Source organism: Netta rufina (assembly GCF_964035555.1).
Source record: "Netta rufina genome assembly, chromosome: 6".
NCBI classification, from domain to species: Eukaryota; Metazoa; Chordata; class Aves; order Anseriformes; family Anatidae; genus Netta; species Netta rufina.
The window spans coordinates 31,873,856-32,008,838 of NC_140129.1; the positions used below are offsets into that span (position 1 = coordinate 31,873,856).

At 38.2% G+C, this 134,983-nt stretch overlaps 3 protein-coding genes across 3 annotated transcripts; 2 read left to right on the forward strand and 1 right to left on the reverse strand.

The window, feature by feature from the left end:
* Positions 1-49,943: 49,943 nt before the first annotated feature.
* DDX18 (DEAD-box helicase 18) lies at positions 49,944-60,803 on the forward strand. Its single transcript, XM_084289621.1, has 14 exons — positions 49,944-50,141; positions 50,241-50,429; positions 51,637-51,777; positions 52,286-52,421; positions 52,881-52,981; positions 53,090-53,289; positions 53,375-53,489; positions 54,394-54,533; positions 55,366-55,527; positions 55,850-56,002; positions 56,699-56,812; positions 57,651-57,707; positions 58,765-58,942; positions 59,514-60,803. The coding sequence occupies exons 1-14, from the start codon at positions 50,024-50,026 to the stop codon at positions 59,654-59,656; spliced, it is 1,947 nt and encodes a 648-aa protein (XP_084145747.1). The 5' UTR covers positions 49,944-50,023; the 3' UTR covers positions 59,657-60,803.
* An 8,140-nt stretch (positions 60,804-68,943) lies between these two features.
* Positions 68,944-77,267, forward strand: LOC311210637 (5-hydroxytryptamine receptor 5A-like; the record flags this gene model as incomplete). The annotated part of the gene is made up of 2 exons (XM_084288642.1): positions 68,944-69,726; positions 76,935-77,267. 2 exons carry the CDS (start codon positions 68,944-68,946, stop codon positions 77,265-77,267), a joined length of 1,116 nt encoding a protein of 371 aa, XP_084144768.1.
* A 3,186-nt stretch (positions 77,268-80,453) lies between these two features.
* Positions 80,454-120,170, reverse strand: CCDC93 (CCC complex scaffolding subunit CCDC93). Its single transcript, XM_084289663.1, has 23 exons — positions 120,078-120,170; positions 119,017-119,130; positions 117,187-117,281; positions 114,663-114,774; positions 110,897-110,995; positions 110,096-110,152; positions 107,675-107,775; positions 106,800-106,839; positions 105,520-105,612; positions 104,994-105,044; positions 104,636-104,722; positions 99,152-99,268; positions 96,218-96,280; positions 95,222-95,295; positions 94,586-94,667; positions 93,209-93,280; positions 92,035-92,106; positions 91,674-91,782; positions 89,206-89,288; positions 87,306-87,343; positions 85,776-85,860; positions 84,155-84,268; positions 80,454-82,198 (listed from the first exon to the last, which is right to left on the reverse strand). The coding sequence occupies exons 1-23, from the start codon at positions 120,117-120,119 to the stop codon at positions 82,145-82,147; spliced, it is 1,854 nt and encodes a 617-aa protein (XP_084145789.1). The 5' UTR covers positions 120,120-120,170; the 3' UTR covers positions 80,454-82,144.
* Between the last annotated feature and the right edge of the window lie 14,813 nt (positions 120,171-134,983).

Genomic DNA, 134,983 nt, shown 5'->3' on the forward strand with positions numbered 1-134,983 from the left:
AATGTCTGCAGGGAGAAAGCAAGTCTGAGGTCAAGCCGGAAAGCCAAGACAACGCTAAATGGTCTCCTCAGGCTGTGGATTCATATTCCACAAACTGCTCAACACTAAGCCACTTTAAAACATCTTATCCATTATCATTATCTTTATATTAGTTTATATTATGTTTATTATTTCAAAGTAGATTGAATTCTTAACTAAATAGCATTTTAATTAATTGAAAAGGAGAGTCAGCACATTCTTTGACAGCTCTGACTGTGGTTCTTGCATGCATTGGCATGAACCACACACTTGAATATTCATATCCATCACAGACATGCTGTGAAAAAGAGAAATCCCAGACTTCTTGAGAATGTTTGCCTATGCTGTAGGAAATCCAGGATGATTTTTCTCCTGTACCATTTTTCCATTTATCACAACTAAATGCCTTAGCTCAGAACATCATAACTGCTCCAGGAGGCAACCTTAGAAACCTTCTGACTTAAGAATGCTTTTTTAGGAATTTAGAGTAGGATTTTCTAGATTTTTTCCCTTTTAACATGTGAGACAAGTTTTGAGGGGAAGCTGGCTTTTCAAGAAATCTAATAACTGAAAAGAAAAAAATCTAAAGCAGCTCTAAATCCTATGCGATGTAATTCACAATCTAAATGGGTAATGCTGTAAAATAGTAGAAAGAAATAATTGTTCCTTGGCAGGTAGGAAACAGAGAGGTAAGGTGTCTTGCCCAGTATAAATCTTCTGAGTAACCATCTAGTACCATACTCAGAAGGCTATTCTAAGCTTTTTAAAATGTGTTCCTCTTACTTTCTGTCCAATATAATAAACAGTAGACAGCTGCTTGCATTCTCATAACTGTAAATCTTTAATTCTTCTTCTGTAATCAGTTTTAAACACTAGAGTATGATTTTGCTGTGATAAAGTTCTGGAAGCATAATATATAAATCTGTTTGTGATTTGTAAATGTCAGTACAAACGGTACTTGGGCATTTGATTACTGAATGCTTCAAGCATATAAACTAGTATATTAAAACCTTTGCATTCTTGTCAGAATTATCTATTCTTAGTGCTTCTAAAAAAACCCTCCTATGCAGGAGGAATTTATTTCAAGATTTTAAAAATATTCTTTCATTTAAGCTATTCTTTGTAAATGCCAGAATTTGTTTCAGCTGACAACAAACTCACACAGATCACACGCTCAAAGTAGTTCACCTCTTCAGTTTTCATGAAACAAGCAGAAGTCTGAAAGTCTTCCAGAAAACCCCAGTCATGGTCATAAACCAGCACTGAATGCAACTCCCACATCTGTGAATATAAATAGATAGCCAGGCTAAAGCTGTGGCTGTGAAATAAAAGTAAAACTCGCTCCTTCTCACCTAACAAAATTTCAAATATTCAAAAAAACACTGCAAACAAGTATCATCTAGTCTCTGCTGACAAAATATCCTGCTCTCTCCTTAAGTGATCCATTTCTTGCCCATCTTGTCTTTTGATGGAGCCCCCCTCATCCTTCTTATTTGGATTATTGTCAGTGGAATTCACCTTTGCCTCCTTGCTGCTATCACTGAGTGGCTTCCCTAGCAGATATCTTTTTGGTTCAGTACAGACAAAAAATGAACATCATCTTCAGCTCCACAAGTTTACAATTTAAGGTAACCTCCATGTAACTTTTTTTTTTTTTCTGTATATTCAAAAATTGGCACCTGCACAAGGAGATGCAGAGCAGTACAAGTTTCAGGCTCCATTTCATAGGAGTACAAACTGGAAGGAACAGGTCAAGCACCTTGCCACCCCTCTATGTGTTCCAATCTCTTCTCTCTTAACATAGCTTGCATTGAAAAATATAAAACAAAGTTATGTACTATAGTTTTAAGCAGAACGTTTGATTTCTCCTTTCTTGTATAAAGAGGACTACAAGATTAGAGTTTGTACTATTTTTCTCAAGGCTAATTCAGTAGTAGAAATAATATAGTAAAGTTGAAAGCAGATTATTTTCTTCACTGAATAATGTACTATCCCCAGTAAAGCAATCGCTCTTGGATGAATGCAAAAGAATTTTTCAACAATCTGTATCACAGAGATGAAAAGAAAAAAAAACAAATGCGTAATTCCCAGGAAGTAACTCATTTTTGTTTTGTGATTTGTTTCTCCTTTTTCTTTCCTTGTTCCTAAATTTTAAGTTTGAGTAATAGCAAGGCATCTCCTTTTCATCTAATTTGCAGCTGACAGCATGACACCTCTCTGGAGAAGGCTGGCTACTGAACAGCCTCTTTTATTTTATTTTAAGAATTTTTTGGTTTTGTTGGTGGTTTTTTGTTTGTTTGTTTTCCAAATGAAAACAAAGGATAAGCAAGCATCTTATGTAGCATTACCTGTAGTCTAAAGTTCTGCAATTTGTACAAGTCTCACTGGATCCCAGAAGGTGAATAGTAACAGTCCCTCATATTCATGTTCAATTAAATGAAAAAGCCATATGAATCTTACAATTCTTCCATGGGATAGTGGAAGGCTTCCATTGTCAGTGCAGGATATAACTAGTGAAAAACATTACTTTGGAATACATTGTCAGCACCCAGTAGGGCGAATTACATGTTCACAGAAATTAAGTATACTTAATTTCTCACATGCAGCATGGAAAGTTTACTCCACTGCAGCTTGAGATCGAACAACGAACAAGAGTGAATCTACACGTGTGTATTTTGTTCTGTTTCTCTGAGGAAATTTGAACTAGGAGTTACAGTGCAATTCAGTATTAAAGGACACACCCATGTATACATTCAATTAGCTTACAGAACACAGTATTTTTTTTTTTTTTGAGGAAAAATAAAAATAGATTTTCCACAAGAATCAAAAATCTGTTGCAGATGTGTTTAATTCATGTTATTTTGTATGCCTCAGTTCTGCTTCAAGAAAATGGATATAACATGGCCTCCTTGGTCTTCAGGACTTGCTGAGCATTGCACTGCCTCAATGCTGCAATGGTCTCTTCCTTGGTAAACAGAGAGAAAATGTTTTATACCTAAAGAAGAGCTCTCAAATTGCTGAGGCCTCTCCACACTTCCACATGAAATTCTTGTAATATCTCCTACCTTGGCTGTCAAAGCAAAGAGCACAAATACAGTTTGGACAAATTGGGCATAAGTAGAAGGAGGAGGTGGGACACTGTGGTGTGAATCGGTGGTGGTCATTCTGAAAGTTAATATGGACACACTGTAAAGTCAGCTAGTAAAAAAAATGTTATGTTTCACTACTGTTTCATGGATGAATCAGTGCATGACAAGTCCAAGCCTTGCTTACCCCCTCCAAAACAGGAACTGTTGCACATGTCAACAAGGTTTATTGATTCTACAAAGGTTTCAGAATTGAAGAAAACTACCTCCAACACCCTGCTTGCACTCCCAGGGAACGCAGCACAGAGAACCATACTTTGTGTAGCTGACTGCGCTAACTCTCCCATACAGAAACGCCATAACTAGCACTTCTGAAGGAAGTGCAGGAAGGACAAGCACTAAACACCCACAGAGACTTGGATTTGGTCTTAATCGATGGTCAGAATTTTTGTACCTAAAAAGAACACTGAATCTTCATATAGGAAAGAAATAGGTGCAAATTTCTATAACATAGATGCATTTGGTAATACAAAAGTGGCTGACTGGGTTCAGCAGACAGTCTTGCTCCATTTGTAGGGAAGTGTTGGGTTTTTTGTTTCCTTTTTTTTTTCTCTCTGCAGATAGGACAACTACAAGAAAGACCCATGTTGGGATGAAATAACCACAGAAACTTTTTTCCTCCTAAATTCAGAAAGATGATTAAAAAAAAAAAAAAAGTTCTCAAACATTTTGCATTTTTGAAAAGTAAATACATATGATTGAAAGCAAAAAGAAAAAAAAAAAAAACACATACTTTTGCACTTAATTACTATTTGTACAATACTCAATTGTGATACACTTGTCATTACAAAATTAAATAAATTTTTCAGCCTCACTAGTGAAATTCTACACTTGTGCATCCCGTGATTATAGCAATTTCAGATTAATGGCATACAGATTCCTGGTTATTAACAATTTAACAGCTATGTGATTAGCATTTTCAATTAAGGAATACAATTCGTGAAGCTGATTAAGACAGCAGCACTCTCCATTGTGCACATGCTGTATCTACAAGCTGTATAATCACCTGCGACACTGATGGAGGAGTTACTGGTTAAGGAATTGGCCTCTACCCCCTTGCCTCCTGCTGGTGATTGAAACCATGTACTAGACTTCTTAATGAGGACTTTTTAAAATTGCTGCAGACATAAAATAAATTGATTCCTAGTTATTACAGGTTGTTGTACATGAAGCACACAAAAACCCCTACAAACACTGCCTGCAATTAAAAGAAAATGCGCATACATTGAGTATCTCTGCTTGGCCACAATTTTAAATCCCAAATCCAAACAGCCTCAGGGGGCTGGATCTCATCTGTCTGTTGTGTTACAGAAAGCCCACGGTATCATCTGTTTCTTGTTATGTATTCTTTGTTAGTTTGTTAAGGGATAACATACACTGTGCCTCCAATAATAAACCTGCGGATTTAATCCTTACTTCCTACAAGCCTGAATGACGGCAACTTCGCTTCAAACATCACAGACAGTCAAACTCCCAGGAGTGAATCTCTTGTTTCAATACTGAGGGCTCAATTTCTTGGACTTCACAAATCCACAATCCCTAATGTATGCACCATCAATTTATATAAGTTTCTTACTGCTCTCATACTGTATCAAAGTAGTCTTTTTGGTGACATGTATGTCATCAACTTCTTCTGGGCTATGGAAAGGCAATTTGATGATGTCAGGCAGCCATATTTATGGCCAGCCAAAACCAGGCAAAGATGTACTAACTGTCTGCTACACTAGACAGAGACTGATGACTACAGCAGATGCTGCGCTGAAAAAATCTGGAGGATTTTCAGAGAGGTTCTCCAGTCAAAAGAAGCTCACAGATATTTATTTTAGCCTTCATTAGTGATCTTTCTGTGTTTCCATCAGAATTTACTTACCCATTATTTGTATGAGTAGAGACAGTACAAGTGAGGTCTATTCACATGAAATGAGCGTTTCAATATAAATACCAGAAATTTTCACAGAGATATTGATCTTTGATTTAGCCCTGCCCCCATGTGGTCTCTTACAAAGTTTGCTTTTAATAAAAGTAACTGCCTCACTCACCTTCTATTCCTATTTTCAGTTTTCCCCAACCCCTTTTTCTATCGGTTCAACTTGGTCTACCTACCACCTCCCCTGCTTCCCATTTTTCATTCTGTTTCATCCTGGCAATTTCTAGTTAGAAGTGTGCAAATATTCCTGTCTTTTGTCTATGAGGTATGACTGAGTTGCTGCATTTTGGTAATCAGGTTTGGATTGGCAGTGAAATGTTAGATAGCACTACAATTCAGCAGAAATGCATCACTGTTTTAGCACTACATTGGCACTAGAAATGGGACAAATTCCAGGTCTGTTTCTGTAGTTGAGCTCAGCTCTCAGCATTCTCTCTCTTCTTCCATGTGTAAAAAAAAAAAAAAAATAATAAAAAAATAAAGTAGAAGCTACAGTAACCCAAGCTTGGAAAATTGTGATTAATAGCTGCCCTGATCTGCAGATTTTCACCAAATGGTGTCTGAAGTCATAGCATGAAACAGACGGGCACATTCTTTGCACCAAGGCACTCTCTCTCCTTTCACTCAAAGAGTGTGCCAGATGCATATTCCCCAGTTTCTTGCTTTTCTATTAAGACTCCATGGAGAAATGAAGAGAGGAAGGCTTAAAGTCTGTCTATACCAGCACTGAACAGGGAGTTACACATGTCCAAGGGATCACAATAGAGGAGAGTAAGGAAGTTACACATAGTTCAGAAATAGTGCAAGTTAAACTCCATTTGCCTGTCTTACATTCCAGAATACACACATGTCTGCCAATGAAAATCACCTTATTTTATAGTGAAATGGAGCAGTTACTGAAATGTATGAGATATGTATATATTTATATTGGAAACTGAAATTTCAGGTCAGACTATGCAGTGGTTGTTTTTGCAGTAGACCCTGACTTAGAACTTTAAAGTTACAGGTGGACACCTCCAGAAGACATGAAAGGCAAGTGGTACAAGACAGCACTCCCTGTATATGTCTGGAGAGATTGTATGTCATGAAAGCTGAAAGTTAATCTACACTTTATTAGATTAACCCTCTGTACAATAGAATACTGCACTTAAAAATAAATAAATAAATAAATAAATAATTTCATGGTATTTCTGCATTCAGAAATAACTATGTGAGAGGAACCTCAAAACTGCAGATGCAACTCTTTGAAGGCTGGGGACTGCCAGGACTGAAGCTGCATGAGCTTCTTAAAATTGTGCCCTGGGTGGGTACGAACAGGAAGAAACTTCAGATCAAATGGTTCAAGCTTGGCAGAATTAAGAGAATCTGAGAATACGGTTTTGTGTCTAGAAACAGAAGGCAATGTGCTTAAAAAAATGTATTAATACAACATGCTTTTTTGTGTGTTCATTAAATGGCAGGAAACTAGAAAACAAACTACATTTTGACAGTCTAAATTTTCTTTTTCACCACATTTGTCAGCTAGAAATCTGGTGGCTCTAAGATTTAAGATGTAGGAAGCATTACTCATAGTTTACAATGTCTTATGTTGCCCCCAGAATTCCTACTTTTCAGCAGCAAGTGAATTGAACCTGTGAAATTCTTTTTTTTTCAGATTTTTTTTTTTTGTATTATCAAGAAAAAAAAAAAAAGACAATGAGTTAGAGACTGAAATTTAACAAAGGTGGCTTCTGATGATATACCCTGCTCATGTTCTTTTCTTAACAGGCTCATCTGGCAAAATATTGTATGATCCTCCTTACTGAATTACAGTTCACTGCAGCTCCTGAGGTACAGAACAGTTTCCCTACACTCAGAGAGACTGAATTCAGGCTTCTCTAACCTATTTTAAAGGTTTCTGATGCCCCACATCATCGCTGGAGACACCATATACCCTAGTCAAATAACAAGTGTACTTCTAAATAATACCAAAATATTTTTTAAAAGCACAAAAATGTGTTTCTCAAAAATAATTTATTCTCAGAAAATGCAGTAGCTTTTTGCAGACACTTATCTGCCAACCACATTCCTGCCTTCTGTTCTGTCCTTTTGACACCAGCTCTACACCTAAAAACCTAGAGATAAATGCTGCCTGTGAAGTTGCCTGATCTCCTACTGTGATCAACAAACAGAGGTCACTCTTTCCTTTTTGCTAGCAACACACTACTTTTTTCCTGATACCTTTGTAGTCCCAGGTCCATGGACCTCTTTGCTGGAGGGATTCCACCTTTACTGATTCCACTTTGTATCTTTGCAGAAAGATTTTGCTCTCCATCCTCCTCTCCAGCTACATCACACTGATACATCCCAGAGAGACTCCTACAGCTAAGAATTCATGGATATGCTTCTCTTCGGTGTCCGTTTCTTCATTTCAGGAACAGAAAAACTGCATGATGTCTTGAAACAAGCAAAGCAGAAAAATCTCCTATGTAAAATAGAGTATATTCCTTTTCCCTTCAAGAAGTTGACGATGTTATGCCCCAACATAACCTTAATACCAGTCAGAAATAGTTATAAATAAGTACTTATGACTACAGATGCTGACTTCTGATGATAAACTACTTAATCATTAGCTAATGGCTCTCTTACAGTCAGCTATACCAGTGCCAGAGTTTGCTGGATCAAGCTGCCCTATATGCCCTTGTGTTAATTACTTTGACTAACTACAGGAGAGACTTATTAAATTTACTGATTGCAGTGTCCATAAACCAATATTTTCTAATTCTTCTACATCAATAAGCAGAGTCCTGCTCTCTTTAGCACTGACTATTTTTATTGGCTTATACAGTCTTTGTGCAAACTCAGTGAAATTACCCTTTGTTTACAGGGCCAACACAGGGCACGACAAGATCCAGTTATGCGTACTTTTTATGGCCCTCTCAAGGGGGCAATTTTTCTTCCAACTTCAAGGTTTTAGCACTTGGCAATCACTAAAAAAGGCAAATATCAGATACCTTTGATATCTTAATATATAGAGCCACTAAAATATCTACCTCATTCCAGCTACATATTCTTCCAATTCCACTGAAGCATTCTTACAATTTACAGAGATGCTGTAACAGTTCAGACATCATTAACAGTGCCATTCTCAATTTCTTTCAAGAACAAGACAATGTTATATCATCAATGGGTATGAGTATAGCCCTTGATCTGTCAACTATGAAAAGAAAAACATTAGTGAAGTAAGACACATCTTCAGTATTACTAATTTTAATGCCAGTAGATTTCTTAGTGTGAATGTGTATATCAGGAAATAAATTCTTTCAATCTGCTTCTATAGTATATCTTCCATCCTCTCCCATTGCTGACTAATTTCTAAAATTCCTGTCTTTTCATTTAACTACAAGTTATTGCATTTTGGTCTTCCAAGACTGCAACTTTAAATGTTATCTTTGTTTAGCATATCTTGAAGCGTACTCCAAATGTCACCCTTCTGCCAGGTGCATTAAACTTTGGTCTCTGAGGTCCAGAGTTGACGACTGCCTTTCTCCACTTTTAATTAGTATAATTACTTATCTCTGTGCTTCACCAGTTGCTGTTGGTAGAATGTGAGGAAGGGAGATTTATAATATTGCTTCCATTACCACAAGGTAACAAACCCAAGGTTTCACATTTATTTGAAAGACAATCTGAAATGGAACAACTCTAATTTCTGGTGTCTCTATCACATTATCTTCCCTTTCTGTAATTCCCTTTAGCTCTTGTGATAGTTATCTTGAGTAAGAGTCTGTGTGGCAGCACAGCCCAGACTGCTCAGTACAGGAGGATTAAGGGGTCATTAAACACCTTGATACTCGGTTCTGGAGGGAACACAGCATAATTAGGATAAGGACCCAAGGCTTTCTGAGGTACAGTTATTTCCCCTTCCTGCTTTGCTTTATAGCATTGCCTAGAATTTCAGAAGAGCTCCAGCCCTCTCTAATAACCATTTGCAGTTCAGCTGCTGCTGCACAGTGTGCCACTTTGCCAAGGAGCTTTCAGAAGGCAACACCTGATTGTACCTGAGATGAAAGAACTTTTCCACTGCTAAATGAGAGGATGCTAGAGACATTTACCTTTATTTGGAGTAAGGAATGTTAGATCACAATACATTTTTAAAAGTTATTTATACTGAAAATTATTTCTAATGTATTCCAAACATGAACAAAAGACCAAATTACTACCCTACAGTTTTGTCACCGATCTGGTATTTCAGCAGGCACAGGAATGTGATAGGTACCTTGTATCATCATGCAGCAGAGTTTCATGAGTCCATGGTGATCTGGAAGTAAGTCAGGAAATAAAATAATGAGGGGTTTGGACATGAGACAGAAATAAATTATCCTGAATATTAAAGAAGAAGAAAGAAATACAGTTGACCAAAAAAGAAAGAAACATGAAAGAAATTGACCATGCTAGAATAAAAATCATGGTGTTTTAGAAATTACTGTTCATTTTTCTAATACTGCAGCTAGAAAGATATTGAAGAACCTAAAACCAAATGGCCTCATTTTCACTGATTTGGGGCATTCATTCATGCAGCTAGAGTGGTTTCTGCTCAGTTTATCTGCTATTTCTTTCCTTGTACAAGAAATAATTTCCCACACTACTGTCTGTCACCTCTCACAGTGTTATGACTACAAGCCATCAAAACCTTATAATGAAGCAGATTTCTGTTAGAAAATGATGATTAGTTAAAAAAAAAAAAAATACATGTTTTATGGTGAAGGCACAGTTTTTGTAAATTTCTTAGTTTTTCTTCTCAGAACCTGGGTCAAGCTTTTCAACTTTGGAATATACCCAACTTGCAATCATTTATAATGGTTCACCCAAGGAACCAGAAGACTCAAGAATGCCATTACGTATTAAAGATTTTAGGGTCAAAGCAATACTTGGGATCTAATATATCTAGGTCCTCTGTCACAAAACCGTGATCTTGAAAACTACAAGCTTTCTACTTCAAGATAACGATATTAAAATAAATAAATAAATAAAAATATCAGGTCTACCAACTCATATCTACAATTGTCTAGTCACAAGACTAGAGTTCTCAGTTGCACTAATGATCTGGGGAGAATTTACATCCAGAATTTTAATGGGGTTAACTCTAAACTGAGGTAATCATAAAATGAGGAAATGAGGAAAAAAAAAGAGGAAATCATAAAATGTGTTTTAGCCAAACCTTTGAATCCTGAGCAGGAACTTCTATGTCCATAGGACAACTACCTCCATCCCAATCTACTTTGCCTAAAAGAATGAAAGGCCCATATCCTAACTTCCCCTCCAAATGTTTTCCAAAGCTCACTCTGCTTTACTTCTGCCAACACTTCCTCAACTACCTGATCAAAACTATTTGCTCCAAAGATTCAAAAGTTATTGACTTCTAAAACCTTCCTTCTACAAATGGATCAACAAAACCTCTAATGAAAAAAAAAAAAAAAAAAAAAAAAACATAGCTCATCACTCATTTACATCCACTGAGAGTGATCAGAAAAACAGAGACACTGTCAATCTCGTAAGGTTCCCAAGACACATGCTAGATGGAATAGCATGTGTATGGATGGATACCTGTACATCAGAGATCTCCAAAAGCGTGACATAAAAAAAAATCAGCTAACACATAGCCACAGTAGGAGAGTGCTTTTTACATAAATTTAAGACCTTGGGATACATTTCTAAAAGTGGTTTAAAATGTTAACTGTGGTTTTCTTTTTTCCCACTTCTTAATACTCAGTATTGATTGGCCAGGCTTAATGTAGCACTGTGCATGCAAACTAGGTACAAAATTGTTGTTAGCACTAGAAAATCACCTGCCGTTAAGCTGCATACTGCAGATGCAAATTTAGCATGCTCATAAATGGAAAGCTTGAGAGGAGTACAGAATGTCCCTAGAACTACAGCTCAGAATATTAATCAGCTTGAAATATATTTAGACTGAATGAGATGGGATTAATAATGTCTCAGAGATAATAGATCTTTTTTCTTTAGATAGTCTATCCAGGTTTTACCTTATTACTATTTTATAGCTGTTTGGTGGGCCATTTGAAACAAATGGGAGGTTGCAAAGTTTCCTAGTGAGCAGCTTTGCCCACATTTCAAGACCTCTCATCTCAAACAGCATTTGTGGTCCCAGCTGAGCACTGAAAGGCTGAGTGAGCAAAAGCAGTTCAGGGTGAGATTTCCAAAGGCCGGCTCATGGCATTGGCTTAGACTCAGAAAGCCCTTTGCTTCTCCCCACCCACATTAAGGCTGGAAGGCTCTTAATGACTTACCCAGGATGATTTTTCCTTGCCACACCAGCACTGCCAAATTCTCCACTGCACACTGACATGGCTTCAGTAGGAGAGGCTAAGAGGAAGGGTACCTCCAGTGGTTATAGTGCTCTCCTGGAAAACAGAGATACAGACTTAAAACTTTTCTTTGTGTGCAAAGGGCAATTTGCTAAGCCAGCTTCCTGATGTATGGAACCTCTGCATGAGGTCAGAGGACTCATACCCTCTCCTCTTCTTCCTGGAAAGTGAGGTAATGTACTAAGAGAAGGCCTAAGGCAGTGGGGTTGTTAAACACAGTGCAGTGCTACAGCTGGGCTAGCTGTTGTGAATCAACCTGAACTAAGGCTTCTTGCCTCAAATGGCTGAAATCCAGCCTCATCTTCTCCCATATTTTGGCTACATGCTTCACATGCTCTGGCTCTAACACTTGACTTATCCCTCAGAAAGTCAGTGCATCTGACTGACCATGAATGTTATGCAGTGGGAGAGAAAATTGTCTATTTTTTTTTCTGAATTGGATTTCTGTGGGCTTAGTAAGCAAAATGTTCTCACTAATGGGACCAAAAGATCAGCACAAATGGCAGAAGGGAATCAGGGGAGGATACATTTTGGACTAAGTAACGAGTGGAACATCTCTGGACACCTTAGCAGTCTCCTTAGCACCTTAGCTTAGCAGCCTCATGAAACCTTCCCCCAGATACTTTTTTAAGTCTGAGTCCAAGTTGAGACACCCCACTTGTCAGTGTCAATCTAGAGTTAAGAAGCTCTCTGAACAGCACGATTATTCTTTATACTTCCCCCTTCACATGCTTAACTCAGCATTCTCGCATCTCCTGCAGGCACCAGGTTACACGTTTTAAAAACAGCTTTACCTGAGACTCAGATCTCTAAGGGCATTTAAGTGGATGCCTCCCACTGTTTTCAATTAAGAAGTCAAGAGCTTAAATGCCTCTGAAAATTTCATCCTGTAAGTCCTCTTTCTGTAGCTCAGCCCTCAAGGTTTTAGTTCCTAGGCCAGGGACTATCGTTTTTAGTTACAAAAGGCTTACATTCAGACTTTACTGATGGCATAAATGAAAGATTTCAATTTCTAAGAAGTGATTTTGAAATATGAGATAAATATGCCACGGTTCCTATGCAGCATGGTTTCCAACTTCTTTTACTGCTGACTATCATCCTAAAATGAGATTTTATACTACCCAACCTAAAAATGGAATTTTAGAATAGAACTGCTGATAGACGCTTTGTAATATGTTATATGCTAATATTTTTAAAAGTCCTTGCTTGCAATCTAATTAAAACACACACACAGAGGAGAATGAAACAGGGCCACTAAGACAGTCTTTTCACTGTGAAAAGATCATAGGGTATTTCCACTTAAATGCATTACCTGAGGGTAATTCCCTTTTCAGTTGCCAGCAAAAAATAATAATAAAAAAAAAAAATGTGTTATCTTGATAAAATAAAATTGCCTCAAGGAACTTGACAAAAGTTGAACTCTTCTATTAATGAGATTTTAATGAGCTACCCAGTGAAGATGAGAGAATTACAGTAGGATTATTACTTTTCTCTTTTACACCTACTGGTGTATCATGATGGACCAAATATATCTCTACGAATGTATCTAGTTTTCTTCATGGTCTTACTGTAGAGCTTAATTAGACTTTGTGCTCTTTGTTGAAATTCTAAATAGTAATTACAAAAACATCTTTGTTCTTTCTTCACAAGAGCAATACCTTTTACTCTGAACACTAAGTCAACCAAGCGGATGCATTTTCCAGCTTTAATATTTAGCTAGTAGTGAGCTACCTCATTTCAGTTTGTTTTTCATCATGAAAAATTTCAACACAAAGCAACAATTTCATCTTAACTATGCATTAATTACAATACTTCAGCCTTTCTTCCCAGAAATCAAAAGAGATCGGCTTCTTCCTGCCTCTCACCTTCCTATCCCAAATTCTCAGCTCATTTTGTCAGTTTGCTCTCCTCTGAGGGTGAACTTGGGCAGATTCAGCATGCAAGGAACAGAGAGGGCATGAAGAACTCTCATTCTTCCATGGGTTGGCCAACATGTCTTGTTATCAGGATTATGATCATACAAATTTGGGTGCAGAAAGGAATTTTCCTTAACATGGACTGACAAGGGTCTCACGATTATGAGGGGAGAAACAAGAAAAACAGAAAGAAAATTCTCTCCTGTGGTGATTTTACTCGGGTGGAGAGCCGAGCTCCACCACAACTGCTCTCTCACTCCCCCTCCTCAAAGGGGAAGGGGGATTAAAATACAATACAAAGGGCTCAAGGGTTGAGATAAGGACAGGGAGATCACACAGTAATTATCATGATGGGCAAAACAGACTCAGCATAGGGAGATAGTAAGATTTATTGCTGATTTATAGTAAGATTTATTACAAGCTAGAGAAGTGAGAAACAAAGGAAAGAAACCAAAAAAGCCTTCCCCCCCATCCACTCTCTTCCACCTCCTACCCCCCAGGCGTCTCTCTGAAGGCATCTGGCAAATGCAGAAATAACAGGAGTAAGACAGGAAATATATTCTACAAAAATACCATTCGGGGAAAAAGCGAAACAAAACAGAACAAAAAAAGTTTCAACATATCTCCTTCCCTCTACTATTAGCCCAGCTGTTCCACATGGAGCTTATCTTGACCTAGCACTATTTCTCATTCAAGTTTGTCCTGTAGTGACAATACCTAAAAAAAAAGTCACTCTACCTGCAAAGAATGTGATTGGAAGCTAAGCAGGCCTTCATGTGCCACTGATATTGATATCTGTAGGAGATGAAAAACTCAGCTTTCTAAAACTTCTCAGAAAAGTACATCAGGCTTCACTTCCAGGAAATGTTTAAAATGTATTAATGTTAGTGAGATTTAAACATGTGCTTGAACTTTGCTGAATAGAGATGAGGAACACAAGGTCTAGGAGTAGAGGAAGGGCCACCCATATGAAATGAATAGCTTAAGCCAATTTAATGGTAATTTACCAGTTCCTGCTGCCCCCCAGCAAGCTTATAGTGAAGCAAAACATAGGAAATATGTCAACACAGTCAATGTGTTATATCGTCTCAAAATAGATAGATATGCATCTCAAAAATAGATAGATAGATAGATAGATAGATAGATAGATAGATAGATCATCAACCAATGCCACTTGTCACCCTCCATGCTACTTCCTATCTCTATAGTTCAAAACAGATTCTAAGGCCTGAGGGTACTCTGATCTCAGAAATACCCATTAGATCTAGATTTTCTGATGTTGACTTCAACTTGTTATCAATATGTCACCTATTTACTCATGTACAAACCTCTTTGGATACTTTATTCAGGGATTTATTCTGTACCATGCAGGTCTCCTTACCATGTCACCCACAGACTTTCCCACAGAATGCCAGTTGCTGTTACTGGAACTCCTGAATGCTGTTACTAGAAGACTCCAGTTCCTTCTCTCCACACCCTCTCCCAGAAAAGACTCAGAAAGACAGCTGGTGCACAGGGGAATGGACTGCTACGGGAGTAACTCTGCTAACTGTAGGAGACACAATAAGAAGTGATTCTTATTTGGTACCTGAAAAATTATGCTTAAAATCAATGAGAATCTCAACACTCACCTCAGTGGCAATAAGAAGAAGCAATCTTCTTTTATACTTAAAAATCAGGGGAGAAGAAGAAAGCAATTCTTCTTTAATCAAAGCTATTTTTAGACATCTACAGCTTCTACATACTTTTAGTTCAAGATCCTCTTGTCTCCTGCCCTAGCAATTTTTAATAATAAATAAATAATGTTACCGCAAAAGTAAAATAAATAAATAAGTAGAATAAAATAAAAACTATGACATACTAATTACACACATAATTTGGGAGGAAATTGAATTGCTATGATCACTGACAGGGAAAAACAATATGACACGGTATTTGTTCAGAACAAATATAAAAGTAAAAGCCAAGAACAAACAAGATTAACATTTATCTTTGAGCTCATAGGCTGCTGGTTTTAATTAGAAACAAATAGGCAAACAGACTCAGCAGAAGCTGACTACCTCAAATGGTTCAGAAAAATTTTCTTCAGGTCTCTTCAGAGAGTATCTACATTTGCAAATCAAATCAAAGAAAAAAAAAAAAAAAAAAAAAAAAGAGTAGCAGTAGCCTCCTCCAGTCAGAATAAAACCCAGTTGTATTGGCAGTATTGAAGCTATTTTAGGTATTTTGAATTAGTAAGTCCTCTTACACCAAAATCAACAAAAAAGATGGTTAACTATTAATTTTTACTAGGTGTGTCTTAATATGTAATTTTCAAAGAATTTTAGAAATAAGCTAAGTGTTATTTGCTTCCTCTTACGGAAGGCTACAGCACAGAGATGCAATGTTACCCAAGGTCAGGAAGGTTGGCAGCAGAGCTGGAATAATGCCCAGTGAAGTGTAATATTCTATGGTTCCCTAATCTAGAAGGCAATCAGGAGACACCACTGCCCCTTGAGAACCGGTTTGCCCTGAGGAGCTATTCATACCAACTGAAAACACCCTTAATCAGCTAATCTGGATGCTGTGCAGCAAGGAATCCAAAACAGGATATTTTAAATTCTTATCCCAAGCACCTAAGTAAACAATAAACATGTTCCATTGCCTGTTCATTCTCCCTCTGTATTCATCTACAGATGCACCATCTTTACCATTCTCCACCTTACTCAGTGCACCTGCATTATTAAAAAAAAAAAAAAAAAAAGTGTGGAAATAATTTTTCATAAGCTACCCATAATCAGCCCTTCTTTAAGATGATACTGTTTCCAGTGTTTGGCTTCTCCACTCCCCCATGCATTACAGATACCCTAAAATGGCAGAGGGACTCTGTTGGATATGATTTATTGCCTTGATTTATTGAACTGAGCAATGACAGAGCTCCCGCTTGACAAGTTTTCGTTTCTTCATGGCAAGTAATTAGCCTTCATATTGCCAAAGGGCTCTTCAGCTGCCCTGTCAATGCTGTTCCAACCTAATGAAAATACAGCATCTTATCATAGTAAGACATTTACATTATTCACATACTGCTTTCCAGTGGCCTCTCATTAGCTCCAGCCTGCTTAACTTTGCTGGTTTATTTGCTGCAAAAAGAACAGAAAAATACTCAGGAAGGAAAGATATCATTCAGCTGCAACCTTGCCTTGCTGCTGGGCTAAATCAAAGTCTTCTGACACCCCTATGCCAATGATTTTAAAGAGACTGTGTGAGGATACATAATCTAACACACAATTTCAGCAATACATTTACTCATTTGCCTTCATGCAGCTGCATCTTGTTATTTCGCACAACCCCAAATAAGAGGGAGTGTTATAATCCACACCTCATCAGGGTCATAATCCTTCTCTACTTTGTCCTCCTGATAGGCAGTTTACAGCTATCTGATCCTGATGCTGAATTCCTCTCCTGCCAAGCTGCCAGCTCTCTAGCCAGCAAATAAAATCTATAACCACATCCCTGCCTGTTCCCTAACTACCTGGGGACGTGATAACTGACAGTAGTTTAACAACCTTGCTAACTCTTTCAGGCTGGGACCAAGCCCTGCAGGCAGACAATCCAGGTGGGAGGGAAGAGGAGCTGTGATGGCATGGTATGCAAGCCACAGTGCTGCTAGCTTTATACAGAGGGAGATGGTCTGTTAATCCCATCAAATCCCACAAACAGTGCTTTGTCCAGACTGGTATTAACATCCCACTGGGTATTTGTAAAATATAAAGTGCCTCAACACCTTAGAACATGTCACGCACAGACGTATCCAAACTAATAGCCAGTGCAGGTGCCAAGAGCAATTTTGTCTAGCAGCAAGATCTTCAGCAAGGCCGTACAAGACCACCTAGTTAGTAATCACTAATTAGGAAGGTGGTCAGATCTGTGTGCAAGAAAAATCGTATGTTGAGAGTAAATAGACAACCTAACAAAAAATATGAATTCAACTGGTCTCTTACAAATTTTCAAGAACTTTTCAATCCTTTCAGAACTTTATTTATCTTCTTTATCTGTCCAATTCACAGATTAGGATTATTTTAGAGCACAACAAATTGTTTCATGCTTTGTCTTGGCTTTCTCCTGTTCCATTTCCCCCACCTGGCAATAAATTTTGTTCTTGTTTCTCAGAGAACCCATTCACACAAGACCATTGGTCTTTCCATTGACTCTGAGTCTGGACTGCTGGAGAGAGCAAGGAGGAAGCAAAGCATCATTAAGAAACTACCTAGGGAAAAATAAATAAATAAATAAATAAATAGATTTCCTGGAAAGGATGAAAGGATGCTGGAGAAATATGAATATCACCTGTGAACTTCAAAGCTCTCAATGAATTGTTCAATACCTAGCCAACAATTTCAGTTTACCACAAACAAGTAGAAAAAAGAGGGATGTATCCTCCTATGAAACCAGCATAAGGCAAAGATACTGTTTAAAAAAGCTATTTTCTTTGCAAAAGCTATCTTTCTTGCTTACTAGCCAATGGGTTATTCAGTGTGTTTAAATTCAAGAAGCTAACTTGCATCTGGTCTGCTAAAGTCATCTTCGGTTTATGGCAGATAATGATCTAATCCTAGGTGGACACAAAATTGTAAAATGGAGGATAAGGCCCCCACAACCATGTTACGCTGTGGCCTTAATCAGATCCTGCCTTCCCAGGAGACATGAGGAGGCAAAAGCAAGTCCCACTGCCTTCTGCTTAATCCTAACAGAGGAGAGGGTGAGAGAAGGTGAAATGCATTTTCAATCTCTGCAATCCAGCTGGATCGCACAAGTGAGAAATAGAGATGGTAATATTCATGAACTGGGCATGTGACTCCCAGCACATTCCCCACCACTAAATGAGAGATAATAGAAAATAAAATTGTCCCTTAAATCCCACATTCTTCCTCACAGATCTTTTGGGGATGCTAAAGGCACGTGCAACTCCTAATTCTTGTCCATGAAAAGGTTTTCTGCTTCTGCCTTTCACCACTCATGGTATGAATAGCCTGCCTGTTACTTCTTTGTCCAATTTTATCTTGCAGGATAAAAACTTCCTGAGGTAAAACTCCTGTCCAGAAGATCAAAGCCTAAAATGGATACGGCGTTCTGTCTGCCCAGGTTTATTTTTACTGGTATTGCCCTTGATACTAACACTGCATCTTCCTTTCAAACTGAAAAGTACCTAGAACATTTTCTACTGCACATTAAAAAAAAAAAAAAAAAAAAAAAAGAAATATCATAAAACATTGCTTAGGAAGCAGTGAGCAACAAAAACAGAGCTGTCCTACAGACATGTATTCTGCCAAAAAAAAAGTGTTGATTAAATTCCTACTATACACTTTAAGTGTTGTTATTCCAACTGTGAGCAACTGGATAGTTCACCTTGAGCTTGCTTTTCAAGGCACTACTAATGCCTTAGGAGGGTCTTTAGTCATAGCTCCTTGCTTATTTCAGAAATTTCCCCATGCTGTGCTATTGTGTATAAAGGAAATTTGGAAACTGTCAGAAAGCAGATATTGGGCTTCTAACGCTTGGGCCAAAGCCTGCAGATAAGTAAGGTTGCGGTGACCAAAGTAAATGTGCTATATTTCTTCTAATTGCTTTTTTTTCATTTTCAATCTGAATATTCAGTGATAAAAAACAATTGAAATGTCAGGGTAGGGGAAGGAAGAAGAGTGAGAATAGAAAAGTAATTACTTTCTGTGGGCCTTTTCCAAGTTTGCTTAAGTAGTAAAGGAGGTTCAGTGGCAAAGTCTTGGAAAGGAGTGAAAGTCCTGCTTTTTCATCTGAAAGAGTCACCAGGAAAAGATAAATATACTAAGCTTGCCAAATACTTAAATCCCTAATATAAATAGGTGCAAAAATAAAATAAAATAAAATAAAATAAAATAAAATAAAATAAAATAAAATAAAATAAAATAAAATAAAATAAAATAAAATAAAATAAATAAAAAGGCTAAGGCTGAAAGTTATGGGAAAATAAAGTACATCTGTAAGGATTTTGATGACTAAAGAATAATCTGCTAAGCTCCTTCTGTTCTTCCCTTCTGACCACTTTATTATCAATTTCATTCTTACCATGGGTCATCAAACTTCTATGCCACTCCTGTAAGCACTGAGGATCTTTCTTGCAAGCAGAGAACTTTATGGAAGATAAAAGATGGTTCCCCAGGATGTGGGTGTTTTGCAATCTCATTGATGCCTTTTTGTCATTATGATGCTTTCTTATGTTTCTGCCTTCTCTGACAGCCTCATCCCTGAAACTATTTTTTTTTTTTCGGAGAGTTTCTCTCTCTCTTCCTGCACCTTATACTTCATTACTTCTTCCTTTGGCCGCATCAAAGGACATCTTTCTCAATTCCCTGTGATGAGGGGTTGCCATTCATTGTTGCATTTATCCCATCCCCAGTCAATGTTGTAATTTTTCTTCTCAAGTTCATTCTACCATTCAGCTTAAACCCAGAGTTGTTTGCAACAGTCCTCAATCTGGTTTCCTAGTGTACTTTCAAGTACAGCTTAACTGTGAAGAGGTGTCCTCAGAGATGACAATTCATGTGTAGACAACCGCTCTCTGAAAAGCTGTTTGTACTCAGTCTGGCCCAAGAACCTGTGAAAAAGCTATTCATCAGTGAATTCTTTCAGTTCTGAATATTGTCAAAGATCTTGGAGACTAATGGTCCAATTTGCTAAAGGTGGGGTTCAACCAAGACCTAGATGTGCAGATACAGATGCCAGCTTAAAGGCAATGGCAGTGCAGAAGGTGAGCACTACCTATTATTGGATTTTGACAGGCCAGCACTGGCACTGAGTCCTACAAGCTGCTGAGTTAGTAATGAGTACAGGATGGGAACTAAGACATCCCTCAGGATAAAACTGATGCCCTTCTGAACCAGAGATATGAAGAACCTATTCTCAGAGAGGCTGAGTCAAGAGGAACTGCAAGTAATCAGCATCACTTAACAGCTTTTCCTTCCTAAACCACCCACAAATGTGAATCCCTTTGGATTGTTTAGCTTCTGTGAATTACCAGCTGTGTTCATCAGAAATCTTTAAAAGTACACTTTTCTCAAGCATACTCTGGCAAATATATTTATATATTCTTATACTGAGTTCTCAACTACAACGTTATTTTCAACCCACTGATGTCTTACAGCTCACCGTGCAATACAAAAGTCTAATACAAAGATTCTGCTTGCTTGTGGAACAACAACTACAAAAAACTTAATACTTTAATCTCTTCAGTTTAAATAATATTTGTCAGCATTTTCCCTCTTCTGTTGAAAACTCTTCTAAAAGCATTACTTGACACAAAGAGGAAAACAAAACAGAGTTACAAGCATGAGCCAGTTTTTATTTTCACAACTAATGCCTCAGATATCTTTGACAAGCCCACTCCTCTAACCCATGCAGTCCAGTGAAAGATTCTGCCAAAATGAGATAGGAAGGAGTTTTGCCTTATTAAATGTCTTGGACTCCTGCAATCTCGCACATAGCCACATAGCTCATGAAGTAAGCTCTGAAAGTCAGAACAAAAATGGAATGGGATGTCATAACTGCTGCAAGATGGTGTTTGGATTCATTTCTAATAAACAGACTTTTCTCATCACTTTATCACATCTAGATTAGATGTCCAGCCTCTAAGAGGTTTCAGCTGCTATTTACAATAAACACTTTCCATCACATGAAAAGAGATGGGACTCAAACTGTAAATGATCATACATCCTGAACACCGACCAGAAGAGCTAATGGAAAACTCACTTCTAAGGGAAGAATTCCCTTATCCTTTCTATGGGTCTGTCACAGAAAGCAGATCAGAGGAGTAAATATGGTACCAGACAGATGGTACTTACTCATGCTGGATGACATTACTTGTAGCACTAGCATGATTATGAGATTAAGATGGTGTGGGGATAATATCTCTTCTTTTTCTCACAGTGTGTTTGTTTAATCTCAGAAAATGCATCAGAAAAAAATAAAATAAAAATAAAAATAAAAACAAGTGTGGTCCTCAGTAGTATTTGAGTCACAAAGTAAGGAAACAGTAAGATGAAATGCTTTTAAAGTAATTTGAGATATTAGAGTTTCTGTCACAGAAACTATATAAAGTGCAAAAAAATTAGTGCAGCTAATTCATGTATCTAATCTTTTTGGACAATGTCCATTTTATGTACGTGCCAGTTGTCTCTACTCAAAATGGCTGATGTGAAATCCTTGGAGAAGGAGCTAAAACAAAGATTTCTATGCCTAGCTCTCCAAGTATTTTCTACCAGAGTGAAAGTTAATCACAGAGGGTTAAAACAAACATGTTGAAGTGGAATTTATTGTCCTGTATCTTTACCTGCAATGACAGAAAAGGAATGTAAGTACTTATCTGAATATTTAAAATTTCTGCTACTAAAAATAAAAGAGATATTCTGCTATTTGAAATAACAAAATTAGAGAAAATAGATAACAATCCAGGGGAAATAGAGAAAATTAGAGAAAACAATAACAAAAGGGAAAATTAATAACAAAAGACTGGGTAAGAGTATTTTAAACATTTTAAACATTTTTATATAACTTCAAAAAGATCAGTTGATTTCTTTTGTGTCTTCTGATAAGGGCCTATTTAAAGCAAATCAACCTATAAGAGATATTCATTATAATAAATTATATAATAAATGTATTATAATTAGTATGTTATCACCTGTTGATTTTCTTTATCTGCTACAATGAGATTAAAAAAATTTTAAAGGTCATTTTCATTAGATGTTTCTTCATTATAATATTGCAATAAGTACTCAATTCTTAACAAAGGCTAGACAACCACGTAGCTTTATGAAGTAGGCCTAGGAAATAATTACATCCTTTAACAAAAAAAGAAAATCAGCTTACCCTTTGCTTGTCACTGGAAGGTGACAAGCACACAAAAATGCACATAGGTCCAGCTGTTCCTGTGTAACTCCATAGCCTCCTGCTTTTTGCAGGTCATCTTAACAATGCATTTATGTGTCAAATCTAAAATGTCACTACTTTGAAGTGCCAACAGGAAAGAGAAATTAAATGGAGGTTAATATAAGGATCAGTAACGCTGGAACTAAAAAAAATAAAACAAACAGGGCCTATATGGACATGTCAAATTATAATTTATGAAGCCAGTTTGGGGTTTTCTTCTCTGATAGGTACTTCACCTGGGATCTTTGGCAAGTAATTTTAAAACATATCTGAAGAAAGACTTTGATTCCAAAGTTCTGCCTAATTTCCATTTGAGCAATGTAAATCCAAATTACAGTCCTCAGAATTACCAGTCACTACCAGTTCACAGACTCCTAAACTTTTTATATAGGAACAACCACTAGAGTCTAGCTTCCTATCTTTCTTCAAAAGCACCAACACTGATGCTGAGTGATCAGCATCACTTTTTCTTTCTGGTTCTCTGAATCTTTAATTTTGCCACTCAGTGTAAACTTACATCTGCTGCTGATGGTGATTTCCTTTTCCAATCCCAACTCTGCCAGTATTTTACAGGCTCGGAGACCGTGCCTTTTCAGAGAGTTGAGGTGTCACTAAAAGTATTCTTAGAAGTGTTTTGATTACCTTGACAATTCATGTGACAATTAGATTATAGAGCCCAGCTATTGCACACATGAAAATATCTGAAGGAATAGTAGTAAAGAAAATGGCTTCAGTCTTAACAAGTTTAAGAATGAAAACATGAGCACATGCAGGGAGAAAATAAGCGGTCAGCAATGGTATTATTTCACTATATTGGTGCCTATAATATGTATGAGGTGCTGAATGGGTGAAGGAAGCAACAGTTGTTGCTTTATTACCCCACTTCATGCAGACATTCTTGCAAAGATAGCCACAGCTTTGTTGTTTTCAGTAGCTACAACATAGTTTGAGAAGGTGGGGAAAACAGCGCTAGAAAGTCAGAAGCAAATGTTTCAGAGAGAAAAAGGATTGAACTATGATCCCGAGCTTTTGCTCAGCTTCAGCTGTTCTCTCTTTTAGCTGGATGATAACATGTATATAAAGTATTGATATACAGTAGGAGAAGAATGTGTGTATAGGCAGCTAATAAGGAAGACCTTAACCTATGAGACTGTGTTCACAGTCTAATCTTTAAAGAACAAAATAAGAAGATTCCCACTCACATAGAAATAGTAGTAATTAAGAACACAAAAATCTGAAATAATGTAGGGAGAGGAGGAAGAAAGAATGCAGGCATGTGAATTCATGAAGAAACCCCATCTGACAAGTTTAACTCCAGCAAAAGAAAAGGAAAAAAAAATCTTTAAGTAAAAGTTTAGAAGAGGGAAATGAAAAAGAAATGACAATTTCACCTTCAGATAAAAGCTACTAAAGGAAAAAGAGAGTATGGGATGTAAAAGAATATTTTCTTTAAAAAAATACTTTACATGTTTCAATTCTTGTATTTCCCTTGGGGTTTGTATATTTCGGTCACATAGTTATCCAATTAAAATGAAAACTCTGTATTATCCTTTAGGCGAGGACAGCTGCCAGCTGCTAAGTTTTATAAAGTCTTTAATCTTGTCCATAAATATTTAACAAGAATTGGTTGGTACACAAGCCAAAGTAAAGAAATCAAAGGCATGAGCTCTGCAGTAACCTCTGTATTGTCTGAATGGAGATGAAATGCTAGAACAAAATTATGAATTTTTCTTTTTTTATGTTAAAGTTATTACTAAAACATATGCAGGCGACTTTTCTGATCATTTTCCCATTTCCTTCTCCTCGTGTAATGTATAGAAGAAGCAAAGAACTAAAGAGATTTCAAAACTGAGATTAGTGTCTTTTTTCCAAACTGAGTTTACAGCAAAGAAAAGAAACAATCTTTGCCACCATATTCTATATGCTTTCCATGTTAATTAGCTGCTGTTTGAGCACAGCCTTCAATAAAGCGTAACATCTTTTCATGATACATTGGATATATAGAGATTGTGTGTTCAATATCTGTAGGCATAAATATACCAAAACATATCATGAGACCACAAGCATAGTCCACAAAATGAGGTCTTCACAACTTCAGCCTCAGCACATCTTTACAGGTGTTATGCCATCTAGATACACATTGCCTTCTCATTTAGACTGACATAAGTTTGACAACAGAGCTGGCAGCCTAAGTCACACTCATGAACAAGGAGGAGTCCCATGATCTGCTCTATTTCTGCAGGCTACATGCACAGGAGGCCTCCTGGGACGAGGCAGCCTTCAGAGGCACATATCTGAGGAAATCTCTGGTGCAACAGCCCAACACCAAGCCAAGGAAAACTGGCAACCTGTGGCCAAGGCAGAGAATGACAGCTGGTGGTTCACAATTTCAGATCTCTTTTTTCAAGATTTTTGCAAACAGAACAATACGATTTGGTGCCTATGGGCACCAAAGCCCGCTTTTACCTTTACTTCAAGGAATTATCTTAGTTCAATTTTTGCTTGGATTAAATACATATTGTTAAGTATAACCAATCTGAGGCAAAGTCATTTAGCACAGCCTTACAAAAATAGTTGTCATGAACAAAACCAATGCCTTGCCCATTTAATTACCAGGCCTGTAGAAACTCAGGCTTGAAATACAACACAGCAGTCTCAGTCTAATAAACAAACACACAATGGCAGGCACTGCTTTTAATCCTTTCAGCTTGACAGCATCTCTTTAAACATCACACTGTTTCAATGGACGGAACATCAAATAATGGAAGCAGAAGGTCTCTAAGCACAAAGAGTGCCCAAGAGGGTCAGCCAGATGACCTGTTGTCTCTTTTCTACCTCTGTGGCAAAAGGAGGCATCTTTGTCAGCTGAACCCAACCTAGTTAAGCCAGAGAGATGCTTTTGAATTGATTGTTTTTTACTAATTCAGACTCAACAGAAACAAATAAACAAACAAAACTTTTAATTCCCAGAAAGATCACATCACTTATAACAATCTAAAATAACTACCTGCCTCAGGATGTCAACCTTGATGTAAACAGACAGGTAGATATTGGAACTGTTCTCAGTAAGCTGAAGCTGCACATGCTATAAATTGGTTATAAGGCTCTCCCTGGCACAATGGAGCAAAGCACATGCTAGAGCTTAATCCTTGCTTTTTCAGAATCAATAGAAAAATTCTTCTCAGTTTAACAGGATGGGATGAAAACACTAGAATCAGATTCACAGAAGTGGTGGAGTGAATTGTGATGGATGTTAGAGATGAAATCAGATTAAAGGAGTTATTGCCAGGACCTTTGTGAGTGGCAAGTGCTTTTCAGAACTTTGCATTTCAGCTTTAATCTGAAACCTGGAAATAAAGGAACCTGGCTTTTCAAATGAAGATCTTTGGCAATGTTTTTAAAGCAAGGGGTGTAGAGGAAAGGGAGTCAAAGAAAATGGTTCTTATGAGTTTTCTAGCAATTAAAACCTTGATGTATTCAAAATCACTAGGCATTAATGAAAACTAGGACTCATTCTCCCAGCTCTGTCACGGGTGAGTCAAGTAAGTTGAACAAATTGTGGTTTGAAGTCCAGGTGATTGCCAAGTCTCTCTAAAGCTAAAAAAAGCTGCAGAGACTGAGAACACTGTAAAAAGTCAAGTCATTAATATCCCTGCACCAAAGTTTCATATATTTAAATGTAATTCTGAGACAGTATTGAGTCTTCTTTTTCTTCTTCAAGTAAACAAAATAAGGTCTCCAAGTCTATCTATAAAAAAATAAATAAATAAAATCTTCAAATTACTCTGAACAGAGACTCCAAATACAAAGTTACTGGCATATTCCACCCAGTTTGTGATTAAGGTGCTATTTGAAATTTGGATCCCAACTTAAGAGGTATTAGTCCTGAGTTCTGTTAGCCCAGAGAGATCAGAGCACAGTCCTTTGCAGGACTGTGAATTATTAACAAAGGAACTCACTGCTATGGTGAAGGTGAGCAGAACTTGATAAATATTTTTATGGAAGAACTCAACCTCATACAAAAATTTTATAGCACAGATTCATCTCTGAAATGTATTCATTATAGATGAGGGAGCTCAATGCAAAGATAAGCTACTCAAGATAGGTCCTGTGAAAGCCTCACAAAATTTGCACTTAGCCTGGCAAGCAAACCCACTTTTGTCAAAGTAGAGCTCGCATGCCCCTAGGGCAGAGCTAATTAAAGTTCAGAAGGAGCAGGAAGAAGTGATGAGCATGACAATTCCTCTGATGGAGGAAATAATCTAGGGGAAACTGGTGGGAGACTGAGCATAACTACCCTGAGGTGAGATGGGTCAAATCTAGGGAAGGCCATGTGAAAACTAGTGATATATGGGTGAGAAGAGCTGGGGTAAGCAGGAAACATTCCCATATTTTGCAGGGAGGAATCCATTACACAAGACTGTTTTTGTGCTTGATACAAACTTAACTTTTCTTCAACAAAAACACAGTTTGTGTGCCAAAAGGCATGGTGCCTAATTGAGATCAAGCTCTGGACTAAACCACTATGCCCAAATGTTTAGTGCTTGGGCAAGAATTAGCTCTACATAGTGATATAATTCTACCTGGATATAATTCTACCTGGATAAAGCCATGGCTACTGGCAGAAATGCTGTGAGCAGGTAAGAACACGTAATTCAGCTGTAAAGACTACCAGGAACTCACACTTCCTTTGAGCTGAAATATAGCCCATAACTGCTATGGGACAAGGAGGAAAGGGGGAGCACCTTACCTCACATCATGTTCAAAGGAGTAAGTTGTTCAGCGGGGCAAAATAAGATGGGCAGAAGAGATAGCATTATCTCACTTGTATGCATCCAGACAGCACCGCACCATTAAGAAGCTTTGGTGAGAGGCAGACAAACACCATCACTCTCCCATTTTGGATCTCAGCTGTGGACAGGGCATAGAAGATATAGCAAAAGACATAGAAACAACTTCAAGAGCAGTACGTATTGCAGATCTACTTTCACCTGATGCTTCATCAGAAGAGATTGCTGTTACACTAGTAGAAACTCCTAAAACAACACCAACTGCCTTTAACTGATACTATTACTTTAAGTGATTCCTTCAGCAAAGAGCCAGCAATAGCCTTTATTTCCTAGGCTACTTCCCCACAACAGTAATCGAATTCTTGTTAACAATTTTCAGTTGTGGAGGAAATCTGAGCAAACTAATCTCTGATAAAGCACCTCTGTTCACAGCTGTGTAATCTGAAGTATTTCTGAAGGAGAGACATATTAAGCCTTGAAATTCTTCCATTTATTATCCTCATGCCAATGAGAAAATGGGACATTTTAATTGAGTTTTGAAAGACTGTTCACAAACTGCTGACCTAGAAAGAAAGCCCTGCAAATCATTTGCCATAGATTTCTTACAGGACTAGTCAGAAACCTGATGTGAAGCAAAACAGCCGTCTGTCACAGAACTGGTGAGTGAGTAGAGCATACAGATCAAGTTAAAGCCTGTTTTTCACAAGCCTCAGCCAGAGCTATATGCAGCTTTGATTCAGGAGCAACAGAAGCATTTTGCTCCACAGTATCATACATACCATTTCAGGTTTTAAAAGTATTTTAAATATCCTTTTAAAAGTAAAGAAAAAGGAATATATAAAAACAGAAAAATAAGAACATAGATACAGATCATCTGGTTGATAATGTTTGCCTCCCAGCAGAGCACACAGGTAGAAAATTTGCTTAAATTTTGCACATTCACCTAATCTGGGGGAGCTTTACAGAAGTTATCATAAAACTTAGTGCTTATGTTCATCTTATTCTGATAAGATGTGATTCAACAAAATTCTTGTCACTAGAATGTACACAGTACACCACCACAAGGCAGTATGTGTATATCTTCTTTAACGCTAACTATCCATGATAAATTATTTGGTTTTGATTCTAAGACTGAATTTCTGATAATGAAATGTGCTACTTAACTCAGAATTGCTTACAACTGCAGAGGAACTCACTACAATTACTAGGAAGAAAAAATATGGAGTACTACAACACGCATTCTTGCACTTCCAGAACAGGAGATTACATTTTGGATTATCTTGACAGGCTGGATTGCAATACTTGAGATTTTGGACAGAGTATACTTGTGTCAAATAATTGTTGTATCAAAAACTGAAAGACATTTATCAGTGAGAGACAGGTGTGAAAGCAGAGATTAAACACTCAGAAGCATCTCTGTGCAGTCTCCCATAGTGGTGCTGTGATGACTTCTCATGTTAAAATATTTTTGCATTACAAGTTTGACCTTGTAATGCAAAAACATGTCCCTTGTAACAAAGGACATGGAAATGGCTGAGGTACTCAATGACTTCTCCACCTTGATCTTCATCGGCAGTCCCATACCCTTGAGATCATTGGGAAAGCCTGGAGGAACAACGGGCACAAACTGAAAAACAGCAAATTCCATGTAAACATAAGAAAAAGATTTTTCACTGAGAAGGGCGTCATACTCTGGAACAAGGTTCACAGAGAGGTTGTAGAATCTCCACTTTTGGAGCTATTCAGAAGCAGACTGGACAGATTCCTGAGCATCCTCCTCTAGATGACCCTGCCTTCAGAAGAAAGGGTGAAAGAGGTAATTTCTAGAAGTGCCTTCCAACCTCAACTATTCAGGGATTCTGTGAATTTAGCATTTTAGTTAATTGTCTAAAATATGTCAGTGCATCAATTCAGCAAAATTGTGAGATGTCTATTATGTCATCTAAAATAATGTATGTATACTACTAGGCAGGACATATCTGATGCTGTTTGGCAGCTGCAGTGAGGGAAACAGTTTTAAAGTACACTTTATATTGCAGTGCATTACTGTGGCTGCTCCTGCTGTCAAGGTGCCATTATTAGATGGAAGTAACTGGAAAAATGGTTGTCATTGCTATTTCCAAAGTAATGTATTTACGAAAGAGCCCAGCTTCTTTAGTAATGCACAAAGAAATTGTAATTCATATTTTATATATTTTAAACCTTTCATAATTCAAAGATATCAGTACTTGGACATTATTGATTATAGTCACAACTTGTAAGTCCAAAGACTTGTTTCTCAGAGACAAGGATCACCTCTTTTCCCCTCTACTACTTCTATATTTTTTACTGAAGAAGAGATGTTTCACCCACAGGCACTTGCTTATAGCCTGTCAATTGCTGCTTCATAGCAATGACTGACCCTCTGTTATTTACCCTTAGCTTTAGTATGGATCTCAGTAGTAATTCTGTAATGAATAATCTTACCAAAGTCTAGAGTATGTTAATTCAAATAGCATGAACACTGAATTTCAAAACACTACTTCCCATTGTGGTACTTCACTGCCTTTATTTCCCTTCTGAATCTTGTTTTCTCAGCTATATACTTCTTTGGAGTAAGGAGCATTTCATCTGAGGCTCACAGACACTGCTGTAACAGAAACATTAGGAAATAGGAACAATAAATCTCTCTCCCTACATACTGAATAAAGGTCTTGGCTTCTCTGTGTATGTTCACCTTAAGAAAACAGATTGAGATTATTAAGCACAGAAAGACTGCTTTTGTGAGAGGAACGTGGTGAAGAGTGAAATCAAGTCAGACTTGAATAAACACTTTAAAAAACAAAACTATATTCTCCCTTGAGAATTCAATATCATGACCAGCCTTCTCCACAGACTTTCTCCCAGTCAGAAGTGTTAAATGCTGCTATGGTGTCAACTTAATTGGCCAGTAATGAGTGTCTGCAATTAGACTTTATTTGGTCTCATCAGTGTTCACTAGCACTACATCACACCGCAGCAGGGAGGAGACAGAATTGGGGGAGGGAGATAGGATAAAAAGAAATAAGAATTAAGATAAATATTATTTCTTAAATTATGCAGTAGATTTCAATGCTAATGGATGCCCTCTGCCAGACTTCATGTGAAGAAATTGGCGTAGTATATAGCAAAGACACTAGTATGATTATTTTTATTTTTGGTGGTTTTATTTTGGCAGGCATTTTGGCAGCCTTATTCCAGACAGACAAGTAGACAAATCATTCACTCTGTAAACGGGCCTCCGTTACAGCCAGGACAACATCTTCTATTATTCTCTTCTTCTTTCTCTATGTTCCTGAGACAATACCAATTTTACCCAAATAAAAAATTAATAGAGTATCTGAGGTCTTAACAGCACTTCAGGCTCAGATTTTTTTGGGTGTTAATTACCATGGGGAACATCGGACTAACTCCAGCACATATCAGCTGACATTCTTCATCTGCAAAGATCCACCAAAGATCCACCCAGAGTTTGTGGCAGACACTTGCAGCTCACACTGAAGCCTGTGCTGCCACAACACTGCTGCTATCGGTATTCATTCCCGCTACAGCAAACAGACTTGATTTCACATGCTGCAATCACACCTTCCAACAATGGTGTACACAACACATTTAAAAAAAAAAAAAAAAAAAAAAAAAAACTAAAAAGTGTTTGATATAAACACTATATGCTTGTTATTAAAATTGTTTTGAATTCCACAAATCTATAGTTATGCATGGCAATAAAGCCATGTTTGTTAGAGGACTGTGGTTTTTTCACCCTAAAATCACTACTTTTGCTATTTCAACTTGGGCCAAACAAATTCTTAGTCAGGCCTTTAATGTTAGCACCTTGCTAAGCATAGGGCTTGGACTGTCTCCATGCATGGTCCCCAGGAGGGACAATCAGCCCATCTTCCCATTCCCTTCTGCAATTCCCATCACCTAGAGTTTCACACTGACTACCTACATTGGCTCCTGGGGAAAAATGTGTTCACAATTCTGTTTTCACCTCCACAGACTCACACAATAATTGTGCAAGGTAGGGGGAAGTAACAAAACAATTTCTTCATTAGGATTTATGGTAAGTGCATGCAATGAAGTAGGAAGTGGAACTGAGGAAACTGTAATGAATTTACAGGTTAAGATACAGGTTTAGATAAAGTTTCACTCACAGTTTCACATAGTGTTACCATGAAAAGTTCCTTCCGCTTAAAACTCCTCTCTCGTAACATTGCTGGATGTATCAACAGACTTCACTTTCAAACCTCATCACTTAACAATACATAGACAGATCTACAGCTGTCTCCAAATGACTGTTTCTTTTTTTTTTTTTTCTTTTTTTTTTTCTCCCAGACACCAAGTCTGAAATTTTAAAGATGTCATAAAATAGAATCCCAGCAGTTTGCAGGAGATCTATTGAAAGTGATCATAAATTTCTGATTCCCATTTGTACTGGAAATTAAAAATAAAAAATAGGCATAAGACAAGAGAAAGAGATTTGTTATTAAAATTGAAGGTCAGGAGCCCATATATCTAGGTTATATCTCTGCCTTGAACCAACGATGCCTATGGATCTGCAAAAATCATATCATATTTGTGTATGTCTCTGTAAAATGAAGTATTTAATTTCCTGAAGGCTTGCAAATGTAAGGTCCCATTTATAAAGGACCTGAAATCTGCAGGTGGAAGGGCAGACTGTTATCACTGGATTGATGTTAAGTATCCATTATATGCAATAGAAACTAAGATAAATGGAAGCTATTAGGAACAAAGGCAAGCATGCAGCAATTAGTCAAAGCCAGATCAGTTGCCATGATTCCCTTCCCTTTGTAAGTCCCTTCTGTGCACTGAGTAAGGCAAGAACCCTGTTGAGAACTAATGTAGGATATTATATTTAAGACACTGGGCATGTAGTTAACACTGTATGGCCAACCACAAATCTGGCATATTTCAGCCAAAAAATATCTAATTTAGCAATCTCACTAATTTCTTAATGAACTGCATTGCTCTGAATAAGATTGTTAATCTAGACAAGCATTACTTTGAAGTGGGAAGAAATATAAGTGACAGCTTTATGTAAGATTTACCTGGTACTACAGTTTACATTTCCAGGGTTAATTTTTCAGTTGTTCTGCAAACACACGTGCTAATCATACAGCCTCTTTCCATGCAGGTCTGGCTGCATTTGCCCTAAGCCACTTCTGGATTAGGAAGGTACTGAGCCCTGAAGGACTCTCAGCCCCTTGGTCAAACAAGCATCTACCAAGAAGGTATGTTGTCCATGCTGTCCCTGTCCACCCCCTCTTCTTTCTCTCACCCCAAAACCCACATATGATGTCTTTCCATCATCACTAGCATTGTGTCTTGCCTGAAAGGCTCCCTGGAACACCTGCCTATCCTGGCTTCTACAACCTACAGCACACCACAGCCATTAGCAACTGAAAAATTTCCGGGCACTTCATTTAATTCGTATTTGAACTAAACCATTTATTTCTGTGAAAGAATATTATTTCTATCTAGAAAGACAGTGAGATCTAAGCCTTACACTGGTTCTTTATTTCCTGTTCAATATTATCATCAAGGGGGAAGGCTGTGTAGGTCAGAAGAGGTGCCCAGTTTCACCCATGTAACACCTTCACTGTCAGTGTATTTGCACAGCTGTGACTTAGCAAATGGGTCTAATGCTGAAGAGAGAAGAGGAAAGAAGTGTTTTTCTTTGTGGTGCTGGCTGAGCAAACTTCACAGGCACTCTGCTAATACAGTAAAAAAAAAATAATTCAAAGCTGTCTCTTGTCACACCAGTCAGTGAGTATTATTTTCTGAGAGCAGCCTTGTTGAGAAGGAAGAGACTACTCTTACAGCGATACCTTTTGATCTACAAATGCAATTTAAGGTAGAGGTACATATTTTTAAGGAAGAACACAGGGACCAGTAGGAGAAGAAAGAAAATACAGCATGTACTAGAATGAAACTAGCAATGGCAAGAAAGACAGGACTATGATGAAATACTTACTTTTACAGCATGGATACCCAGCTTCAGCATGCCCTTTGTATAGCCTTGAGGGCTGACCCAGACCCTACTGAAATGAACAGCAGCCTTCCACCCAGAGTATTTATAGTCATTCCCTGACTTCACTGCAAATACTAATACATTTCTTGCAAAAGACACAGTATTTGTACCTACTGATAATCAGCCACCAGCATTACCCTGTCTGTGGGCGACTGACTGCTTTTCCATTATGGATGTTAAACACATAGACCTAACTAAGCTGCAATGTGGCTGCTTTCACGTACTTGTTTGTCCTTGTGGCAGTGCTGTACAACTGACATCAGAAAAAAGACAAGGTAGGATCCTTCACAAGAGTGCTTTTGCTCTTGTATCTCTGTTACAGTGGTGCAGCTGGACTCCTGTGGGTCACAAGAAAACACCAATAGGAATATCCCTGCTGGTCTCTAGAATGCATTGACCCAGTCTTGTCTTTTAGTTTCCTTTTCACAGATAGTAAAATAAACATTTTGGCTTCTTATTCTAGAGAGTCGCAGCAACTAGATAGACATCACTGCAGAGCAGTGGTAGAAAAACAATCCAGACCAGTCTTATCTTGCTAGAAGAATCACCAGTGTCAAGGATAAAAAGGTCAATGTAGTTCCAATCTGCAATGTGCAATTTTATATTGCACCAAAAGCGGATATATTAATGGCACATTTGTGATGTGCAAAAGCACCGCTAGCTGTTATTCCAGTTCACAGAAATATGACTAGTTAGCATACAGCTTCCTCTCCTAAAACTAGCATTTTTTAAAGTTGCCTCTAGAAATAAAGTTATAGCAGGATCATGCTGAGATTCAACAGTAAAATGAACAGAAATACATTTTCTGTGATTTTGAACTTGATATTTGCTAAAATATACCAGTATACTATCTTTTCCAAACCAGTCAGTTGATATGTGGCAAAATTTCTGTACTGATAGCAATAGCACGTGCCTTAATCTTGGAGTGTTCATCCTGTAGCACTTTAATAAAACTTACTTCTTTTCTAGGCAAATGGTGCTGTCAGATGGACATTTATCAATCAAAGCACCAAAGCTTTGGAAAGCATGAGTCATGGGTGGGTTTTTTATTGGTCAGATCTGAGCTACAGGAAAATATCTGTATCAGTTTCTTCCCTCTAGACCTGATACGGAGGGTGACAGAACAGCAAGGGAAGAGGTGAGCATCTCCTGGCTCCACCATGCCTAGAGGCATGTTCTATCCAACACACTCCGTGTTGAGGTAAAAGTCTATGGCTGCCTATGCAGTCTCTTTAGGTTCTGCACATTTTATAATTCTTAGTCAAAATTACTTCCTAAACTTGTTCACGAAAATACAGCCAAATCCAAAATAGGATCAACAAACTACCTGTTTGAGAAACTAAGCATCATTTTTCATATTTAAAAAGACAGCAGAAAATCTTTTTTTTTTTGTTTTCCATACACACAACATAGAGGAACTGTTCAACTATTGAATTTAGGGAGATTCACTTAGCTTAATAAAAATATTTTTTCTTCTTTTATAATATGCCAAAAGTGATAAAAGATCAGCTACTTATATCACATCCCACTTTAAACATTTCTTTCAATGGATCTGCAACTGTTTTCTTATTGTTCTGTGTTTTAAGAGGCATTTAGAGATACAACAAGGGCATTTGATTATACAGCACCAGCTGAGATGGGAAAATCACATTGATTAATGACATTAAACTGAGGAGAGTCACAAAATTAGTAATAACTTCACATCAGACCTTTACAGGAAGGTAGCTCTAGGTTCATAAGAATGACATTATGTTTCAGATAAACAGCTATATAGCAGATGACGATCTCTCCTATTAAAAGTATATGCATTTACATTTTTCTATTTTTATATCTGATAGCAGAAGCTAGAATCACTGACTCATGGTACAGACATGGAAAATTCTGTTCTAAGGCATTTGAGCTAGGTAAAAGCCTAGATAAAAAAAGAAAATTTATATTAGTTTACCACCTGAAAGTCATACATGAAGCAGTCAACCTCAAAGACTCGAAGACTGTGGTCTCTTTAGGTTGCCTATGAAAGACCAATATACTTTCAAATGGTACAATATGTAGATCTGTGTTAAAAAAAAAAGAAAAAAAAAAAAAAAAAGCACACAACCTGGCATTAAACAGTGGTGAGCAACTACAAATACAGATTTAGGAATATCAGCTCTGGATTGTTTAAACTGTTAGGCACCTGCAGACTGATCTTATTCCCACTGACGTCAACAAACATGCTTCTTTTCACATCCATTGTAGAGATTAGACACTTTGCCTAGTTCCCCTGTTGCCTATCCTTGTCTTTTAGGATAAAACATGACAATTTGCATTGCTTACCAGCACCAGAGGTATGTATATATAATCTACATTTGATCACACTTTTGCTCAGTCCAAGCTACAACTGTGTCCACACTATTTGGATACATTTGGGCTTAGGACTGCATAAACCCTTTATGTATACTAAGACAAGACAATCTTGTGAGACAAGAATCTTATTGAGACAAGAAAGGCTGGATCCCCCGCATTCTTCAAATACATCCAAACACACAGTGTCAATAAACTGATGTCAATAAGTCATAGCATCTACTAGGTCTTTCCTAGGATCCTTTTGCTTGCACATAGGAAAATATTGAAAGAACTCCAAGCAAATGTGTGCTGTGGGTAACATTTACATACAATGCGTATACACAGCTCTAATTTTATCTTCTTCTTGGGTGTTTGCATGGCTGACTCTCTTAAATCCACAAGAGAAACAACTTTGACTTACTGAAATTTATCTGTGTAGATCCACTTCACTCTTTGTAGGACATCTTTCATTTTCTCTGCAGAACCAGGCTACCTTCTGCAACATAGCAAGTAAACTAAAGCTTTATAATTTCCGTGGTATTTTCAGGGTGATTTAGTCATGGAAGAATGTTAGCATTAGCATGGTCTCAAGTGAAATAACATTGGTTGATGGAATTTACATTCTGTATTCATAATTATTTGCAAACCTGACCTTCTAACCTTAAGTTCTGGTGTCACAAATATTTACACAAACAAGCAGTTTCTGGGATAATCCATTTTTGCTTGAAGTACAATATCCCATATATAATACCCAGTTCAACTACTAACATACCTAAATATTTGTGGGTACTAAATATAAATCTTTATAAAAGCTATTTAAATTGTGGCACTCTCCACACCACTGTACTTCACATATTACATCACTTTTTATTCAAGAGTGCCATAGTCTTGAAAAGTGCTCCATGTTTATTTTAAGAACCCAGCACTGCAGGATTGGGTTTTAGTCTGGATCACTACACCTTTCACTGACCTGTATTAGGTCTGGATTGAGCTTGATAGATACACCTAGCACTGAGAAATTCTAGTGGAAAGACAGTTTTGCTTTATTTTCCAGTGAACACTTTCAGTTCTGTAACTGCTTCAGTGGAAGATTCCTCAGGTACAGAGAAGAGTGACAGCTCACTCCCACTGACTGCAGTATGAATTATACTTCATTCCTTCACAAGTTTCTCTCTTCTGTCTTTCAAATGGAAACTGCCTAATTTCTACTGGAGGGAGGAGAAAAAAAAAATGCATAAAAAAGGCAACGAAGTATTAGTGATTGCCTTTTTCCCTGTCTAGCGAACACTATCCCAAAGAAGTTCTCCTCAAGTCAGATGAAACTGAATAATATATTTTAATATCACTGCAGGCTAAGTTTGACCTTTAAATATTAACATTTAAATATTAATGAAATAGCAGGTGGAAGTCAGACTGACAGGTGTAATACAAGTCAGACTAAATAGCACAGTAAAATTATATGCTGCTTTGAAATTCTCATTAGTGATAATGAGATACGCACATATAATCCATGAGCTGAAAATGTACTCCAGAAAATCCAGGTAGCATAAATGATCAGAAAATTTTGCTAGGAGTAATAATTCTTATTTTATAACTTTGGGGGCAAATCTTTGAGAGGAAAAGTCAGATATCTGCACTTACGCATGTAATTGGACTTTTTTTTTTTTTTTTAAATTGTACCATTACTGGATTTGTATCCTGAAGTATTTTACTGAGAAGTCTATTTCCACTCAACCAGTATAAGAAAATCTTAATCTTTCCACAGTTCATCGCAGCTCACTAGACTGTTCTTTATTAATAACAGTGTTTCTCTCAAACATACTGCTTATACCACTAAAGCTGTCTGAGAATAGTAGCAAATTATATGCTGCAATTATAAACATTTTCCCATGAAGAGCAGTATAACAGGATAGAGATATTTTTTTTTTAAGTAGGATCAGGTCTTCCTTCAGAACCATCACTGCAATACAAAAAGGCAAAATCACAGAAGTCAGGTAGGGACACTGTGAGCTTTCAAATCATCCGCACTTAAAATCATGTGTACAAAATGGCTTTGAAAACGTAAGAATCAAATAATCTGTCTTGAAACCAATGCAAACAAGAAATTAATACTGAAAGAGAGCTTAACAAATCCACAGATGCTGCATCACAGGTCTGTGTCTCTGTTAATGCTGCTCTGTTTAATGGAAAGATAACATGATGTTAGAAACTGTAATTCCAAATATATCATTAAATGTAATTAAAATATTTTTAATTAATTTCTTTATCCTTCTGGAAGGTATTCAACTACCTAGAAGTTATAAAGGTGTGAAAAATATAAATGTGTAGAAATGCATGGTTGAGCTGAGGTTTAGCTTTCCTAGAGGAAGTAACTATTCTACACTAATATCAGGCTGGCTGGGGAATTTGATTTTTTATATCTCTCATTGTCTCCCAGCATCACCCATAGGGACAGACTTATTCAGTGCTTTATCTTCTTCTGTCAGAAAAAAAAAAAAAAAAAAAAAAAAAAAAAACAAAAAAACTAACACTAATTCTATGGCACAGAATTTACTTTTGCTTATTCAGAGCACTCATACTCCAGAGAAAGTCTCACAGCAACCAAAGCTCTACAACTTCAGCCACTGTGAGAGTATGACTAGATCACCAGTGCAGAATACAACTAAAAACGTTACTTTCACTGGGCATATGTATCCTGAGGAGGCCAAAATCTGCATGTCCTAAATCTGAGCTGCCAGCATAGCAAGTTTTAGTTTAAATAAGTGGACTGAGAGACATATTCAGCTGCAAAATATTGAGTTTTCCTCCTTAAAGAGGAACAGCTGTGATTGGGTCTTTTTTCTAGGAAACTCAGTGGCAGGTAAGGAAAAATCCATCCTTAAAATAGCGGGAGAAGAAAATATATTAACAGTTAAGAGAGCTCAGAGAACCTACTGAAATGTATATGTCTTGTATGTGATCTTCAAAAATCAGGTTAAATTTAGTTTCCATATTTATTTACATGTTGCTAAAAGCCTTTTTAAAGAGACACATTTTCTTTCCAGTTGTTTCCTTGTGTTCCTAAGAACATAATTACAGAGGAAACATATAAATATTCAGGAAGAGATTTCCAGATTTAGTAAACTGCTGTAGCTCAGCTGAAAAAGAAATATAAAAATATGAATCTCAGGGTGAAACTCATCCATAAAAAATGATTTTCTGTGTCAAGCACTGTTTAAGACTCCATAATCAAGAATTCAGAGACAATGCCCATGCTAGTCTGAGAGGACCTACCCTATAGTCATTCTGGTGTGGGTTTGCCCAGCCCCACTGCCCCAGCTCTGGACAGCCCTGGCCATGCAGTGTGCTTTGCTCGATGGCCAGACACCCAGCTCCACCTAAAGCATCCTTACTGGGCTTCTGAAATATCCCTTCCAGTACTTACAGACTCATCACCTCACCTGAACTAGGCACAACCCCATGGCTCAACACAAAGTCCAACAAAGCAGTCTGCCAGATGATTTGTCCTGACTTTATTGTGCCAGAATCCTGTAACACGCCCATGAAATTCATTGAGAAGGACTGAGGGAACTGGCATCCAGCTTATCTCAGAGACTACATTGCCCAAACCCATGTGAGATATGGGCTTGGACGAGGCAGCCTCAATGCACAAGGAATACGGTTGGCTTTATGCCATATATGTCTCCACTGTCTTTTTTGTTTGTTTGTTTGTTTGCTTGTTTGTTTTTTACTTTTCTTGAATCCCAGCTCAAGATTATTTTCCTTTTCCTTTCTTTTCTTTTCCTTTTTTTTTTTGGCACTTTGCCACCTCAATCAGCTAGGTCTCTCTTATTTTTCTTGCTTTCTTGTGTGAAATTACATAATTACACATTAATGTTTTATGTTTCCTGTCATTCAGGAAAGAAGTACTTCAGGCTTCATTTAAAGCCTTAAATTGCCCTTTTAAACACTATAGAGTGAGTACATTTGCTCTCTGCTTGGAGCTTTCCTGTACAGATCTGCTGCCTCCTTTTTTCCTCCTTTGCTAATATTCATTCATGATGGACATGGATGGGAAAGAGTGAAACACACCATTAATCCAAAGGATGAGGATCACATAGAATCAATGTCATTCTGAAAATAAAACAAAATAAAAAGCCTTTCAATTTCACCCAATCTTACCTTAAAAACTTTTTTTTCCTCCACTCTGTATCCCCTAGGAAACAAATGAAGACACATACCCCCAAAATGCCGCAAAGCAAGATGAATACCAGGATTCCTTCCTGGTGTCTGTAGAGAGGGATGAGGTAGAACAGGCTCTTTGAGAGAGCTGGGGCAAAGATTGGTTTTTACTACAGATAAGCATGCATAAATTCTACATGTATTTTCTGAGTTCCAGTCCCATAACTGAACCTCTGCAAAAATGTTCATTATATTATTAATATTCTTACTTTATACCTGCCAATTTACCCAAGAAACTGTCAGAGTATGGGGGAACGTAGAAACTTGACTGTTGGCCACGGCTGAGCACTGTTTCAATCACCATGTGCTTGCTTCCCTTACTAAGACATATCTTCTAATAAAGCCCTGTTAATTCCCTTCTACATAATTCCAGTATCTGATGTATCTGACTTAGTAAATGACCTGTACCATTAATAAGTAAAGATAGAGCACCTCTCTTTGCACGACTCCATGACTAATAATTATTAATTATTATGCCTTAGACATTATGCCTTTGAACATTTCTGGCAGAGTAACATGCATCAAACTGAACATGGTGAGCTGCAGTAAAAAAGGTTGAAGACCTCTGCACACAAGCATGAAAATGAGGTCTGTTACCACTAAATCATAAATAAGTAAGAATACTGACAAATGTGAAGAGTAAGAATATGGTTGGACATTTGGTGCAATATATCCTTTTCCTCCTCTGCTTGGACGTGTGATAAACTCAGATAGCAACTGGATTACTTAAAAACATTGTCTTCGACATCTCTGTATTTTATCCAGCATTGCGTAAAAGTTTTTATTCTTGTTATTATTGCTATTAATCGGTGAGTGGTGAAGACAGTTTGAAATGGTTGTAAGGTACAAAGCAAGAATTTGCTCCAAGAGAACAGCCAATATCAGTCCAAACAATTTTTAAGCCTGATATTGTCATGAAAAATGTGCTCTTTCTCTCCATACATTCGTCATTTCCATGCACCTTACTGCAATTTAAGGGAAAAAGTGACAACAGTGAGAGGCAGCTCTCAGAGCTGAATAACAATGATGACTACAGAGATATAAAGTTAATAGTTTGCTAGAATTAAATTCAGGACTGCTGCTTTGATCTAGTAAATACCAGAAGGCAGATGACGTTTTCTTAAGCTTTGTTTGAGAAGGACTGAGACACGTTTAGATGTAGAGCTTAGGGAAATGGTTTAGTGGGGACTGTTAGCGTTAGGTCAGAGGTTGGACTCGATGACCTTGAGGTCTCTTCCAACCTAGAAAATTCTGTGATTCTGTGTAATGAAGTGTTGATTTATGCCACTGTTGTGCCACCCTGCCATAGAGTCCCTGGTGCTTACTCTACAGAAAAACATATAGAACGGTAAGAAGTACTGGTTTATATTTGCTGGCAGCAGCTCAAAAGAATCTGATTACTCCTCTAATAAGACTATATAATCATCTACCTTCGTATGTTGACATCCCCCTGTGTAGGATGTCCCAGCTGATGTGGTGCTGGTTCTTGTCAGGTTACATGCACAAAGTCTAAAAGCACTGAACCCAGTTAAAACTATTTTGATCCTCTGACTGCACTAAGGCCAGTCTGAAGACTGGAAAGACCATAAATGTGCCCAGATATATTTGATTGTTGAAAACCTGACACCTGAAAAGAAAGGCTCTGGAAGATACCAGAGGGGTCAATGACTTGCTGTGCTGGAAAGGCAAGAAGTGTGGCTCTTCATTTCAATTCACATTTTTGCTTACTCTGGGACACAAGGACAGAAATTGTAATCACCAGTATCATTTCACTCTGATCCGTTAAGAAAGACTGCCATCTCCTGGTTTCTTCCACAACTGTCTTCTCCAGAAAAATGAATTGGTTTAGTTAAAGCTTATAGCTGATCATAAAGTCACACTTGCTCTGAACCTTCAAGGGAAAATGTCACAGGTAATAAAGAGCAGGTAAGAGAAAGCTGGAAAGGCTAATGCATTATGACTACACTACATAGGTTAAGCCAACGTGTGCAATAATTATAACTATCACAGCTTGACACAGTTTATAAAGGCTTGAACCATAAAAGCTCTGAGTCCCATAACAAGCATTCTCTTATGGAGTGCTGGCTGTTCTAGCTACCATTGAGGTTCAATCCAAAAGTGCAATACTACATAATAGACTATTAATTAACTATTCTCATTCTCAGGAACATTAAAACTCCTTTAAATAGCTTTCTGAAAGGGTCTTATAAGTAAAAGTAACTAACATTGGTTTTAAAGACATGCCATTGCATCCTTCTATAAGCTCTTAGACTTCTAGGTAGGTGTATGAGCATGAATCTGTCTAAAGATATCTCAGAGAAATATTGCACTCTGTTCTCCGTTATCTTTTTCACTAACAGGTACCACAAACACAAGACTACTATTCAATGAAGCCATTTCTGTCTTCAAAATTCTAGAACCTACTTTAAGACAACAATTTTAAAAAATCCTAAGTAGCATAATAGCATTGAATTAGAAATATTCAGCAATCTGTAGAATTGTTTTCTTTTTTGTTTTGAAACAGTGCTTTGTATTAGTTGAATGATTTTACCAACTTACTACCTCTTTTAAATGAAGAAACACAATGGTCAACTTGTAAAATAATAATAATAATAAATAATAACTTCACTGCTTCATTCCCTTTCCTCTTCAGCTAATGTCATTTTTGTGTTGGAGCTATCTCACAGCTAGGGTGACATCTTGTGTTCATTGCATCCACAAAATGCCACAGACCTCTCTCCATTCAGCTGCCGTGCACCCAGAATGTTCAACGCTCCATCCCTCTCATTGAAATTTTATCTTCAAAGTAGCTGCTAAAAATCTTAGCTGACCATAAGTATCTCACTTATTTTCTCACATCTCTTATTCTTTCTGAATTTAATTGTGAGTTAGTATTATTTGAATAGAATTATTTTAAATGAAGACTTGTAAATGAAATGGCAATATAAAAGGCACAATCCTTCTAAAAAGGAGACAGTAACATTTTTGCTAGGATTCTTTACATTAATAAGGACAATGTAAAAGGGAAGTGTTTTATACCTGAGAAAATAATCATTTTAAAGATTATGAACCTGTCGTACTGTAAGTTATAAGCTAGCTGCTACAACTGGAGTTTGATTAATTTGTTAATAAATCACTTGACCTTGCTTCTAGCCTTTGGAGTATTTTGAAAATCCTTCAATTAGTTTTTTCTACAACAGAAAATATTAAAAAATGGATCTTCACACATAAGAAGTATCAAGAATCTAAATGCTGCCTCAATAAAAGTGGTTACCAACAAAAATGAAAAGATTATTTTGCACTGTCATGTACAATACAGGCTACTTATCAACACTTAACATAGATGGAAGAATGGTTGAAACAGATATCTATAGACTTGCCCAGCTTATAGAGTCCTAAATCACAGCACCCACACACTTCTGAGCAACAGGCTGGAAGACTGCACCTACCCAAGCAGTGAGGAATGCCTCCCAATCCTCCAAAAATGTTCTGTCAAAAAAGATTAGACAGTTCAAGTCCCAAATTAAGTGCCTCTGTATAAATGCACACAGCATGGGTAACAAACAGGAACAGCTTGTAGCTACTGCCCAGCTCAAAAACTTTAATTTGATTGCCATCACAGAAACGTGGTGGGATGGAGACCCCACTTGGAGTACTGTGTTCAGCTCTGGGGCCCCCAGCATAGGAATGACATGAACTTGTTGGAGTGGATCCAGAAGAGGGTCACAAGGATGATCAAAGGGCTGCAGCACCTCTCCTGTGTAAAAAAGGCTGAGAAAGTTGGGGTTACTTAGCCTAGAGAAGAGAAGGCTCCAGAAAGTCCTTAGAGCAGCCTTCCAGTATGTAAAGGGGGCTTTAAATGGGACTAAAAGGGGTCCATGGCAGGTGAGTGGAACTGGATGAAATGTAAGGTCCCTTCCAACCCAAACTATTCTATGATTCTATTATGATTATTTCATCAATTACCTCCAATACCTGCAAAACCATCCATACCTGCAAAAAAGCAGTTATGTTCTGAGTACTCCAAATACACTGCGTAATTTTGGATTATAAATGTCAGAAACACCTTGTTGTACATTGATAGAATAAAATAGAATCTAAAACTATTCACCTGCACACCACACATGCTTTTACACTGCAGTTATCCTCATGGTACCCTCCTGGCTGTCATTAGCATAGCACAAATTGTGCACTGCACTTGCATTATTATGTATTATTTGCTCTCTCTTTGCCTTTGTGAGAGTAAAAATGTGTTTATCACCTTGTTTGCAGAGAGTGTTGTGCTTTGGTTTGGGTTTTTGGTTCACAGTGTGTAGGTGTTAAATATAAAATGACTATATATTTATCTTGGAAATGGCAAAATTTTCTCAGGAAAAGTGAATTATTCAGTTATAACAGAAAGTCCCACTGTGACAACTGTGACAATAAAAAGGCAGGTGATCTTTCCCTCCACTCAGCACTGGTGAGTTACATATGAAGCATGCATAGATTGGTGCTTCCCAGTACAAGTTCAACAAAGAGCCACAAAGAGCATTAAGAGATTTGGGCATCTGGCATACATGGAGAATCTGAGAAAGTAAGAAAGCTGGGGCTGTTCAGTCTGGAAAAGGAAATGTTCAGAGTGTGTAAATACCTGATGGGAGGGAGTAAAGATGATGAAGTCATATTCTTCTCAGTGGTACCCAGTGACAGAACAAGAGACAGAGGGCGCAAATTGAAAAACAGCAAGTTCCATGTAAACAAAGAAGAAAAGCTTCTTCACCGAGAGAAGTGGTCAAGCCGTGGTACAGGTTGTCCAGACAGGTTGTAGAGTCTCCATCTTTGAAGATACTAGAAATCTGAGGAGGTACCAGAAACCTGAGTGGAGGTACAAGAAACCTTGATGGAGTCTGAAGCAATCTGCTCTAGCTGACCCTGCTTGGTCGGGTGAATTGGAATAGGCAATTAGCAGAGGTGCCTTCCAATATTCTGCCATTCTGGAATTCTATGATTCCAACTGTTTTCTTCATTTTGGAGAGATGTAAGCAATATTTTAGAGAATTTGGGCCCTAGTGATGATGTATTTCAGAGATGAGGTCCAAATGCTGACATTAGCTTAAATTTCTGTGAGAAGCCAACGTATAATCCCTGTTAGTGCAAGGAAGAATTACATTTAATGCATGGTAGCATTTGCTAAACACTGAAAATTTGTTACCCAGAAACACCATATAGTCTAGCTCACTTCAGTTTAATTAAGGTGATCTCACACAATTAGCTAATCACCTTGATAGCAGCAAAGTCAACGATGTAGTTGTAGATGGGAACAAACAGACACAGCTGACTTTTGAAGTTCCTTCAAAATATTCCTAGTGTTATGTGTTAAATCACACTGCCTTAATCCTGAACTTTTTCAGCCACTGTTATTGACTAGAAATTCTTTTTAACCATAAATAGTCAAACCAAAGATCTGGGACAGATCTGGGACAGATGTGGGACAGAGGACTACCCAATGGAAGTTGGAGCAGCAAGTTTCTCAGAGAATCCCTTTTTTCTGATTGTTTTTCTTTGCAACTCACAATCAGTTTTGTGGGTTTCCAGCACTGAAGGGTCAAGTGGGTGGATGTGAAGCTGTTCATTGCTATCTGTTGAGTGCATCGCTTCAGGAAGAGCCCAGACAAGTTCAGTAACCTGGCCTCCTGCTATTGAGATCATGTGAGACAGCAGGATTTCATGGCCAGCCATGCTGAAGTCTGCAAGGGTGAGATTACACATTGGTCCTCTGTGTGAATAAAAGAAGGGGTCATTCATTAGAACAATTAAAATGATTTCAGTTCCTTATCCTTGCATGATCCATGTTACTCCAACTCTATAATATTGTCTTCCTTTTAATGAACTAATAACAGCAATCGTGATGGCCTAACACTTTGAAGTATTAAATTGCTTCTCAGAAACACTTGAGCAGTTTTATGTTCCAGAAAATCCACAGGAACTATGCAAAATGTACAAGGTGTTCTATAAAATACAGTTCAGCCCCTCTCCACTTTTCATTCTGGCTGCAGATCTGCACTGGTTTTGATTTGAAATGCATTCAGAGATGTGTCAGTCTGCATTACAACTGGCACACAGAATAGCTCAAGTTGTAAAATACGGGGAAAATGAGAAATTTCCTGAAAAATTCACAGATATGGTTTGAATCTAGCTGCTTTCTATATGCTGGACAAAGTGTGATGATGATAGTTAAAACTGAAACAATACCTCCATATGACCCACGGGGGAGACATTATTTGGAAGCAGTATTAAACTAAAAACATTAGAGAAAAAAATGGTGATTACAATAGCCCAGTCTGCATTTTACAAACACATAGTCTAATTTTCTATCTTAAACTCAAAGGCGCACTTTAAATTCCCTCACAGATTCAATGCTACTCAACGATACCCTATGGAAATATGGTGTGCACCAGAAATTTCTAACCAGCAATTTTCAAGTTGACATCAATGTTCTGTAAACTAAGCCATCTATTCTCTATGTGATATGTCTTTATATATCTATGTCCTTATATATCTATATCCACACCACTTACATCAGTTCAGGTAGGTAATCCTTCTCTTCCAAAGTCCAGGTTTTAGAATTATATGTCTCAAGTAAGTGGAAAATTTGATTATTTCTGGAAACACACTTGCATACATGTACAGATCTTTTTTGCATAACTTAGACACACTTGCTTAAAAAAATAAAAAGAGCCATCTGTCTATACGATACTTGATTTTCAACCCAGTGCCTGTCCAGAATGTATTAGACATGACAAATAAATTTAATCTAACAGGGAAAACTGTAATCTGTAAAAATGAAAATATGCTTCTGAAAGGTGTGTGGCTGCAAGCAATAAAAATACTAGTTTTTTAGTTCAACATTTATAACTCAATGGTGCAGATGTTCACCAGTGACATTGTTGATGGTTTGTTTGTTGTTTTTTTTTTTTCCATAGCCAACCTAAGACACACAAAAAAATATTTTTTCATCAATTCTACATTTTGAAAATCAAGCCCGTCAGCCTTAACTCAGCAATGTATCACAACTTGAAGTATCCAAAAATGACTATGCACTTTTGTTTCATTGTCTTTTCTGCATGAGATTTTGATAAATTAGCACTGTGTATCTGAATTTATGCAACTGAAATCAATGATCATTTTCATGTTGCATTGTTAATCAAAATAAATAAGTTAATGGTAAGTGGGACAAAAGATTTCAAATTTGGCTTTCATGATGAATTTACTCTGGGAGATAAAATAGTGCCATCGACAGCACATGAAGGTATTAAAACATTTATCTTCAGAGAAAAATCCAGAGGTTCTAATATGAACTTCTTAAGCTCCATAAAGCTTAGCTAACCCAAACGTGATTCCCTACAAATCTGCCTGCAAGATCACGTGTAGAAAATTTGAGATATTTTGACAGCAACTCAATAATGACTTGAGAAAATCCTATTGTTGGTAACGATTGCCCAACAAGTCAAGCAACTACAAATGAACCTATTGGACAGAAATGAGACTTATGTGCCACTGGGAATTCATATAAAATCTAAGAAATGCCAAACTTCAGAGAAAAAATATTGAGATGAGTTAGTGGTTTAAAATATTGTCTGGACCTGTCATGAATAAATTATCATTATTGCCTTCTGACTCTCTTTTTTGTGACTTTCTGCAGTTCCTGCCTGAAGAAAAAGAACAAAAACAAAAAGAAGGAGCTCATAAAATATGTTTTGAAATCTCCAGCTAAGTACACTTTGCAAACTCTAAGCAACAACTTTTACAAGATGCTGAGACAAAGCTATGTTGGAGCACATGATAGTTAGCAACCTAAAGGGACCTAATTTCCAAATTTCCATACATAATGCACTGACATCTGTTTACACAGATGAAAGATCATCGTTTCTCTTCAAATGCATTGAAGTTTTCCTTGTGCTCCATGCTTTTATTGAAAAGCAGTAAAATCGTGTTATCACATGACTGGTGCAAAGCCAATATATCCTGCTCGGCAGGCTCTAACATACCTTCTCAGGAGCAGTTTTGGGCCTCGTGCCACACTAATGCAATTTCACAAAGACTTGCCAAGCCAGCTGGGACCCAAAGTGGAGACTCACTAAGGAGAGTTCTTTATGCAGGGTTTTACTATACCAGGGTTTTCAGGTCCCAATTCTTGGCAGATCTGGAGGTGTGATGGTGCAGGTGAAAGCTAAACGGTGGTGATCCTGGCAGTACTGGTTGATATATGAACATGTGGACCATGCAATGCCTGAAGGACATCGTGTTCTCTGCCCTCAGTGTAAATATTAGTGTCAGCTCTCTCCTGCCCAGATTTTTAATTCACTCTATCTGCACAACAAGCATATTCCAGCAATGAACACTGCCTGGGTTAAAAGTGCATCCAAATAGTAAATCTAACCACAAAACTATAAATCAGTACAGGCTAGGAAGAACAAGCCTGTAGTTAATTAACAATGTATTTTGTAGATACAATATAAGGTAGACAGGGAGAAAAGAAGGAAATATATATCCAGAACTTAAATTACATGACTTTCAGCAAGAAAATTTTACTTGCTTAAAATTCAGCCTTGAACTGACTTCCCCTGGAGTTTTAAACCAAAAGCCTTTCTTGCTGAGGATGGTTCCACTATTTCCAAAACACAACTGAGGGAGATGAGTTATTCTGTCAGTTTAATAAACCAGCAGCCAGACGCTTTATCCAGTCTGTCAAAGTTTGGACATGGTCACCTTTCCTGCTTCAGAGTTTCAGTGACACAACTTTAAGTACAGCATCTCAAAAACTAAGCTACAGACCATACTTTTCAAACTGTCCGGAATGTCCCAACAGTGAACACCTGTGAACTTTTCTGCAACTGAGGTGCAATGCCCCACAACCATGGCAACTACTTGCAGTTATGAAATATTAACAATTCAGAATGAAAGGAAGCGAGATATGGATTAAAACAGTAAAAATGTTTTAACATGGGGTATACTGAAGTCCGGTTTACTCTTCAGTTCCTCTTGTTGAAGCTGTTCATCTTTGTACCTGGGAAGGAAAGTGACCTAGTGAAAGAATTAGCCAAGCAGACATATTGCTTTCAGTTTCTGCTCAAAATAAATAAATAAATAAATAAATAAATAAATAAATAAATAAATAAAATAATAAAAACATGGTTTTGTTATTTTGTTTTTATTCACCTGCAAGGTTCCTGTTTCACGTATAAAATGTAAAAGTGTTACAATTTTAATTTGGCTTGGTCTTCATTCAGTGTTGCTAGACATCACATAGAATCAGGGACATCTTTTCTTGCTCCAGCAATGCCTGCTTAGAACAATTTTTCTTCTCTGGTCATACTTCCTCCTCCTTTCACAAGCTTTTCATAAACAATATTTTTTTAGAATTGCAAATGCCTTATAATTTCTCTGTCTTTCTCATGCCTTTATAACACCTTCCTTTCTAAAATTTCGCAGATAATGACTCATATTGTCATTGCAAGGCATTCATACTGAAGAAAAGTAGCCATCTGTCATGTTTCTCTTGTGAAAGCCTAGTAACTATTAGTAATTTGAATGTAGGTATATTGTTAATAAATAAAATAATTTTAAAATGTTATGTATCGTCTGGTGAAGTTCTGACACAATAATGATAATAGTCATCCTGGTGACCCATATGAACACATCAAGATAATGATTACAGGTGATGAAGAGCGAGTTTTGTTTCATCTCTGACAGCAGTAACTTTAAGATAAGATGTTATATGCAATAAACACTTCGAAATTAGTAGAGTAATAATTCTGCAGCTCAAATCTGCTTTACAGCGAGTTATTGCAGGCTGAGCATTACACAGCTTGCAGCCGTTCAAATTTCTAAGACCATAGCAGTCATTGGCTTGAGAAACCACAGCAACCCGCTGTAAATTCCTGTGCTATTTGTGCCATCTGCTGGTCACGAAAGATGTGAAGGGCGTTGCCAACAGCACAGATGGCAGGGGCTCATCCCCTTTGGGAGAGGATGGGGAGGCAGGAGGAGGAGAACGCTACAAGGGATGAAGGCCGAAGTGCCCAGCACTAGGACTGGAGGGGCTGGCAGGGAGGTGTGGAGCCTCTCAGGCGTAACGGCCGGCGAGGAAGAGGAGGAGGAAGAGGAGGAGGAAGAGGAGGGCCTAGGGAGCGCGGCGCTGCCTCCGCCGAGGCGCTGGGTGCCGCTGCGGGCCGCCCGTCAGGCGGTGCGGGGCCGGGCCGGGTTAGGTGAGGCCGGGTCGTGCCGTGCCGTGCCGGGCTAACGTCCCCACGTGTGGCCGCCATGTCGGTGTCGGTGGCCGCGGGCAACCTGCCCATGCGGCTGCTCCGCAAGAAGATCCACAAGCGCAACCTCAAGCTACGGCAGCGCAACCTCAAGCTGCGGGAGGCCGAGCGGGCAGGTACGGCCGGGACCGGGATGGGAATGGGGACGGGACCGCGGAGCCTCTCCCCGGCCGCCTTGCTCCGCCGCTCACAGCTTGTTTCCTTTGCCCTCGCAGCGCCTCCGGCGGCCTCGCTGAGCCCCCCGGAGGAGGAACAGGAGGAGGAGGAGGCAGCGGAGGAAGCCCCCGAGGCGGTGACCCCCGAGGCAGAAGCCCCCGAGGCGGCGGCGCCGTGCCCGGAGGTTGCCGGGGCGAAGAGGAAGAAGAAGAAGAAGAAGAGGAAGGCGGCGGCTGCTCTCGAGAACGGTGCGTTGTCTTCCTCGGTATGCCGGGATTCATTTGCCCAGCCTAAGTACCGCTGAGACATTCCCCAACAACAAAAAAAGCCCTCTTTCGGCTTTGTGCCCCTTCAGAGAGGGTGTGTTGGCTGTGAGAAGTGACCTGGTTGGGCTGATGCACGGTTTAGAGGCCTGGAGATCTTCCGTGGTGTATTTTTTTCAAGTAGAAGAAAGTAGCTGAAGATCTGAGGGGTGTCTGCTTATACCTGGGAGCTGTTACTGTCTGTGCCCAGCTGCTGCAGCTCTGGGCCCTGCCCTGGTCGCTGCCAGCATAGGAGAGCACATGCTGCTGGGTCGGCTGTTTCTGGTGGCGATTTCCCTTATGCACAAACCTAAAAGCACTGCCTTTTTGTGTCGTGTTTCTCTAGATTACACTGGTGAAATAGGTGATTATTACTCAATGTTTCTAGTGATTTCTGGAAAACAGATTTGCATTATTACGATATTTTAGGGATACAAGTACACTAATGAGTAGAAGGACCGCTCCTTATATGCTTTGCAAGAAATGATCGTAAAGAAATTGGATGGATAACTGGAAAACGCATCTTAGGGTTTTAACAACCTATCTGAAATTTATCTCTTCCTTCCCAATTTTTATTCTGTAAACATCAAGCAAAAGAGTGCAATAGCTGGTACCTTGCAATTTTTCTTTTTGCAAAGACAGAATTCTGAATGTGCATCAAAATACTTCTAATGGAAAGCTAGCTGTTACACAATAAGTAGAGAATAGGTCCTTATTACATTTTGCCTATATACTGCATTTATATATAAATACACTTTTGAAGCTTACATTCTCTAATCATTTATTCTAACTATAGTATTTGAACTCTAATATATACTAAATCAGTAGCAACCAACTTATTTTTTCCATAGGATCATGCTTTTGTCATTTCCCCAGGAAAAAAAAAAAAAAAAACATGGTATACTCTAAGTTGCTTTGGTTTACAATGCAAAGTGGATTGTGTGCAAGGAACTTGAATGAATGCCTTGCTATCTGCATCAGAAGGCTTCATGGAAACCTTGCCACCCCTTCTCATGACCCCTCTTACCTCATGACATTCATAGCAGTGATTTTCGGTCTAAAGAAAATAAATCTGGCTCAGCTTTTAATGATGAACATGTTTTTCATATTCCTTACTGCGATTAACAAGTTTTCTGTAAAAATAACACCCTAGGTACAGAAACTAAAAAAGCAAAAACTGAGGAGGACAAGTCTGTGGAGGCAGAAGATGAAGATGGGAAGGGTTCTGGAGAGAAAGAAGTGGAAGAAGAGGAGGAAGAGGATGAAGTACCTAGTTTACCGCTAGGTTTAACAGGTATCTTGTGTCCTCATTTTTCATAGATGTACAAAAATCCCAAGTTCTTAAGCTTTCTTCTAGAGCAAGTTGCAGTTTTCAGATATTTAATAAAAGTTACATGTTTGAATACAGGTAGCATGATGCTGACCGCGGTAGATCTATTTTTCAGTTACTGTTCTTTGAAATTTGCATTATATCTACGCTTCTGTTGGTCTTAAAATTATTAGTGAAAATCAGTTTTATAACATACACACACACACACATTTCATTATGGAAGAAAATGTCAGTGAAATGGAGGTGTATGGCTAATAAATCAGAATGAGAGGCAGTGCACTCATATACACTGTTAACAGCTGTCTGCAGTATTCCTAGGGACCCATTAATACAGAGTATTTTGTCAACATCTAAGGATTTTGTGGTAGGAAGGAATGAGAAAAAATCCTTTTAACATCAGTTCTAACTGGGTCGTCTTGGGATAGATAGAGTTGAAGAAATAAGTTTGAAATTTGTTTTCCCTTCTCTTCAGGTGGTTTTGAAGACAATTCTTTTACATCCCTTGATGGTCTTGTCAGTGAGAATACATTGAAAGGCATAAATGACATGGGCTTTACGCACATGACAGAAATTCAGCATAAAAGTATTAAACCTCTTCTGGAAGGCAGGTAAAAAATGTGTTTTTAATAACTATATTGACAACAAATGTGGAAATTTTGCTAGCAAGATAAATACATGAGATGTGACTTTTTACAGCTTTTTTTTTTTTTACATAATTCTCATATTTTTAAAAATATTTTGTTTGTAAACGTTAATACAAGTTAAGAAATTGTATCTGTTACCTGTGAACAGATACTGAGGTAAGTTCATGGAACTTGCTTTGCATTTGGCTTTGAAAGCAGGGAAGTCTGTTTTCATTGGCCTCTTGGAACAGTGTGTTGCACAGTCCATTGAGGCAGAGACCAATTGTTGTGGACCAGATCTGCCACAGATTTCTTAGTATTAGCTATACTGGCTTCCTTTAAGCTTTGTTACATTTTTACATTGTCAACATCATCCAGAATGGGATTGCTGTTTTCGCTGTAGGTTTAACTAAACGCTTCTTTTTGTAACTTTGTTTTATGTAGGGATATTTTAGCAGCCGCAAAAACAGGCAGCGGCAAAACACTTGCATTTCTCATTCCTGCAGTAGAGCTCATCTACAAGTTAAAATTCATGCCTAGAAATGGTAAGCTTTTTCTTCTTTTCATGGTTGAATCCCATTTGTCGATTTGACTGTAAAGGGGATTGGGTGAGTTTCTGTAACTTAATCTTGTTTGGTTGATGTCTGCTTTAGGAACAGGTGTTATTATTCTTTCACCTACTCGAGAGCTTGCAATGCAAACCTATGGAGTTCTTAAAGAACTTATGAATCATCACGTGCACACCTATGGTCTGATAATGGGGGGCAGTAACAGATCAGCAGAAGCACAGAAACTTGGGAATGGAATCAACATCATTGTAGCAACACCAGGAAGACTTCTGGATCATATGCAGGTAGGTAAAATACTGATGCCTAATACTTAATAAAACATAATAAAATACTTGTCCCTGTCTGACTCTCAATTTGTTAATCTTCTAGAACACTCCAGGTTTCATGTACAAGAATTTGCAGTGTTTGGTAATTGATGAGGCGGATCGTATCTTAGAGGTTGGATTTGAAGAAGAAATGAAACAGATCATAAAACTTCTACCAAGTAAGAAAAAAGTCTTTCTTGGAAATTACTTGGCTAACATTTTGTCTTCTTTATGACTCAATTATTGTAAAAGACGTCATTAATTTTTATAGTTCTGTAGGTGTACCTCAGAGTTATTGTCTTACTCTGTCTTTTTTCCTGATAGCTAGTATGCATTATTTTATTTAGCATCATTCATCTAAAAGACAGAGTTTTCTTAACGTACTTTAGGAATATAATTCTGTTCATATAAGATCCTTTTAGTTCAACACCTACAGGATCTCATTCATCTTTCTATACCTGTTTTATTACCTACAATTTATTATTTCCTTATAAAACTTAAATATAAGGAAAAAGGTTTTCTGGCTTGCAGTTGGATCTTTTATTCGTGTTTCCAAGAACAGTAGAAGCTTATTTCAGTGTTTACCTTAAAATTTGCTTTATCTTACTTTGATTTAGGTATTTCTTGCAATTGATATATAAAACACGATCTCAGAGTCACCAAGGCTCTTCCTTTAATTATCAAAATTCAGTAAAAAGCATGGAAGTAGTAAATAAAAAGTATGCAGCATGTTTTGGAAAACAAAAGTATTTTAATACCCATGAAAATGAAATCAATCTATAGTTAGAATTACAGGGTAAGTCTGTACCTAAACTGTTGTCTCTAAATTGAAGAGCAAATGCTAATTAATATTTCTCCCAGAGAAAGAATATCTTCTTTTTGCAGATAAAGATTTTGCAGATGGTAACACACTAAGTAAATAAAATATACAATGCATAAAGCAACAAAACCTGCTTTAGAAGATAAGCGAGGGAAAAAAAAAAAGAGAAGACTTGCTCAGGGAAGTTTGTAGCTAATGACGTTAAGGCCTTGATATTTGTGTTCTCCTTTTAAAAATAAGGCTTTCTTTTAAAATACTTTCAGAGCGCAGACAGACAATGCTTTTTTCCGCTACACAAACCAGAAAGGTTGAAGATCTGGCAAAGATCTCTCTGAAGAAAGAGCCACTGTATGTTGGGGTTGATGATAACAAGGAGACAGCAACAGTTGATGGTCTTGAACAGGTAAAACACACCTTACAAAAAAGGGTATCATCTGTGAACTTACACTGCCCTATATGTTTTTAAATAGGTTGTATAAATACTATCTTAGTGTTTAACATCCTACTGGGCAAAAGCTATCAGTTGCCTAAAGGGCTTTATTCACTCTACTAGCTGTAAGTTTTGTGCATCTAGTCAATGTTTGCAGGAAAGATGATAAAAAAAGTTCATTGGATAATAATAGTTAGTTACACTTTGCCATTCCTATTTATGTTATCTACTTAAGCTCCAGTTCTCTTTGTAATTCTGTTACCATGTTGCAGACTAGAAAATGCTATAGATTTCACTGTTGCTACTTCAAATGCCAGCTATATACAGTTGTACAGTATTTTTTGAGTGGTGTTTTAAAATGACTGGTAGTTACAAATTATATTTAAAGAGTAAACTTGTAGCAAAAACTGGATAAAATTCCTGAAATTGTAAAGAATTTTAAGAAGCCTATACAGTAATTTTCATACTTAATATCAGAATTCAGAAGTTCTTGAAATGGATTTTTATTGTATAAACCATTCTTCATTGAAATACTATTTTTTGAGAACTAGTGAAAAAATACTTTTCCATTGGAGAATTACTTCAAATCAGCAGAGTAAATTTTTGGCTGTAACTCTACTTCAGGAGTTTCATATAACATGGTGAGGAACAGGAAATATATCAAACGGTTTCTAACTGTATAGCTGGAAAATTAACTATTTGGCACATCTGTTTTGTAAGATAACAGCTCCCTGATTTAATTGTATTGGTAAAGCTAAAATGTGTTCCATACAACTTTGTTTGACACCATTTAAATAATTTCCAGGGTTATGTGGTATGTCCATCTGAAAAAAGATTCCTTTTGCTCTTCACATTCCTTAAGAAGAACCGGAAGAAGAAACTAATGGTATTTTTTTCTTCGTGTATGTCAGTGAAGTACCACTATGAATTACTCAACTACATTGATCTGCCTGTTATGGCCATTCATGTAAGTATTTTATACATAGATTTCATTTTTAATTAATCTGATAACACCTGTAAGTTGTTATGGATCTTTCATTTACCTTATTTATTTCATTTCAGTTTATAATAAACAGATACTCTGCTAACAAGATGTGCTGGTCTCAATTAGTTTGCAGAGGAATGAAATAAAGTAAAAACAATGTAGTAAGAGCACTGCAATGCTGTTAATCTTACTGTTTTCTAAATGAGGTTTGAATACTGATATTAATTTATCCTCTTGTGTGTAGCCCGTTTTTCTGTTTCTCTCCAAGAGGCTGCCTTTATTATATTTGGTTGTTGTTTTTTAGGGCAAGCAGAAACAAACAAAACGTACCACGACATTTTTCCAGTTCTGTAATGCAGAATCTGGAATCCTGCTGTGCACTGATGTAGCTGCCAGAGGACTGGATATTCCTGAAGTGGACTGGATTGTCCAGTATGACCCTCCAGATGACCCAAAAGTAAGTTAAGGAAATAAAAAACTTTCAATTCCTAGCTACATATGTAGTAAAGAAACCTGAATCTTCTGCTCAACAGAGGTCAGGATTCAGCCAAGTTAGCATCTGGAAGCTGATTTCTTCCACTTACTCTAGCAGGATATGCTGCACCTAGCTAAGACCTCTGTTACATTTTTAAGAGTAGTTTTGTAAAACATTACTCTTTATGGTACTCAAGTAACCTAAAATCTAATCAGCTAAAAAACAAAACATCTATTAGAAGGAACATGAGGTTTATATATACGTCCTTAAGTCTCCTGACAGCTTTTTCAATGGAAAATTGATTTTTATTTAAAAATTAGAATTCTCATTAGAATAAATGCCCAGTGCAAACAAGAACAACTCAGATCTGGAAAATCTTGACAAATATGTAGAGTAAATATATCAAAAGCAAAGTAAAATTTTCTGCTACAGGGCACTACAATTCTTTTTCCCTCAATAAAAGGTAAGATACTTATAGTCAGGAGTTTCTGTTTCAACCTAATTGTGCTTTGCATTGTCCACACTTAGTTTGCCTTATCCATGTGTCAGTGTATGTTCTTAGAACATAATTGATGATGCATTACAGTATATTAATGTTAAATGTTCTTCTGTGAATCTGTGTTATTAAATGCTTGAAAGACTGATTGAACTTACTGTTTCTTCTTCTCTGCAAAAAAGGAGTATATTCATCGTGTTGGTAGAACGGCCAGAGGTATAAATGGTAGAGGACATGCTCTGCTCATTTTACGACCGGAAGAACTGGGCTTTCTTCGTTACCTGAAACAAGCCAGGGTAAATTTCTGTAGACTTTTTTTTTTTTTTTTTTATGATTTCATAGTGCAACCAAGATTTCAAAGGCAAAAACTGTAATGATTAATGAAACACTTTAACTTTTAAACAAGAACTATTCTGTTGCTTAGAAAATATTTAACTGAACATCTGACTTTGTGCTGCTGACCTTAGACTCGAAAGTAACTATTGAGTATATTTATAGTTGCTTTACAACTGTGTAGCTTGTGTTATTAAGAAATAAATTTCCTATGACCCATCATGGAAAGATACTGTGAGCTTGGCCAGTGCAGTTGTTATTTTTCTTTAGAAAGAAAATTGATAAATTTCAAAATAAAGGTAGCCTTCTTTCAAGTGTAGCCCTTTTAATATGGTAGAACTGCTCCTAGTTAGTCTCTTTCTATAGAGGGTTGTGTACAGTCCAGAATTTTGCCACTTGTAATTAATGTGATGTCGCTTCTAAAGGAAAAGCTAAAATGGTAAAAGTGTCATAATGCGGGTCTTCATGCTAGTTGAAAGGATGTGATAATACTGATATATTGGTGCAAAGGCACTTTATGAATGTATCTATGATAACGGGTAGTAATAGTGTGATTATTGCTTTGAAAAAAATGTCAAAAACCGAAAATAATTGTAGGTAATCTAATGATTTTCATTTACTCATGAAAATGTCCTTGAACTTCACAGTTATAATTATCTATTAAGAGATATAGCTAAAATATTAAAAAGTAAGTGTTCTGTTATCTGACAGGTCTTATCCTATTTGTTTTAGGTCTTAAACACATTAACTGTTTGTACAGTAATACATACATAATGTAGATATTTTCCTTGTTTGTTAAAGGTACCACTCAGTGAATTCGAATTTTCTTGGTCAAAGATTTCAGATATCCAGTCTCAGGTATGAAATGGCTTACTAAAGGTGCTCTGAACATTCGTATAACAATAATTTATGCAGATGATATAGTCTATTGCAACTAAAATTTAAAAATACATGTGCATGTTCAGAAAAGTTCCTGTAGGTGAGTATTCTGTAGTAAATCCTCCTGTCATATTGTCCCTATATGATATTACAGACAGAAAATGTTGTGAAACCAAATATGGATTTTAATATCCAGTACTAAATTGTCATCATTACATCATCTGAATTTGCTTGTAAGGATTGTTTTTTCATGTTATATTGCAAAATCATAATGATGTAAATATGCCTTCAGCTCTTGAATAGAATGTTCTTGTCCAGCGTACTAAACATGATGTTCCAGTAGCTTTCATTGAATGGTTGTGCATGTTCAGACTAATTCTGAATATCTTTGTCTTCTAAGATGATTTGCTCAGCCTTCAACATGTAAGAAATCCAGTACTAACACCTAGAAATGCTAGTGTATATATTCCAAATATATTTTTAACCTCCTTGATGGTAATAAAGCCCAGCATCAGCCAAATCTATTTTGTACTGCAGTGCTACAAAAATAGCAATGGAACACAAAGTTAAAGAGAATAACATAGATAGTTTTGTAGATAAGAATTTTTATTGTTGTTTAGTTCTGTGAGTCATTCTTTTCATGAGAACTCTGTAAAATTTCTTTGTAATAAATTAAACTTGAAATAGCAATACAAGAAGTATTGAAGACAGGCTTTACAGAAAGAGAATTGTTGTTAAGAACAATTAGGAAATAATGACACCCAATGTGAGTTAATATTAGTGTGCCAAATTAGTGTATGCTACAAGTCAAATGAGACAGGCATCATCGTATAATTCCACTTCAGGCTCTTTCGTTTTTCTGTTTATAAAAGCACTGTAACAGCAGAGTGCACGCATACATATCACAGTGCAGTCTTACTGAAGTGAGTAGTGAATGTCGCTGCAGCTTGCACAGTAAATAATTTGCTTGCACATAATTTATACAGTTGTTACAGCCATAATTTCATGCCTTCTGTTTTTCTTTCCTCCTCACCAGCTGGAGAAACTGATTGAGAAGAACTACTTTCTTCACAAGTCAGCCCAGGAAGCATACAAAGCCTACATTAGAGCTTATGACTCCCATTCTCTGAAGCAGATATATAATGTCAATAACCTGGATCTTAACAAAGTCAGCCTTTCATTTGGTTTTAAAGTCCCTCCATTTGTTGACCTCAGTATCCTTTACTGCAGTGTTTCAAAGCTGAATTCCTGCTATGCTATAGTACCTATGCTACTTCAAATTCTGGTTTTTGTTTTGGCTTTGCTGTTAATCACATGCATGCATCATGCTCAAAAATGGTTTATAAAAGAAAATCCTAAATGGCAGTTTTTCCAGTTCTAGTGTTTACAAACATCTGTTTCAGTGCATGAACGTGCTTCAGTTGCTGCAGGTTAGCAGGTGCTGAAATGTTGCGTACATCTACCAGGGTGCTGTTCTTCACGCACCATAATTTTCATTGAAAGGTGTGTAATTAAGTTTAATCATGGAATACTGAAATAGAGGGGCAAGGGTCCCTCTTGTCAAAGCTGCCAGTGGGTAGAAGTTGAAGTAGTGATACTCTGGTTAAATTTGTACTCCTACAGCTGGAGGAATAGAAGTGTTCATTAGAATGACAGACACAGCTTCAATTTGATCTGTAGTTCTGCAACTGAACTTTTTATATTAATGCTGTTACTTTTTTTTTCTCCCTAGTAAGTAACATTTCAAATTAGTTTTTTTAAGTTCTTTAACCCACAAAATTCCAGATGTGAACAGCAGCCAAGGCAGAAGGCTACAGAAAAGAGGCGGAGGTGGAGGATTTGGTTACCAGAAATCGAAGAACGTCCACAAAGCTAAAATCTTCAAGCATATTAACAAGAAATCAGACAATCGGCAGTTTTCTCGTTAATCCTGCATTCATTAAAATGGCTTGTTCTGTTGGAATAGACTGCCTTCACCAAAACTCTCTGAAGTAAAAAATTACTTCAATTTTAAACTGCTTTGTTGGCATTTTTAGGGAAATTTGTTTTTGTTTATAAGAACATCTTTCATTGCAGGAGGACTCTTTGGAAAGGAAAATAAAGACAGGTGGCCTGATAATTTTGCCATGCTTGTAATTATTTCAAGTTAATACTACAGATTTATTAAAGAAAACATGTTTTCAGCTTTTTATAGAAAAAAATGCTTATATTTACCCTTTTTACATGCACACCTGGAAATTGTTGGAGTAGATAGAATGCAGGACAGATTGCAGCGTGAGATGACTTGTGTTACAAGAGACTTCAGTATGCTGAGAAATGCAGAAGAGTTAATAGGTCTCTGGATAAAACTTTTACAATGTAAAAAAAAAAAAATTAAAGGATTTTTGTTCACAAGAATTACTGCAGTTTTAGTGGTACAGAACTCTTTGTCCATCAACTATCCTGGAGACTATAAGAACATTCCTTCAGAACAGAACATGTCCTTTGAATCAAATTAAGACTGAGCTTGTAACTGTTTTAAGTCATGGTACCCATATAACATATGGGATGTCCAGGATTTAAAAAAAGAAAAAAATATATACATCAGAGACATGCTTAGAACTGTTTCTCTTAATGTTATAATTAAATGGTAACATTCTAGTGAAACGTTTGGTTTTCCTTCATGGTCTGTTGAAATCTGAATTCACCTGTCTGGTAATGTCTAGTGTATTCTCTTAAGAATGGGCAAAGAAAAATAAGAAGCAGGTTGCTAGATTGGAAGGACAGCCCAGATAAAGGTGTGGGAATTTCATTCTTTTTTTTTTTTTTTTTAATGCTCCATAAAGTTGATGCAATGAAGCAAAGATACTTCCACAGGATTTAGGTGGTGAGCAGTAAAATTGCTTGTGCACAAGTAAAAAATTGAAGGGGTGTATAAATATCCTAAAAGGATGTTTTGAGGGAGAAATGGAAGAGGACCAAATGCATGTTGCAAACAGAACAAGCATGGACAGTAAGTGAAAAGAAAGCACAAAGTGCAGGAAAGTAGAGTAATTATATTACATATATTATTTTCAGGTCTCTACCACTGTAGAAGTAGATAATTAAGGGCGGGGGGGGGGGGGGAGGATAATATTTCAGGAATGTACATCCATTAATGCAAGAAAGGAATAAAGCGTCATAGAATCCAGAAATCGGGGCCCCGTGTGATTTATTTTATTTATTCTGTTTTTATTTTCTTTATTTTGTATCATCCATAATGTAAACCATGACTACTTAAGAATATAAAAGCAACTGTAGTTATTCCAATGTAAACTGAACTGTTACCCTTAGGTCTTTTGAAGTAGTATGTCAGATTTGAAGTAAGATGCTGCGTGCATTGAAGTATTGCGGAAAAACTGGTGGTCTGTCTTTTTACCCATAGAGAAAACCGATAATTTGGGGGAGAAAAACAGTGTGACCCTTCTACTGTGGGTGCTTACAGCATCCAGAACGTAGTGTTGCCTTTCTTCCTCTTTTTTATGAAACAGCTACTTTTAGCACTAATGGACAGCTTTTCAAGACTCTTAATTAATATTGGTTGGATACTAAGGACTTCGAATGTGTCAAAATATTGAAGTAGATTCCTGTTACCACAGTTTGAGTGTCTTGTGCTTCCAGGGTTATAATGAAAAAACAGAATCTGCTGTGTAGGATAAGCGATACTAATTGGTTGTGTGATGCCTGACTCATTGAGATCTAATCATTGATTCTGGGTTTGCTTATACAGTTATAACTAATAGATGTCAAAATAGCTCTCATGTCTATTTCTTAATGGCACATTTAAAAAATTATCTGAGGTGTACAGCATCATACAGTTAAAGGGTTCTGTCTGCACCTGCAGTCTGTGCAGCTGCAAGTATGGGAATTAACTTGCATTACAATGAAATAACTCATTAGATGAACTGCCACATTAATTACTTGGGAAGAGTTGTAAGGAAAGCTGCACTAAACCACGGTAAAGATAAGTGCACAAGCACTCAATGTTAACGAAGAAGTATGGAGTATAAGTTTGGAACAGAAAAAAGCTGGGATAATGGGCACAGCAAGTTGGGTGTCAGAGCATTGACTGCCTGAGTGCTTGCACAGAGGGCTGACTGGGCTTAAAGCACGTCAGCATTCCTGCCGCTTCTCGATGTACGCAAAAATCTGCTTTGCAGAGAACTGCTTTTTTCTGACATTCCTACTCGTTCCGGGAGCAGAAGGCTGTCTGCTTTGCAGGCAGCTAGACAACTTCTAGCTCCACCTACCTTTTTCTTTGGAAGAGTTGAGGTACTGTCAGTTTCTGAAGTCTGACATTAAAAGTAGAGGTTTTACACAACATTGTCCAACTCCTCCCAGGTATTTTTGCTTTGTAGGAATCTTCGAAATAACCTCAACTGGGAGATGAAAATACTAAATGGTATTGCTCTAGCTTACCCTAAAGAAACAACATTAATTTTCTTTATTTATGCATTTCGAATGTGTAATAGCTGCACAGACTGAAGCAACTACGTAGTCCGCTGTTGCACACAGTTATTTCCCAATTAAGCAGGTGAAAAATTCCTCAGCTGAGACCTAGTTAGTATTGAAAGAGAAGAGCTTCAGCTTCCTGGCTTGTGCAAATGCGCAGTTGCCTTTCACTTTGTTTAAGGAATCATAAATGAAAAAGAGTTTCTGATGAAATATCTGTGTATCAGGCAACATCTGTTCTGCTATGGTATTGCAAGAAGTTTAAAAGATTGTCAAACTGATTGGAAATCTACCGTTTCCTTTGCAACTTAGCCTGTTATCAATCTTGTGAGCAGTTAATAGACCTTAGCCATCAGACTCTCAAGGCTTGTCTCATAACAATGACTGATAGGTTGGGGACTAATATTGTATGCCTTGAGAAATTGCCTTCTTTCTCTGAGAACCTTGACAAAGAAATTGGACTCTTTAAACCACTTAAAGGGGTGATCAAAACTGTCCTGCTTGAAGTGGAAGATTTTTTTTGACAGTTCCCAGAACAAGCCCATAAAGGAGAATTCCATTGCCAAGCTACTGCTCATAATCATGAAAAATCTTGTCACAATACAAGTTTTCTATGCCGTAATGCTGCCAAGCTACAGACAAGCACAAAACCAGACTGAAAATGTTGCCATCAAATTTTTCAGGGTGAATGTTGTATGCAGAGGGCATGTTTATTGATAGCATAGAGCAAGAATACATGAACTGGGTACCTACTTGCTGTAAATAAGAAATGTGTTTACATCTTGGCAGTAATTGGCCTTACTGTTTCAAGTGTAAGTACATGGTTTAGATATCCTAATGATTGGCTTTCAAGCAAGTAATGTAAGGCTAATGTTAAGCAAGCTCTCATGAGACAGATAAAAAGTTAAGACCATACCTGTTTCAAAAATAACATTTTTGAATGTTATAAATGGCATATTATTAGTTCTTGAAAATTTTTTTGTTTGCCTTTTTTTTTTTTTTTCCCCAAAACTAAAATAACAATGCTGAAAGAAGCCTAGAATCAGCTGGCTAGGTATGCGGAATAAAATTTGTCTCTACTCTTGACTTCTCTCTACTAGCTTGCTTCTCCAGTATTTTAGGTTCTTAGCTTGACAGGAGAATTCATGCAACTGTTCCCAATGCTTTTGTTTGCTCTAGATTTATAGAAAATGTTGAGCTGTGACAATAGCAATCCAACCTCTTGAACTGAAATGCTCTTTGCTTCTAAAAAATTTGCTGGCTTGCATCAAAGTCATAAATACTATAATGTTGCTTGTGTCATATCTCTTTATTGCACAGCCACGTGGAGAAGAGATTACTTTTTTTTCTCTTAGCCACCATAATAAACTTTTGATATGGAGTTGTGAGAAGAGTTAGAGGATGGATGCCATTAAAAGAAGGGAAGACAAATGGAAATTCAGGGTGCTGTCTAGACACGCACCCACTTTGTTATATCAGTGTCATCCAGCTTAAGAACTGCATTCACCCTTCAAAAAATATCTGAGCCTGCTCTACGATAGCAGTTTATCTTCCCAAACACTTTTGTAAGCTACAACACTGAAAAATGTAATTGTCTGCTATTTTTCCCCCTTGGTCAGAATTAAAAAAGAAGAAAATTGTAGCCCCTGCACAATCGTGTATAACTTTTTTGGAACAGCTCTTTATTTTTGCTGTCATCTGAAGAAGTTTAGCTGTGCAGCACTTTCTGGGCTCTTTTGAGAGTGGTTGCTATTGCCGTTGAATGTTGAGTCACAGGAATATATTAAATACGTTACTCTGCACAACTAAAACTATATGTTCACTCATAGGGGTTAACAGACCATCTGCATTTGTAGGAGCTAGTGAGTCTTCCTTATTGATAAGTGTTCTTGATACATTGTCATTTCTAATTAATAAAAGCCTTTCTGTATGGGAAAACAGGCTGACTAGCTTAACTGGTCCCTGCTGGCAAATGTCTGCCTGCTCTGCATCCCCACCACCGGTGACGGCTGCTCCTTCTGCTCTCAGTGCACTCAGAAGCTGAAGAGGAGGGAGCCCAGGACTTCTTACATCACCATTCGGAGGCCCTTTTGTTTTGCTATGAGGGATAATTAAAAACTTAAGGCAAATATGGAAAGATTTTCAACACAGGTTTGGAGTTTGTCAGAATAAGAATCAAAAAGGCATTAGGGCACCTTGACTTTCTCAGACACCAATTAAAATAGAAATCAATGGATGGGTCTGAAATAACTTTAAACCTGACACTTAAAAACATCCACAAATGGAAAGTCCATGTCTTCTACTTGACCAAAATAATAGCAAAATATTCTTGCTGGAGCCAACAGTCAAGGGCAAGCAAATTAGATTTAATCATAGATCATTAGTTGAGAGGTTTTGTTGGCTTGGTGGGGTGGGGTGTTTTGTTTGTTTGTTTTTAGTGTGGTTGTTATAACAGGTGGAAAGCGTAATGTCAGCTAATCTGCTACTATATAATCTCCTTCACATTCACGTGTTGGCTTTATCTGTGATAGGATTCATGGTCTGTCACAAGAATATACATGCACACTCCCCTGTGGCAAACTTACTTCATGCAGGTATACAGATTTCTGCAGAATAATCTTCATGTTTAAAAACCTCGTACTTAGTGGCTTGCATCCTTTTAGGTTTCATAAAAGTGGTATTTAAATGGAAATTATTCTAAGATTTAGACATTATTACTGAGAAAATCAATACTATCTAGCATTTATGTGACATTTGGATTCCCTTTATCATGTTTTCTATCATACAAATTTGGAACCGGCTATCAAAGGACTATTAGGGAGTTGTTTTTCCAATTTTTTTGATCTTTATCAAATTATTGTAGGATTTTTATAGTTGAGTTTTCTGAAGAGTGCTTTATGAAGGAGGCTGGTTTTCTATTAAAGAACCAAGAGAAAACGCAGGCCAGAATAAAACTGCATCTGCTAGAAGCTCTTACAGGACCGTTGTATCTAAATAAGAAAATGAGTCAAAACAGTAAAGTTCAGTGTAATCCCTTTAAAACAGTCTAAAAATAATCTGCTTCTATTTCTAACAGATAAAAGCAAACTTCTGAAAAAATGTAAACTATATTTAGATCTTATATATTTGCTACAAAAATACAGCAAACAGGAATACGAAAACTGGCTCATCAGCTCATATAAATTGAAATTCTGTTATCTGGATGAATCATCCTCCAAATCTGTTCTTAAGCAGTACAGTGTCCTTAAAAGTGCTAGAAAACAGAGAATTTTCTATAATGAAGTCAGTTTTCTTTAGTACAACTGTACCAAAGGGATCTTAGACAGGAATTATGAGGGTGCAGAGAGGATTAAGCTATGTGAAGAACACTCAAACTGACAGAAAAAAAATAATTATGAAAAAAATTTATCAGACAAGATTCATTTCAATATCAGCAATCATAAGTGTCAATTTTGCAGATGGTATTTGGTAAAGTGATAAGGACTGGGAAAAATTTTGTAACTTGTTATTTTGCTCACCTCAGCCACAAGTCCTTTCCTCTCTAAGTGATTCTCAGGACACCAGGGAAAGATGAGAAAAGTTGCAAAGGAAGACGTAAAGTATTTCTACTATAAACAGATCACTATTTTCCACCTTTTTGTATTTTGTATCCCTTAAACTTCTCAGCCCACAAAGCTCCAAACATTCAGATGGAAAGATATTTTGTATTTACTCTTAGCTTCATTATCTAGCTCCAACTCTTTAGCTGCATATTTATTCGCTTATTTAAGAACAATGAAACAGTTGGTAATATAAGATATCTTCTGAGCCTACACACTACCACTCTTGGCTGAGAGAAAAAACTATGAAAGCGCAGGCTGTGGCTTCTGAAAAGTACCAGTCGCTGAAAAGTTTCAGTGAATGAAACAAAGAATATTCATTGTTTTCATTGCACATTGCACTTTGACATGATAGCAACTCGTAATGCTGCAACTGTACAGAAAACTAAAGTAGATGGTCCTATACTTTCAGTAGAAGGCTATCAGTTTTAGAGCTTGATTTTTTTCCTTCTTGGTGGTTTTTTTTTTTTTTTTTTTTATTCTTCCTCTTTTATATAACATTTACTTTCTTTTCTGTTATTTACAATACCTGAATACCTGTAGCCTCTTCATTTTTTAAAATTCCCCCTTCTCTTTCTCAAAGTATACCCTGTTCCTGAGACACTGCAATGTGTTGCCATAGCAATCTTTGAGGAATGCTAAGCCTTTGCATTCACAGGACAAGACAGCAGTGGGGTAATTATCAAGAAAAAATAAATCCTTTTGAGACTTTCTTCAAGCCTCCATATTATAGGACTAGATTATTTCAGCCAAGTTGAAAGAAAAAGTGGGAAATTTCAATGCATTTGATGTGTGGACTGGAAAGTGACTATTCATTTGTGGCAGATGACCTACACGTATAATAGGAGTAGAGGAGGGTGAGAAATGGCTTCTACAAAAGATTTTGAAATCACCTGGTCTGCTTTAATGGTGGCCACAGACCACACATTAAGTAACATAAGAAAAAGACAACTTCATTTCCTGCAGGCACAGGAACTGACATAAAATCATATCTTTGTCTATTTGGGCCCCCAAACATTAAACTTACTGCAGCTAGCCTGGGTTTGCTTGTTTTCACTCTTTCTTTAATAGCTGAGTCATTCAAGCTGTGATAAGATTCATAAATTCCTTTATTAAGTTCATAGAGTTGGTCTGGCAATTGTTGAAAAATTCAGAATTTAAAAGACCTTTTTATCTGCTTGTTTACCTTATTGCTTTTAGGTCTGAGTGTCTTTTAAAAAGGAATAACATGTTGTCTGATAATTATTCAGCTGGCATTTTAAAAGCAGCATTAATTAACAAAAAGAGACACAAATTACAAAGGAACAATATAAAGACAAAGCATGGGAAGGTAGCTGTGAAGCTGTCTGCCAACCCTGACAAATTTTCACCAGTATTTAATTGTTCCAGGTGCTGCTCTAGGCTTTACTTGCAGCAGTAGTGTAAACAGCTTTCTTTGAGAAGCTCTGTCAGATTCTGCTTATTGGATAGAGGGGCAAATTCAGGTAGCAAAATTAGATATTTAGCACACAGAAGTCCTTTTCTCCTAATTATAAAAGCTGTTAAATAATGCAGATAGTTTTCTCTTTGCTGCTGGCTTACATTAGAACATTTGCTAGAATTACTAAAGGAAAGACCAACTAAATCCATGTCTACGTGAAGAACCTGGGAAAGAATTTGCTTGCTTTTTTGTTGTTCATCTGGCAAAATGAAATGCACCCAGAAATTAACAAAACAAAACAGCCTGTTTTTTCTGATTACAGTCATTGTCTTTCATTTCTGTAATTTTTCATTGTTGCACCAACTTTCAAGGCTGGGCATCCTGAGCAAGCCAAGCTAGACCCTGCTTGCTGTGGATAACTGTGGTGCTGGGAGAGGTTTCTCTTCTGTCAGATAGTCTTGTTTTGTCAGTGAGAGTGACTGCAAGGGGAGAACACTGATTTCAGCAGCGTTCATTTAGACAGGGCTATTCATAGCGCTGACCCAGAAAATATTCCTTCTCTACCCCAGATAGGAGCTAACAACTCTCCCAGTCCCAGCGTCCTGCTGCAGCCCATGATTATAGTGTCTGTGTCTCCTATGTGCAAGGAAACAAACTTCACTGACCTTCTCTCATCCTGTTTGCTTGTTTCGGCTGGGAAAAACTTCAGATACCTTTGGAGAGCTCTTGACAGCACCGAGTAACTTGGTGACTGGAAAAGAGGCTGTGTTTCACCCAGTAACTTCCACTGAAATCATCCTGGCCACAGACTATGTGGATACAGGGTGGCAAGGCCAGTTATGGGTTGTAAAGGACCCTAAGAGAGAAAGCAAGCTGGAATATAGCATCCCTCACAAAAACCTTAAATACAATGCCTCAATCACAGCGTTAAATGTAATATACCCAAGTTGGCACGTGATCCTGTCACACCAGTTGTCACTATTTTTCACTCGGGAAGTAGCGAAGCTCATTGCCATCATTCCTTGGTGCATATCACCCTCTTAACGTCCATTACAGACTTTAAAAGATGCTGCAGAACAGGCTTAAAGTTATTCTTGAAACACAGCAATTTTGAGGGTAGTTCCTCAAAACTGCCGGGAGAAGGGCACGCTTTTGGAGGCTGGGTGCGCGCCCTTCGTGAAGAAATCGTGCCCTGGACTTGCTGCGAGGCAGGAAAACGGGAGATGTTCCCAGTCCCTTTGAAAAAAAAATCTTGTTTAGGTGCCGCAGCCTAGAAATAACTCGGGTTCAGCACCGAAACCGGCACCAGCCTGCCCGGCGGGGGCGCCGAAGAGAACATGGCGGGCGGGGCTGTGGAGAGACCCCGACCGCCTGAGGGGGCTGCGGGGAGAAGCGGGCGGGCGGCTCCGCTTAAAAACCGGCGAAGGCGGTGCCTCCGGGCCCCGGGGCGGCCTCTGGGGCGGGACGGGAGCTGCGGTGCCGCCTCCCCGTGCCTGCCCCTCGCCGCGGCCCCGCTGAGCCCCGCCGGCCGTAGCGGAGCTGCCCGCTATGGGAGCGGGGAGCCGAGGGAGCGGGCGGCGGCGGGTGCCCGGTGCTGCCGTCGGCGGCGGGTTGCGGGGGGCGACAGCACCCGGAGGGGGACCGCTGAGGGGAGAGCCGGCGCTGGGAAGGGGGAGAGAGGTGCTGGGAGGGAAGAGGAGGGCAGGGAAGGGCTGAAAGCCCGGGTATGGCGGAGTCCCTGAGTCCCTGTGCCCCCCGGGGCCAGTGTCAAGCTAACATGGGCGCCAACGCCTCGTCGTCCAACATGGACGCTAACGCCTCCTCAGCTGCCTCCGCGCTGGTGGGTGGCAGCTCGTGGAGGGGCCGGGAGCCCTTCTCCGTCTTCACCGTCCTCATCCTGACCTTGCTGGTGCTCCTGACCATCGCCACGTTCCTCTGGAACCTGCTGGTGCTGGCGACCATCCTGCGGGTGAAGGCTTTCCACCGGGTGCCCCACAACCTCGTGGCCTCCACGGCGGTGTCGGACGTGCTGGTGGCGGCCCTGGTGATGCCACTAAGCTTGGTGAAGGAGCTGTCGGCCGGGCGGCGGTGGCGGCTGGGCCGGGAGCTGTGCCTCGTGTGGGTCTGCTTCGACGTGCTGTGCTGCACGGCCAGCATCTGGAACGTGACTGCCATCGCCCTGGACCGCTACTGGTCCATCACCCGCCACCTGGAGTACACGCTGCTCACTCGCCGCCGCATCTCCAACGTCATGATCGTGCTCACCTGGGCGCTCTCAGCTGCCATCTCCCTCGCCCCCCTCTTTGGCTGGGGGGAGAGCTACAGCCCTGAGCAGGAGCGCTGCCAGGTCAGCCAGGAGCCCTCCTACACCATCGTCTCCACCGGCGGGGCTTTCTACCTGCCCCTCTGTGTGGTCCTCTTCGTCTACTGGAAGATCTACAAGGCGGCCAAGTTCCGCATCGGGGGCCGCAAGAGGAACGCCGTGGTGCCCCTCCCTGAGGCTGCCCAGGTAAGGGTGAGGGATGGGGAGGAGACCCTGCACTGCCTCCCCCTGCTGCCTGTGCCCCTGCTTCACCTCTGCACCCATCCGTGGTTTCAGCACAGCGAGAGGACTGAGATGTCCCCCGGGGCTGTCATGAATTTAGCTCAGTTATGGTCTGGACCTGAGCTGTAATTAGCCAGTCAAAAAGTGCTACTCTGCTCCAAGAGTTTTATTCTTGTTTTTTAATTACATGTGTTGTGAGAATATGTGACAGGTGCATTCACTGCAAGTCTTGAGACCCGTTTAAAAATTGTCCCTTTAGTATGAATTTTCCATTCCTTATTGTTTTGTTTTTCTCTTTATCTCTTTACAGTGTAGTCAGGGTAAACAAAGACATAAACAAATCCTTAGGTCACATACAGAATAAATGCATGCACATTTTTCTGCCAGTACAGACTTTATGTAGGATCTCTGCAGGATCTGTCAGTATCTGAAGGGATTTTAGTAAGCAGATTATATTCAACACTTTATTTATGTACTTGGGTTATTTTACCTTGTATAGTGGGAACGTAGTGCTTTCTGCATAGTACCGGAGCAGGGTGTTCCTGGTAATCCTGCAAAGCCCTAGACCTGTGGGAGGTCTCGTTTGTTTCAGGGATATGACTAACTGAAGGGAAAGCTGCATCCCTGAGGAAGGATGGAGGAAGGCCCCTTGTGTCCCATTAAGTCAGGGTCTTTGCGTGGTGATGTTGTCACCCATGCCAAGTGTGCTCAGCAATGCTCACTGTGAGCTCTTCGCTTTGTCACATACCCATACTCTCGTTCTGAACTGTGGAACTGATTTGTTGTGGTATGTTTTTGTATTTGCATGTTGTACTTACAAAGTCCAGTCCTCTCCCAATAACAAAAGATGAGTATGTGGCTGTTAGATCTATATAATGAGACATGGAGCATTTTCTATTCAGCTGGGGCCAATCCTCACTCACCCACTAAATCCCTCTAAATTTGATTTTGAGTCATGGTAGGCAACATGTTATTATGGTCATAAATAAAAGTCTGGGGTTTCTAGCAAGAGATGACAGCCCTGGCAGTTATATGTGGTCATACTTGTATATTTGTGTCCTGATGTCTTGAAGATGTTTATGGTATGAATTGATTTTTGAAGCTATCTTCTATACAAACAGAAAAAATGTTAGAAAAGATGGTACATCTCTTCTAGTGGCGTCCTTTCTTTTCCTACAGCCTTCATCCTCTTGTTTGCACCACATTTCTTTCCAAGTTGTTCTAGGTGTGATGAATGTATTGCTTGGAGTTAATCTACAATCTTTCCAAACACAAAAGCTAACTAAGTATTTGTAGGAAACTAAGTATTTTACATGCTCTGTTTTACACACACACATGCTCATACGGGACTAATGGTAATCTAAAAGTACGGAAAGTTAATTGGGCTGAGGCATTATTGCTCAAGTTTTAGTCTCTATGTAGGCACTTTGTTGGCAAGGCAGTTTTACCACGGAAAAGTCTGGCTCCTAATTGTCACAGCTCTGTCAGCAAAGGCCTGTGCATGGCCCAGCTCAGCTGGCAGGTAAGTGCTGTTTGCTGAGGCAGTGTCTGAGAGCTGGTTGAAGCTGTACTGACAAAAGCGCTCCTGTCAGTGGGAGCTGAATACCCATTTTTGAGGCGTTTGCCAGTATAGCTATTATTACAATCTCAGCAAGTGCTCAAGCCAGCAATTCTTCATCTTATATTTGCAGTGATTGACATTTAGTTCTTTTCTAAGAGTGCTTCTTGAATGTGCAGTTGGTGTATACTGCCGACCTTCCCCATCGTCCCATCAGCTTCGTTTGCTGACTTAAATAAAGACTTGTGATGCACATGCAAACCTTTACTCTGACACCCTGCTGCACACGTTCATTAAATTAACCTCGGATTGAGGGAGCTGGCATTTAGGATGCATTTCTTCTCGGTTTCCTTTCTAAGGTAAGAGGCTGAGACTTACTGATTTTTATCCCAATCCCATTTAAGCACATAGGAGCAGGGTCTGTCATGCCCACTGAACAATAGTAGTTCCCCAGGGAATTCTGGAAAAGAATCTTAAGATACTTCACTACTGTTCCTTTGAAAAATAAAAATAAAATAAAATATGTATATTTTTTAATGTGGTAAAAAAGATAACACTTCCAGGGGAAGTGCAAACCTAGTGAGGGGATCTGGCTTTGCCTCTCCATATCTGGGAGTGATTTGGCTGTCAGCATCAGCCCTTGCCCTCTCTCCGATGGGACTAATTCTGTTCCACTTCCCCTGTATTGCCCAACAGCTTACTTTATTTTTCCATTTATTTCTCCCCTAATGTCTCTACGCTCTCTCTTGTCTGTCACCATTCTTTTTCTGAATAAAATATTACGATAATATGAGGACGTTTTTAGACACTGCTTTTCTGCCAACAGAGCCAGGTGCTGAAGTGGTTTGTACATGGATATAAGCACGCAGAGAGGGGACGATCCTCTCCGAGCTGAGGGGGGCATACCAAGGGTATGTTTCTGTGCTCTTACAAAATAGCTATTTTGAGTCATTTTGTGGTTAAAATTTTACCTGAGTTTTCAAAAAAACACTTTAGAAAGTATTTGGAAAAAAATGAGGGAGATGGACATGAGGCAGCTGAGGTGCTTCTAGTTTTAATACAATATAGTATAGTGCTGTGCTCTTCCCCCTTTGAAAACGAGAACTTTTTTCTTAATTTTTCTTGAAACAATCAAATTGGGAGCTAAAGTGGGCTAGTGCTTTCATAACTATTTGTTTACTTATGAAATTCCTTAAAATGAATTAAAGTGAATTCTGCAGTCAATACTGATATGAATGAACCTTGTGTGAAAAAAGCAGTGACACGCTGTCACTGACAGCTACGCTCTGTCCTACCTGGTTGACAGTTGGTAATAATTCTCCCTGTAAACAGTCCAATTGAAATAAATGAGACAACTTGAAAAACAGCAGAAGCTGCTGGATAATGCCCTTTCAAATCAATTGAGTCACCTGTAGCATCAGTTTTGCAAAAAAAAAAAAAGGACAGCAGAATCTGCAAGTCAGGCAGCATTGCTTAAATGTAAAAATTACAGGGTCAGGATTAAATTTCAGTGTAAGGAGTTAGAAATTAAGTTCTGGCAATGTGTTGTTGTTGTTGTCTTCCCAAAGCTTATCAATTTTGCAGGAGTCATTCCCACTGCTTTGATGGGATGTGAGTGAGGTCCTGGTGCTCGAGGAGCTGCAGCATTGTTCTGCACCCTGGCCAGTCCAGCCACTGCAGCCCACGGAGACGGTCAGGACAATGCAGGAGTGAGAGAAGGTGATGTCCTGAGGGTGTCACAGGACATCAGTTTCTTATTTCTGCCTCTGTCTGTACAAGCAGGAGAGAGGGGACAGAAAACAAGAGGAGCTTTGCAGAAGAGGTGTGGCAGATGTCTGGTAGGAAAAAGATGAGGCAGGAAGCAAAGTGGAGTAGGTGGGATTTTCCTGGGAGACACACAGCTATTCCTGCCTGATGGCAGAAAAAAAATCCCATGAGAGAAACCAGGCATTCTTCTCCCTATCAAATGTGCTATTTATAATATTGGTGGAGCATCCAAAAAAGTGTACACATTCTTGTGTTTTGATCTTTTGTTGTGCATTGTAGTTTCTCGTGCTCTTGTTCAAAGAGCAAGAAGTACACCGAAGCTGCACTGAGGCAGTAATATCTGAACCACCCCGAAACAGGCAAAACTCTGAATTTGTGGTAATAAACTAGACTTAATTGGTGTATATCGGGACCATCATGGTGGTTCTGAAGTTCCAAAAGGTTTCTTTACTGTTGTTTAAATCAGAGGTTCTTGCAGATCCTCAAAGTGCCGTACAAACACACATGGTACCTGCCACGAAGGACCAGTAATAACAGTCATTAAAGCTATAAGGAACATCTTAAATCGAGATTTCCCCAGAAGCTCCTTGGTGGCATGTTCTTTACAACACTGCTGGGAACACAGGAACTGACTGTGTGTTTTCGCAGAGAGCTGCGTGTGCCTATTGAGCTGCAGTGAAGGACAAACATCAGCAGTGGCACCGAGCTGGAGCTGCTGATGAATGTGCAGAATGAATTCTGAAACCCAAACCAACATCCTTTTGGCCATGATTCCTTTGTGTCTTTAGTGTAGAAGGAGAATGCGTACTCAAGAGCTCATTTCCTTCCTTGAAATCTCTTTATGGCACTCACTGGAAAGTGGCCCTCTCTTCGCTTCTTAGAGCCTGTTGTCCTGGAAATAGCTGATTTCACAAACTCAGAAGCTAATTCTGGCCTCAGAGCAGCAGTGCTTTCATGCCAGCTATTTTTCCTGACTCGCAGCTGTGGGAGCGGAGTCTGGGTGGAGGGGAGGCAGCCTGTGCCCAAGGCATAGCAGGCTGCCAGCTGCTGAGTGAGAGGGGTGCTCAGCACCCTGCAGAGGTGCTCACATCTGAGCGACATCCTTGCTATGAACTAAGATGTACTCTGTGGCAATCTGTTCCCCTGCCACAGCACGTTAGCTACTGATCATCAATAGGCCCAAAATGGGGTGAAAGGTTTTATATTGGGCTTTACCTCTGTTCCATATGGCACAGAGATAATGGTCAAGTACTGCGACTTACAATTGGAGGAATTGGAGTCATGCAAAGCCTCCAGGATTGGCACTGGAAACCGCAGATTTGCTGTAGTCAGAGCTGTGTTTTGTTCAGGAAACAACTGGCAAGGCTGAAAAGGCTCTGTAGCCTGTGCCCTTGTTCAGGCAATGCCAAATCGCAATGGATTATCCTATGCCTGCATGAGGGGGATCCTTTAGTGTGGTTCCCCTGCCAGCTCTGTGTACCGCAACAGCGTTTGCCTACAGCAGACTGCTTTACCTTCCACGTACTCTGCGTGGGTTGGCTTATAGCAAACAGCCTAGACAACACGCTCCTGGGGACTGGGACTTGCAGCGAGGAGAAGCTTGCACCAACTGGGACAGGAAGATGAGTCAGGTCTGCAGCACATCAGACAGAGAGCAATAAAAATCAAAAGACTTGAAATGATTGTGAAAGGATGGGATTTCCCCACTTTGCAATACGCTGGGCACCGACAGGCACACAGAGGTGAGCTTTCTGCAACCTCCAGGATTCAAACATGTAATTCCTGTTGCAGGCACTGGTTGAAGGGCCTCACTGAGCAGGGATGCTCGTTACATTTTCAGTAACATTTTGTGTTATTAAATCCTTTCAAAAGATTTCTTACGGAAGATTGAGGCAATATATCTCCAGCCTGCCAGGGATATTTACCCAATTTACTTATTTAACAGAAGGCTCTATGAGAGAGCCCATTCTTTTTCCTAAGGCAACAGACTGCTCGATTGCAACATTATTCCAAAGTCCCAAGCAGAACTAGTTAAAAAATAAATAAATAAAAACTGAAAATGTACCTATGAAAACAGAAAAAGTTGAAATTATGTAAATATAAGGAAACTGCTGTCCTGTAATTTACAAAAAATACCATGATCTGTTTTCACTTGCTGTTTAGTATCCAGATATCTGGTCTAACAAGCAGAGGAGCTTGCAGAAATTCCTCTGTTTCAGTAGGAGCTGGATCAGAGTATAATAAAATAAGTTAAATCAAATTTCTCCCAAATTAAATTAAGGGATAGACAAACCTCTGCTAGTAAACTCCGCAGTTCAGCCACAAACCTTCTAAAATCTGAAGTACCAAGAAGAAAAGGCTTTGGTTTGATGATGAGATGCTGTGAACTCTGTCTTCTGAGTAAGGGTTGAAGGTTAAATATGGTACCAAACCATGCCCTGTGCTAGCAACATGGTCCTTTGTGTGGCTCTCCCCAAGCAGCGTAGCTCTGCAGCTGTTTCTCAGGGCTAAGAGGTGATCCTTTCAGGGCTGCTTGTCACAAATCTGCCCTGCTGTCATCCATCCATCCCTTTTTACAGAGCGTGATTAAAGATGTGCGGAGCAAGTCCTTCTGCAGACAAACGATGTGATCGTTGCTACGTGAGGGGTGTCCCATTTTAATTGTCAGGACAGATGTGATTTTCATTTCCTTCCATTATTTGCCTGCGCCCATAATCTGCTGCTCTTGCATTCTGTAGCCACGTCTCGTGTCGGAGGGCGACAACAGGGATATCCATCTTGAAGAGTGATTGCCCAGCCCTCGCCAGCGCTTCCCCCTCCGAGTCACTCTGCGCATGCTAATAGCAGCCCTCCAGCCCTTACGAAGCTTGCACAGAGGCAGCCTGTGCTGATTGAACACGGGGCCACCTTTGGAGCCGGGTGAAGTTCTTGCCATTCCCATGAGTTATAGGCATGTAGGCAACTTCTGGGGCCTCACGTTGCATCCTTGAACTGTTCGTGGTATTGCTCTGTCCTTATAACTGTAGTGCCCAGAAGAGCTTTGAGCTCACAGGCGCACAGATGGTCTGTGTACCGTCAGTTCCATTTTCTGGGCAGGCTCCTGCATGCTGGTCACCTGTGCTCAGAAGCTGGTGGCCAGTCGCACCACCCCTTGGAGTTCTGTGCCGGGCTCACTGCACAGACGGTGTCTGGACCTTAATGAGAGAGGAGGAGGCAGGAGGCAGCCGGCAGAGCTGACGTTTCCCCTCTCTTCTGTACTTCAGGGGGCGCTGGAGCACGGACAGATTTTTTTTGGGTGTGCTCTGTTCCTTCTGAAGAACAAGTGGTGTTGCCATGCTCCAGCACCCCCTAGGGATGGGGTTTTGAGCTCTGCCTCCAGGCAGTTAGTTTGAAGAAAATGAGTTTATCTTGTAGTTGATACAAGCCATGGAATGAAATTCATTTACAGTTCAGGCCTGAGAAACCCTAAAGATCACGTAACACCACAGGACAGCCTGGTTTAGGGCTCTGCAGAAAGTACTTCCCTTTGTTAGGCGACCTTAACAACTTGATTTCCCAGTAGGTATCGAGGCATCCAGTAAGATAAACTGCAAAATAACGTCTGCAACACACGCAGCATCGGTGACTCCTTGCTGACCTTGGTTTGTCAGTCACTCTCAGCAGCTTTTCCAACATAATGAGAAATCTGGTACTTTTGGCACTCGGGGATATTTTCTTTCTTTTAACGTGGAAGGAATGAGTTGCGGCCTTTTGTGGTAGGTGCACAGATGTCGTACTGTCATTTAAAAATAATACTTCGCTCAAACAAATCGTCTTGGTAAGAATCCGTGTTTGCTTTTGTTTTGAGGTGAAGGAAGCTTCGCAAGAACCACAGATGGTGTTTACAGCTCGTCATGCAGCTATCACTTTCCAGACAGATGGAGAAACATGGAGGGAACAGAAAGAGAAAAAGGCAGCTTTGATGGTTGGCATCTTAATTGGAGTTTTTGTGCTGTGCTGGATCCCTTTCTTCACCACAGAATTAATAAGTCCCCTCTGTTCCTGCAACATCCCACCCGTCTGGAAAAGCATCTTTCTTTGGCTTGGCTACTCCAATTCTTTCTTTAATCCTCTCATTTATACAGCATTTAACAAAAATTACAACAATGCCTTCAAGAACCTTTTTGTAAAGCAGAGATAAAAGGGGACACGGAGGAGAAAATGATTCCTTTATTGCATAATGCAGAGATTTCTCGAAGGAGATGTGCCTGTGATAGATGCAGTTTTCAAGCACAAGAGCTACTTAAGGGGATTTAGCAACAGTGAAGAAGTTGGAAGATTGTTGGATAGAAACCTACCGACAGTTTGCAGTTCCCGTTTGGAAATACATATATGCTGCCCCAGGGCTTGGCAAAGAAAGAAGCAGTGAACATCTCCCTTCTTTTCTTTGAAGCAATGTGGGCTCAAGTCTGCAAGCAGAGCGCTGGTTGTGTCTAATACCGTGACTGCCAAAGCCAACCAGAGTGATCCCAGCCAGGCAAACACAGGAGCCGTCCTGCAGCCTGCTCATCTTAGCAAAGGCACTGAGGGGACTGTGAAGGGAGCAACACTGAAATGTTGGAGATGCGGGGAGGATGCTGGCTTCGTTCTTGAGATTTGTTTGGAAAGGAGGGAATACATATGCTGCGTTCAACCCAAAGCTTAGTCTATATGAAATTAAGAGGGGTGACTAAGCAGCCCCAAACCACACCCTAGTATAACTGAAGGGCTGTGTTCTCTTGCAAGCAGCAGCTCTCAGCTGGAAGTCCTGATGAAGTAAAGGTCAGTTATGTCCCCTGGGGTTACATGAAGGTTTAGGGCCAAGTGTAATGCTGTTCAGGGGTAGGTGACAAACTAGAAATGTCTGCACTGCCCTGTCTGGAGTCCTTGCACTGTAAGTGTTGTACTCATCACCCTAACCACGTCAATTCCCCTATTTGTCATTTTTTAATCAACTTTCTCCTCCTGTGAGATAGGTATTGATGCCATCAGATCCAAGTGACTCCAAAAAAAAAATCCTAACTGACTTAGAATCAAGCCTTAAGTTGTTTGCCCAACATTTAATTTCCCCATCCCAACAATAACAAAAGGATGAGAAACAGATACCCATGCATACTGCTCAATCTGTCTCTCCATAGTTGTCGTTCTAATGGGTTTTACTTCCTCCCCTTTCCTGAGGGAGGATGCCGACAGTGTTTCTGAATATTTCTAGCATGGCAGCTCTACACTGCAAGAGTCCCAGCAGCAAGTTAGATAGCTGCTCAGCTTCATAACTGCCAACTTAAATAAGCCTTTCCCTTGTGAATCTCATTTTGCCTGCAAAAGGAATAGCTGGTGTTCAAACTAAGGTTTGGAGGCTTTACCATGGCTTGACATCTGGAACTTGAGACAGCACTATGAGGCCAGAAGATTACTGTGCAATTCTTGACTGCTCGCACCGATGCTGTTGCAAAGGCTGGTGATGCAGCAGGGCTGTCTCAGCTAGCTTGAGAACTGATAGTAGCAGGGCTACTGATGGAGCATGCACTGGAACTCCCCACCTTGTCAAAAATTCATTTAGCTTCCTTAAGAGGTGAATTTTAGGCTTTATAGTTTCACTGTGAGTTCTCAGGATAGCTAGTTTTGTGCTCTGCCCACCCAAGCATCTGTGACAGCAGTGACTTGCTACACAGTGACGTGCTGCCACTGAGAGCAACCTGGCTCCATATCCAGAGACAAGAAACATTTCACTACAGTGCACTTTTAGAAAGCTCTTAAAATCAGCTTCCCACACTGGCTCTGTACACATCTATATTTAGAAGAGAAGCAACACATATTCAGGATGTGAAATCCTGGATTTCAATCACATAGAAGCTGGGCTGGGGGGGTGGTAGTAGGAGAACTGTGCTGCTCAGGGTCAAGACTGAGCCTGCTGCCTCCTGTTTGATGGCAGAGCAGGTGCTGCCAGCCCCTGACCACCAACACAGTAAGCTCCATGTTTCACCCACGGATTTACGTACCAAACCCAGTAACCTGGTGCAGCAGGAGCATCTCTTGGATAGTCATCAACCTTGATTAAAAAAGCTAGAACAGTGCGTAATTTTCTACCTCCCTTGGTACTTTATTTCCGTGATTAATTACTCTCACTACTAAAACTTGGAACTTTATTCTAATTGAAAAAAAGAGGAAAGTAGAACGAAGCATGGAGGCATTCCTCCTTCTGGCAGTTCACATATTAGAGTTCAGATCTGACATTACTGCTGTACTGTTACCCTTAGCTTCAAGACAGACCAAAGAATATATGGAAAATGCAACTCTCATGTGCATTACAGTAAATGATACAGGATTGTGAATATACAAATAGAAGAAAAAAAGAAAAAGCTATTCTGAAAAGTAATCATTTGACAGTGTTCCAACATTGGGTCATTTATTTCCCCAAATACTAGTTGCCCATTTGGAATACACCAGTTTTCTCTGCCCATACTGGATCTGTTCCTTAAACTTAGTGGGACTATTGGTCAGCAGAAAGTTCATTGCTGCACCCTGCAGCAAGGCTCTGAACCCTGCAGTGCTACATAAATTAAGGTCTCAGGTTTTTTGTGCTCTTGAAATCAATCCACAGATTGTGCAGAAAGCTAAAAGCTTCAGAAGAGCTTCAGAAGATGAAAAAGTGCAGCAAATGAGAAAATGAGCATTTTTAAATGAAAACATAACCACTTAAGAACTATCCTCCTGTCTTTGAGAATTCCACTTAAGAGTTACCTCCTGATACTGCCTTTTACTTTGAAAAAATAGTTGTCATCATTTTAGTAGAATCCAAAATTAATTTGTTTGGTTCTGTTTAGCAGGATTGTCATATTTATAGTGCTAGAGCATCGTGGATAATGTTCCCAAAAATCACCTTCCCACAAGTATTCATAGCATGATGTACACTTGCTCCTCCACAGTAAAAGTGTCTGGGGACAGAATGATCAAGTAGTTAGCCTGACAGGCATCATGTTGAACAGGAGGAGGAACAAAGTTGGCTGTTAGAAGAAGTGCCCATTTTCTTATACTACTTCGTGATTTCTCCACAAATACCAGAAGAAATGCTACCTCCAATGTACACATTAGAAGAATAATTACAGATTTTATAGAGGGCAAAGTTTGTAGACATCATTTATGTCTACTGCTATCAAAGCTGACTAGAGAATGTCTGCAAGTAGCACTCAGTAGAGATCTCCTTCCTCAGGTACTCCAGTATTTAATTTTGCCTAGATTTTTAAAATACATATGAAGAGAAGCAGCCTGCTCATATTCAGTCACTAACTAGTTGGGGGGAGTAAGGTACAAACTGGCTCAGTGCAAAGGTTCTTTTTATTTGTACTGAAGGAACAGGAAAAGTGTTTCTGGTTGTCACAAAAACAGTCTTGTTTATGAGAAGGCACAACACATTGAATCTAGCCAACCACGGTTGGGGTAGCTCACCACATCTTACCCAGACAGAATGTCAACAATCTCCTTACACCAATCTTAACAAATCCATAAATTTCTCCATTTAACACTACAGACTCTGCATGAGATCACATACAACTATCGAACCTTCCTGTCCTCAAATGAAGTGGAATCAGGTAGCGCAGTGTGATAAACGTGTACCATCTCCACCAAGAATTCTGTGTGGTGAGCAGATGCCTGTGCAAGACACATCTAACCCTTCCGCGGATCCCCTTGGCATACAGCAGGTCTGATAGTTTGTCCCAAATACCGAAACATCAAGCTTAACAAGAGCAGCAAGAGAGAAACTGTTATTGAATGCTATGTGACACATGAAAACATTTCTATGACTGAATATCAAAATACTACATTTACACAATTCATCTTTAATGCACTTATAATTCAAAAGCATATTAAGGCTTCTAAAGCTGCCCTTTAACGTGGCCTAAAGTGCCACCTCAAAAACAATAGCAGAAGGTCACTGGATTCTAAACATCTTTTTATTTTATATGTGCTGCCATAGAAAGTAATCTAACAGCAGTGTCAGTGTTACTGGGGAAGAAGAATGTGGTTTTCCTTTTCCTGAACAAAATATGTGATGTACATTAAGTCAGTCCAAAATCCTGATGTTAAGTACAAAAAACAACTGCTTGAATTATAAAATACTGTATATACAGATAGAAAAGTGTTTCAGAAAGTGTTCCACAAAGTTTCTAAACTTTCAAGGACAGATCTTCAGCAGGGTAGATAAGTTGTCTTCAAAGGTGAGCATCAGTTCATTTGAGTAGAAAGTCTGAATCTTTATCTTCCTATGTTACTGCTGACACAGACTTTGATTTTCATCCCAGCTAGGGATAATGCGATGGTTCTAGGGATTAGGGTGTTTTTTCCTGGAGCTATTAATTTAACAAGCACATACTCTATATATAAAAATGAAATTTCAAAGAAATTTATACAACAGCTAGACTTTATAAAAATATAGATCTATAGTTTTACATGAGGAATTATCCAAGGTAAGTTTCCATTTCCTTTTGTCTTGGCCATTAGAAATTGATTTTTATCCTTTGGAATCTTATCTATAGCTAGGAGTGTAAATTAAAATAATATGGAGTTACTAGCTGGTGAAGAGTCTCAAGAACCATTTTTTGGCCAAAATTAACAAGCTATTGCATCCTGCAGTGCTCATCTTATGGTACCGGACATATTAAACAGTCCATATCTACTTATTCCAGAGTTTTGATGTACTTCAGTGTTAAAGCCCAAATAAAAACCATCTTAATTGTTCTTTCTGTGAAAAACAAACAAATAAATAATTTCTATTTTGCTGTACTGCATTAACTCTTTACTGTGTAGTGGAGGCAATAATGAATAACATGGCCTTTTGATGAAGGAATGTAAAAGAGTACATGCTAAAAAGAAACCCAGACTTTATATCTGTGTCTGTATATATATTTTTTTTTGTATATATAATTTTTTTTATGTATATATATATATATATCTACAATTGCATTTTTAACCATCACTTCACAAAAAAGATTTGATGTACGGACTGAACAATCATGTATAAACTTCACCAGCTGGAGATGTTCAGGAGGAGCTAGCTTTCAGCTTGGAGAGCAGCATTTCATTCTTACGACATTCCTGTTAATAGAAAGGAAATTAAGTAGTAACTCTCAACTCTTTTACTTAGATCTTCACATCAGCAAACCAAATCCTCTAATTCTGAAAGAAAGTTACAAGACAGTTTGCAAAAAAACAAAAGTCAGTGTTTACGGAAAAACTCCAAGTCAAGAAATGTATTTACACGTTTTCAACACCACAACCACAATTTTATTTATTTTTAAGTATAGCAAGATTGAAGGTGCCTCAAAAGACAGAGGAAGACAAATGGCTTATTTTTTGTTTAAATAAAATCCACGTATCATCCAGAACAGGAAGGAGCTGTCTCAAAATAAACCAGGAAGTCTTTTTTCCCCCCTCAAACACCTGAAACCAATAACAATTTTGCCTGGCAGCACTACTTTCATTTATTATCATGGAGACAGTAATTAATAGAAGCACATTATGATTAACTCAGACAAGGCTAAATCAATGAAGTATTAATCAGTCCTTTCACAGGGGTTAGAAAACAAGGCTAGTTCCTAAAAGTATTTAGGACTACAAAGATTCTGGATTCCCTCCCTTACTTACACATACCTAACTGCTGCTCCGCTTGGAGACCTGAATATACAGCTTACTCAGTAACAAACTAGTACTTCCCATGTAACATGGAGTGGTGCTTGCTTATCAGTGACAAAGGAATTTTCAGAATAAAAGAATCACACCAAGAGACATTGTTAACACGGTGCAAAAAGCAGTGTAAGGAACACTTGTGCACAAGTAAATCCTTAAGTCAAGCCAAAATGGGTTACTGAACATTAAAGCCTACACATGTTTAGAAGCCTTAAAATCTTGAATTGACTTTTTTTTTTTAAAAATGAAGTTCAGAAGAACAGAAGCAACACAAAAACATGCAAACCCACTCCTTTATCCACTGATAGGCTTTAGCAAAGCTCTGAAGTTATTATGTAGTCAGTTTTCTTACCTGATTACTGGGCTTCTGTGTCTTACCCCAGTTTTATGGGATTTTTAAGCAACAAGTGTCAAAGAGCATGTCTGTTTCAAGATGGCATAACCTATTTGAATTGCTTCCACTGTCTACTCCTAAGTAAGAGGAATATGAATTCAATTCCAAGGAATATGAATTCAATTCCACAAATTTTCCTTCCTTCCCATTGTTGTGGTGCCTCAAAGGTCTAAAAACCTCATCCAAAAGATGTATGTTATATACAGTAAGTTTAAGAAAGGAAAATAGCTCTCATTAGTTGTCTTGGCATTAATAAACCTAAACCCATTCTTACTTTTAGGAATACTATTAGCAGATTAATTAAAATAACTATGCAAATTCACTCTTGAGAAATAAAACAACTTGGACCTGCCTCTGCTGCCACTCACGTCAGTGAGAGCAGTCAGTCACGCAGATGTTCCTCCAGAAATCCCACCTTAACTCCAGGTAGTTGCTAGAACTAATGTACCAGCAAGTCAGGTGCTGCCTGGCCCCAATACCTAATGAAAGCATTTGCTGCTGCAGATTCATTTGTTGCCTTCTAAGTTCTCATTGAGTAGAAATGCAGCAATGAACTACATCATGAGCTTTGCAAAAAAGAGAAAAGTTCACAGTTCTGCTAATGAGCAGAGAGCTATTCATCCATTCCCACAACACAAATGCTGCTCATTTCTAGGTAGTACTGCAAAACTCATTCTCAAAATGAGGTTGGCAGCTTCCTCAGACAGCTAACTTTTTGTGATTTAACTCTTGAGGTACAGTAGAGAAATGCAGAGTTTTTTTTTTTGTTGTTGTTGTTTTGTTTTTTAAAGTTCTAGACAAATCCATATATTTAGAAATTTGCTCCTTTGCTCCTAAACATAAGCAAGGTTTATAACACACTTCAAAACAATCAGTGTACCTGAGAAGAACTTCTTAAGCAACAATTTATCAGTTCAAATACTCATCAATTTACATTAGCAGAAAAAAAAAAAACAACAACACATTCTTACCTCTTTAAATTCTTTCACTGTTTTAAAGTAAAGCCTCTGTTTCTCTAGAAGCTCCAAGTATTCATCATTCAACTGATCTCTTCGCATTTTGTTTTCTTGCTTCTTCTTTTCCATCTGTAAGTATACAGGAAGGATAAAAGGTCACCTACTGTATAAGGAATACACACATGCACATAAAGTGTAAGCAACACTTGATGATTTTAATGGACTTCAAAGATTTAAGAGTTTGTTTTTAAGAACCCAAAGAACATCACAGCAGAGCTTTTGCTCTGCTTTCACTCCTTTGACTTATTGTGCTGTTATTCATTTCTGTCTGTGTAATAGAGGTCAAGACAGAAAACAAAACAATGAACTCCTAGGCAGTTTTAATTTCCTGCTGTTGCTTGCTACAGCAATTAAAACAATGTAATTCTTCCAAAAAGAAGTGTAATTATCTTCAACCTCATCTATGCTCGTTGGAACTGCACTGTTCTGAAGTATTTTCATAATCTCAGCTTGACCTTGACTTACTCGTTACGTCAGCCTTGGTAACAGAAAGATGACCCATACATACAACACCGGCATCACTATTCTGCTGTCCTTTGTCCTCTTTGAAAACAATGTTCTCCAACACAATAGTCTATAGTTAATATGTTTTTATGAGTTTGTTAGTGCAAGGGGCTTTATGATAGCTTGAGTTGCATTCCATCCTGTTTTTTCTATATAGGCATAATTGTCACATTTTATATCTGAAATTTCTGCTTAGCTATTAAGATAAAACAGCCTTTTACCTGGAAAGATGGCTTTTTTTCAGTACACACTCTAGTATATGTTGATTTGAAGCACACCATACTTCTATTTCAACTCAAATGAACAACTATAACCCACTACCAAGAATCTTTTAGCTCTACAGAGTAAACCATCTCAAAGCCCCTTAATGGTATATAAATATATTTCTATATGAATATAAAGTAATACAACACAATAATTACAAGTTAGTAACCGTTATTACCAGGTACTTAAAACAACCCCACTGTATGCAAATAAATCCATGGACAGCTTCAGCTGGAGTAGCTGTTGAACCTCATGCTTGCTTTGTGTGCATGCATTGCCCCAAACCCACGTAACACAAATCCACTGAGGCTGTGCTTTCACAGAATAGCCACTAAGAGTTACCAGAAGTGATTCTGATCTCTGCATGAACTCTGGGGCTCTAAACACCCACAAGTGCCTTTTCACTTGCTATGTGAGCACAACGTATTCAGCAGCAACACCTAGTCTTTTCTACATCAGGTTAAATCCAGAAAGTGGGTCTGACATAGGCCTGGCTGTATTTATGCAGCCCAAATGGAAAAAAATCTTAATAACTTCAGGGACATCAGCGAGATGTTTGAACCAGCTGTTTCAAAGAGCTAAGTCACTACACTGCCAGTAACAAAGTTCAGGGGTACAAGATTCCTATCTCTCTTTTACTCTGTCCCTTAACATTTTAGTGGTGAACAGTTCCTTATGGATGTGAAAGAGACAGTATTTGCTAGTTGCTTGCTCGCACCTCACATAATGAATTTCTGCATTTATAATTATTATCCAAGAGGCTTTTCTGAAATAATTCCCAGGTTCTAGAAGAGAAAGCGAGTCTGACCTTCATTCGATTCTGTTTGATGCCTTCCACAATCTGTTCCATCTGCCGTAAGAACTGCTCTCGAGAACCAGAAGATGCCATTGCTCTGGAAAGAAAAAATAATAACTGATAGGGATGTGGGACAATGTGTCTCATCTACAATTACGTTGTGTATTTACCCATGTCCAAGTACTCACATTGCTTAATATCCTATGTAAAAACTCATCTTTTTAATCAATGATTTCAAGTACAGCGCAGATCAGAGAGATGGAAACAGACTACAGAGCTCATCACAAGCATTTTCCTTGACAGTTTGCATCTGTTCCCTTCTCTGTGTTGTAATAAATAATAAACTACTATTAACTAACCAAGAGCACAAACTTGTAATAAAGGCAGCTGATTAGAATATAAAGAAAGTGAGTAGAGGACTAGAACAGTAAATAATCTAATCATAATAAATAAATAAATAAATAATAATAATAATAATTTATGCCCTAAAAGGAAAAGACCAAGATACGTTACAGGCCCCAAATTACTTCTGAACAGATTAAGTAAAACAAATTAAAGAAAATGCCACCCCACACACAGCCATCAATAAAAACAATCCAAAACCCAGCTGTCAATTACTGAATTGGTTTCTAATGACTGGACAGAATATCAAAAAGATCTTATCACTAAGCAAAACAGATCTAAGATCCCTGCTGCAAAGGATAACATTTGAAATACCTATTTATTATTTTTTTTTTTTCTTCGTGGTGCTAGTGTGGATTTTTTGTTGCTTCGTTTAGGTTGTAATTAGAATTTTGGATAATAGGAAAAAACATAACAAAACTCAAAATTTCTGACAAAACACAAAAAGGCACAGGTGTACAGGATTAGAGATAATTATAAGAAAAAACACAATTTCACAACAGAATTATAAAAAGACAAACAATTTTTTCCTGTTAAGGGGCCATATCCTCTTCATTGCAACAGTACAGTGCAATGACCCTATTGCACTGTACTGTTCTGACAAAAATTCACAATGGAGTTCCCTCACCCGCCCCCAAAGTCAAAAAACAAAACACAGAGAGGAACAAATGCTGGCTGTATCACAGACTGATATTTGACCTTAAACTTCCAAGGGAACCATGATTTTACCGAAAGACTTCACACTTCATCAAAACCTTTAAATACAGAGTTAGTGTATAATAAACATGTCTGAAAAACGTTTGAGTCTAATGTTTTGTACATAAAGTAATAACCACAAACTCACAAAACGAAGAAAAATACTTCAATTAATGCCAGGAAAATTATGACTGATTTCTTTCCACAACTGCAACCGAACAGCCAGATATTAAAAACATATGTTGACTATAAAAGTTAAGTAATTCCAAGTCTGTGATTACCCAAATATTGGCTTAAACAGAATTAATAAGCTACATTATTAAACTGTTTAAGTTAATAAAATATTCTAACAAATTTTTACATTAACTCATGCCCCCTCCGATTTTTCCCCAAACAACTACACCACCCACTGCAACTATCAAGAGAAAAATAACCATTACTTACTGATGAAAGTTGTCATGAATAGAATTTAGTAAATTAACCTGTGGATTAAAAAAAAAAAAAAAAAGAAAAAATATAAATTTGTCCTTTCTGATGTTACTCTGAGTTTTCACAAACAATAACATGAAATTCAGATCTAAAAATGGACTGGTATCAATCTTTCCCTCACAAGCAGTCAGCTGTATGAAATCCTGAGCTTCTTTTTGAAAAAGGAACCACAATCCCTCTTTGTTAGTGACATCTGTCCTAGTGGAAGAACCACAGAAGGCAGCAGCTAGTCTTGGATCAAAATTAATATTTTTACTTTTACTGATGCCCAGTTATAGCACTGAGAATTTTCTTGCAAGACAGCTTTGCAAACTAAAGCAATGAAGTAAAAGAGTTGTTTAAATGTTCTAAAGCTTACAGGTAGCTGTGCACTATCACAGTTGAACACTGGACAAGCGTATGTTATAGCTATATTAGAGTGGCATAATTAGTCCTAGTTGCAGTGTCAAAGTAGAACAGTTTCACTTAGATGTCTTAAAAAAAAAATTAATAGAAAACCTTTTGCTTTAGAGACTGGAGCCAGTATAAGCCCCGCCAAGCAGTGCAGACCAGGTGAATTTCTGCACTGTATTCTTTGTGCTGGTCAGTTTTACTGGCTTCCATAAAGCCATGCATCGTTACACACTTCACCTCTACATATTTCACAGTCTGTTTAAAGATGAATTTCTAAGAAGTAGAGAACGGCGTTTCCTTTGCATAGCTACTGTTACAAAGATACTAACATTGCACTTAAACAATACAGACATAGGTATTTGTAACTTCAGTGAAGTGTTTTGTTGCTCTTGGTATAAACTCACTATGCAGATTAACCCATGCATTTTTTTTCTTGCTTTCTAAACATCGCTGAGGGCACTAAAATTCACTGAGCAGCAGCAATTAATGCAATCCCTTCAGCTTTCAGTATGTCTCACAAGTCTCCTGTGGTTAAACCTTCCAAACAGTTTCTCCTTTTGATGAGTACTTGAAAGCAATCTTTACTAAACAAATCTGAGCATTGCAAACAGAAGCATTTGCCCTGCTGCCACAAAGGTAAACTGACTACCTTTACATCCAAGATCTTTGATATAAATGAGAGAGCAATAGGTGCTGCATAGCAGCAGCCGCAGTTGTTCACCACCTCACTATGAAAAATTCAAACAAATTCTGAGCAGATTCCAAAGAAGCTATGACGCTTAAAAATGCCTGTTACTCAAAGAAATTATTGCATGATTCATCAACAGTTGCCAAGCCCAAATCCCTGCCTTGAAAGTTTGTGTTTAATAATGCAATTACACAGTTTATACCACAAAACATTTAAGTAACAAGGAGTAGCACTGCACAACTATTGCACTGTAAGACTGTTGCTGTGTTACACTGCAGAACAGTAAAGCTAGTGGATAAAACCCAAAAATCGAAGACACAAAAAAAGAATTTAAAAACATTTAAAAAATAAGTATTTTAAAAACCATGATTGAAACCATCAACCATATGAGCAGAAACCTTTCACTGAGACACTTAGAGACAAATGATGCTGCAAGCCAGCAGCTAGAAGTTCCTTTCCAGAGTTATTGGAGATGGGTTGGTTGGGTTAACCAAGAAGAAACAGGGTAATTTGGTCCTGTGACAAAGATATTTGCTAATCAAATGTTACTTGTGTTTTGTGAACAGATTAAACATGCTGTACTAACAGCACTTTTTACAACACAGACCACTTCCACCTCAACATTAGAAATGTTCTCATGAACCTATTGTCTCAATTTTACTCTCAAAGACTGCTGACCCTGCTCTGATATGGCTCAGTAAGTAGTTTTTACTTAGCTTTCACTATCTTCTCCATAGACTGAACATTTAGAAAACAACAGTAACATTCTCTTACCTCCTTTTCCAAATATACTTTCTTATCATCCAGTGTATTATAAAGAGTAAAGAACTGTTTTGTTTCTTTGTGAGTTGCTGAGACTGCAAAGGAAAAAAAAAAAAAGTAGAATAATAAATGGGGTGAAAGGGAACCTGTAAAAATACTTTGTAGGCTTCTTATAATATACAATTATCAATAACGGAACACAGTCTATAATGCATTCTGGAAGAATATTCCCTCTGCATGTAAATTTCCAGCAGTGTTAACAGCTATCAGATTTTATGAGAACTGGACTCCAGAACAACACAGCTCAGTGTCTAAAGTACAGCCCAGCTGCTGACAGTTCATTTCACAAACACACACTGGCACTATCAGCTGTGCTTCCTTACCACTGCCTGTTCATCCTTCCTTCATGAACTTCAACCTCACACCATGGAGGCTTCTGTGCTGCTAACAGTTGCCCTGGCCTATCTGGCACATTGGTGGGCAGAGGGAGTGCAGGGGTGCAGAAAGGGAATGGATGATCTGACAGCACTGCATGGAAAAAAGGAGTGCATTAAACTGTATCTTTCAAGGTACGAATGTGCAAGAAAAGGTTTTACTGTTTGAAAGCCTCTTTTCTCTCCTTACAACATATAGAATTAAAAAAAAGATAGAATTTTGATAGAATTAAAAAAAAAAAACATTTCTTTTCAAACAGTATCTATTTTAGGTGATTATAGCAGATGCTGGTCACAGCTCAGTGCAGAAGGTAAGGCTCAGACACTTCTTCCCCTTTGGGTCCACAAGATGATGACTTGATGATACTCAAGTCTCTGAAGTGTTTATCTATTCTTTAGTTCTTCAATGACTAAGGAAATCTAAGACACTTTTGATTCTCAAGGGAAAAAAGTTCAATTGAGAAGGACAGCTGGCAAAAGTTACCATGATTACATTAAGCAGCCTAGAATCCTGAACTGAAAGAAGTCCATGTTTATGATAATCAAATGATTTAATGAAAATTATTCCAGAGCTCATGAGTAAGTCAGATATACATGAGGATGATTTCACTCCGGTTTATACATTTTAAGAAAGGGAATATTGGAACTTAAAAGCATTTCAGTACAGGACCACTGAGTTTGGAAAACATCTCCAAAGATTGTCTTGTCCAAAAGTAAAAAAAAAAAAAAAAACAAAAAAACAAAAAAACAATTTTTGTCTACTCTGAAGATCTCCTGAATCCGATCAAATGCAAGAACTCTATGAAAACAATGCCACAGTTCACAGAAAGACTTGCAAGAGATTTTCAGCTCAATTTTCTAGAAGCTTAGCCTGAGCAGTGCAGGTTCCTGGCCAGGAGACCAAGCACAGTGTTATCTGAAGTTACTGCACATATTTTGCACTACAGAAGTCAGTCCTGTAAGATTCAAAGCCCCTTACATCTGCACCCAATGTTCCACAAGTCTCCTTAATCTTCCCGTCCTTCATATATAAAGGAAGCCTCCATCTTCTGAGCAGGTACATGCTGGACTTGATTAAATAAATTGCATAGCACATAAAAAGCAAATGGGGATCAAGGAGAGAAAAGAACTGGACTTGCACTCACTAAAGAAGCATACCTATTCCATGCACTGAGCTAGATAATGCACATAGGAAGACAGCATGTGACTATACAACTAGAGATGCCTCAAAGACAATGGATATGAATCAAAGTTAGATAACAATTTTAGAACTGCTCAACCTTCAAGAGCTTGGTTAGAACCTGTATATAATGAATGCAAAGTATCTTTAAAATACTAGCTAGTTCTTCTACAGAAAAATGTATTTTAACTTATGCCATTACACAGGCAGCATTAAATACACGCCAGTAAGCATGCCGGTCCATTGTCAATTTGATGGAACAACTTTAAAATTTTATTCAGTTTGCATGCTCCATACCACGTGTAGCAAACACATCACTACCCAAACAGTCAACCAAGCAAACTCCCCCTTTTTGTAACTTATATTAAAATAAATTGAAAATAACTTGTACTCTGATCCTAACAAGATATTGTAAGGTATTTATAAATCAAAAATGAAATAAATAATGCCTTGTTTTTTTCCATAGTTCTTGTCTTTACTTGGCATTATTTTTGTTGACATCTCTGATTCTGAACCAAACTATCTAATGTAAAGAGCAATTAATGAAGCATGACTTAAATTTATAACAACCTCGTTTGTAAATAGATTAAGGAATTTCTAAACACATTGGTCATTTAACTATACGACTGAACCTGTTGCAGCCAGAATTTACTCCAAAGACCTCATGTATCAAGTTTCACCCACAGGAGAATTCTTATAGCCAGCTTATAAAACCTTGAAAATAGGTTGTATAATGTGAATATCAAACGACCCTTAAACTCCTCAGAATTAGCAAGCGCTGTTTTACACTCCATAAGCTTAAAATGCAATTACCCTCCTTCCAGGGCTTTAGCTTTCAGCAGAATGTTCCTGCTTGATATACATACCCTGACTGTAAAGTTCAATAAATCTCTTCTGATATTGTGTTAGCTCAGCTCGGCTGGGTACTTCATCAATCTTGCGCTGTAAAATCGCTATTTCTCTGTTTCTTCGTGCCTGAATAGAAAGTTAGGAGGGGAGAAAACAAAGCCTCTTCTCGTTCTTTTCTTAAAATGGATGAAGCCCCCCCAGCAATATTTTGTTACTAAATAATCAATTATTTTTTAAAAAAAGTGTTGGCTGAGGCTCAGTATTATTTTATAAGTGATTTGTGATTTATTTTTTTTAATTAAACAACAAGAAGAGAGGTATTAAAAGTGACAAGGTAAGAAAAACATGAATAATTTTGTCCAATTTATGAAGACTTACCAATAATAGCCGGATCTTTTGAAGTTTATCTTTTTCAGTTTTGTACTGCTGGTCTATAAGCTTATTCGGCTCCTAGAATTTGAGAACCCAAAACAATTATGTATTACACCAACAAATGAGAACGCAACTACAAAAACGTGCAGATGGGTTTGTTTTCTGTATTTGTATCTTCCATTTAATGGCTCCCACTAAAACACAACCATTTGCTTTTTTTTTTTTTAAGAGATGATTCATAATCTGCATTTTAAAAAAATGACAACTTTCATATTTTACTGTAAATAAGTGTTTTGATAATTTTAATACTGATATTTTAGTTTTTAAGGTTTGTAAATAGTTTTTCCCCCACTGCTTCACTACAGTGACACAAAACAAAGAAACATATCAAAAGATTCTTTGTACTTGTCCAAATGTTTATACTTTGATTCATCGGCAGGGTTAAGGATAAACAATGCCCAGGGCAGATCACAAACACTCTGAGATGTGTCCTACATTTTCTGGATTTCAGATTTAAAGAATTTTTTTTTCCTCTTTAAAAACTTACAACTGAGGTTTACGGTTTCATTTTTACACACTGTGTTCAGAAGGACGGCAGCATCATGGAACTTGTAATCTACCTCATTTTAGACACACAAATATACAAAATGTTTACTCATTGAAAAGACAAGCAAGTCAAGCTCTTCATTTTCTGTTTATTTGTTATTCATTGCCTTCAGTCTGGATGCACTTGTGCTTCAGACAGCCGCTCACTGCATACAATGCACTGAGCCACTAAAAAGTTGTGCCTCTATCCTTCAAATAAATCAACTTTTAAGGAAAAAAAGAAAACCAAAACAAACATGCTTTCTGAGGAAGACTTGGTTTTGTCAAATATATGCACGACTCTTAACATTTCGAGATTCTTCCCTGCTGCTACAAAGATGAAAGTAAAAAGGGGATGAAAGCATCTATGAGTTAGCCCCATGGGTTCTAGTAAAAAGAATAAAGAAGTGATTTTCAGTCTATTGCACTTCTGTTTGTTAGCCGGAATTGTGGCTTTACCAGTGATAGAAAATAGTTTTTCAGAGATTGCAACAGATATTTTAATACTTACCAGAACATGCAAAAGTCAGAAGGACCTAAACCAGCATTTTAAAACACAAATTGAAAATAAACAATTAACACATTTGATATTTACCTCTTCCTCCCCACTTTCTGCTGCCTCTGCTTTCAGATTCTCAATACTTTGTTGAAGACGCTCCATTTCTTCCTGGAAAAACAAACAAACAAACAAAAACATATTTGCTTTTAATTGAGACCTCTCCTTAACGGAGACAGCAGAAGGTTTGATGCCATAGACCTGTAACAGAACTGTGACACTGACAACATACTTTATTTTAGAATTTGTAAGATTAAACAGCATTCCCTGCCCAGGGGTAAGGCATCCATTATTACTCGTTACATAAAATTGAATGCCTGCTTTTATCAAACAAAGGAACAGATTTATTTCTTACTTACAAATATACTAGAGCCAACTGAACTAATGAGTGACATAGAAAATGAGAAAGCAAATAAATATTACGATAGCAATAGCATGACACAGAACCACAACATGTGGTATTCACACTAATGAATGAACAAAGTTAGTTGTAAGGTTGTTTCCATCAAGATCCTTCAGAGCTTTCCAAAACGTTATGTTTGGGGAAAATGAAGTTTCTGTGCTCAATATCTGCCACAGGACAGTATGTCTTTTTACTTTTTTTCATTCCATTAAATTTGATCTAACACTGTTTAAACAGAAGAGAATGAAAACAATTCTCTCTGATCGTATTTCTAGGCAGCCTATAAACACAGCAGTAAACATGGCAGCAAAACACTGTAATTAAGCAGTAAAACAAACTCTACTCTGAAAACTGTAATAGATTTATCTCTATCTCTGTCTCTTCTGGTGGCTTGCTCCAAAGCTAGGGACTTTCAAGGAACCTTCCTCTTGTGCACTGTGCTCCTCAGGTCACTGCTAGCTCGTCCAAGATGACAGAATGTGTTTCAGGCTGTGAACAGTACAGATGGTATCTAGTACAGCCTGATCTCAAACTTTGATTTATTTTAATATTATTATCTGTTTGTAATCCCTGTTGCCACATCACCAGATACTCTTAGCAGAATAGAGAGGGGAACAAGAGCAGCCACAGTACAGGGCTGATCTGGAGTTGTATCTAAAAACTGCCTTTTAACAAAGACCCCGGACAAAACAAAACATTGAAGGCCACACTACTTCAGATGCCCTGCCTGCCTTCCTTGTAGCTCCCTGCCTCATAGTAGGGAGCTAACAAGTCCTCCTTGTTAGCTCAGTTCCAACCTTCTTGGTTGACAGCCTTGTTGTAGGTCTGATACACTGCAGAACTAGGCAACTGTCCATAATTCTGCACAAAATCAAACTAGCGGCAGTATTCAATATGAATCTGTAAAAAAAAGAGTAAATGGCAGGGAGGGGAAGAAAGGACAAAGCAGGAAGAAGTATATGGATACATTTAAAGCTTGGTAAAGAAGCACTGTTTAAGAAATTAAAACTTACCCTACAATGTGCTTTGAATTCTTGCTCCTGACTTTTGAGGTTTTCATTCATGGCCACCAGTGCTCGCAGATTCTGTAATACGCTAAATTTGAAGATCCAGCAAACTGCATTAGTTTTTTAGTTTTTACATTAAAGAGATGGAGAACTAAAAAATACTAGAACCAGCTTAGTTCTATACAATTTTCCAATAAAATCCATTTAAATTACAAATCCAAATATTACTATGGTCAAAATAAAGTGTCGTATTACCCTGAGTATTTTGATGATTTTGTGATTTCTCACCTCATTATTGTGGAAGTTTTGAAAGAGTACACTAATTTATGCAAGATGAAGACGTCAAATATAAAGAAAATAAGAACAGGAAGGCCTCACACACATTTCAAATGTGTTTAGTATCCTTCTGCTTGTATTATATTTAAGCATCTACAATTATTTTCAGCTACATATTGATACTTCTCACTCAGACTTCATAGTATGACAATCTTTTGCCGTCTTTGGAAGGAAGCTGGGAAATGTACTTGTTTAAATTCTAATTATTTGTTTAGGCTGAAAAAAGCAAGAAATATTCAATTACTTGGTTTTAAAACCATCATTTTTCAGAACTTTGAATGTCACAAACGAAGGAAAAACACTTACCTAGAATCTGCTTGGGATTCTATTGTTTCTAAAGCCGCCAATTCCTTGTCCAGTTTTTCACTATAACTCTTGACCTAAGGGTTATAAATAATAATTATCTAAGATACACTATTTAAATAAAGAACACGATTGTCCCCTACATTGTGCCAAGTGACTTCAACATGCTCATCTTAACTATTCTGTATTCTGTTGGAGCATGGGGTAAGGCAGTAACCATGCCATCCAGCAACCCATGAGTGCAACCAAAATGCTGGTAATACAAGGCACAGAACAAAGATCTAAGTGCTGAGTTTAAGCAGGACTGCAGGGACTTAGAAAGAACAATATCCAGTCATAATGAGATTTCACAACTGGAAGAGCATTCCACAGATGACATATAAGATCAGACAGTAAAACTTTCTCTTTCAGACCATAATGTTTATTTCAATCCTTTACTATGTCCGCAATCCTTCCCACTGAAAGAAAAAGGTAAAAAAACAAACAAAAAAAAATCTTATTATTGACAATATTTGGGATCTAGACTTATGTAGAAGCATCATAAAAACAAGCAGAGACCAACAGTTAACTCACAGTAACAACCTAAGAATTAAAAACAATAAAATGTCAAAAAGCAGTCTTCACATACAGAAATAATTAAATCCAAAAATAAACTCCACGAAGAAATCCAATATATTAACATTTCACTTCATGCAGTCATTTTTACTGACTCATACATTCTCTGTTGCCATTACAAACATTATTTTCTTTTCATGGTAAAACCACTTCCTGACATGCTCCAGAAGGGGAGGAAGTATGAGTTTTTCTTTTGGACCAGAAAAGCTACTGGGCAATAAGAAAAAAATCGTAACTCTATTCACAACCTCAAAACCTTCTTAACACAGAAAAGTTGTCAGTCATCTTCACCATTTAATACATCCCTTTACACGTAACTTCTCAAATAGATTATCTCAAAAATGATTCAGCTAGAATCAGCGTACAGACAAACAAAGACATTACCTCAGTTAATGTCTTTTTTGCTTCGGTACATTTTGCCTGCAGATCAGCACATTTAGCTTGCAACTATTACAAAGAGAAAGAAGAAAGTTAAAATTCTATGTTCATGCTAATTATACCTGTAATGGAGAATAGCAATATTGGCGATGTTAATAATGGTTGTCTATGAAATGACAGGCAAGCTATCACAAACAGGGGCTTTTCTCGTCAGGTGAGTATATCTTATTGCAAGAATTCTGAACATTTAATTAATAGCAGCAAATACTTTCCACCTGACCTTCCTGATATATTATTACCACTGGTTATTTCACTTGTCAAATAGTTTAGAGGTTAATTTTACATAAATATCCTTCCCTAAAGTCCATGTATTTTAAGGTAACACTGCAAATATTAACAACAAAAACAGGACGTGGGTTAGAGAAGAGAAGCAGAAGCACCGCAAGTAAAGAAATGCGTATTTGGCTTTCTGGTCCTCTTCTTTTCCTGATGGCTGAGTTTGCCATTCAACACATGGAGCTGTGACTCACCCTGATCGTCCCTCTCCACAGACAAATTTGTAAGACTTTTTGCGTTAGTATTTCTGTATTTTTCACAAATAAATCACCAACAGACTGCATTCTAACTAGTTGAAAAAGAAAATAATTTAAACCTGAAGTTCACATCTCATGAAATTTGACATAGATTAAAGAACCACTCGATATGAGAACTCTTGCCAGAATTTAATCAATAATGGCAGTACTGAAGACAGAATTTCACAGACACCTTTTAAAAGGAGGTCTTGACTGTCACCGATTTTAACTTCTATCTTACTCCACAAAATCTGTCTTTGGCAAGTGAAAAAAATACATACATATATATACACACACACAGTACTATGACATTTTTACTTTACTAAAGTGATTAAAAGGATTGTATTTGGCTTGCACAGCTATTAGTACTTTTCTTACCTTAAAAAATAACAGACTTATGTACTATAAATAAGCAACATAGAATTAAATGGCCCTCAATTCTTAAAAATAAGAACATTATAAGACCCCCAAAATATTTAAGTTTTCCTGTGAATACAAAGTTCATTTGGCCAGTAGAAGTAGTTTTTAATTAAGCAAGAACTATCATTTTGTTGTTTACAACCTCAACTTCACCCCACCCCAAACTGCCACCTTCTCAGTAGTATGTGGAAAGCAAGCAAATACATTCATGCCAGGAAAACTGGTAAAGGAAATGACTTGCACCAGAAATGAAAATGTAATCCACTCATCATGCATCAAGTTAAAGGAATATTTTGTGCTACTAATCCAGCAACTACACTATACTGCAGTTCTGTAGAATATCAGAACCATCTGCTCCAGAAAAAAAAATCTTTTGAACATCTCAGTATTTACACAGACACCAGGGGATCCTTTCTGCTTTCCAAGCTATAAAAGGCACAACACAGAATAATTGCAAAAGCTAATTACAACTGCTAAGTTTGTATACCAGCCTCTCCTACTGTTCAACTAGAAAAAAAAAAAAAAAAATAATCAAGCAAACAGCATGGCTGGAGATCAGTGTGCTACTGCAAAATCGAAATTTTTGTTTTTTAAACCTGAGCTAGCTGTTGCAGTTCTCCAATGCTACAATATAAAACATACCTAGGTGATCCTTCCCCAAATTCATCTTGAGCTAATTGTCTCCAAGAACACAAAGAGCTCTCACAAGAGGGCAAAGGACAAGAGCTGTGGTGCACTGTTCCAGTATCTGTACGTTCAAACTGAGCATTCCTCAAGAACATCTGCTGTCTGCAGAAAAACTGCAGACGGATGTGGGCTGATGGACACAAGCCAAAATCTACTCCAAATCTCTAGAACCGTATTAGAACATCCTTAAACCCAAGTGAACATGCCCTTTTATCACAGAGCAGTACCGAACTGTTGCCAGTCATGACAGCACAGCTTTTAATTTGGAACAGGTCTGCAACCAGCAAGCTCAACGTGCTCGCATCTGCCTCCACTCTACAATGACAACTTAGGATACAGTGAACATCCTACTTTCCCCACTTCTGAAATGCCTTAAGATCACACTCTGTAATTTATGTTCCTACTTCAGTGAGGGAAAAAAAAAAGAAACAAAACAGAAAAATAAGCCTATATAGGACTACAAGGGAATTCATGTAGAATTTAGCTGTTCATAAGGCCATGTTATAGTTTTGAAAGGCTGATACTTCAGCCTGCATTTAAGTAATAAGACATTGACAATACCTAGCATTAAGTCATCATTTTGACCAGGTACCGAAGTTGCATTTGAAATAGACATGGAAAATTCATATTACTGAAGTGTTGAAATAATACAAATTCAAGAAAAAAAAAAAAACACCTCTATAATTAATTTCAGTATATCACAATAAATATAGCATAATACTTTCTAACATTTCACTCTAGAATGAAGGGGAATTGTGACAAAACACATTCAACTAATAATGCAAATAATAATTTTAGTGTTATTTACTATTTTAAAAAATGCTGGTTTTGACAGATGGGGCATACAGAGTAAAAATCCATCAGCCTAAAGAAGAATGAAACGTATTTTAGAGCAGTCTCCTGATTTGTTTCTTGAGTAGACTGTATTCAGTTTCAGCATCGTAGCTATCAAGTCAAATGCAGAAAAAGCACACAGAGCATCTTCCAAAGAGGTGTACAAAGCTAAAAACATCTTTTGATCAACTAGCCCCCTCCCTCACAGGGTTATCTTTTTTTTTTTTTTTTTTTTTTTTAAATATGAAACCAGGCACACTGTCTTAGTAATAAATGTGCAAGCAAGACATTCAGAGATGCTGAAATGGATGTTGAACATGACAAATTGCTGGTAGAGAAGATAGCTTGCAAATCTTTTCTGGATGGTATAAACTTGGTGATCAACCACATTTATCAATGCTTTCTTTATTACACACATAATACTTACCTCTTCCAGGAGTTTGGTTTTCTGCAAAATCTGCTTATTCAGAGATGCCACCTTCCTTCTGTGCTGTTGGGCAGCTCCAAGCCTTTCTGGTCGCTCCTCAGCAGAAAGCTCAGACTGCTAAAATAAAGAGTAGTAAAGCCTGTTGAAACTCAAACCATTACTTTTCACTTCTACAGTAGCTAAGGAAATGCCAAACTGGGACACACTTATATTTCCTTATCAAGGGCCGTGTCCCACTAACCAAAAGGAAGAACAACTCACCTATCTGTCTTGTACAAAGACTAGAAACGAGCCAAACAAATAAACTATATCCCAGAGGTATCAGGTAAAGCAAGGTAGTCAAGTGTTTAAGTGGTATTTACTGAACTTCTTCAATTGGAGATATTAATGTCATACCTCAACACATAAATCCATAATTCTTAAGAGCCTTAAACGTTTGTGTCTGTAGATTCTGAAATACTGGTTTACATGCAGTATGCTGATTGACGTAATTACAATGTGGTAATTACATTTACCTCTCTAAGCGTTTATTTTTATGTATTTCTGTGCTATGGACACTAGTGTTTAAAACTACTTGCATTGCCAAGAAAGTGTCTCACAAATACATAATTAAGACAACAATCTGGTTCCACTCTGCTGCTCTCTCTGAATTTGGAAGGGAAATCTGCCAGAAACATACTTTACCATGACTAACATCTATCATAGAAATTGTATATTTGCAGTAGATTAAAGAGCAATTAATATATTATTAATAATAAATATTTTACTGTATTAATTATATATTAACCCATATGAACTTGTGCTGAAGATATCAAAGCTTTCATGACAGCTTGCTGACAACTGTGCACAGTAAAAGTCAATACATCAAACACAAACTGCAGCAGTGAGACTAAATACTGGTGCCTCGTGTGGAAGCTTTAAGACATAGCATCAAAGCTTCTATTAAAAGCACAGGAAAGGCAGAGGGGTCTTCCGAAGACAGAAGAGGAAAACAGAATATCTCATCCACAAAAAGCAATACAATACACTTGGTGTAAATGTTATCTTCTTCTCAAATAAGTGAAGAATTTACTTATGTGTTATGGCTGGTAGATGACAGACTAAAATCTCCTTTGATGCCCATCTTGGAGCAGACCAATGACGAAAGAAGGGTAAATTAACTTGGCAGAACAGACATGAGCAGAGACACCAACACTGCACCCTTCTCAGCTAGTGCCTACTAGGCAGGAATGACGTAAAAAACTACAAGATTAAATACTGACATTAAAAACACCTACTGCTGAAAGAAGTGATCTGTTTTACTTTCGTTAATACTCCTCCACACTCCGCAGTTACAACACTAAAAGTGAACCACAACATGTATCTTAACACACAACCATGTTGTTTTGCGAATACAGTTAGTATTGCTTTTCCTGTTGGTTTCTGTGTTAGTCTTATAGCGACTTCAGACAAATGAAAAAAAACATTCTACTTCACTATTAATTTTTATTTTTTTTTTTTTTTCCTTTTCTGATTGTAGACACCACTATTTTTTCAGTGACAGTGCAAAGTTCTATATTACAAATTTACTTTTACTGAAAAAGGTAAACTGGCTTGCTTAATTTCCTGATACAGACCTCTAGTAGTCTATGAAGTATCAGGGGCTTCACAGATCACAAGCTAAAAACTGGTGCTCTGCAGTGACAAGTAACACTCTAAACCTGCACTGAATTTACTATTTCCCCTTTTGAAATATGCACACAATGAAGGAAGCAGGAAGCCTATTATAACACCAGCTTATGCTAAATTGCTTTTCTGTAAAAAAAAAAAAAAAAAAAAAAAAATCCTTTTCAGTACAAAAACTGACAAATACTAGACTTGCTTCCATGACACAGTTTTAACATGTCCATTTATTTTGGAAATGTGTGTAAAAGTACTGGATCTGATGGGATGTTCAAAAAATTTTTTTTTTTTTTATTTCTCTCTCATTTATTTATTTATTTTAAGTCTGTAGAGCATATTATAATTATTTTAGTCATAATCTTTTGTTTCAGGCTGATGACATTTAGTCTATTCAAGTAGTTCTAACTTGCATTTTGGTGTCAGCCTTGTACAATAAAACTAATATCTAATAATATAAAGAGACAAAACATTTTTGTATTTTTTGTTAATAAATCCCAAAGAACAGCCAAAGCCTAACGCTCCCCCTTTTTTTTTAGCAAGCACTGTCAAAACAGTTTTTGCTGTCTCTACAAACAAACTTCTACTTTTTCAGTCAATTCACATTGTTATAGTCCTAATATATTTTTTTTTCCTCTTGAATATGTGAGAAATAAAGAACAATCATTTCCTCAAATTCTGTGTTCTTGTCCTGTGCTCCATGCTCTTGGAAAAAAAAAGGCAATCAACCCTGGTTTGATTTTTAGAACTCAAAAGAACATGTGTTACTGATGCAATTTAATCGGTTACTATGGAAGCTACATTCACAATGCACCCATGATGTTCCTACAATAGTGTCAAGATTCTCCTTCCTTTATGAAGGCATGCTTTTAAAAGGACATCATTAAAACATGCCTGCTTTAAGTACATTGTTAAAAGTATTTTCTGCCTCACATATAACCTCTTGGGAACCTAAAAGAAAAATGTGCTTCCACACTACTATTCTTGATGATTTATTAAGAAAAGGCCATGCCTCAAGAAGTGGGCTGCTAAAGCTTACTTTTGAAACTGGGAAATAACCATCACATACAGAGGTTTCTGCAGAAAAATCTTTCTGGTGTGAAAATTAAAAAGGATTTGCTCTGCAGCAACGCTACTGCATTACAGTTACTGCTGAACTGATTTGCAACTAGTGGAGAAAATGAAACTTTCAGCATAGAGGGAAGAAAGCACACATTACAGAAACTACTTTGCTTTTGACATTGTTTGTTGTTACCTTGTCTCTTACTAGACTGTCCCAGTAGCTGACATTAGAAAGCATTAGTGTCTCTGCCTGTTCAAGATTATCAATTTGCTGCTGTAGCTCAGAAGAATTGCATTTACACGTGACAAAAAGGACTGAACAGATACATCCTCCAACTTTTCAGTCAACCTGTGGTATCCCCACTAATTGGCAGGTAGGTATAGGCTCACTTCTGCACTCCTCCCATGTTCCTTCCAACTGCCCCCAAGAGAATTAGTGAATTAAAATAAACAAGTTAAATATTATTCAGAAACCTCACTTTGCAAGACAAAATTTTGTAAGTTCAAACTCAAAATTAATGACGTTTCATATTCATCAGTATTGCTAATCTATTTGCAGCTCTTAGACTGCCAGCCAAAATAAATGACTAGTAATAACGACTTTAACAGCCTGCTTCTTAAAGGAAGAAATATTGAGTCTCTGCATGAAGATACAAATGTTGTAGCAGTAAACTTTATCTCTTTGCTTTCAGCCACCTCCTATCATTAAATATGCTTCAGAGGTGACTTAACTCCACCACAGTTGCCTCAATTTGAAAATATCTGAAGCCCATTGGGAAAACAAAAGCAATCTCCAACTCTTTAACAGTTCAAATCCATTTTCAGTCAAGTTCCACTTAAATCCTTAGCAGTCATTTCAATGTAATTTGCCATCATTTTTCCCTGACACTTTCCTGAGTCTCAGGAACCCACATTAAAAATAACCAAATCTCACCCTACCTTTCAGGGTTTCTGCAAGCCAACAAATTAATAAATAACACATTTAGTATCTTCCTTAAACAACGAACTTTAACCACACTAAATGGTTGAGATGCTTATTTTATGCTACTCTGATCCAATGTGTAGGGTGGGTAATAGTGTCTGATATACAAATCTAGAAGTCCAAAAATATTCCAAGTCAACTCCTCATGATATGAAAACAATTTGCGAACACCATTTAACACTTCTGAAAACGTTTCTTCAAGCATTTTTGAAAGGTGTAGTTTTGAGGCTGCATTTCTCCAATTATAGCCATCTCATTTTAACAAGGAACAAGCTAGCTCTCCATCCAGTTCTACTCCTAGCAAAACTTTCTGTTGTGTGGGGATTCTTCCTCTGAGAATTTGCAAGTAGCACACTAAAAACTACTTTGAATAACTGTCCTTAAAAAGCTGGCGATGGATAGGCAAATAAAAGCCATGTTAACGCTTTTCCGCCAAGACTTTTTTTTAGGAAATGAGGAACAACACTAGAAACTTTCCTTCCAATTCACCAAGCAAGTTAACATAGCAGCAGAAAGGACGGGAAACGCAGAAAACTACACACTGATCTCCAGCAAAAACACCATCTTGTAAGCACAGTCCTGGCATATGGCAAAATCAGATCTAGAATTTTGTTTGCCAGCTTTCTGCACTGAAAATGGGCCTGTGAAACCTATTAAGATTTTGATTGACAAATAAGAACCGATTTTTTCTTCAGAGTAGGAATACATCAAAGGGGTTAAAACTATTAGAACCATATCCAAACATAGTTGATGCTTTATTAAGCTGTTTGATAACATCTTTAATTCCCTTTTCCTGGTGTACGCACACACACACACAGAGCATTTCTTTTCCATCATATCCAGTAGATCTGAAAAGCGATATATTTTTGGTTTGACTTGAATCAGTTCTTACTTCCCAGAGTATTAATCATTGTTCTACTGTAATAGTCAAGGTCTTGCTGCCTTCTCTCAGAACAGAAGAAATGTAACATTGAAATATGACCCCTGGGCTTCTGTTCTTCCAATCCTTTATAATAAAGAAAGGCCAAGAATTTGCTATAGACTCTGTTGAGTTATAGGGTTTATCTCCCAAATGGGAAAGCTCCATACCTCATAAGTGTCAACAAAAAGGAAGAAATATGAGAAGACTATTGGACAAATAAGAGCGACCTATAACTCATAACTGGCAGTGATGTATTATATGTATTAATTGCTCCAAGAGCCAGATTTCTTCCTCACATTACTGTAAAGAAAATAATCACTGCTGAACACAATGAATGGAGCAAATATACACAGCTAATTGCCTTGACTTAAAAACGCAAAGATTTGTTTTTTGGTAATACCAGATTCAGAATGAGGGATCTAGCACATGACTGATAAATGGTACCCAGCGCAAGTAAGATCACAGTGTCTAACAGTCCAAGTGGAGGAGGCCTAGGTTTTTGCCTCAGCAGTTCCTGCAAAATCGTATTCCTGCGCTTAACGTTTAACATTTTAAAATGCATTCAGACCTCTGGTTTCAATAGGTATCAGCTCAGGCCTTTCCTTATTCATGAGGAAGTTTAAGCAGGTGCTTAACAGCCAAACTATTCGTATATGCAATAAAGGAATATGTGCTCTCATGCCAAAAGCTTGTACATATTTAAATCTAATTAAAACACTTCCCAGAATCCTGACTGTGCTGTCATGCACAGAATATATGGAACAGTGTTGTTTTAGGAGAATCACAGCGATTAATTTAGAAGCTTAAAATAATTAGTAATCGAACATTATTTGGTAAATCACAACCAGGTAACACTTACCTTTTCAGCGTATTCTGACACTATTTGCTTGATCTCATCTGATTGGAGTCCAACTATCTGTCCTACCGTGCTTGCTGTCAATTTGCCCTGCAAGGGTATCAAAGTAAAAGAAAAAAAAACATTTGGAGTTTTTGAACTGCCTGTGTTTTTATATATGGCAATTTCCCCAAACTCTAATGTTAACAGAAACATAGAAAACTTTTACATTTGACAAAAATCGCCCCTATAACCACATATTAATGTGCTATAGAGCCCAATGAAGTAGGAAACACCTGTGATGATGAATTTGAACAGCGATCACTAGAACGTAACTAACAACAATTTAAACAAAGCTGTATCAGTTTTAGATGCTGCTTACCTCTTCTGTTGCCATTGCAGCCATTCCAGTCATCAGAGTTTTAATGCGAAGCTAGGACAGAATATGAAGTATTACACGTAAGATTATCTTATTTAACTTACTTCTGCCTACTGACAGTAGCATACATATACAACTAACATCGTGTAACATGCATTTTAATGAATGTAATGGGACAGTAAATCTATGAAAGTTAATTCAGAGATGGATGGAGTTACCGAATAAAGGAAAATTCTTTATAAAAGTACAGTCTAACTCAGAGTATTCAGATCCCAGTATCAAGACAAAAATTGACCTCCTAAAAACGTTTAAATTCCAAAACCAAAGTTAATATTTTTTTCTTGCATTGAATATCAATAAACATTTAACTCCTGTACATTGATCTCAAGTTCCATACTCTTCTGGAAAGCAACTCTCCCTTCAGCTAAGCACCTAATTTGTCCTTCCAACAGAGAAAGGAGCAGCAGAGGTAACTGTTGCCCTCCATCCAAGTTAGTTACATCCATGCCTACTTCAGTACTTGACACACCTCTTCAGCAGCTTGAAGGTCATCTTCATCACAAGGCTCAGCTTTTCCTGATGCTGCAAGCCCTGAAGGTAGCACAATTTTTTTATCTTCAGCCTTTTAAAGAGAAATTAAAAGTATTATATCTAGTTCATGTAATCTAAAGTACTAATACAGACGGGAAGGATAAAATGGAACACGATCTGCTTTTATAATTACATTTCAGCTACCAGGACATCCCCACACTCTATTTCATGCCATCCCTCACTGATTTCAAATGCATTCAGAAGGTCTTTGATTCAGCATCTCTGGCTTGCTACAGACACATCTGGGGCTAAGATCCCTTACTCCATACTCTTCTGGAAACTACCAATTACACAATGCAGTTGTCTAAACAAAATGTCTGCTATAGATGGGAAAGTTGTAATTTTTGACCAAAGTTTTTTCTTTTTTAGTAACAGCATTGGCATGATAAAAACGCAACATTAAAAAAGCGTAGCATTGCCTAGTTTAATCACAGGAATTTATACCACTAAAGTAACAAGAATTGGGGACAGACAAACTCAATTTCTAGGTCTTTCCATTGCATCACTAATCTAATTCACATTCTAGTTCTGCCTTACTGGTGACTCAATTCACACAACAAACATGATGGCTGCAATATATATTTCAAAGACAGTCAAGCTGATGAACAAACAAAATGAACTCAATAAAACATTACTGCAGCCTGGCAGTTACCTTGAGGGAAAAAGAGGTATGCTGAGATTTGGAGACATCTCCATGTATAAATTGTAAATGCTAAATTTGTATGTGGAATATTGAGATAACGAGTAAAGGGCAACCGTAACATACTCAATTTACTGCTGAGTCCATGACATAATTGATGTATTTCTTCATCATCTCTGTCTATAATAAAATTTGTACCCAAAGTAGTATCTGCACTGAAATAATAACCCTGCAAATATTCTAAGATAGCTTATGATTCCATTGTCATCAAAAGCATAGGAAAGAATCCTGCTTTTCAAAAGGCACCATGACTTATTCATGGCATGGTATCATGTTTCTCTTTCACATTAAACGACCTGTTATGCAATAAATGACTGCAAAATTTCTTACTGAGAAGTGCAATTCTTTCAAAACAAAAGTACAACACAACACCACCACTCCCCTCCTTCAATGACCACATAATGGAACACTTAGCTAAAAGATACTCATTACTCATGTAGCAGGCAGGATATGTCATTAACACAGACATCCAGTTGGGAGTGAGTGGGTGGGTAGATGGACTTTTTTTTTTTTTTTACCTGTTCTGTTTTTCCTGCTTGCCTGCTAAATCCGTATCTCCTAAAACAACAACAGGAAAGAATTACTGTTTCCAGCTTCCACAAATAAATTAAAATTCCATCAGTTTTAAACATAAAAATGCACTAAAAACTGGATTATTTAAAAAATATATATATGAAGTCAGGTTCAGGTTAGTTTTGGAATGTTTCAAATACACTAAATAATCAGGTAGTGCAGCATATTTACAGAATAATTTCAAAATCAATCTACTCTTCCATTATGATCTGCAAATTTAGACTGTGCCTAAAATACTGTCATGTAAAGTTACTGGAAGGAAGAAGTGATGCTCTCTTTCCATTTGGAAATTAATCCTGAGCTGTTAGCTCCTGAACTCAGGAAAGGTCTTATGATATTCTTAGTGCAATCTCTGGCCCAGAAAACCACTCTTTTTTTTAAAAAATGAATCTGCAACTTCTTTCTGAAGCACAGTATTCAGATCTTAAAAGATATACTCAAACTTTTCTATCTTCTTTTTTTTGGAGGTTAAAATTTTGACGCGAGTTGTATTGTTTTGTGTTGCAAAAACAGTAATATTGCCATCATTGCATAAACTATTTTTATGGAGCAAAGAACAAGTACGTTCAATAAACCTAACCTGCTAAAAGGGACAAAGTCAGAAAGTGGGTTCCCACTGTATCAGGCATTTTACACATATATGACTCTCCAGTTCCCAGGGAATTTACAGGATGAGTAAACAAAGTCTGAAACCAAACTCGAGTAAACATGAAACAGTATGATTCTCAAGTAGTATTAAAGAAACCACCACACCAATTTTTATATGGAATACTTCTAAGTAGACATAATATAAAACAGTCAATCAAATGAAATCTTTCACCTGCCATATTCCAAAAGCGTAGCATGAACCTTAGATTCTTCATCTAGCAGTTCTTCAGCTCCCTTCTGACGCTTATACTTTCTCTGGGGTTTGTAAACCTCCTGCAAGACAGTAAATGAATTCAGAGCTTGAAGAAATAATTTATTTTTAAATAAGCATGGCATTGCTATCTAGAGTGATCTATACCACTGGTTGCTTTCCAACTCGATGTATTTACTAAATAAACATCTTTGACTTCATCTTTTTTGGAAATACACAATAAAATCTTACTAAATTTATTTCTACATATTTTGTTACAGGATCTGTCTTTCCATGTTTAAAAAACAACTATAACCAGTTCAACTATAACCAAATCAATTACATTGACATTATCTCATCCTTTTTTCCTGAGAGGAAATTCCAGCCCTCATCACAGCAAAGAAAGTCATCATCACAGAGCCAACAGTAAAAAGGAACGGTCTGCTCCCTTTTGGTTTGTTTTACATTCAAATAACTTAAAATCCCCTGATGGTCAGGCTTAAAATGGTTAAAACAAATACATTACTAAAACAAATGCTGAAATCAATGAAAAGCTTGTGCTTTTCCTATATATGCTTAACTTCAAGCTATTAACTATATTCACACATGACAAAACAATAAAGGCAAGAAGTTGCAAAGACTGTAAAGGAAAATGAAAGATCATTTTTTGCTTGATATGATTTCTTACACAACATGAACTATGATTTTCAACAAGCAATTCTTGAACCATAAACTTTAAAAAAGATTGAAAGCTGTTTGAGCAAGACATGTAATCCCAAGGTAGAGATTTTGAACAAGTGAAAATAGTATTTCTTGGCAAGTTTCTCTGGAATTTGCCAGTTATGCTCTGCAACTTTTACGTCATTTCCAATCTGAATTTCTATTATCTTTGTTTCTAATTATTAAATCTTGTTACATTTTTGCCCATCACAGTGAATATGCTTTTTATGATCAAAAATCTCTCATAACATGTACTTCAACATTCACAGAAAAGTAATAGAAATCATAAAAATAATTACAGCTTTTATGGTGATATTGTGTGCTATACCTTCTATAGAAAGAATAGACATCATACCATAAACCTTAGTCTTGGTATGAGATAATCGAGTACTTGAAAAAAACCACTGCAACAGAATCTGTTTACTAGATATTCACAATTCAGTAGCAGTATTCTTATCCCAGTAAGCATTACTGATATTTAATATTCCCTTTTCTAACCTTTAGACCTGGTTATGACCATAAATCTCATTGTATTGTCCCCTTGAGAAGAGGTAGGTCCTTAGACCCCAGGTCTAATAATGAATTCATACAACAGACTAATTTTTCATTCTTGATGGTTCTCTCCTTTAGGAAAGTTGATTTTTCTTCCAATTCCAATGCACAGTGATTTAAAGGTGACCTGCAGAAGAGTCTTGAGCTTATGCCCTTTCTTCCAGTTCCTATGGACAGACAGAAAAGCTTGTGTGCTTTCTCCCTTTAAAATTCCCTGTGCATTTTCCTATAGACTGCACTCACGTGCTGACACCTTAAAAGATCTCACGAATTAATCTTCTGATAAGAAGATCAGGTGCCAGCAGGAGAGGCTATAATCCTGACAGAGCTCATATATATAGTGAAAAGGTGCTTGTCTGATACCTTGAGCAATGATGAACAAACATCAAAACTTTTTCTACCGTGAAGATGTACCTAAATACTAGAGATCTGTAATCCAGAGGAAAAGCACATCAAAAGCAAATCAACTCTGCAGATAGATACAAACTGGGGAGAGCAGCCAGCATGCTCAAAGCCAGGAGAGCTATTCAGAGATATTCACACAAGCCAGCTGAGCAGTATAAAACAGTATCAAACCAGACTATACCTTGTCTTCCTTGACTTCCGTTATCTGTTCCTTTCTTGGACCCTGAATATGGAATTATTCCCCAGGCTGCAGAAGTGGTAACATGCACAGCTGATTCCAGGGCCACAAACTATGAATGTCAACGTAACAGCCCCAGCATACCAGATAAAGGAACTCACTCTCTTCAATTAACAAAGAAACACCCAATTTGGCATACCTGTACCTATTTCACCTTTTCTGTGTAATTCTCTGAGCTCTGAAAAGCAATTTTACAAAACATGCTGATAGACATGTAAGGAAAACCCTACCAAGAACCATGGGACTTCAGACAAGACAACCAAATAGAGCTACTATTTACTAGGTAAATGCGTGCTGCTAGCAGATTGCATTCCTTCTTTTCAGAAGGGTTCACCTGAATAAAGACATTAATAGAATAGAGTACACTTTAAAAAAACAACCTATTAGGACTCAGTTCTTATGTCCTAAAACTACTTCCGTTCTTCAGCAAAGTGACTTCATTACAAAAATTGCTTGCTTCTCAATCATAAAAAAAACAATGTACTTACAAAGATATCAGTAACTGTTTTGACGGCCTTCTCTTTTCTTTGCATAAATTCATCATCCTGCAAAATATAAGAAGTGATCAAAAACACAAAGAATGGAGACTAATTCTCAACTTTTTTAATGAGTTTAGCAAATTTTTCAAATGCTTTTTGCCCATGCTTTCTAACTGAGCTGACTGTTTGGTGAAATGCTAGTGATTTCCAGCAACAGAGAAGTACTTGCTTCTCTCATCAGATAGGTAGGTAGGTCTTTAAAACCATATCCAGATCAGCAGTCTTTCTGTTCTTTGTTTGTATAGTACCTGACAAAAATGCCATCCCAGCCCACTAGTGGAATCTCCAACCATTACTACACTACAGAAAAAAAAAAAAAGAAAAGAAAAAAAAGCTGGGGCAAGCTTAGTGTGAAAGAGAAGTTTCCCCTATCATTTTAGGATACACTGCATAGCTCTACATGCACTCCAGGAACAAGCTACCTGGCAAGCAACATCAACAGAGAATTAACAAATATTGCTGAAAAATTAGGGCAAATACCAAGCAAGAAGTTAACTAACATCTATAAATTTCTGTCACAATGAAGTTTTAGTTTATTTATTTATTTTAACCCCAGCTGAATCTGTACATGGATTCCTCTAGGCCCTATTAACAAAGGGATAGCGAAGGCAAAACCCCATAGCCTGATGGATATCGACATAGTCTAAACAACTCTTGTGCATCCATGCTGGCTTTCAGAGCTGTGAAGCTAACACTGTACCTATGCATTTGACACACTGCAATAGAAAAAAGAACTGGCTTTGATCTTACCTCTGGAAGTCTGTGTGTTTTTTGAAACTGTGATATAGAGTAAGACCGGATATAGTCTCCCATTTCCTCCCTTGTTTCTATTGCACGTTTCACCAGCCACTGAAAAAGAAGTTTTTAGTCAGTGGAAAGAGGAAGAATAACAACAGCAGCGAACAGCAAATTGCTTCATAATTGCTTTTAATACATGATAAAAGCTAAAAGCACATTTTAAGCACACAAACAAACATTTATGTTTAAACACGTAACTGAGGGACCTACTCCTAACAAAATGATCCAGAACTAGCTTTTATATAAGCTTCATGCTTGCTATTCTTCTATGGGCTAAAAAGATAACAAAAGAAGACATCACATACCTAGTAAGAAATTTTAAGAATTCACAAGGCTATCCTTATATTCAGAATTTTATACATAAAACAAACATTCTTCATCCTGCTGAAATATATTGAACTACACAAACCTCAAAGATCAGAGTTCATACTACCGTGGGATTCATCAGTCTAGAGAACAAAACTACCTTTCCTTAAACACTTCTTGGAACAGGGCCTGGCACTCCAAAAGCAACTTCTCTGAATAGTTATTCAGAAGTAGTATTTTACAGAATTAGTTATGCTCTTGCACGATTTCCTCTATATTTAGCTTGCACTACAACTTCCCATATATTAGTATATAAAAGCAATTCAGTATATATATTTTTTTTTATAAGTATGGAAAAAAATATTGCAAACCTCAGCTAGTAGGAATTCATAGCACTCAATTCATAAACAAAACATATGAAATCTTTACAACTACAAGCAAAGATCATTAGAATTTTGCCTATTTGGATTTCTGTAATCCAAATATTTGTAGTTCAACTAGATTTATTATAAAAAAATAAAGCAATGAGCAACTGTGAAATACAAATGGATGTGGACCACTTTAAAAATTGTTCTTTTAGCTTGCATCTTTAAATGTTAAAACTTTAATTTTCTGGCTTTTCACTTTTATGTACGCCACAGAAAAGCCAGCACACCTCAAAACTCACCAGACCAAAAGCTCAGCTATAGTCTCTAAGTTTTGCTGCTCAGAATTCTATACTTCAAAAACTCTAAACCCTGCTGTGCTACACAAGCCATCTATGCTGTCTTTCTCCTGCACAGGCCATACTGAGAATGTAATATATCCCTCAATTCCAGGAAGTATTAGATTTGCAGCATGTAAACAAGCATGATTAAACTCTGCACGCAAGCAGGAAAACCCCTCTTTACTCCAAAGATGCCATCCTTGGGTACATAATTTCAAACAAACAACTAAATAGTCCACATGGTATTTTTACAGTTCTTGGGCATCCTTCTACAAAGCAAGCTTCGACTGTTCACAGCACCCATCTTTAACAGTCTAAATGGGGGCAGACGGGCTGGATTTTGACACAATTGCAAGCTGAACAGAAAGTGTTATTAGCTCCCTGTGCCGGAAACCAATACAGAACCTGTCTTGTATCATCAGTCCATGGCACAGGACACCATTTAGGACATGACCTCATCCCAGTAATATTGGTTGTACTCCAGGTGGAAGCCATTACAGCTAGGATATGCTTATTTCTATCAAATTTCCCTGTTATAGATATTAATATTTTTCCACAAACTACAGCAACACCATGAAAAGATGCATCTTTAAGACTATGAAGCATTTAAGAAGAACCACATGCCTGTGTAAGAAAAAAATACATTTCTTCAGACATTTATAAGACCACACAAAAAGCCACAGGAGACTCAAGTACACTTTAAATAATGTTGGAGAAGATAAATCTTGGGGGCTGTTGACAGCCTGTGCAGCAGGTCATATCAGAGATCGGATCATACTTGGGATCCAAGTTTGAGCCAGCAACAGTTTTCTGTACTACAACTGTGAATCCCTGGAAAGCCATGGGACTACAATGACAACGAGGGAGCTGAAAACAGAAGCTATTAATTACAGCACACATTCCAACACAAGATTTTGTACATAACTTTTCTTATGTCTGCAGAGAAAAGTTACTAGGAAGAACAGAAATGGATCTGCTCACTGGGTTCCCATTTTTAAAGTCTATTTTTTGTTTATTTAGCTACAGTCTGTGGCAGTGAGCCAGCTCAATCTCAATTCCTCTTGTAGAGGAGGATTCAGCTAAATTCCTGCCATCAAGTTCACTGGACTAACTTGCGCAGTGGAAGAGCTTTTGGGACACAGAGCTGAGCTAAGGAAAAAGCTTCTGTATCATCTGGGGACTGACTTGCAATTTAGACAGTAAGCAGAATCTTGAATTTAACATGGCATCAAGTCAAGTGTCATTACCAAATACAGAATTCCTACACACCATGGCATAGCAGGCCTATCATACATCTTACATGGTCTTCTAGAATACAGGGAAAGCCATGTTCCCTGAAAAAGATCCTCTACACATTAAAAAAAAAAAAAAAAGCCATTAAGAAACTCTTCTTCACCAAGAATGGATTAGATATACTGCTTACTGGCCAGCTATGAAGACTGAGAATCACTGCTACCACAGAAATCCAGAAGCTGTCTTCCTTCCTGCTTCAAAACCATGTATTTTTCCTTTTAAAGGTAGTATCTCTAACCAGAATTTTTGACAAGTCAGGTCAGAGAAAAGAATTCCTGATGCTACATTTTTATAACAGGAGAAATAGTTTACGTCTTTACTTTAGGACAGGAATTATTTTTCCTATAAGTCTTACATGTTATAAATGTAGCTGTATATTATCATTTTAAATTGACCAGAGCAATTAATCTAGGGTAGGATTCTTTTGGTAGAAAGTTACAAGTTTAGAAGCAAAAACTCACATTGACAATACACAAACTTCCCACTTTAGGCAGCATGAGCACAGCTTGAAAGCTTTATTACAGTAGCATACACCACACTTTTTTTTTTTTGTGGGAAAGACAGCTAAGTGTGGTTTTCCTCCAGAGCCTCCCACTACAAGATAACAAGAAAGAGACAACAGGAAGTTTTCCCCACTTCTTACAAAGTAGAATTTGATTAAATTCTTCCTTGCTACACTCTTCCACAGGAAAGAGGGAAAGAGATACTTAATGAGAAAGCTTGCTGACCTGTCTTCACTTTCCCTATTTATCAGGGCTACATTCTTGTGTGCAGATGAAAGTAAAATCTGAAGAACGGTAACAGCATACCAAGGATTCTTTAGATACCACACAAGCGCAACATATCACATGTTAGCTTCAACCTTAATAAACTGAAGAACTGTGAGCATGCATGCAGTCTGTTAGTATTGCTCAACAAATACGCAGTAACGGGATCACATGTCAGAGGAATTTATTTTTCTACCCAGTCTTCAACTGATACCAACAGGGGAAGAAAAGAAATGCTTAATTATGTTTAAAGAAACAACCCCAGCTGGCTTTCATTTTATTGACATCCTGCTGTTTGTGCCACTACCTGCATACCTTACTCTGTAAGCTTAAAGATAGGCTGTAAGATACTTGTTCTATTTCCCAGTTTCACAAAATAGATTACCAGGTTCTGAAACAAGCTTAAATTTCAGTTTCTTTAACTTCTGCAAGAGGCACAATATGAGTCCACTTCAAAAAATTTAGTTTGTGTTTTTCTTAAAAATGGATCATCTTTTACACCACTCAATTCTCCAAAAGCATTTATTTGAACTACTCTGTCATTATTTATTCCAAAATTAAGTAAAGAGCCAAACAATAACATAAATCTTTGTTAATATCTTTATGCAAATGCTATGGCCTTTCTCAGCAAAATATTGACTATTACCTGTACAACAGGAAATATGTGAATGAAATCCAGTCCCTGGATCTGATGTGGTTCCAAACGATGAGGACACTTCATTTTTGGCAATACTGACACAATTTTTTCCGTTAAGGCACTATTACAAAAAAGAAAACCACAAATGTATTTATGCTTCATTTTTCTTTTGTAAATTTCAAACAATTTTTGCAAACACAATTAGCAGTTACAAGGTTCCCTCTAGTGGCTTCCATCGTACATTGTACACAGCTGTGAAAAGCAATCAAACGCATTTACAGAATAGCTTTTACATTGTGCTATTTATTATCAGTCCATAAAGAGCTAATTAAAACCCTCATCATCTCAGATGAAATGAAAAGGTGTTTGTAGATATAATATATGCATGCATGATGAAAACACTAGCTTTAAGATACGTTAAGAAAGACTAAGATATGCACTTTTAAGGACTTAAAAGCCTGCTTAATAAAACTGCCAAAATATCTCAATGTCACTACTGAAATTTTATGAGTATAAATGTGTGTTGCATCTAACAGTTAAGCACATGGTCTACTTCATATGGTTCTGGTTTGAAGTGAATAAAACCAAATTTGCCGACAACCATCCCATTCTACAGTTCAGGTAAGAGCTGGTAAAATGAAAGGGTTACCCTAACAAAAGGCCTTCATCTACAAGAACGCCATTCTGCTTCTACAGAATCCCTCATTTTAGGGCAAGGCGTTTTTTTGCTATCTACTGTTAAGCACCTTTTAAAACCAGGTATCAGCACTGGAGATGAACACTGTACTTGCAAAAATTAGAATTATTTTTCCAAGAAGGAAAATAATTAAGTGGTCCTCAGTGATATTATGTGCTGCCCCAAGGAATAACTGGTACTCTGAAAAAATAAATAAGGAGTGAGAGGGGTAAGACAGACCAGAGCCTGGGAATGGAGCCTGAAAATTTACACTTGCTAAGAGACGTGAAAATCTGACAGAACGCTTTTAAGACAGTTTCCACTACAGCGCCACACTAGCATTCTACTACACAGAAACAGCACTGTCTCTCAGCAGTGTAATTAAATGCTCAGCAAACGTAGTTAAAAGTTACTTAATCCAACAGATGCAAAATCTCCTAATTTATTTCCATGCTTATTTCAACATTTCTAATAGTTGACACAGCAATTAAGTAGTAACACACTATCAAAATATTTTCAGAACAATACTGAAAAAACACAACTTAAGTTTTCCTTATCTTGAGATCACAGAAGCACTGACACATCATTCAGTTAAACATTACAGACTATAGGAATTGACTATGCTTGTGTGACTTTGAATATAAATAAATCATTTTTGCTGTTCTGGGGGATGAGACTGTTTTTTGTTTCACCAGTTTTACATACAGTCAGCTGGAAAGATAAAAAAACATTTTCAGAACAACTTAATTATTTCCTATTCAGCTGTTCTTAAAGATAAGAAACATTTTCTTGGCAGTTAAAACCAAAACCACACTACCCCCATCTTCATTCAATCTAAATTTAATTTTGTATATTTACCAATGCTTTATGTAGTTAGCTATGATGATTTGAGTATTTCTAAATTTAATGGAAAAGCAACAAATCGTTATTTTTAAATGTGTTAAAACCTTGCCAATGCTAAATGACTTTTGAGAAAACAGCACAGGAAGATGTTCTTTCCAAATATGTTGAGGAAATAAGTCTCTTCATGCAACTGTAATTTGACAGGCTATTCTTACTTCCTGCAAGCTTTAATTATGGCTCATCACAGAAACAAAAAAATAATGTAGTTTAGAATTATCCCCATTCTCAGCATAAGTGATTTTTACAGCCTTCCCTAATACAGGAATTGGTTGGCTTACAGTTAAGTTCCATGCACAAGAAATGACATAAAACCAAAATGGTCTCATCAGGTCAACATCACAGCAGGTAACTGTTTTGGTAGCAATTTAGATTCCATTTGCTGATGCCTCTGATTTCAACCCAAAACCAGAAAGAAGAACCAAAGGTTATTTACACAGCAACATAGCAGACACAGAGAACTCAAGGAAGGTCTTCTAATGTTGCATTCCCCAGTTTCCAGCAGCGTGGTCTCTCTCTGCCCTTTGTTTTGGCCTCTGCATCATCCTCTTGTGCCAGCACAAGCATCTGTGCAGCTGCACAGAGAACCGGAGCCAGTAACTGATTCACGTTACAACTATTTTCCTTTTTTTTGGTAGGTTTTAACCTGGATCAGTTCCCAATCCAGTTTGTCGTGCAGCCACATAAATGCTTTCACTGCTTAGTAGGGATGCACAGACATGGCATTGCAGAGGGAGTAACTGTCTTTTTTGGAATAAGCTTCCTTCTGGGTTTTGCAGCTCACAGAACTACAGTCTAAGCAATCCAGAAACCCACAGACTTTCAAAAATGGATGATCTCGAAAAGCAGGAAACACTGACTTTGTTATAAACAGGTAAATATCAGGTAATTCTCCCCCTTCCATTCTCCTTATCTAAGGAAGACAGAAATACCACTTTTGCCATTTCAACAACTTACATTTTTTGACCAATAGTAGAGTTTTCCTGAAACAATAAATCAACGTCGATATCAAAGTTGCAAGTAGTGATACACCACGTCATGCCACCTACAACCTACCAAAGGAACAACGGCATGGTTAGTTCCACTGTAATCTGAAGAGGTAAAAACAAACATATCTTAAAGACTTTATTCATTTTAGAACTACAGCTTCTGAAGTTCTCCATCCTCAGTACCCTTATGCAGAGCCTGAAATTCATGTACATAGAAGTTGATATATGCATTCTACTTCTGATATCCATGTACAAGAGGAGTGGAAAAAAGCCAGAACAATCAGTGATGCTCTAAGTTACTCTATTAGCCTTAGATATTAATTTTAAAATAGTTATGGGACAAATATTTATGTACACATGTAATACAAGGTAGCAGTACATGGTAATCTTTTAAAAACTGACCACATCAAAATTTTATAAAGGATCATAATTTCTGCATTCATATATTTAACAGTACTATTGTTACTGTTATTCTTTGCTTGCTGACATTTGAAACACCAACTGCTAGGCATGGTGTAAACATGGTAATGGAGATCTCTAACTCTACAGAAATCTGTCTCAGACCCTGTTCCTATAGAGATCCTTAAGCATATTTAAGCTCCTGAGCCATGTCATCAATTATCTAAACTACTTGAACATTTAATGACAACCTTACAAAAACATATGCAAGATAACCTAAATGTATGCAAAGACAACGATCATAAAGAAGGGATTAAATGTGGAATAACTTCATGTCACACACCAAATTTGGGTATTAGAAAACCTCGCAATACCCTATAGGCCTCTCACATTCCAGTCTAAAACAGTTAACCAGTATCCTTTTTATATTAGCAGCCAGCTCCTTTTCAATAGCAACACACATTTTTGTAAAGGGTGAGCATTGTCATGAAATGGTAACTTTGCAATTATATTTAGGCAAGTATAAACCTGATGCATCCACTTCTAGACATAAGTGCAACAACATCCCATCCTAAGGCAGTCTCCTTGAAACTACTTTATGTCTGTGTGCACAGTCTCCTTAACAGCCAAGGTCAGTAACCCCACGCAGGATGTGGAAACTAAAATTGTATTGCAAAGCAGGGCTGTGCTACTTTGGAAGGAAGAGCAGAAAACAGAAGTGTCCATTTAAAGACTGTGCCATAGTTCTACGTGGTCAAACCTTGGTTCAGGAATTTCTCACAGAGTCAGCACTAGAACAATTCAGAAGTCTCTTTTCAGCCTGAACTCTGCTCCCTGTTGGTATCACATACTTCCTGTCTAGGACAATGAAAGGTTGACATACGCGACATTCTAAAGACACATAAAACAACCCCAGAATAACCTCACTAAGTGAGCTATTCCATTCTTTCACAAAGCCTCTCAAGCCAAATCCTTCTTCATTTCTAATTAACAAATACTTCTTTTTAAAAAGCATTATGCTATCTCCAAATATTTTTTCGCAGTTTTAAATGCAATTCAGAGAGGAGCAAAGTTCCCTGTATACGACTCCAACTTAAGCCATAATATACATCGAAAAGCACATCAGCAATTTGTTTGCTCTTGCAATTGTCTCTCTTAAAACAGGCCTTCCTGCATAAAAATGTTTTACAAGACAGAGGAGACCTGTCTCAAAGGGGCTCATTTGCAGAATCATTTACATAGAAAAGCCTCTTGCATTGCAAGTGTCTTTAAAAAAAATAAAAATAAAAAAAATCAACTAGAATTGTTAAACTGACTTGGAAAAAAATAACCCATATATACTTAAAAAAAAAAAAAAAAAAAAAAAAAAGATTTTTAAAAACTACTGCATTGGTCTTACCTTGTCAAAGGGTGATAACCCTTTGATTCTTGCTCGGAAATACCCAGCAGCCACCAACAGTTCCAAAATTTCAGTCAACTTGATGTTTTGTTCCTCATCTTCTCTTGTTTCAACCTGACAAATGAACAATGCAACACTTATTCAGTATTTCTCTTCCCTTTTTCCAGTGAATGTTTCCCAGGCTTTATCCTAACACAGGAGATGTATCAGGGAAAAAGTAGACTTCCATTAACAATTCCGTCATTAAACTGAAAAACATTAAATACGTAACGCATTTCTGCATGGATTAAATATCACTTTTCTTTTTTTCTCCACACATTTAAATACTTTAATCTGCTTTTGCTGTTCAAACTCCAGGTCCACAGCTTGCCTCAGACTTGATAGTTTTTGCTCCTGTGGCCATACGACCGTTCATTTATTCTCTGTTTTGCACATCTCTTTCAATTTCGGGGTTCACAAAACAGTACAGTCACATCAGCACTTCTGTAATATTTTTACAAAAACAGACATATTTTTTTTTGTGGATTTCCACCTTTCAACTAATGCAATTTTAAGCAAACTCAAAGGAAGGCGGTAACAAAAACTAAATTAGATTTCGGGGGTTTATTTTTTTTTTCCTAGATGAGTAGCCTGGATAGTTCCAATGCCCTACAGCTTTACCAGCACACTCTCGTGAAGTGCCTTTTTGCCGTGGCATAGGATGAATCCCCCCAGCTACCAGAATATTCGTGCCTTACCACAGGCGCAGCGCACCCAAGCTCTCAGCCCAAGGCCAGCGCTGGCCAACAGTCCTGAGGGGGTTCCCACCTCACAGCCCCCCCATTTACCCTCTGAGGGAAACGAAAAGGGGAAAAATAACCCCAAGGGGGGCCGCTTCGCCCTTCCCCGGAGCCCGTTAACGCCTGCCAAGCCCCCCACAGGGCGCAGCCCGGCACCCCCACACCCCCCCCGGGACCCCCTCATGGGGTCAGGGGCAGGGAGGGCGCGGGGCCGGGCCCACCCGCGGCCGGTACCGGCCTCACAGCGGCGGGGCAAGGGCTGGAAGGGAGCTGCTACGGTACCTGCTGGGGGCCCTGGCTCTCCTGTCCCCGGGGGCCGACCATGGCCCTCCGGTGTCCGGCCGCTCCGCCTGTCACGTCCACTCTCCTCCTCCTCCCCCCCCACCCCTCCCCTCAAACGCCCGAGAGCACGGGGTGTTCCCAGCCGGCAGCTGCCGGGTCCCCCCACCCCCGCTCAATGGTTCGCCCGCACCCTCCTTGCGTGCAAGCGCATCCGGGCCGTGCCATTCGCGGCCGAGGGGAGGAGAGGGGGGGGAATGTGGGGGAAAGAGGGCGGGGGCTACGCGGCTCCCCGGCGCCTCATGTGACCGCTCGGAGCGCAACCGCCGCGGCGCCGCCCCGCCCCCGAACCCCCCCCGCCCGCAGCGCCCCTGGGGGCGCCCGCGGGTGCCCCCGTGCCCGCGGCGGGCTGAGGTGATCGCCTCACGTCCCTGGCACCGCTGTTTGAATCGAGTTTATTCTTTTTTTATTTAATTATTTATTTTGTATTTCCCCCTTAATTCTTATTTTTGAAAGGAGGCGGTCTGGCAGCTTGCTGAGAGATGTGATCTGAGAGACGCCTCGTGCCCTGCTAGGCGGTTCCACCCCTCATTTGTAGCCTGCTGGTGGTCAGGGAAGTAGCAGCCGCGGCGGGCTGTTATAAATAAATATTTTCTGGCCTGCGGATGGGTCTTCCTCCTCAGGAACTCTTCTTAGGTTGGTGCTGCCACTGCAGCGACTGTCCACAGAGCATGGGGCTCATCTGGGGCCCATGCGTGGGTTCGGACCACCTTGGCTGCTGGATATTCCTGTGGAATACATATTCCTCTGGTATATTCCCTTGGCAGGTCCAGTGGATGAAATAAGAAGCTCACAAGTGGATCTGCAAGCACTAGATCTGCCCAAGCCAGGCATCCCGTCGCCCAGCAGTGGCACTGAGAGCATTGGCAGGGCCAGGAGCTGGAAAGCTGCTGTCAGACACCAATTCCTAACACCCAGCCTGCACTTTGGACTCATGAGTAAAGTTAGGTGCATACACAAGGATTTGCAGGGTGATAACAGCCCAGAAGTAAACTAGTCCACAGCTTGGAGGCAGGGTAGCTTCTCTTGTTGAATACGGCCTCAGAAATACCTGATGGCGATCTCTCTTCAAATTTACCCTGGAGTTGAGTTTCTAGGCTCTTTGCCATACACAGACCATTATCAGAAATAAATTCTGTATTAGGCTGCAACTAGAGACATCTCAGGGAGGTGAAGGAACAAGAAAAGCCATGCGAGAGCATCTTTTCCATCCGTTGGAGGGCAGCAGAGCATACACAAGCAAGTCGGTACTGACTGCTTCTGTGACAGAGTGATCAAAACAATAATAATAAAAGCAAAAATATGCCAGACTGGCTCAGCCTGCATCCTGGTATAACCACAGGCCATGTCTTAATTAGAGTTGCAGAAAACTGTTTTGCAGCCCCAGAGGCTAACATGCTCACCAGAGCAATACATGCTTTCTGCTTTTTGTCTGCTTTCTACTCAGAGAGAACTGGAAGGCTCTAATTTGTTTGTCATGGAGAGAAAGATTGAGACAAAGCAGAGGGACAAGAAGAAGAGTTGAATGGAAGCAGTGTTTGGGATGGATGGGACCTTTCAAGGCATTGGCCTACACAGATTGTAGTACAACTACTGAAAAGAAGCATCAACTTAGAAACAAGATTTTTGAGCCATGATACTGTCACAAAATTCCTTTCCAAAGAAGAGTGTTAAAGGGAAAGGATAAATAAAAAGCATAAGACAGCATGAACTAGAGGCTTAAGTACTAACTGCATATCAGAGAAGGGAGGGATAAAACCTACTCTGGAAAACTTACTGTTTTGTTGGCTTTTTGAAGCACAGTAAAGAAAAGGAGGCAGATGGCTGACAAAGTCCTATAGACTTTAAAACTCATGCATTGATGCCCAACATCACAAAGCTGATTAAAGTGATATACTTCTTTTAATTTGCTCTTTGTTTATGTGATCATGAAGACTGGAAACATTTTTCACCTTTCCAGTGGAGGCTGAAATTTTCCTATGCCTGATACATGGCTAGGCATGAAAATACAAAATGCATCTCTATTGTCATTACAACTCAACTTTGATTACTTGAAACTCAATAAAATAGTCTACAGAAGCTTTGCTTTCTGATACCTAATTGTGATGCAAATCCACCTGATTATTCAGAGTCATTGTCCCCTATGACATTCAGATAATCAATCTTCTAAATACCAATTAGGTTTTAAAAAAGTCCCAAGAGGGATACAGTGTAAAAAGGAAAACCTCCCTTCCCTCAGATCTCTAGATTTTGTACTTGCAAATATGTAGGAGGTTCAGTTCCAGTCGTAGTTTTCCCCTTCCCTGCTCTTTTTTGATCTGTGAAGGTCAGCCACATTCTGGCTCTTGGTGCAGCTACTTTGAACAATACTGTCTTGATTTTTCAGTTTCATTCATCTTGACCCCATGAAGCTGAACTAAAGAGTTTCCTCACTTTTTATAACCACTAACTTTATTTTGCTGTTCAGCCTGGATTTCTGGCAGCAACAGACTTTGTCACCAAGTCTGAATATAGCAGTCAGGTTTCACTGTATCTTTCAGCACATACTTTCTTTTTGTCATAGCAAGAATTAAAAGATGAGGTAGAGTAGTGACAGCAACAGCAAGGGCTCCACTCATCTTTAGGCAGGTGAAGTTAGATAAATAATCGGATAGGCTTAGGTAATTTTCCAATGGTCTCTATGATAAGACTTTTTTTTTTCTTTTTTTGTAAGTTCTGCATGATAGATAAAATACAATAAAATAAGTATAACTCCCTGCATAATGGTCCTTTGGTATAGGGTCCTTTGGATGGGCTACAATGTTCTTTTATATATGACATAAATAAACTGTCATGGACATATCTTGGAGTAAAATCCAAGTCATCTCCCTGGACTATGGACCTCAATAATGTCATGATTGCATCTTCTCAGTTGTGTACCTAATTTCAGGAGAAGCTGAAGGCAACTGTGGGGGACTGAACCCAAGCCTTCTGACACCAGTATCAATTTTTTGCCCTGTTTTCTGTGGCTCAGTTCTTGGATGAGCTCTGTTTGCAGCCCATGTTGGTGCCTGGCAGCTCCAGCACACCAATGACCTTCATCCTGATCCTCAGTGAAATGATTCCTGCGATGAAAGCTTTAATCTAGATTTCTGGAATTAGCAAGACTGCCAGGCACAGCAGCAGTATCTTCCCCTATATGCATTTACTGTCTTCTTTGTTGTCTTGGTTGTAGCCCAACTCCTTGTAGTTGTTCAGTCCCCCTTCATCTATTGCTTGAGTGTAATAGGCCTGAGGGGCCATTCAGTAGGCAATTGCAAATTCCCGATTATCATCTGTGGCAGTGAGATGCTGTGCACTGTGAAATGAAAAAGTCACAGACCTGTTACAGTAGCCATTGCGTTAGAAGCTGCAGCAGACCATTGCATCCCATCAGACAGGCTGATATGTTTTGTAAAGTATGGTGCCCTTTCAGCAATCACAGCTGACATTAAATAGTGATGTTTTAAACATGCCTACCCTTGCATCCATTGGTGACATTTAGAAAGCGCAGTTTAACCAAGATCCTATGCCGTCTCTCCTCTGAATAATTCCTATTCCCAGCATTTAATAGTTTAAAACATACAGAGAGACAGTAAGAAAATTTTCTTGAAAATGATGTGTGTCATTTTTAATACTCTTTCATTAAGATTGGCAATATTAGCATGAATATTTTAGCTCATTTACTAAGCTGTTCGTTTATCCCAAGCAAATCCAAGGAAAATATAAAAAAAAAGAGAGATAAAAGTAATGGATGAGAAAATGGAAGAAGCTCCTGTTCGCAGTTACCTTTTTGGTGATAGTAGTTAGGAAAGGGCCATGCAACAGTTTGGTTTCTAAGTAGGTGGAGCAGGAAAAATTTTATGTCCTGTGAAATTTGTAGAGGTCAAGACAGTCCAATGGTGAAAATCTTGATGTTCTTGGTAAGAAAAAAAAAATAATAAAAATGTAAGAATTATTATTATTGGTAAGAATAAAAAAAAAAAAAAAGCACTCATTCAAGTACTATGTAGGCTACAGTTGGCAAAACATGTGGCTGATGCTCTCTACAGTTTCATCTGTGAAACCTCTCTCATAGTGGTCTGGCTAGAGAGTGAGATGATAGTATGAAGAGCTGATTAATAGGAAAGGTTTTACCAGAATCCTCTTTTGCAGTATCATGATTTCAGTCACACCACTCAAAGACTATGGTCAGAATATTTGAACAACTAGTCATTTTGGGTTCTTTGATTTTAGAGAAACTTGATAAGAAACTCCCTTTTCAGAGTGCCTACTGGGCCCACCTTGAATATCAGGCTACCAAGGAGCCCCCTTCCATGGACCACATCCTCGTGGAAACCAAAAGTAGTTTTCATAACTGGTACATAGGGGCGTAGTTTTCATAGTGGTGCAAGGGAGAGAAATGTATTCAGAAGCCTCTTCTGGCCCTAATAATCTCTTTCATCTAGTGTTAATTAGTCTGGCATTACTTATATTAAGGACCTAAAAACTGTCAATACAACATCCTTCAAAAAATCATTGCAGTTCTCATCCAGGACATTTTTGACAGTGAAGTAGGAGCTGCCAAGAAGAAATTGGAGTTAATGAGGGAGATTCGTGGAGATTCCTGCTTGAAGCCCAGAACACATGCAGGCAGGCAGAAAAGCTGCACTGAAAAGCAACAAATCACTCGGTTTAAACCTTTCACCTTCCCTTCTGCCTTGCTCTCCAGAGTTGTGATGGCACAGGGGCTTTTCTGTACCACAGGGACAGCTCTGGTTCTACATGGGTACGCATTGCAAAGTCCAGGCAAGGAGAGGCACAGCGCGGACCAACACGGAGCAATTATCTGTAGTGAAGCTTGTTCAGGATAATGCTGTTATGCATCTCTTTTGAAAGTCTCAGGACGTCTGTAGCTGTTACTGTTGGGAGAAATGCATCTAGGGGAGAATGCAGTGGGTTTTTTCTGACTCATGTATTATCCACGGAACAGCTCATTAAGTCTGAGTCATGGAGTCCTTACCTGAGAAGGTACAAAGCAAATGAGAACAACTGCACTGTAAGTGCGTCACGCAGCCCTCGATTTGGGCCAGGATATTAAATTTCAGTCAGATCACAGCTGTGTCTGTGAAGCTAGCACTGGGGAGAAATGTTTTCTTTCATTTTTATATTTAGACTGAGCAAATCTGATTTGTAATTGTTGAAAAACAAAAAGCAGAACTTATATTATGCTTTTAAAAGGTAAAACTTTTCCAAACAGAACCAAGCTTTAAGATGTTTTTGGTGTTCAAAGAACAAAAGAATACAGTTTGTTGGATCACTGACTATCTTCAACAAATCTTTACAAAGGGGCAGAGTTGTGTATTTTCACCTTTTTTTTTTTTTTAAGGCAAAATATATGGATCTAGACTTCACCTTCTATGTGTCATGATAGTATGGCACATCCTACCCTTAAAATAGTTATAAAAATGAGCAATTAAGTTCTCCTGTGCAGCCAGATGATCTGGAACAGTAGCAGACCTCACAGGTGAACATATGTGCCAAGAGAAAGACTGCGTAAGGTGGAGGAGTTTCTCCAGCTTTTCTTTTTCCATGTCAGTTTTTGTGAAAGACAATTGAAAAGAGAGAATTAGTAAGACAAACAAGAGAAATTATCAGTGGTGTAGCAGTAGAAAAGACAGGAAAGTAGAGATGCAAGGCAAACGCTTGAAGTGCAGCCTTGAACAGTGTTAAGCAAAAATGAAAACAGGCTGAAGGCTGAGCGAAAAGGCTTCTGAGGTGCCAAACAAGGCAGTCCCACTTCTTACCTGATTCCTGCTTTATTCAAATAAATAGAACTTTTCCGTTGATGTGAACTACAATTTGAGAATTATTTCAATTTATTGACGTCTAAAACAGCCTTTTCTGGTGAGAAAAACAGATCAAAAACGTTAACAAATCCTCCATCTTCTTCTGATACTATTAGCTCATTGTGACACTAATAGCACACCTTTAAGATATCCAGCGCCATCTGTAAGCTACATTACAACACAGCTTCCCTGCAGAAGAAATGAGCTATTTAGCATCTGGGTAGATGTAAGTTGATTAACTTGTACATGTATGCATTCTGAAATGAAGCAGTCCCACAGAGCAATGTCTTTTTGGAGACAGCAACTGAGCCCTAAATGAAAACTTGGCTGCCTTCACTCCATTGCCCCCATCTTCAAACTACTTCCAAGCAGATTCTGGCACAATCCAAAACTGACATTAGAACAACACATTTTTAAGAGTCAAAACTCCCTTACGTGAAGGCAAACAATTTGACAAATGGTGGAAGAGCACCATCTGGTGACACCAGGCACAACACCATGTTCTTCTGCTATTAGGAAATATTTGTAGTGTTCGGTTAAAGCTTGTATTTTGGAAAGCCTGTCTCACTAGTTTAATATGCTTTAATACATTATTCAATTATGCATAAGGAGTACAAGATGGAGCATGCTAAAAAAAAATCTAAGCTGATGGTGACCGTATCTCTTCTATCCATTAAATCACAAGAAGTTCTCATCATTTAAATCAAGTGTTCTCTGAGTTGTTCTGAGCCATTTTTTAGGTGGCTTTGGAGCAGATTTTATAGGCCCCATGAAATGTGGTACCAAGTTTTATTGCACCAGACATTTCAAGGATTTTCTGTGTGTGATCCAAGCATTTTTTTTCCTTCAGTATTCAAGAAGGTTGGCTTAACTGTCTTTACAAAGGTTTTCTGTTTCCACAGAAGTGATTATTATGAAAAATGAATTAACTTTTGCCATTCTAGATATTCAGAGGTAGGGGAAAAGCATGGATCGTAACCTGACTATTATTTGCAAATCATAGCTAATTTCAGCACAAACTGAACCTGGAAGTTAAGAAATTAAATATTTTTTTTTTCCTAAATAGATTCTTTTTCACAATAATGATCACCCCCATTTCCTTTAATTTCAAGGTCAAATTAAAGTGAATTTAGTTAGAAATCAATAAAAGCAATTAGTAATTATGCTAAGTTTAGAAAACACTTTCTGGAATTCTAGTCTGCAAAGAACTGTTTTTATAAGGCTTTGGTTTGTGCAGCCTAACTCTCTCATACTTCAAAAGCTTTACAAAACCCCTAAAGATCAGGGAGTCTTGCCAAAAATTAGATAAAGGTCAAGAATGTGGAAACCATGGAAATTCTTAACTGTTACGCAGGAGTGCTAAGCATATAACTCATGAAAAAGTCATGCTCACATAATTACCAAGTTATTTTTTAATATATCACATAATCCTGATCCACATAATATTAATCTAATCGCTCGCTTAATAAGATAGTAAAGCATTATCCTCTCCAAAGCGTAAGGATTATCATCAGAATGTCACCTGGCATAAAACTGTGCCGCATGTCTGAGGAAGTCTGTGTATAGCATATGGCGGTTATCCTGAAAGAGAAGTGATACGCCTTGCTTCCTCCCACCACTCACATCAGTGGGATGATGAATCTCCAGCCTGTGATGACTCCTAAAAATATCAACCTTGTTTCGGTGTCGATCAGGCTGCGGCAGAGACACCCAATTGGTAAACCTACTGTTTTGTGCAGGGAGGAATACTGAAGAAGGTTGAAGCAGTTGATGAGTTGGGGAAAAGTCATTTTATTAAAAAATAAGTTAGAGATCAGGTCCATCAGTTTCCAAAAGGGTGGGGAAGAAAAACATTACAGCTCCAAAAGCCTTAGCTGCCAATTCAAAGAGGACAAAATTCAAATATAAAAAGCAAGAGAGTGCCGAGCCCAGAAGACCCAGGTTCTAGCTCAGTCGTTAAAAACCCACCTAGTAGGGTTCCATTGACAGTGAAAGTTCTTACATTCAGCTGCCTCTGAAGCCTGGAAGAAGCTGTCTCATGCAGAGATAGTAAGCAGCCTATGCTCATTCACAGTCCCACCTAATGGCAAGACCACGTGCGTACTGCAGCCAGAAAGGCACGCACTGCTTGCAGCTGAGGGTCAGCTTCAGCAGAAGCTCTTCCTTTTAGCTCAGACGTTTGTGATTCAGTCACACCAACGGTCACATGCCAGAAGGGGAAGATCCCTCTTCAACAGCTCTGCAAGCTGCCACATGAGGCATGATTTCATGATTTCCTTTTCTACATGCCACAGGGCGGCATTGCCATGGTGCTGTGCATCTAATGGCAGTCATGTGGCAGGTCGATTTGGAAACAGCTGTGGATGCATGCTTCATATTCTCTCCTGCCTAGTCACAGGCATACAGGTAGCAGCTGCTATCGGTGCTACCTGCTATTTTGCCTTCACCAGTGATATCAGAAAGGAATCAGCTGGCTTGAGGGTGGATCTCTGTGAAGCTGTTTAGCTGCTGATTAAAGGATGGGTGGTTTAATAAAGAAGCCTGATGCCTCGTGGATATGGCATAGTCAGTGTTACTAAACAATGAACATTAAAAATTCAATCTCCATAAATAATGTAATTGACTTAAATTCAATCTCATAAATAACGTAATTGACTTTAATCAGGTGATTTAATATATCTAAATTATATATCAATATGAAGGCTTTTCTATCTGCTTTTTGGCTTTTGAGCCCTTGGACAGCTTTTTTTTTTTTTTTTTTTTTTTCTTTTTCTATCAATGACAAAATGAAGAAAACCTTTCTTGTTTGTTTCTAAATTAAAACAGAGACTTTTCACTTAATCTCTTGATTCCAGGAGCTGGGCTTTAGACAAACACTGAATATTGCAGAGCCCATAACAAAAATAGGGAGAACTGGCAATACCTTATTACACAGCCTCACATCTTTTAAGCAGGGCCACTTAGGACAAAGATTTACCTCTAAGATTGTTAGCATTTTTCTTACCAGTCAACTCATAAGCAGCAGTTTGATTGACTCCAGTGAATGTGTTAGATTTTTTAAAAAAATTATTTTTATTTTTTGTACTTCAGAACTAATGAGGTCTTTTTGTTGTAGAATTCTCCTAGCAATTTCTCTGCTGTCTCCATCAGTTCATTTTCTTGTGAGTTTGAAAAGCTGGAGGTAATATGTTTGGAGTTATACTGTGCATCCCCAAAGCATGCCCTCTTATCAGTGACTACTCCTAGAAACAGATGGAAGGGAATGCCTTGTAACTTCCGTGACTTTGCAACTCGGAAAAACATTCCTACAGACACACTAACAGTTGGGCTATGTTGGAGGCTGTCCAGTCTAGTCTGGTCCAAATGGCAATTCAAAACATGGCTCATTCACAAAGCAAGCATTAAAAGCTGCCTCCAGCAAGCTCTGCTTCCCATTACTGCTGCCCTCTTACTTTGGATCTGTGCTACTTTTGCTTAGTATAAGAAGTAGATGTGCAACTAGCGCTTATCTCCTAAATCAGCCTCTGTGTAGGGAATATAATCACCTCTTCCAGCTTTCTGTCTCTTGGAACTGCTCGCAGAGCTTAGTCATGCTCCTTTTGCACCGTACCCCTGGCTAGTACTACTGTAATTGCAGAGACACGGTGCTGCTGTTTTTCAGACCTTTTACAAAGTAGAATCCCATCCTAAGAAGCCACACATTCCTGCAGATGGATCCAGCAGGAATTATTTCCTTTCACTGTGGGAAGCCTGGGCCTGGTGGGAAGCTGAGCAGGCAGCACCGAGCCTTGCTGCAAGCCAGCAGTTCAGCACAGTCAGCATGGAGCAGAAGTGACCAGCTTAATTTGTTCTTTTGTTAAAAAATTTGTAAAATTTGTTAAAATTTTAAATTTGTTATATTGTTCTACTGAGCTTAAGGACACTTCTGTCTTCATCTCTTCTGCCTAGGTTCTCTCCCAGCTCCCTTTCTACTGCAGATTTAACGAGAAATCTGGCAATGCATTTTCTTTTTTGTCATTCTCTTCCATAGCTGTCTATACAAAGTCTCTATTTGTATAGCAGAAAATAACCTGTATTTTTTTTGATTTAGAAAGTAGGCTGAAATGAGCTGCATATGCTGTATCAGAATGTCACATCAAGACTCGCCTGCCTCTATTTCTGGAGGTGTATATGACGTGAGGCAGCGTGCTGTAGAGCAGCAAGAGGTGGAGAAGTCAGCACAAGCAGGAGAAAAGTTGCAGCTGTTCTTAGTGAGGGTCAAGGTGTTGAGATGCTCACAGAAAACAGGTCTGTGCTGAGCTGTAAGAGAGAAAAAACAAGTCTGCTTTTAGTAAGAAGTGAAATGGGGTTCCAAAATAAAACGGCAAATGGGCTGTCCATGCTGTGCAATGTCAGAAATGCCAGTGATAAGCCATGGATTTGCCAGCAGAGGCAGAATTTCCAACATTAGGACACTTCTGAAGAGCTTCTGGAAGAGGGAAGGGCTGCCTGCATATATGCTGGGTGGCTGTGCCGAAGCCTGACTGTTCACGTAGGAGAAACCAAAAAGAAGAAGAAATGAGTTGTGAAAGGGTTGGAGTCAGAACTATTATTTCAAACACTTTATGGAGAAATAAGAAAGAAAGAATCTCTGTAGCCTTTGACCATGTTCAGCTCTAGACCACATTCTTTATAAAATTTTTCAATTAACTTTCATTTAAGAGGTGGAAGATGACTATTTTGTTCCATGCCTCATCCAGAGCTGTTTAAGAAGGGATGGGGACCTGAGTCTGTCCACCAGAACACTCACTGGTGCTAGCAGGCAACCCAGCACTGGAGAACTCTCATGCAAGTCTGGTGTGCTGGTGTTCTGTTCTGATGCTTTTCCACTGAATTCCCTATCAAATTCACCAAATTTATAAGGCAAAATATGATTTTTCTAACTGCCAGCTCTGCACTTAACAGAGTATCTGAAAATCGAGCTACATTTTTTAATGCCTTGTAGTTCATAACTTAGCTCTGATAGCAGCTGATATTCTGGGATTGGGATGGAACTGCAATTTTATTGCTAAGGCATAAGGGGAGATAGACTGTATTTTGCTGTTTCTGCAGCTGTATTGATTATCAAGCTTTATAGTAATTAAAAAAAAAAATCAGAAAAGCAAGGAGTTGGAGGTGTTGCCATGGGGGAAGAGTTAATACTAGAGTAGTAACCTGCTTCTGACAAGAGCATATCCCTGACACTGCAGAAGAAAACTAAGCTATTTGTAGTAAATGTAATATCATCATTTAACTTTCAAGGCCATCAGATTAACTATCTAAACACAATATTTAGGTTAATCTTCAAGAATCTCTTTAGCTTGCACAGCAGTTTTACTGACAGTCTCATGCAAAGCCTGCTGAGGTCAAAGTAAAGATTTCTGTTGCTTTGTACTGAATCAAGCCAAATAATTGTCATTTGCTTTTACAGACCTCCTATCTCCAACTGCACTCAGCAGTGATAAAATATTTGGTACTCTTCACATTTTCCGTAATACAACTCTACTGTATGAATTCACAGTCTTTGCATACAGTCCTGTTTATTTATTTATGTATTTATTTATTTATTTTTCTGAATGCACCCAATTAGCCCTGAGGATACTTCTGTTTTTTAAATACAGCCCAAATGCCAGCATCAGGTGATAATCGGACTGGAAGGAACTACTTGACACACTGAATGACATGAGTTGATGATCCATCTGGGCTGGTCCTCTCTGCCTAAAAAATTGGCCATGTTTCCATTGCACACAGTGAGAGATATTGGAGTTACTGGTTGCTTTTCAAGGTCTTCTTAGGTTCTTTTTAGTTGGAAAAGATGGGATTTTCAGGATCTGTTTGAGGGCAGACAGGGCAATAGTGCTGGAAAAGGACCCTGAGGAAGGTTTCCCCTCGTGAGAGGAAGATGCAGAAGAGGAAGTGAGCAGAGGGAGCGATGCCTTTATTTAGCCTGGTGTTGCTGGAGCCTTGACAAGACGTGGCTGGGGTGAAAAGCTGCCCTGGGTGGGGTACAAGCGTGCAGAGGATAGCATCACACAGCAGTCTGTACCAGGATTGGTTTTGATTTAATATTCACTGCCCATTTTAAGACTTCGGTGGGCACACACAGCATCTCCTGGTCTGTCAGAAGACCTCCCGAGAGCGGTAGCAGTAGCCTGGTGTCCCATGGGTCATAAACCTTATGGGCAAATACTTTCCTCTTGTCCTTGCAGGGCACTGGAGCCTTGGAGGTGATGTGGCACCACATCGGCCATTTCCCGGCCCTGGGACAGGTTCCCCTGTACACCAGCAGATGGCAGCGAAGTTCAACAAATGGGTGGCAGTGACCGAGCCCCCTGTGCTTTTCCTGCAGGCTTGTGTTGCTGCAGAGAGCTGAGAGCTCCGTGCATATTCACAGCCTGCAAGGTTCATTTCCAGTGCACAGATCACCCGTGGGATGCCTTGGGTACATCGAGGTAGCAGAAAATGTTCATTCATTCATTACTGTTCGTAATCCAAGTCATATTTATTATGTTTGTGATGGTTTTTGTCAGAGAAACAGTAGAACATACAGTCTCTGCTATCTTCCCTTTCTTAAATCTGTAATTAAAATCTCTGTATATCTGCACAGATGAGGATGAAGCTCAATTGCAAGTGAGTAAACTTTTATTCTTTATTATCATTTATTTAGTATCTTGTGCTACATTTGAGAGAATGAGGATATATCACCATGGGCTGCTTTACAACTTTTATAATGTATTTTTTTTTTTTCATCACACAAAAGCTGCATGAAAGGTTTAATAATAACTTGGTTTAAAACCCCAACAACAAAATGATTAAGATAAAAACTTTTTCAGCCCAGCTTCACACTTTCAATTAATCTCACTTCTGGCAGAAGAATGGTGGAAGGGGATGTTTGTTTTCCAGCTTCCAGCAGGCAAACGATGGAGATGTCAGGAGAGATGTTTGACTGCAACTTTTAAATTCCTTGCCTAAAGTGAAAAAAGGATGAACAGATACTAGGGATGTCTACTTAATGCCTTTAATGTGTTAGTTCCATAGTGGTATCATGAAAGACCATGCTTGCAGGGTTTGTGCTTGTCAAGAAGATGCTAAACCATCCTATGTGATATTTATCTCCCTTACTGCTCAGTGCTTGATCCATCTAGGGAAACGCAACACGACTCTGCCTCCATCACACACCACGGGGATTACACAGCCCTCTACAGTTACGCAAGATGCTCAAGGAAGACAGGTCAGTCAAGGCCTAGATCTTCATTTCAAAACCTGTTTGAGACATTAACAAGTTTTGTCTGAAGTCCTCAGCTATTGACATTGCTGAGCTGAACATAAACACCATGGTAGCAGGAGAGGATCCCTTCTTGTGCCCCTCTTTTGGGCCATGAATGCTCTGTAACACAGAGCTAGACTCCGTAGCCCTGTTCCTAGGAAAGGAATCAAGCCAGTGGGACTGCTTGGAGAAGAGAGGGCTTCAGGGCTGCTCAGTTTGATTGCCCTTATCGTAGTAGCATGCATAACTACATATTTTCTTTTCAAGCTCATATTTACACATACCATAGTCTGAATATGCTTTTAATCTTCCAGTTATGTTAGAATTTTTGTTAAAAAAATGTGCATAACACCCCAGTAGACAAATTTATAGCAAGCAAGGGCACATGTTTCAATCACTTGCGAAGCAGCAGCATTCTTAATCTGTCAATCAGTCCATGCACAAAACGCACGGAGCATCAATTGCTTTTTAGGTTATTTACTGTGACTTATGTATCTGCCAATAAATCTAAAATACAGGTCAAAGAATATGTAGCTCAAGTATATCCATAAATGTAGCAGAAAAGCTTCACTAACTACCTCAGATTGCCAAAGCTGAGGTCATTTCCTTGTTGTGAAAAATACTGAGGTCCATAAATTATTTTTATCACCTCTGGGGCAATGCAAACAGTTTCCCACAGATGCTGAAAGTATGATATGTTTTTTCTTTAATATCAGAACACCAGTTTTACACAGCTCTTAAAATATGAGGTCCAAGATTCTGCTTTTGTTTTAAAGCCCCAATTCAGCAACATATTAAAACAGATACTTCAGGTCCTGACATTAAACACGTGCCAAAGTGCTTTGTTGCATAGTCATATTGGCTGTATTGGAGCCTAAAGGCTAAACCTTTTTCTCATGAAACTCAGAATTTACCTTACAGTTTATTTCAAGGAAAACAGGGCATTTATTCAAACAAGATATCAATAAACATTTAAAAACATTTTAAAAGTCTTGTCTTTCAGATATCACTTGGTGAACTCTGGAGGTAAACCTTGGTGGAGATAAAAGTTGATGAAACATTTTTTTTTTCTAACAGTTTAACTGGTGTTTATTTAAGGCTTAGTTAGCATTGTTTCCTTGAGGAAAATAAAAATATGTTGAACATGTAAAGAACATAAGCATGAATGGTGAACCTCCTCCAGAGAACTTTGGAGAAAACACCACTGAATTAACTTACAGTACATTTGTTAAACATGAGCAGCTCTAATAATGACATTTCATTTAACAATGCCCTTTGTCTTTTCAGTTCATCAGTTACCTATTTCAGTAATGAACTGCAGTCATACCATTCTGATTTTCTCCTAATGTAAAGGCTGAGATCACTTCAGTTGCAGTGGAGCATGATGCTATTATTCAGTTTGTGGCTTAGGAAAAAAGCTATAGAATATATCACATTTGTAATTGGCCAACAAATATTAAAGTCAGTGATTGGTAAGGATCCCAATAATTTCATTTATTTTTTAATATGAAAAAGTAAAATTAAAAAAAAAAAAAAAAAAAAAAAGGGTTGAAAATGGCCAGTATATCTATTTCATGTGCAGAGCAGTAAGTGTTCAGCTGGGAAAAAAAAATTATCCACACATTAAACGTTATTTTAATTTTTTATCTCAATGGTCCATACATAGAACTTAACGGCAACATTTTTAGTTAGGATGAATAATATCGGTTTGCAAAAAT

What these genes read in the sequence shown, in the direction of transcription:
- CCDC93 (XM_084289663.1), bottom strand. Translation starts at nt 120,119, where the DNA reads ATGGTCGGCCCCCGGGGACAGGAGAGCCAGGGCCCCCAGCAG. An exon ending in GAATCCCAAGCAGATTCTAG is followed by an intron (nt 94,668 to 95,221) that starts GTAAGTGTTTTT and finishes CTTCAAATTTAG; the next exon opens with CGTATTACAGAATCTGCGAG. An exon ending in CAGAAAGTGGGGAGGAAGAG is followed by an intron (nt 92,107 to 93,208) that starts GTAAATATCAAA and finishes CTCAAATTCTAG; the next exon opens with GAGCCGAATAAGCTTATAGA.
- DDX18 (XM_084289621.1), top strand. Translation starts at nt 50,024, where the DNA reads ATGTCGGTGTCGGTGGCCGCGGGCAACCTGCCCATGCGGCTGCTCCGC. An exon ending in GATCATAAAACTTCTACCAA is followed by an intron (nt 53,490 to 54,393) that starts GTAAGAAAAAAG and finishes AAATACTTTCAG; the next exon opens with AGCGCAGACAGACAATGCTT. An exon ending in TTTCAGATATCCAGTCTCAG is followed by an intron (nt 57,708 to 58,764) that starts GTATGAAATGGC and finishes CCTCCTCACCAG; the next exon opens with CTGGAGAAACTGATTGAGAA.